The sequence below is a fragment of the Trachurus japonicus genome, chromosome 8 (assembly GCF_045865225.1).
Source record: "Trachurus japonicus isolate A0001 chromosome 8, Traja_1.0".
In the NCBI taxonomy this organism is placed as follows: Eukaryota; Metazoa; Chordata; class Actinopteri; order Carangiformes; family Carangidae; genus Trachurus; species Trachurus japonicus.
In genome coordinates, this window is record NC_140914.1 from 14928134 (window position 1) to 15036611 (window position 108478).

At 41.8% G+C, this 108478-nt stretch overlaps 5 protein-coding genes across 8 annotated transcripts; all 5 read right to left on the minus strand.

Annotated features, from left to right (window-relative positions):
• Positions 1-12198: 12198 nt before the first annotated feature.
• socs3a (suppressor of cytokine signaling 3a) lies at positions 12199-14928 on the minus strand. Its single transcript, XM_085784167.1, has 2 exons — positions 14753-14928; positions 12199-14170 (listed from the first exon to the last, which is right to left on the minus strand). The coding sequence occupies exon 2, from the start codon at positions 14022-14024 to the stop codon at positions 13410-13412; it is 615 nt and encodes a 204-aa protein (XP_085640293.1). The 5' UTR covers positions 14025-14170; positions 14753-14928; the 3' UTR covers positions 12199-13409.
• An 11587-nt stretch (positions 14929-26515) lies between these two features.
• cyth1a (cytohesin 1a) lies at positions 26516-69561 on the minus strand. Of its 4 annotated transcripts, none has more exons than XM_085784171.1 (13): positions 69266-69561; positions 40783-40865; positions 38616-38680; positions 37422-37488; positions 37208-37326; positions 35943-36023; positions 35584-35696; positions 34581-34729; positions 34390-34501; positions 30713-30789; positions 30556-30624; positions 29772-29926; positions 26516-28698 (listed from the first exon to the last, which is right to left on the minus strand). In XM_085784171.1, the coding sequence occupies exons 1-13, from the start codon at positions 69282-69284 to the stop codon at positions 28620-28622; spliced, it is 1188 nt and encodes a 395-aa protein (XP_085640297.1). In that variant the 5' UTR covers positions 69285-69561; the 3' UTR covers positions 26516-28619. The 4 variants fall into 4 exon arrangements, with proteins under 4 accessions (XP_085640297.1, XP_085640294.1, XP_085640296.1 ...); XM_085784168.1 differs by lacking the exon at positions 69266-69561 and adding an exon at positions 62756-63198; XM_085784170.1 differs by lacking the exon at positions 69266-69561 and adding an exon at positions 54627-54847.
• A 2540-nt stretch (positions 69562-72101) lies between these two features.
• usp36 (ubiquitin specific peptidase 36) lies at positions 72102-88298 on the minus strand. The gene is made up of 20 exons (XM_085784173.1): positions 88200-88298; positions 84587-84852; positions 84261-84482; positions 82750-82860; positions 80940-81042; positions 80784-80851; positions 80167-80237; positions 79970-80052; positions 79744-79855; positions 79497-79637; positions 78894-78994; positions 78662-78800; positions 78209-78571; positions 77069-77293; positions 76494-76618; positions 75703-76395; positions 75136-75362; positions 74717-74908; positions 74505-74620; positions 72102-74386 (listed from the first exon to the last, which is right to left on the minus strand). Exons 2-20 carry the CDS (start codon positions 84837-84839, stop codon positions 74255-74257), a joined length of 3477 nt encoding a protein of 1158 aa, XP_085640299.1. The 5' UTR covers positions 84840-84852; positions 88200-88298; the 3' UTR covers positions 72102-74254.
• A 1599-nt stretch (positions 88299-89897) lies between these two features.
• timp2b (TIMP metallopeptidase inhibitor 2b) lies at positions 89898-97748 on the minus strand. Its single transcript, XM_085784174.1, has 5 exons — positions 97413-97748; positions 91988-92088; positions 91784-91886; positions 91544-91668; positions 89898-91418 (listed from the first exon to the last, which is right to left on the minus strand). The coding sequence occupies exons 1-5, from the start codon at positions 97540-97542 to the stop codon at positions 91221-91223; spliced, it is 657 nt and encodes a 218-aa protein (XP_085640300.1). The 5' UTR covers positions 97543-97748; the 3' UTR covers positions 89898-91220.
• Positions 97749-104460: 6712 nt separating this feature from the next.
• Positions 104461-107680, minus strand: LOC146982893 (galectin-3-binding protein B-like). The gene is made up of 6 exons (XM_085784175.1): positions 107437-107680; positions 107051-107147; positions 106633-106833; positions 106316-106453; positions 105915-106206; positions 104461-105760 (listed from the first exon to the last, which is right to left on the minus strand). Exons 2-6 carry the CDS (start codon positions 107133-107135, stop codon positions 104680-104682), a joined length of 1797 nt encoding a protein of 598 aa, XP_085640301.1. The 5' UTR covers positions 107136-107147; positions 107437-107680; the 3' UTR covers positions 104461-104679.
• Between the last annotated feature and the right edge of the window lie 798 nt (positions 107681-108478).

The window sequence follows — 108478 nt, forward strand, 5'->3', positions numbered from 1 at the left end:
CACCTTTCAGTCATTCAGCTTTGATGATCCTGTTTCCCTGCATTTTAATGAACAAAGTTATAATGTTCTTTTACTTCCACTTTAAATTTACCTATAGTCTTGCACACATGACCCACACACCGATCTAGTCTGTGTTTTCTATCGTAGATGTAACGCAGTTCTTAATTAACCTTTGCCATTGTGGTGCACACAAATAACAGTTAGCCTACTTGACCCAGCTGATCAGGCGTAAATGTTTAAAGCAGCTTATAAGCCTCCCCCCAAGCCACCCTTGTAAAGCTTAATTGGAGAATGACCTTTTTTTTTTACCCTGTCAGTGTTACTTCACACTGAATTCATTAAACTAACATCCAGTAAATACACTGCAGACTGTGTTGTTTTTTTAAATGAACACAAACTGAAAATAAAAGTCTCAACCGCTGCTGCATTTTTAATGAACACATCAGAGTTTTCAGAGATTTACAGACGCGGATGAAACCCTCATTTGCACGCATGCACGGATATAAAACACACAGAATTTCAGAAGCATAATGAATGTTAATCAAAACATTCATGAACTTACTTCCTCTGAAATATTTTTACTTAACGTAATGGAAAGCCATGGGACCTTTAAAAGGATTTTCCCCATTAAATAAAGAGCAAAGAGTTTTATTTCCTCTTCAGGCCACTGAGCCCATAATGGTGGGCTTTGTGATCATGACAGTGACATTTGAGGTCGAGGTTTGTTGTGTTGTGAGAGTCAGCGAGTGGCAGGGCCTGCTTTGGAGTTGGTGTGTGGGCTGAGTGAGTGAGGCCTGCTGGGACACAGAGAACAGCACAGTATCAGATTGTTCCCTGCTCGACCGTGATGAGTTTCCATGGAAGTGGCAGGAGCAGTTTCTGGAGCGTCCTCGGTGCCGTGCAGTTTCCTGTGACGTGAGAGATCAGAGTATCTTCAGCGGACATCTCCATGGCAACCGCGTTTTTTGTTTTGTTTTTTCCTGGGACACCTTTTGTGTCCTGACAGGAATTCCCCACTGAAAACAACCCCAGATTTCTAAGAATCAAAGGGATTAGAAATACAACACCTACATTTTTTTCTCGTCTCCTCTGATATCAAACTGTGGGGATGTCTCTGTTGTGCCCAAAGGAGGGAGTGTTCTTTTTAATCCCATGTCAAAATAAGCATGAGTAATTCTCATTATTCATGCCCATATTTTCGGAAGAAAGCCCCAACTGGTCTAAGTTTGTACTTGTTTCCCCGCGGCAAAAATTTCCAGGTTGCCCAAAAAAATTTCAAAAAGTACAAGTGAGGACCTGCTACAGTAGGACAAAGATACTTTCAAATGAAGAGACAGAGCCTGGGGCCCACAAACTGCTGGAGTACAAGCTGTCTACTTAAACTCACTCACTCAAAGTTCATTCGAAAAGCTAATGTTTTAACAAAAGAGATTTATTTTGATTGACTACACAACAACACGGCTTGATAACTAAACAAAGACGAGAGCTTGGAAGGATTTAAAACAGCTCCTTTTGAAATGAATGTTCTCTGTGAGTGACAACATCTTTCACGACTTCCTCCTTGTTATCACATTATTCTTAGGTTTGTTTTATTTTTGTTATGCTTGCTGCCTGTTGGTGGGATCTCATAGTAAAACATATATTAAGCCATATGTTATTCATGAAAAGCTGATTACGTGAAGATACAAGTATAATCAAAATGTTTATGGGCCAACCAAAAAGTTAGCATCACACTGATCCCTTTATCAATATTATTTACATGCTTTCTTCAACAAGGTTATCTTAACAACTGAAAGCCTGGGTACAATCATCAGTGGTAAAAAGCTAATGTTAGGCTATAAACAAACTCCACCACATGGTTGCATGACTTCAGCGTCACTACCTCTGTACTTTCCAAGTTGTAATTTGGTTTAGTGGTTTACCTCTTCTACAAAAGCCTTTCCTCTTAGAAGGTTACTTTTAGTCTGTAAGAGTGTGAATATGAACACATGCAGACTATCACAGTGGACTGGAGAGCAAATCGGTTTGTTCCATGTCCTGGTATTTAATGGCTTTGAAAAACCCCTGTACTATCACGCGTACATAGATCACAAGTACGGTATTTATAATTGAATATGTTTTAGAGCAAAATGTCTTCAGATTTTATTCATTATCAAATCTAAAACTTTAGGCTACACTGTAAGTTGTACTTTTTCTTGTAAGCCCGGATACAACATAATTTACACAATATACACCAAAGTAGTGCAATGTGATTTTAATGAAGTACTTTACTTGAGTGATTTCACTTCATGCATACATTTAGTTTTTCTACTAACTAACTGTTGAACAAAATTATTCTGGTGTATTTCTAGTGCCACCAGTCTTTGATTTAGTCCTAGCACATTTTTTTTTATTTCTATTCCATTTATTTATCTGTTTTTATTTTTTATTTTTTTGGAGGAGGGGGGGGGGGGCTTTTAGTGTGAGATCCAGGAAAACGGCTGCATTGTTTACTGACGCACCATTCCGGCACTCCTCGAGGCTATTCAAGGTCGTTTCTGATGACCTCTGCTACAGGACAGGTCTGTTCATGCCATTTGACTAAGCTCTGGTCTTTTGTCCTTTTATCACAACACAGTTACCTAATGTATACACACACAGATCTTTCTTCCTATATGTGGGGACCCATCGTTGAGATAATGCAGCACTTAGTCTATTACCCTAGCTTTAACCAACTAGATACCTAACCCTAACCTTAATCCTGACCAGGACTTTAATCAAACCCTGAAACAGCCCTCAAACAGACATGGGCTTGGTCCCCACAAAACCAGACTATAGTAAAACAAGATAAGAAACACACACACACACACACACACACACACACATACCGGTATATGCACACACACACACACACAACGACACACATACACAAGCGGTTGTCATAGTATACTACAGTAAGTACGTGGCTTGATGTATTGAATGGCTCAGCTGGCTGTCACACTATCAGAGGGTTTCCAGGAAAGCTCCTGCTGCTGGCTTATGATCCACACATGATCCAAAAATGTGGCTTTGAGTCCATTTTCCTCTCTCTCACTCTGTCTCTCGTTCAAGTGACTGAACTCCAGTGTTTGGTCACATTGCATGCTCCACACTGCCTTATCAAAAAATGTTGGCTGCTATAAGAGCTAACCTGACTCGTGTAACAGCAGGGAGCAGCGTGCAGCAGCATTTGTTAACATATTGTTTACATGGATGCAAATGCCACATCCACTTTCCCCAGCAGAGGTCAGTTTATTGGGTTTGTCGTACGGTAATCTTGGGGAACTATACAGGTTTTGCATAAATTTCTGTTTGCAGTTGTTGGGGAGGAACTATTGCATCTGTGAAAAAAAAAAATGTGTGTGAAATTTTGGTCATGAGGTCTGATCTGACACTGGCTGGGACTGAAGAGAAAATTAAAAGCATCTTCGAGAGTTAAGTAAAAGAGGTACCTGCATTGTATGTCTAACTGTTATCAAAAAGACCCTGCTGAACATTTGGAGTAATCTTTCAACTTGATTTAGTAGTTTTGGAATGAAGGTGAAAAAAAGGTAGCTGCCAAAAGGAAGGGCATATTGAGGTTCCCTATGTGCATGAAAAAGGGGCATTCATGTTCATGTACTTAAATTAATTCACTTCTGGTTTTAATTCAGCCGGTAGGCTATGATTCACTTCAACTGGCACTTATTGTTAAGACAGTTATCATCAAGCGTGAGATACTTACAGGTAATAATAAATAAGGATACTTATCAGTTAGCAGGAACACCCCTGATATGGACAAGAACTCACTTGTTTATTGCCAGTTGGAGTGAAGGATTATTATTATTATTAATCATACTCTGATAACTTCCTGATTATGCAAGAGGTAAAAAGTCCACAGTTACATCCATGGGGTGGTTGAGGACATGATATACTACATGTATACAGGACAGGGAGAATGAAGATGTTCAGTCAAATTTCCAGAGTATAATAGTTCCTGTAGGCACCTGCAGCATGATTTCCAAGGAATTGCAGCTCGCCCCTATTCTTTGCAAAAACAGTGTTTTGTTTTGCCTTGAGGAGCACAGCTGTGAGCAGAATGGCATGGGTTGAAGGAATACATGATCTGATATCACCAAGTAATTAACAGCCCAGGACCGCTGTTATAACCAACCGGTTAGGTTTAGGGTTAGGTTTAGGATTAGAGTTAGTCCTGGGCTGTTGTTTACTTGGTGAAGCTGAGAAAAAAAACTTCAGTTAAATTTATGACCACCAACTTTGCATATCACAGGCTAAATTCTTCTTAATTTCAACAAGTGCCATGAAAAGACCAGAACCACCTGTCTATATATTTTAATATTCTCCTAGCATGCTTGTGACTCTCACTGTTTCCCATTGAAGATGTGCATGCCTAAAAGTAGGTCACAAATGTGTAGTTTCATTTTGCATGCTCACTAATTCACTCAGATATATATTACAGTTTAAAATATGTATATTGTGTATTTTCTTAATAGTAATAGTCCATATTCCTATGTCTATAAAAAAATGAATGAACATCATAGTGGTTTAATTTGTTGATTTTGGTCTGTTCATGTTACACTCAATGAAACACTAACCTGCCAAATATCAAACAATGATATTTTAACATGCACACTACTGTTGTTATTTAATGTATCTCTTGTTAACATGACTTTAAAGTGCTTTGGATTGTGCATTGGACTGATGGAATGGCAGAGGTAAATGTGCTTATCATGCATCATGCAGCATGTCTCTGCCTGCTGATTGGTGAAACACATCCACACAAGCTAATGGTGACAAAGAACCCAGTGTACAAGTTATCTCTCCATCTTTTACATGCTGTTACGAGATCTATAAAAAGCCTGGCTCAGAGGAAATTTCTGAGGAACTATAAGTCACACTTCTGTGTCACAACTGTGCATCTGCCAGCTGTTACTTTCTGTTTGATACAATACACCACAACCAGACTAACAGCTGTAAAAATTCTCCTTCAGGGTGGCGTGGGTGGTAACCCTACAGTCTGTGGACTGTAACACACTTTCTACCCTTACACGCCACGTGATCGAAAATGTTTTGTTGGCCTGATCAGTTGTCTGATACTCAGACAGGTTCAGAGGAAATCCCTGGAATCTTTGGAGTACTTGAGTATTTCTGGAGAAAATAGTTTGGCTTCTCTTGCAAAACAGGGTGGTTTTACAAGAGCAGGAAGTTCCTTTATTTTTGTTTATATATATTATACAAAATAGTTTTCCGGCATTAAATCAACAACTTGTTATTATTAATATGTGTTGAATGATGACAAGGAAACCAAATCTTCACTTCAATCTTCCAACATGATGGAAGTACAGCCAAATCCAGCAGCATTTATTCTGAACCGCGCCCATACAGCCGATTGGCACATCTCTAAGTGTAAATCTCACATAAGAACATTGCATTATTTGGTTCCCATGGCAATGATAACTTGTGCCGCACAATGAATGGGGACAGTATTTGCGTAAACGTGCCACACTTCCCATTTATGTCACAACACAGATCAAGTGTCCATGATGTGAAAGACACACCCAGTTCAAATAAAAGTGTTACGCACATGCGATGGTGTTATATAATGGCCCTACGCATGCTGAAAATTGTCATGGAGATATGTAGCCAAGATTATTTATGGAAAAAAAACCCAGTTCATCTTCTCATGTCAGCAGACACCGTAGTTAGTAACTGCCATGAGTAGCAAGAGACACTGTTTACGATTTAGAGGAAAAGGTGTGGTGTGTATTCTCACAGCAGCAGGAGCTGTAACAGACAGCAAATCATCCCTGCATCTGTAATTTCAGTTTATTAGTTGGAGCATATAACTGAAGATAGTGAGCAAATGTTGATTTGTTGAAGTGTTTCCCACTCAGATAAGTTGATCAGGAAGTGAGTCAGGGCATCACCAGAGCGCTGCATAGCAACAAGCTTGTTAACAAAGGTGTCGCCACATTTCTTTCCATCATACACTGTGCATACATGGTTGTTTGATTGCTGATTACGGGAGTATGGGTGCCGCTGTGTAATGAATGCTGTGTATAATAGTACAGTGCACTGAGGTATCTTGTGCAGCCTACTCTTCTGCAGCGGTGACTCAGAGGGTGTTTCCCAGCAGTGCGGGAGGGATTTCTCTTCAGCTGGCATTGTTTACATTCAGTACCTGATCGACAGTTGACTGGTTACTCCAACTTGTTTCAGTAAATGCAGAAAGGAAAGGAAAACTATGAACGATTTACCTGAACATAGAGGATTTCAGTAACTTCATAAAAGCCAGACAGCTTTATCAGGTCACACACCCACACACACAAACACACATACACACCACTCTTTTTGCAGTTCCGCTACACACTTCTGCACCTGTGAACTAATACAAAGTGGTTTATATAATGTAAACCTTGCTGTAACTATCACCTGCTGACTATTGTTAGCTCACTGTGTAGGTGTGCGGAGCCTCACTGTGACATAGCCTTATTGTGGTTATGACTCAAAGTAGTTACTACAAAATGACAAACTGTACAACATGGATCACACTACCAAGGAAATGTAAATAATTCAAAGTGGCCTTTTGCAACTTGCATGGCTGGTTTCTCGTAAAACTGTAGGTAGGATTTCACACTACAACAGGAGCTATAGTAGGAGTAATACTCAAATGATTCAAAACATCTCTACATGATTCCACCCTGAACTGAAAACACTAAATTACCACTGCTGGAAAGGAAACTACACCTTACTGAATACACCTGAGAGCTCCAATACAATGGCTTAATCATACATCTTTTCCCTCATAGACAGAATAATGTTCATTTTGAGGTTGTAGTTTGTTGTGGTGTTGATATACAATATTATGTAGTCCAGTACAACACTGTGAAGTTGAATATCACCTCTCAGGACGTTTGAACAAAAACTGGCCATTATAAGAAGAATGCATGGGAGAGGTGCTGCATTGGATTGTATTAGGTTGCTTTGAATATGGCATCAGTATACTTGACAGTTACAGAAAGATGCTATAACTCAAAGTACAGCATGTAAAAGTTAGTCTTGTCTGCACAATCTGTTATATTAATAGTTGTAATTTGCGTGATAAGAGAAAAAACCTTTTTAAGAGCTGCCAGAAAGTGCTTGTGCATAGTCCTGTCAATGGCGTAAGAGTCTAAATTTGTAGTATTCCCTCATTATCCTGCTTCATCTGCTTTTTCTCTGTTTAGAACCAGCACCCCCACTGACGCAAAGCAGAGCAGGGGTATAAAAAGTCTGCACAGAGCTGCTGTAGGCTAATGGTAGACGATCCAGGTATGAACACACAGATTTATAGTATGATAGCCAGAAGTGGAGTACAGCGCAGGGGAGTGGAGTGCTTACAGTAAATCTGGAGGCCCAGAGGAGGAACAGGAGGAGCGTGCCGGGAGAAGAGACCTGGAGGGAGGGACTTATGGGCTGTGCAGGCTCAAAGCTTCTCCCTGGTTGGCTAGGATAACTGGCATCTGGAGCTCATTGACACAAGCTCCATGGCAACCTGCAGTTGTGGAATTGTAAACACACTGAGAGACTGGAAAGATGAGTGGGAATCAGGCTTTCGCTGTTTCTCCACCACGCGCTCAAGAGCTCCAGTAAGGCTGTGCGCTTACTGTATTCGCACGTGCTAAGGTCAAAATGGGCAAATGTGGTAAAATGAGCCGGCACAGACACAAACAGGCCTTCCCCATTGCACAGTGTTAGTATAATATGCAACTTTCTGCAGCTGAGAGATAAGCAGAAGTTATTTTTACCAATGTAATAATTACATTCGGCATGACAGTAAATGCTTACAGTATTTTTTTTTTTAAGTATACATTGCACAACAGTTCGAGTTCTTGTGAGAGAACCAAAAATGTTAGGAGAATACATGAATATTAAATAATTCTGCTTTCCGTAAAGGGCAACTAACTGCTCTATATTGTCGAATTTGTGGGTGCTATACTTACCGTAAGTTGTACAGCTTTTGTAACCTTCCTCATTTTTTGCGAAGGCCCCGTCGAGTCGACACACTTAAGTTGGAAGAATCACCAAACAGCATACGTAGCAATAGTTCCCCAAATGGTACTTCCTTTCAGTGACCCCATGTAACACTTCAGTATATCACTTCAAGCCTTGATGATACTTTGTGCGAGAAACCGTGTAGTTTGTATCCAGGCAACATAAGAGGGAGCACATGCTAATACGCAATGACGACAACATAAAGGGCCTTTTTCATACATCTTTAAAGGTGTACAGAAATGGCCGTTTGTCCCGTTTGTCGCGCCGAGTTGTCACGAGCTGCAACACGAGTTTACCCGAGTAAGGAAAATGAATTTGATTGGTCGTTATCGAGCGGGCGGGATATTCAAAGTTTGGGGCGAGCCCGAGCTCCGTGTGTGTGTGCGTGTCTCAGACGTTTGAATGACGGATTACGGATCCAATATCAGTGGCTAGTGAATCGTGTACAGGCTGACGTATAATCCGTGCGCCTGCATTATCCAATACGAAAAAAAAAACTACACTAAAATACACACTTTCATCACGGATTTACTCAAAAATAGAATTTTGCACAAAGTTTGGCCTACATCGTCTGATAGATGAGTTATTACACTAATTTTATGACCCAGAGTGGGCTCAAATTCAATTTTCTTTTCTGTACACCTTTAACATGCGACAGAAAGAAAAGCTGGTTGAAAGGAGTAGCCTGTGATCTCAAACTGCTCTATATGAAAAATGTTGTAAGGTATAGATCAGTATTACATGTCCTTATATGCATGTATGTTTTATATTTGTACATGCAGCTCTATATTGTTGTCTTTTTTTATTAACATTTGTATATTATTCCTTGTAGATTTCACATAAATATAATGTTCTTTTGTATATTTTCTTATTTTGTACTGTACTGCACCGAATTATAATCTATTTATTACTCTACTTCTGGTGAGTATTTTTAAGCTCTGTGTCTCATGAACAAGTGGCCAAAGTCCATTTCCTATGATCACTTTATAGACCACTTCTGTTACCTTGTAAAATGTGGATTAGTAGCATCATAAAACAAATAAATGGGATAATCACATATGATATAGTTAAAATCTAGTGAGACTGGTTAATGTTTTGTGAATTTCTGAGTTTTCATCAAGCTAAAAATGCTTGATACAGTACTTGTCATGTCAGACAGTGCTCTGTGGTGCTAGTTTCAAGAAATCTCACATGCGACTGCTTGTTATCAGTGATTACAGATCATCTATCTTGTAAGGGGACCTCCACACAATCCCACATCCTACTTGTAATTATTTCTAAAAGGATGACGTGAATGGATTTTCCCAAACAGTATGTTATTTATCATGTATCCAGCATCACATTATGTAATTTCGTTGAATTAAAAGGCACTGTGCTCAAATCAGATAAAGTCATTACCTCATTTTTATACAACCAGTATAAACTGCTTAAGATGATCTAGTACAACAGGATTCCAGTGTAATGCTGAGGTAGTATTTCATGTGTCATATTGTTACACAGTTAAGATCAGTCTGACACAGCTACAATTCTAAGTAACACTACACTAAGCAGTACAGTATGTCATAAAAAAAGTACCTGACATGTAGAAATGTACAACCCCTAAAATATATACAGTAGGCTACTGTAGGTATTTGTGCTAAACAAAGTCTCTAAATAAGTGTACCTATGTGTTTAAGTTTGTGTGTACAACTACAGAGGACATGCTGTCTCTTCCTCAGAAAAACCTGATGTGGGAGCTGTAATGGTTTCAGATTTAGACACAGTGAGTGGCTCGTGGGAGGGAGGCAGGGTGATGGGGGGGAGGGGCCTGCAGCAGCATAATGACAATTCTCAAGAATCACATGATCAGAGAGTACCAGAGAATTTCTCCTGAGCAACGCTGAAGGTCAGTCTGTTTTCAGGCGTCAATTAGGCCATAAAGGTGTTAGTGATTTATACACAGGTGCTTTCTTTAGACTTCTCACTAAACAGGCTACCAGACAAGCCAACACAGAGAACTTATAGCTGTTTAACATGCTTAATTTTCTTAAATCAAACACATACAAATATAAAAAAAAAAAAAAGAAAAAAAAAATATATATATATAAAATACAAAACAAAAAAAAACAAACACCTCTTCCATACAGACTATCTATCTTCATCTTTCTTCTTTTTATTTCTTATCTGTCCCCATCCACCTGCAACTCTCCCCCTTGTGTAAAGTATATACATAGAGCTCAGGCTTCCTGGCAGACAGGAATGATGGGTGATAGTTTTATGCTCAGCAATTTTGCAGCAGCCTGGACTTATTTGGTATTATCACACACAAAGGGTGCATTTAATGTTCCTTCCTTCCTTGCCTGCGCTAACCTCCTTCAAATGAATTAAGCCAGAAAAATGAATCACGATGTTACAAAGACCCTCAGATTATTCAGCGCCGAGTAATTAAAGGACTTTACTGTGCTTTTCTGGAATGTTTTATGTTTCGCTAGAAAAGCAAAGACCTTTCCAAGCAGCCTCTCTGGCATATTAAAAACATTTATGAATAGTCTTCTGAAAGTGTATTATAATAGAATGTGTATTTCATATCAACACATTACTGGAAATAAATGATAGTGTTTTGAACCACTCACAGAGTGCAAATCACCTCAGAGGTCCTTTATCTTACTGAAGCTTCGGCACTAAACTTCACTGGCTCAAAGCAAACAGTTGAGTGCTGTGGAGGCAGGTAGAGCCAGAGAGTCTTCCTGTAATATGAAGGTTATTGCAGATTCCACTTTATCCATCATCTAGCGGTTTGCAGTAAATCTGCAGGTGTCCCTGGCTGGGGTCGCTAATGTTATGTTACAGTGCATATTTGGTGATCCGTGCTTTAACAGGGCTTTGCAATAATGGAATGTGCAGCACATCTGGGAAAGGATTAACAAGTTATTGATGACATGATCAAGTAGATTTTTTTTTGTAACATCTGCTTTCCTTCCTAATAGTTTGGTATCTCAGAGGCCCCACTGCTTTATGTGTCAATACTATATTTATTGAACAGTTAGCAAATATGTTATAACATTGAATTACACCATAACATGCTCTATATGCTATATGACTGATGTATGAACAAATGTAAAAAGTTTGACAAAAGAAAACGTCATTCCTGATTTCACTGTAAAACAAAAGGTCCAACCATTTCTCTCATACACTCGAATTTATCTGGAAAATGGAAACTGAGCCCTATTTTTATCAAAAAAAAAGAAAAAAGAAAAAGGAGAGACAGCTATGGAGCACAGGATGTGTGGTGCTAAAAATAATTCCTCAACAATAATTCAAGCTGCAGAAGAACACAGATGCAACTCACTGCGTATCTGATTGGAGGAGAATTGATGGATTCCCTGATGGGGGGCAGTTTTATAACAGAGTAAAGTAATGATGTTTTGGATGAAGTCGGAAGCCTGGCACGCGGGTAAACAAAACATATGTCTGACACTCTGTTATTATAATTGTGAACAAGTTGTTCCAGAGAATCGCAGGGCTTTGTTTAATTACCAGACAGGCTTCTACGCCACGTTCACCTGGTGTCTTTTGAATTCCCGTGTACTGAAATAGACCAGCTGACATACCTGAGTGTGTGTGTGTATTTGTGTACAGGGTGGAGAGAGTTTATGAGAATCTGTCTGCTTGTTACAGCCATTCATACAGGCTGCCAAATCATTATTAATGTGCATGTGACAGCATGTCGAATCACACTTAAGCCACAATCCAGTCTGTCACACCACAATGGATGAGTCTCCAGTCACTTCTCTGGAAAACTGGATTGTTGTGTCACAGTTCTGGTGTAGTTTATTTTGAAGCAGCTGCTCAACTTCTTTGTAAGAGGGAGGATGTGATTAAATTAAACTTGCAGCGTCTTCTCAGGAACTACCCTTTAAAAGAGAAACTTCAAAGCTCTTGGTGCATGATAAGAAACTGATAACACACTGAAGCATGTTTGTGTTTAATGCCGCCACACGAAGGACTGTGGTTACCCATCTGGGTTCAAAGTAGGAGGTGGTGCTTAGTAATCTTTAAGAAGAACTCATGAACTTGTGGTTTGTTTCACTATCAGTGAAGTAAATCCCCAAGATGAAGAAAAGAACGATTTAGTCATCCCACAGCAAATCAAACAATGAGATCTCATTTCATAGAAAAATAGTGCTCTTTATTATAAATTAATGAAATGTTCTTTTTACAAATATAAATAAGTGCAAAGTTGTATCAGTCTGCTTGCTTCGTCAAACAAATATCTTCAAGCATCCACTGCCAGTGGTCTGGCGGGCAAAAGTACATCTTTACAAAAGACAGCACAATGACATATTTACCGTTTCATCTTCACTAATGTAAACATTGGTTTAAGGAAAAGACACATTTTGACTCTTCCTCTTATTATGAAAAGACAGATACAAAGTATTAATACATTCATTTGCGAGCAGTGACGATTCTGTCTTGCGTCACAGACACTACCACGTCTTTTGGTATGTATTTCCTCACCACTGACGCCACACATACTTCTAGTTCTCAGCAGTGGTACTGTTCTCTACATTAAGATTCTCTAAGATTCAGTCATGTTGGGCTTCCAACAAACTGTTGTCTAAGTTCAGGCAAGTTTGGCATAAACCCTTCCTCTGAAGAAAAAGATCACGCAATCCTCTTTCCACATTTTATGGTCTTAAAATAGATTCAGATGAAAAAAAAATTCAGCCCTTTCCCACTGTGGCTGGCACAGAGTTTCCATTGTTTGTGAATTTCCAGCGTACACTTGGTCAGAGGTGCCTGGTTTGCGGATGGACATGGTGAATCTGTCCAAGATTATCATCCAATGTCAGCAAAAAAACAACACAAAACAAAACAAAACAAAACAAAAAAAGCCAGTCCAGCTTTAATAGATGGATGATTTTCTGAGGCTTATGTGCGCGAGCTGGGCAGCCTCGCAGCACATTGGTTTAGCAGCAGCAGCAGCAGCAGCAGCAAAGGGAACCTGTGTGTCATCAGAGTACAGACAGCTGACTGTGAGCCTCACTTCAGTTTTCAGTAAGTTGTACGTCATCAGTGAGGCAGAGGAGGACGACGGGGGTTATCTCTGTTTCATAACACCAGACTTTTCTCCCGGTTCTCTTTGTGCCTTCGTCCTCGCCAGTCCAGTGTCTCTTTCCTGAAATGTGGACTACACACATCTTGTCAGTACAAAACGGGTCCTTCTCACAAGCTCAGTCCTGGGCTTGACTCTCCTTTGGTCTCTGCTTTATCATTCCTCCTCACACACATCACATGTAGCTGTACCGAAACCATCCAGCTTCTTTTGCTACACTTTTAAAGCCCCTGCTCCTTTCGAGAGCATCAGTCCAACACTTCTAGATGGGAGCATCATACTCCTGGAGGAATTCTTTAAGAGGATGAGGAAGCTGGTCTCTTTTAGAGGAAATGTCCAAATGTCCATTGACTGTTTTCCTGCACAGGTGCTGCAAGGTGGACAAGCTGCAGGAGAGAGGTTTGAGGAGCTCCAGAGGGATCTTCTCACCTCCAGAATAAATGTAATACATATTCCCACTGCGAGTGTTGCCCTTGCTCTGAGGCATGTAGTAATGCACCAGCTTCAGGACGCAGTCAAAGTGGGGAACGGACTGAATGTTCTTAGGGTCTGTTTGCAGGTAAAAAGATGTCGAGTCGCACTGGATCCTCAGGTTCTTGGTGCCCGACGCGGTCTTGACACTGAGGGTGAACAGGTGGCGGTTGTCAGAGCTGTCCCGGACGAGGAAGGTGCCGGTGGTCTCGGCCGCCAGCATGGCGTTGGCCTCCTTCCCGTTGATGGCGCCCCAGTAGAAGCCACTCTCCTGGAGCTTGTGGAGCGTGGTGAGGATCATCTGGTACTGCGACTTGGTGAAAGTCTTGAAACGGTGAGGCAGCCGCATGTTGGAGTCCAAGAGGCTGCTGCTCATTGCGGAGTCAAACTTGCTGTGAGTTACCATGGCGCTGTGCCCGCTCTCTAAGTAGCCTGGGGTGCACCGGGCGCCACACAGAGGAGAGAGGAAGAGGTGGAGGTAAACTGAGGTTCAGCGGGGTGTCTGGGAGGGCATGAAGAGGTCAGCTCTCAGGTTGTCTGGAAATGAAACACCTGAGGAGAAAAAAAGAGAAAGAAGTGAGTTACAGAGCTCAGTGTGGAAAAGATTATACCAGTCATTACAACTCTGTTTAAAAGTTTAACTACACACTGACATAATATCCCAGATCTGTTTTATTCAGTAATAGGCTTCAACTGCTGCAGCTCCTCTTGAAACTATTTTCCAGATGTGGAAGCTGTGCATGCATCATGCCTTTAAACATCTCTGGTGATGAGTGGGAGATTGTCCCAAAGCGCCATCAGTCTTTTTTTCTTTTCTCTTTTTTTGTCATTTTTTGCTCTCCACCCAAAAATGAGAGAAAAACATGACTCCTCTCCTTTGCCTTTTCTAGTCATTTCGGGTAAACTTTTTTTGTGCAATCTGCGCTCAGGTCTCAGGCACCACGGTCAGTTCCAGTAAAACAGCGTAATCCTTGTTGCGCAATTCAGCCTACATGCCGTGACCGGCTTCACTAAACAAACTCACTCATCAATGAGACATTTCTTCTCAGTTGTACACCCATGTTATATTCATATAATAATTATTTGACACACACACATTAATAGGCTAATGATTTAAAAAAAAAGACTCCTTACCTTCAATGCTTCTCCAGATTCTCTCTTTTGAAATAAATCCAAATGCGGGATAAAAGGCTGTGTACAGTTGTCTGTCGGGAGGGGGAAAAGTGTCTTTAAAGTTTGAGCAGACTTGTAAAGTAGTCCTCTCGATGTGACACAGCCTGTGAGCTGTCTCTGAGCTCAGGGTTAGAAGTGGAAGGAGTGAGTGGAGAGTAGGAGCCTATAACCGAGAGCAGGCTCCGCCCCCCCTCCTTCCAGTAAAGCCTCTCCTGGCAGACAGGAAGAATACATTCATTCCTGCTATGAAAAGTGCCCTCCCCCCCCTTCTGCTAGTCCTAAATGAAGTTAGGAATTCCTAACAATACATAAAATTGATCCAACTGTAGATTTAAAAATTCATACAGGCCTATAATATATGTTCTTGTCTCTCTTTTTTTTTTTTCTTTGTCTGTTTGGTTTAAGTTTCTAGTGTGAGGTAATGACTGAGTCGTCGCTGAGGTGGTGTGTGTAATCAGTTCTGAGAAATTTCACACACACACGCACGCACATGCACGCACGCACATGCACACACGCACACACACTGAGCACCAGATCACTACAGAGGGCGCCAGATCTTGGGTAACTTCATCAAGACCATTATTTCCTAACAACAGCAGCTCGTATCCAAGGGCAACGGGTTATAATTTGTATGTTTTCCATGCACTGTTCATGACCATATTTTAACGACTGCTGTTAAGTTTCCATTATCTATTATTATACTGAGACCCAAAAGTGCTCTTTCCAAATACACCTCATTAAACATTAAAATGTGTACTATAATATGGCTTAAATAAGTATTCATGATTTTTAAAATTGTGCCTTGCATTTTCAAACCCAAACGTGAATTGCAAATAATAGATTAAAATACTGTAGGCCTATTTTGATTAAAACTTAAATGCCCTTTTATCTGCCCATTTATTTATCATACAGGCAGATGATTCAAAGGGAAAATTAAAAGTATCCTCAACTTTTCTTGTTTTGTGGCATTATCACAATTTGGTTTTACTTCATTTTAATTTTACTTGGTTCAGTGTTGATTCTCAACAATATGATGACAAAAAATACATTTCTCAGGAGCTCTACAACTCCCACTGTCGCGACACTAATCCTACTTTAACCTTCCTCCCATATTGTAAGAATTTCTTTATCATCGCTTCAATAATTTGTGCATCATCTTATGGCTGTCTACAGGAAGTGTGACTTCAGGCCCTCTAAAGACAGTCTAATCTCTCGCAACATGTGTGTGACTGATGGACTGCTCATACAGCCCTCCCTGCTGACTCAGCTATGACCACCCCAAGCCTCAGGTGGTTATTGTTCTGCGATTAACTCTGGCTATACTGTCATGTCAGGCTTTGCCTTCCTTTAAACAACTCGCTCATTTTACTCATCAGTAAAAGTCAGGGTTTTATAATTGCTGTGGTTTGTACTTTAAGTGAAAAGCTAAGAATCGGAATAAAAAAACATCTCTGATACTTCTCGGCACAGATCGGCTCAGTGCTTAAAAAGATACGCGGCATCTGTTTTGGTGTTAGTTTTACCAAACCTCAGCAGGGATCTGGACAGAAGGAGGGGCTTGTGGGAAACAGATTGACGCCATAGAGCCGGATGGTCTTTGGTAAAAGCCAGCTGTGTCCACAGAGGTGAGTCAGGTGTTGTCTGATTCAGGCCATCATTAGGATAAGGGGAAGGGGGGGAGGGGGAGGGGGGACTAGGATAGCCTCGTAAGAGTCCACTTGTTCCCAGAAAATCTATTGTGTCATCACTGTGAGACATGTATTTAGCATTCAAAGTCTCCCCTGGGATCCTAATGGGAGTCAATGGAAGGAAAAGGAGCAGTAGGCTGGCTCAGGCTGAAGGAGAAATCCCCGCACCACATTTTAGCTTAGCTACTGTGTTTCCTTGGAAACCAATATGCACATCATCACAGCATGCTGACTTGGCTTTTTTTTTACCAGCATTTTAAACCAGCGTCACTTCCCAAATCAGCTTCGCTTTTGATAAAGTCGAGTACACTGACCTTTAAGGGCAGTGAGGGGGAAGACACGAGAGTCTCTAGACATCAGGATATGAAAAAAAAGTATAATGATAATACAATGAAGTATAATAAACAAACCAAACACAGTGTACACTAACTAAGAGGTCAACCCACAAAATTGGTCAGCCAAGGCCAACCAAGTGACCTGGAGCTGCTCTGTTGTTGTAGCGCACTGTGGGACTCCAGCCAAACATCTGAGACTCAGGGTGTGAGGCTTGGCAGTGACAGATTTGGCTCAGTAGGCCGTGCGTGCATGTCCTTTCCTGTGTCTCATTTATAGTAGGTTTACATGATCTAAATAGTGAATCCAAAACACCTAATTTTTCATGTTTTTAGGTTTCTAAATGCATCCAGGCTGGATATGTTGCCCATACTCTTAGAATGTGACAAGTGAATGAGTTTAAACTCACTTGTAGAATAGGCTCCTATATTTTAGCGTATGAAACAAGGCTCTGCACGATAGCTTGTTGGTCTAAACCGCTGTTTAGTGGAAAAGGCAGCTGTTTAGGTTTTCCCACACTGACTCAGAAATTTACTCTAGCTCATGGTTCCCGTAAACCCGCTGGATTGGAGGGGGGAAAAAAGCGGACCTTCTCGACTGGAAAGAGGGGTGAAAAGCAGAAAAATGTTTTTTGACAAAATATTTTGGAGCTGCTTGGTTTAGCAGAAATTCACTGAACAGGGAGATCTTTTTTTTAAAAAAAGAAAAGAAAAAAAGCCTCACGTGTTTTGCCAGTTTCATGAAATTATTTGTGGTGTTGGCAATTGCAAAGGTGCCACTTATTGTTTGCACAGCTGAATATAGTGAGACTTGTATTCAGGCTGAGTCAACATCAACAATGTCTTTTTTTCTGACATTTATTTAAACCCCTTTTCTTTTAACTAAACAATTTATACCGAAGGGGAAAAGTTAGGAGTAAACTGTGAGATGTAAACTATAGTGTAACATTCAAATCAGGTAAACTACTGTGGAACTATCAGTGAGATATGCAACCAGTTTCCTGACAGATCAGTAAATGTAATTCCTGTTTATCTTGTATTACACTCCTATACAGTAGCTTCCATTTGGACTCCATTGTTTATAATGTCACATCTACGTGATCACTGCGATTACCACTGAATTACTGTAAAATTTCCTTGTTGTTTGAGCAAGACCACTCTGCGATTACTGATCATCCAGTGTTGATTTCCTGGTAACTCTCTCTCTCTCTCTCTCTCTGTCTCTCTGTCTCTCTCTCTCTGTGACTGTGTTGCTGTGAATGCAGGTCTTTGTGCGTTTCTGTGAATTATGGGAAGTGTCATGTGTGATCACCATAGCTGAGAACTAACAACAGGCCACAAAACCCTGAGTGGCGGTACTGTGTTTCACAATTCATTTTTTCACGAAAAAAACAAAACAAAAACAACAGCTCAAACAGTGTCTTTTTGGCTTCGGTTTGATATACATGTACAGTATTTAATGTTGACTAAGAGCTTGTATTTCAGGAGTATTCCATGGTATGTGGATTGATGCCAGTAATTGTCTAGAACATTTTGTTCAGAGATGTGAGTCGCTTGCCTTCACACTTATTGCGCAACGCCACTGAGTATTACTGTAAATTTACAGGGAAGAGAGCTTGAGCTTTGTTATTGTGTATTTCTCTTACCACTTGTGTGTTTTAGTGGGAAGTGAGAGCATGTCAAAAAAGCAAGACAGATTGATGCAAAGGGTTACATGGAACCAGACCTCACAGTTAAATTCTGCAAATGTTTTAAAATGCAGAAAAAGGGGTTAACACAAGTTATGCAATCATCTTTTTTTTTCCAGAGAAAGACATTTTGTGCATGTTTATTTTTATTCCAATCAGCAGGTCACCCATGAGTGAATGGTTGACACTGCATTGATCTGATAGGCGTGGAAGTTAGAAGGGGAATCTAAGCGTAACATGCCGAGCACATGCACTTCTTCAAATTCCTGCATATCACATGGAGTCTATTTACGGCCACGGACATTAGCAGTGTCACAGCTGTCGTCTGGGAAGAGTTAAAAGCAGAACACAGAGCTATCATCTTGTTCTTTTTCACACCCCTATTATATCTATCCTCAAAGAGGTTTAACCGTCACAACAATTCTAGGTAAATGTAACCTCCTTCCAAACAGCCTGGGGGTAATTTTTCTTGTGTCTAGAATTATCTTGTCTTAAATACATCTTGATCTCAAAACAGCTGCTTAGCAGTCACTTAGTTTATGACGTCTTTCTGGCACCTTCTAATGTTGGCCCTGCCAGGAAATGATCAGGAACGCTTTTGGCTCCAGACAATGCTCCAATATTTACATTACACCTCTCAGTTAAGGTTAATGATATTAGAGGGAAAGAAAAGCCCTTGATGTGACAACAGAGCTGTTGTCTTTCACTCCGTTGTATTTTCCTGGAAGAAACCAGATAGTTGTGATAAGTACCAACTGGAAGAGCTTGTACAAGAGTTACTGTACAACATTTCAGATGACATGACAATAAGCTGGGTGTTTCAATGAGGGGGTGGTGGCTATTGTGTTATTGACACCAGCATCACAGGACTGATTCCTCAGAGACCTTCGGTGGAATTTCAAAACCTTTTCTTTCCAAATCACAAATAGCTGAGACAATGTGGCAATAACTGTTTGGACATTTACTGCTCACTTGTGAAAATGGATGAAACGCACGCTGTGATTCGGTCAGCCTCACTGCACAGTCACGGCCCAAAGGAAGAAGTTAAAGAAAGAAGCAAATGGCACTAACGTCATCAGATCCTGGATTTCAGTGTGTCATTATTTTCCACCGTTGACCACATTGTGCTAGATGTGGTTACCAAACACACGGCACCTCCACGTTTACGGGAAAGCTGATGTTCAAATATTTGACATTATAGAGTGTAAGTCAGCTGATGTGAGTGAACAACATCACACTCTTCATTTTTAGGATTCTAATGTTTTCGAAGGAATGGTTTGACATCTTGGGACATGATCTCATTCCCTTTCGGGCCAAGGGTAAAAGGAAAACCTCGATACTACTGTCATGTATTTACAGTAAAAACAAAGCCACTTCCTGTGAGACCCCCACCCCACCCCTGTTTTATTAATAGACGGCCTCTAGTGGTCGTAATGGCTATGACAGGAGCAAAGGGGGAAGTCAGGTGATGTAGTTACTGGATATAGCAACAAACAGTGTTGTGAAAGTTCACACTTCAGAAGGGCTGAAGGTTCAGTTCACACAGATTAAAATGACCTAGTTCACATTCATTTTCCTTTTCAGTGGGACCTCCTCCTACGTGTCCATCCCTAACCCCCAACTATGGCCACCCCACCCCCAGTAACCTAAAAGAAGACCACTGTTTGTTTGCTATGACTACTCCGCAATGTTAACATTGTGCTTATTATAATCATGATGACATCATCCACCTTAACAGAATAGCCTACCCAAACCACAATCATTTCCGAAAACCTCACCAAATACCTTTTGTGCCTAAACTACACCAAACAGTGTCCTTCCAACAACCCTTATTGTTTATTATTGTAATCGTATCCAACATTTGGGACAAATGACCTACATAGTTGTTTACACGGGATATCTAATCTGGTCCTAATCAAAGAGAGCAAAATCCACTTCCCAGCACCTCCCAAGTTCAGTAATTGACATGTCTTCCTTCCTTATTCAAATGTATGTTGTTATTTTGTAATTTGTTATTTTATAGGAGGTTAGCGACAATTGATCATTTTTGTATTTTTTGGTGTGTGTGACTAAAGCATGTGGATTTAGTTACTTTTAAACAGAGCCAGGCTAATAGTTTCCCCCTGTTTCCAGTCTGAATGCTACGCTAAGCTAACTGGTATTGCCGGCATAGCTTCGTATATACATGAGACATGTATCTAGCTTCCCGTCTATCTCTGGGCAAATAACAGGCATTGCTTCCCCAAAATGTCAATCTATTCCTTTAAATCATTTTACAATGTATGAGTCATGTGCTAATTAGACTGTGCAAACATTACTAAACTGATAAACACATGGGAGGAAACCCTCATGTGCAGAACCAGCACCTCTTTGATCTCTGAACTCTGTGACCATCAGAATAAGCATGTGAGGTCACACCACCATGATGGTACGAGCCGCATCTGGAGAATGTACATCTGCAACGTTCCCGGTGTCCAGATTGCGATCAACCTCTGCCCCAAACATCCAGACTGCATCATGGCAGATAATATGATTGATCTCGCGCTGCCCGCCTATCTCAGCTCGCCTGCCACTGCCGCCACCATCAGTTTATCAGTATCAAATGCTCGGAGCCAGTGACATAACCGGGATCTTAAAAATGGACTTTGATTCCCACAAACCTCAGAAATAGCTTGCTGATGTCATTGTGCAGATGGTAATAAATCTGTCTACACTATAATAGCAGGCCGGCTAAGAGATGCTGTTAACTGAGAACACCTTGTCGAATCCCCTTGGGGCGAATGAAACATGCAGACAGAATATAGAGAATGTGTCTTGAGTCTGTACAAGGAATAAAAAAAATTGCATATACAGTGCATTTATATGCAAATTGGATAATACTCTGGTTATCCACGTTCTTCTGCACACATGAACACATGCAAATGCAGAGGCACGCACTTCCTCCACAGCTCAGTAGTAGTAACTTGATCCTGAGCTGTGCCAGTAAGTCTGACATTTCCGGATAGATTTAGTGTGTTCGTGCAACGTTCACACACCGGTTTTGTGGTTGCTGTTAAGATCACTGTGCTGATAGCTGCCTGTGATATGTGTCAGGCAGAGGACAGAGGAGATTTTACCTGGATTTTTTTTCCACCCCACAGGCACCAGACTTTGAGAGCTCACTGATAAGTCACTTTTTTCCCCCCCTACGAGCCCTGCATTGTCTGAGTGGTCTGACTCAGTCACAGATGTTTTAAAGGATACTACCCAAAATGCACCAGCCATCCACAGGAAAGCTTTCATCTTAGCTATTCCCTCAGCTGTTGAATGATTCCATATGCATGTATGACGAAGCACTTCAATGACCTTGCATGAAATCTTTTCACGGCAGACACAATGAAGTCATTGAAGAGCCTACTGTTACCATGCAGGTGTGTTCCTGTTCGACCGGAGCGAGCAGGGCTCTTTCATCATCTCTGAGTGTTTGTTTCTGTGTTGGAGCTTCTAATAAAATTGCAGCTGCATTATTGGTCAGTCTCCATCATATCCATCATTTCGTCTTTTTTCCACTGCCTTGTTGTCTGTTGTTTTTTCAGACAGATGGCTGCAATAACCCCATTTCTCTCTCTCTCTCTGGTCCTGCATTACAAATGTTCAACTCCAACACTCACGCAGGTTTGTGACCTCTGCAATGTGCAGCTCAGATCCTGAGAGGCCTAACAGAAAGAGCTCCATGCCTGCATGGCCTCTTCCAAGTATTTCAGATCTGTACTTTGATTACACACTCTGCACTATCCCTTGACTCAAAACCTCAAATGCTGCAGGTTTTCACTGTCTTCCAAGAATAACAACAGGATTAATCACAACTAGAAGTGTGGCAGGTCCTGGATCAGAGATCAGAAAGGAGCTCCACAGGCCTCTCTCTCTCTCTTCAAGGCATTTCCTTTTGTCCCCTTTGCACAGGGCGCTCCCTTTAGACAGGAAACTCTCTGGAGCCACTCCAAACCACGTCCTCTTTTTTCCCTCATATTCCCGTTCTTTGGCTAGAAAGAGTGCACTCTGTTCCAACCTTCGACCTGCATGTAAACAAACAATCTGCCTCTTCCAGAAAATCGCAAGCGCTTATCCAGCATTTCTCATCTGAGATTCCTGCGATTCCATATACGCCTGTGATTGTTAAGCTGCACAATAAGCAGCAGATAGTACATGGGAAGCTACATTAATACTCCCAGATAAATCGCAACAATCCCACAGGAAAAGAATGTGCTTCTTCTCACACTGTATTTAGAAAAAACTGAGCTTCCTAGAATCAGAGCCACCCACAGTTCAATGAATGTGCAGAAAAGTCCCACATTACCATGTTCCCACCGGGACAAACAACCTCCTGTACTGTTCGCACAGCTTTTCTGCAGCTCAGCATGTTCGCTTCCAATAAATATCCTTACAATATTGCCAGCAAATCTTACAAATGTGCCGTGCAGACAGAGTCTGTTTCTCAACTCAATTCTGCTCAATCAAATTCTTTGACCTGATTACATTCAGGAAGAATTACTTTATTTAGATCCTCAGTGGCTGCATCTTTTCTCGGTTGTAATCCAAGAATGCCAGTAACCGTCTGTTTGTTAAATCATTTACAGGTTGTTTTATAAGCTACACATGAGCCTTTAGTCTTTATAACTGAGTCATAAATTCAGCATGCCTCCCTTTAAGACAAAGGATTGTAATTGTGTGATAAAGCCAAATTTTCCCCTTACTGTAACTCTCATATGGGTCACTATGTTGACAAACACCTCCTGCCAAGAAGTGAAACAGTTATGGTAATAGTTTATAGGAAAGTGGCATCAACTGATAAGATATCGGGATTATCTCACCTCAAACACAGAACATCACTCCTATGCAAACAGCAGCTTGCAGGTTTTCTACCATTTTAATGCTCGGATGAAGAGAATTTCTGCACAAAATCAAACAGCAGGCTGAACAGCTTTATTTTATTTTATGCTCCAGACAGTTTTTATTTGATGTTTTTCAAGATTTTGTAAGCGGACATTTTTCAAACTTTCACAACTACATGCTTGTTGGGAAATATACCTTTGAGCTAAATTAGTCAGTGTTTTACCCTCCGAGCCAAAGTTTTACTACTATAACCTTTACTATAAACAGCAACTCTAAGATGTTGTGATATACTGTAAAGACAGTGTTTGCACAGTTATATGAGAGAGGGAGAGAGAGACACACACAGAGAGAGAGAGAGAGAGAGAGAGATAGTGGAGGAGGGAGGGAGAAACTTTGTTGTGGCTGCTCTTTAAACTCCCTTTCTCAGAAATCCTGCCCCGAGGATGAATTCACTGTCTCTCGGCAAAGCAGGAGATTCCTGAGGTGATTCGAGCGGGGTTTATTCTTCCAGTAAAGCAACAATGCAGACGTGCACCTAAATCACTGCAATGTTCCCTATGTAAAACATTTCTGAGTAGGCTATGAGTTGCAAAGGGCTCCAGTCTGTCTGTGGGTAATTTTCTTTTTGGACTTGTGTAAACATGACAGTAGTGTTATAGGAGATCTGATGGGATGGTGTTTTCTGAATTGGCCATGACAGCTCATTTTCTTGTTATTGTCTAAAACTAACATGATGGATAGCTTTTAACCCTACAAATATCAACTTCAAAGCAACACCCTCCTTATATAAACCCGAGTGATTGTATGCAAAACTAAAAAACCGAGAGAAAATAAATCGTCTTTGTTACAGCAAATTCTACACAGCTGTGAACTGGTTTGCATGAAAATGTCCACGAGGCTGTGAGTTGCACTTAAGCTTGCGTGACAGTGTCTGTGTGTGCATGCCTGTCTGTGTGTATAACATTCTTTGCCTGCATGAGCCCCATACAAGAAAGAGCCCTTCTCATGCCAGCTGAGGTCAGGTCCGGACACCGTGGGGTGCACCCTTCTCTCGCCACGGTGGGCTGAGGAGGCAGGGGGAGGCCTCCAGCGCTTCTGGGAAACAGTCTGGGCCTAATTGGAGCCTGACTGGTCTCACATGTCTCCACTTACTGGAGGAGACGGAGGATCCCACTGCCTGGGCCTATGAGAGCTGCATCGGGACTCAGGCCTTTCCCCTCCTTCATCAGCATAACCACAGAGAAGCGAGTTCTCTGAGCAGAGCTGACATGACACCATGACTGAGTGGTGTGGTCGGGTATGTTTCAGTGCAGTGAGGTCAAGCGTGCTGTACTGAACGGCATCACTTTTTATTGTGTTTTTAAAAGAATATCTGACCTTAATAAAAACCCCTCTGGGCACATTTTGTTCCAAGGATCTCCTTTCTATACACTCTGTGCTTCTTCCCCCTATTGTTCCCACAGCACTCATTCCAGGTCAGGACTGCTGGAACCTCCTGCCCTCTTACTTTACAGTATCACGTTCCCCTTTCTCACGCACGGAAACCTCAACCTCACCAAAAAAGTAGGAGTACGCCGTCTTTTCATGTGTCTGCTCACCACGCTGCAGTGAGAAATTCTAGAAGTGAAGAACAGCACAGATGGTGAAAAACAAAGACTTTCCTGCTGCTGCTGCTGCAGCCGCCGCTTCACCACCACAACCACACATTCTCTCACTTTTTTTCGTGCCTTGGCAACATGCCTCTCATTTCCCATCAGTCACGGTCAACCTCCTTGGCCCTGTCAGTAATTCTCAAAAATGTCATCATCGTCATGTTTTACAGCAGAGCTGCAAAATATTGTTTGACTGCATTGTGCAAGGACAATTACAGGCAATTTCTCTCCACTCTGAAATCTTTTCTCATCTAATATCAAAAAATGCACAGATGCAAAGCAGGAATTTCACCATTTGAATGCACATCTAGAACAATAAAATTGTTTCTAAATTTTTTTGAACGTTCCCCTAAATCACCAAATCAACGCAGGCAATGGCTCAGAAGGAATTTTCATACAAATAAACACCCTTTGTCCTGATTTGGGGCATAATTTAGTTTTGCTGAAAAAAAGTAAACAGATTTTAATCTGTTCTTTTGAAAGCAATTTTCTCTGTTTTACTTGACTTTTACGGCTTAAAAAAAACAAGTCTCAACCAGAAAGATTTACAAAAGGCGAAAGCAGATTTGCCTTTGTCAGCGAATCTGTGTAGACTATTCAGCGTCTGGTAGAAAATATGGAGTTCAGCTGAGAAAATAAAAAAACAAGTCACATTACAGGGTAACTATTGCAAAACCTCATAGTCCACACAGCAATGTGTATTGCAATGTAAAAAAAAAATAGTGCTTGTTCTCATTTCTTTCTAAATAGGGCATTGACTGTTTTCTATGGTGATGACAAATGACAGAGTGCATCACCACTTTTCCCCAGGTGACCTCATAAAGCCACTTGCCGTAACCCAAAGCGTCCGAGTACGTTTTTGCAGAAATGCACACGTGTGTGCTTATCCTATATTTTTATCCACAGGGGCACTTTTTTCCTTTTCTTTCTGCCTGCCTGCCCGCTCCATTGAGAAAAAGTCATTTCTATTGATTGCTTTTCCAGGCATCATTTAATATGATACACATTCACTTGTAAATATCGACCTTTCCTTGATGCCCCGACTTTTGTGCCATAAATACTTTAATAGCGAGCTTGTGAAAATATATGAAAAGTTATGGGACTGTAGATAAAGGCTGGATATAAACAGTAACAGAGGCTTGGGTTTTTTTAATGAAGGTAACAGTGAATGTGAGTTGGAATAATCCAAACATTTGGAGTTGTGTTCACAGTCAGTGAGGATATTGGCCTTTTGATGTTCATGAACCTGCTGAATGCTGATCTCACGTAGCCCTTCATTTTATTGGTAATTAATTTGCAGACCTGACTGTGATTCAAGTGTCATTAATAGCTAGTATGATAATGTATTGTGTACTTGTTTTTGCCACTATACTGAGTGCTTCACAACACAGTCCCTCTGCAGGGCTTGTCACATACTGCCCCCTGCTGGAGGAATAGGCAATATGAGCTTTCATAGACTTGTGAGGGGTGTAAAAGCCATTCACAACCAGTGTTTGTGACAAATCTTTATTTCAGCTTCATTAAATGGCAATGATAGAAACCTCAAATCAAACATTACTAAACTGAATAATAAAAGAAAATGGCACAACTAATAAGAAACAAAAAGAAAAGGCAAAATACCCACTATACATTTAAGTATGTACAACTTTTGATAAATAAACCAATACTGTCTAGAATTATGATTGTTTAGCATTTTTCCTTATTTCTCTAGGGTTAGTGCGCTGAGAGGAGCAGAGATAAGAGGAGGAGGAGGAGGAGGAGGACCAGTAAACAGAACAGGCAGGGTGTGAGGATAATGACCAGCAGGCACAGATGAGATAGAGAGAGAGAGAGAGACCCGTCTGTAGACAAGAGGAGAGAAGACAACCGCTTGATGCACAACTCAGACTGCATTTGCAAAATTGTACCTCTCAACACAGTTTTTTGCTAGTTGACAAGATGACGTGTCACTGCCGTGGCGTGACCGATCAGCCACCCTGCCCTCCATCTTTTGGTTCACCACAGTACATTCCTGATACACAGTAGCAGTAGTCTTGTATTGTTTCACATCACGCTTCCTGAGACGGGGACAACCCATTCCTTTTCCAGGTGTAGCTTCACCACACATTTATTTGTGATGCTTTAAAGCTTCTGCAACAATATGCCATATAGAACATCTTATACATAAACAACCTGAAGCACACTATTTTGTACAACGATCATGAGGTTGGGCTGAGGGCTAAACTGTCATGAGATTCATTTTACCATTTAAGAGGTAACCCTCCACAAAAGGATATTAAATGTAAGAAAGAAAGATTAAATGTCGTTTGAGTGGGAAAAGAAAAGTGTGAGTTACTGTCGCTAACCAGCAGCATTTCTCATCTCGTTTCATCTAGAGGGCCAGGCACTGTGCAGCAGTAAAGTAACTTCTCTAAGAAATAAATTGCCTTTTTTTTTTTTTACACCACACAGTAATAGAAAGTGGTATTGTGTTTGAGACAAAGTGAGAGCAAGAAGAAAAATGTATGGGGAGAGAAAATGAAAAGGGGCCAACATATACGTTTTCCAGACAACCCAAGACCATAAAAAAAGGGCCTAAGGTGATGGACATTTGTCCCTTTAAAAGACACTAATCCCCAGGATGCATCTTTCAGGACCTTCAGGAAATGAAGAGTGGGAGCCAGAGCCAGCACTGAGACCCTGTCCAGACAAGCAGACGCCCTCACCTGCAGCGGTACGTCCCCACGCCGCAGCTTCACATTTACAAAAACAGTTCATTCTGGGACACAGCCCAGGTTTTTCAGTCCTAGCATGGCTGTTGTGTTGTGAACAGGATCCACATCAGTGCTGACATAGAAAGTTTCAGAACATCATCACAATCTCCTGAGTGGCAACTTTTTTTTTTTTTCTTAAGCAGACAAGTTTCTGTTTCCTTTTTTTTTCTACAAAATCACTACCAGTTGGCAAATTATACCCCACTCCCTCCCCCCATGCAGTTTCTGTTGCAAGACCATTTTATTTTACAAAAAGCAAACAAACAAACGAACAAAAAAGACTCAAGAGGAAACGACAAACGCTGTAAAAATAGACAAATATTACCCAAACATTTTAAAGCACATGAGAAAAGGTCTCAAACTTTTCTTTCGTAAAGCGAGGAATAATTTGGTTGGGGCACCACACTCGGTCAGACCTGCTGAGTTTAAATGATGTGTGCTACAGGGGGCTGCATGAGTGTATGCATGTTGTGCATCATGTGTATGTTTGTTGTGTCGATTTGGGTTTTTTTCTTTTTTTAAAGCATCTTTGAAGGGGATTTTGCTGCAGCAAAAGAAATCCCTTTCGGCTTCCGAGACAGAGAGCACACACAAAGCTGAGAAGGGAGAGACATTCAGACAGGAGGTTAGAGGAGGCTTTGACCCTGACTCTTATCTAGAAACCCCAGCATGCTTCCTGTTTTCCTGGCCAGTTAAGTCCCAAAGCCAGAGCTAGTATGTATCCTAGAGAAATCCCCTTGAGAGGCAGAGCTCAACTGTGGCCTCTGCACGGGCCCAGACAGGGTAAACATATACCTGGGCCCCCTGCTCTGTCAAGTGCAATGTCAGGAACGCTGAGCAGCTCTAGTGCCTCTTCATGGACGACACCTTCTTTTTCCTGGCTGCCAGCATCTCGTAAAAGGGGTCTCTGCTGATGGCGGCTCTGTGGACGCAGACGCAGAGGAAAATGTCAGAGAGAAGCGTAATGACTTTAGTGTGCAAATTGCTGCACTCTTTCTACAATGTTAGACATAGTACATTTACAAATAGATGGCACTCATATTTCATTTTCATTCATTTTAAAAATTCTTAGAATTGATCTGTGGTTCTGTGTAAAACTGTGAAACTAACATTTACACAGCCAGTACCTTTTCTTTTCTATTTTTTTTCCATTTTGAAGTACTCATGATTCTGCAGGATTCTGTTCCTTTCTGCTTTCTATATCGTACTAGTTCATGACAACTTAATTTTCTGTAATGTCAAAGACCGTCTTTGAGCAATCTGCTCAACCTGAAAATATTTTTAGGTGAAAATAAGAAAGATTCTCAAGCAGAGGGGTAGGTATATTTTTAGACTGTTGAGAACACAATAGTGTGATAGAGCAAGCACATCCAAAGTATTGTAGGTGCAGGACTAACAAACAAGTGGACTTTTTGAAAAAAGGGTGAAGTCCGCACACATCTTTGTCAGGTTCCTTACGAAGATCTATGTGATCGAAATGTTGATCCTTTAGCCTACAATAAACATTTGAGGAGCTACAGTACCACAGTGTGCGGGCTTCACCCTTTTTTCAAAAAGTATTTTTAGACTGTGACATACACTTTTTTTTAGAAATCCATCCTCGTCTCTCCAGAACCTGAAAATCATCCCAGTATTCTCTGCACCAAAGTGATCCACTTGTTGTCTGTACATCCACTAGATATGGCTAATAGCAAGTTTGCATTTTTTCAATGGTGCCAGTAAATTTTTGTTGCCACAACTTACTAACTGACTCCATGGCAACATTATAGTTCTTTCCACCAAAGGCCGCAAATGATGGAGCTGTAGTTTCACAACCCAGAGAATAATTATTCCTGTAACCAAGGTACGACAAAGCATAACCACTAGAGTGATAGAACATGAACATAATTTGTATAATTAGACTTTTTGTATAACTATACTTATACTGTCAGTTTCAGACTGTTGAAAACCAACAGCAAAACCTGACAAAAACCTAACAAATACAAAAACACTTACTTGATGCTGTTCATCCATTCATCTTTCTCCTCAGCGGTGGGGGCAGAGATACGGTAGAAGGTGTGGTTGCCCTCCACAACACGTCCATCAGCCTCAGTCTTGCACGCTTTTATTACTTGGTCCTTGTTGTCAGGAATGAAAAGCTCAAAGCAGTTCTACAGAGGTAAGGTGAGCAGAGGTTAGAAAGTACAGACAGCAAACTCTCACTCTCAAAAAAACTCATTTAAAAGATGTCTCTTTACTTTTCTGTGCAACTCCCTGTTACTGTGATTGATATCGATCAATTTTCAAATGTCTTAACTTTAACTTGTGCACACCACAGTTGTGGAGAGTTTCCATAAATTATCCAGATTATACATTTTCCAAATGGGGAACTATGCAAGTCTGGTCGCTTTTTGCTGTTTTGCTAACCCTCCTCCCTTCCCCCTGGCCATGTGCATTTGTTTTCAACGAAGCCGGTGAGATGGCAATCCATGGAGCGATGGATAACGTTATATATCATATACTGTAGGCTTTACTACGTGTATATTTGTGTAGTCTTATCTGTCATAAACAAGAGATTATGGAATATAGGGCGTGTTTGTGACGTGGCGCTGCCAAGATGCTAGGTGGAAGGCAGAGAGCCTTTTTCTCCCCTTAACAAGTCATTTAACCATCAACATTACTCCGAAGCTGTTTAATTAAGGTAAAAATCTTGCATAGTTCATCTTTAAGTGGCAATTTAAAAATCCAAATGTCAGACATTGTAGTCTCTGAATAAACCAGCAGAGGGTGCTACACTCACAGGCTTCTTATCCTCCACTTCTTTGATGCTCAGGTTCTCCAGTGGGATGATTCCTCTTGGCTCTTTGTCCTGAACAAATATGAAATATGTATAATGCATACCTGGAACGACAACAACAACTTTTTCCACAGTGACTGAGAAACTGAGCTGTACTCACCGTGGTGTACTCAAAGTAGTACAGACAGTTGTCTGTGAGGATGAACCACCTCCTCTTCCAGGTTTTTACTCTTCCCCCTGGGGAGCAAACATCCAGCGTAAGAGAGGCGCAACAGGAGCGAGCGCGTGAGAGAGAAAGAGACGAGCACCAAAGCACCGGGTCGAGCAGCAGACAGGCAGACAGATGTATGGGCAGACAGACAGATGACGGCTCCAGAGGATTCCTTTCACCCAGAGCACCCTGCTATTCACCCATTGCACCACATTGCGCCATGCGCCCACCATCTTGACTTTATCACCATTTATTAGTTGTTGTTTTTTTACCCTTTTTCCCTTTTATGTGTTTTATGCTAATTGGAGTAGATGCAACAACTTTATAAAATTAAGCTACATGTCTCAATAAATGTCTTGGTGCCTCTAATTGGCCCTGTTTGTCCTTTTTTAGCTGGCAGACGAATAAGTCTAGAAAGACAGGATCAATAGACATGATACAGATCTTTGTGCTCTCTGAATTTAATGAGCCACCCCCTTAATTAAGACACTAGATAGACTAATAGAATCAAGTGACTATTTGAGGGCTAAATGTGGAAAATGAGGCATTATTGAGGATTGAGTTCCTGCCTCTTTCACGCCCAGTGGGGGCTCCTTGGTTAACTCTGAACTCACTGATCTGTAGCTGACCTCTGACCCCCCTATTCACCCATACTTCCTGGGAGGGGAAACCTGATCAGAGTAGCAGATGGCTGCCTCGTACTGGGAGGATGGGATGCCAACAAACTGAGTGGTGCAGGAAGCTTACTGCCCGGAGCTATGTTCAGCCACTCTGCAGGCATCTCAGACTTGAATTTCCTGTCTCGACTTTGTTAAGTTACTTCTCAGTTGTATGGATAAGAGCCTGGGCTCAGCGAGTGAGTGAATGTTTCTTTCTAATCGTGACATGGAGACATCAGCCTGGACTAGACTGGGGCTACCCCATCACCGATGTTAGTAAGAAGCTGCAGTTTGAAATCCCAATCTACCAGCATAGGATGCTTTGAGGATGTTCATACAGACATACAGAACACACTTGTAGCATCATATAACAGCATTAGAACTGTATATGATAGCCCATCATTTCACAAACGTCATGATGATAGGCCAAACAGTTCAGACTATGCTCGTCAACATCGGACAAACACCACCGACACACGCTCCAGGTGACGGGCAGAGATGGAGAGCTCCTCGCCACATCTCCACTCGTCAGCGTGTCGCAACAAAGAAGCAGACAAACAGAAAAACACAGACGCGATGGCAGAATCACATAGCCGACGGCCTGGAAGTTGATTGGGTTGGGTGGATATTTGCGATTGGTTATGATGGGTCTATGTCAGTTCCTGTCACTCCGAGAGTAGAGAGATGACCTCCTCCCGGGCAAAAAGTGTCTTTGACCAGGTGGGGGCGTCCCAGCAATTTGTTGCTGGTGGGGGTTTTTGTTGGGACGGTGCCTGGCTGGACTGGAGCTGAGTGGAGGGAGTCACCCATGCAAGACACAACTGTGGGAGGCTGGACAAGTGGAGGTTAAGAGGGACAAGGTGTTCCTGTAAATCATATCCAGTTGTTTATGTATTTTTGGAAATGATTTATGTCACCAGGATGAATTTGCAACTAACTTGATGATGTAATTTTGTTTGTTGTCCAAAGAAAATAACTCATTGCATTCACATTACAGAACGTTATGTCAACTGTAATGACTTTTTTAATATTTAATAGAAAATGTACATTTAATTCATTCATAATTTGCTCTTCATATCATAAGTCCCTTCTCAGCACACTCCCTTGAACATGCTTCTCTCCCACAGTTTGGTCCAGTCCGGTCGAGCACCAGGTCACATCCACGACTGTTACCATTCAGATTCATGTACGGCATGAGATAAGGAGAGCAGAGCCACTTTGTTAAAAAGGTGCAGTATTCCCTTTCCATGCAACCACAGAGCAAACAACAATAAGCCAATGTGTCAATGGGTTGATCGAATCGGAGAGATAGGCAGAATTCCTTTGTTGTGCTCGTGCTCGCTGTATGGAAAAAAAGGTATAGTGCAGCTTCCAAAAAAAAACAGAGATCAAAGAGAGTGTCCACCACAGCATACAGAGAAAAGAGGATCAGACTGCTCAGTAGAGTGGTCACAAAGCAGCTCTGAGCAGCTCCCAGAGCCAAGCCCACAGGGTGGCAAATGCCCCCAGCGACCGCTCGGCAACCACCCACAGAGATAAAAGTGTGTGGACAAACCACCAGCTCAATGAGAGACTGAACAGACGAACATCTGAAGTTCAAATGAGTCAGTGGAGAGACCAACAATAATAATAAAAAAAAAATTACAGACAAAAAATTTAATGTAAAAAAAAAAGAAAAGAAAAATCAATTTAAACAAATGAGGAAGAGAAAAAAAGCATGGACGACCACCAAAAGCACCTGAAAGCTGAGAGATGGACTAGCGTTTGGGAAGAGCAGGTGTACATACCTCCTGAGGAAAGACAACAGCCAAAATCATGGGAACAAACAAACAAACGAAGAGGAAAAGGAAACAAAATAAATTAAATCAAATGATAAAGAATTATACCACCACAGTCCTGTTAATTTTGGTTCCAAGGAGGCTTTGATGTACTGCTTCACAGCTTTTCATTTTAAACAGCTGCATAAAATGAGGGTCAACAGATCTTTACGAGCCTGTTGTCATACATCAGTCCACAAGGGGGAGTTTTACTAATTGTGAACTTGTAAAGCACTACATGAAATATGGCCTCCTCTTGGGTCTACTTCTGATGTATGCAGTAATGTACCATCCACCCTGATTATTTAGACTCAAATCTTCACTCCCTTTGGTGTAGCTGGTTGTAAAGATTCACAGTGATTGGAAGATTCAATGACTTCATGCTTTTTTAATCAAATTCATTGTGAATCTGTACAACAGAGAGAGGACTCAGAGGAAACAGAGGATGAAAAGTTCAGGGGTTCCCGGGTTGTGCTTTCCTCCTCCTGTGAAACATTTGTTTTGATACATGTATGCGTGTCTGAACGTGTGGCTGGGTCAGAAATTAGATAGAGGTTGATTCAGGAAATCTTACAAGAAATTCCAAGACACACCCTTTATTATTAAAAGTCTTATTGTGAGTTTCCAGAGTGGGATGAAGAATGCATTTAAAATCCCCAATGAAAATTCCCCTCGGGACAAAAATATCTCCGGGAATTAAAATCAATTTCTAAGCATTGAGTATTTACAGTAAATGATTGTGTGTGCGTCCACGCGTGTGTGTATGTACAGTATGTATGTCAGCGTATGAATATGACCAGTCTTTAATAATTTAAAGGCCTCTTCATGTGGTGGTCTGATCTCAAGGCCACATTCATAATACATTAAAGCGGATGGCGATGTCTTCAGATGTCTTGGGTCGAAAGTGTAAACAAACCAATTCACACACGCTCACACATTCACACACACATTTCTCAGGTTATTGACCTCAGCGTTGACAGTGGTTGTCATTTTATATGTTGATTTTCTGTTAGATAATTCAACAATACGAACTTCTATAAAAAACACAAAGTTATCTGTCAGCACAGGCACAGTGATGATAAGAACCATCATTCTGGCAATTTATCATGTGCTCAGGTACCAGCGCAAACATATTTCCAGCGTCACTCACCGAGTTTTAGCAGCCAGCCCTCTCTGTCTGGGTTGAAGAAGGTGTGTGTGAGGTCGTTGCCGTCGTCTTCTGGGATTTTGAAAGGCTCGTTCTTGATACTCTCGTACAGGTTCTACAAAAGAGAGTCGACCGTGACTACAGCGGCCTCACTAGAGGAAACACGGATGGGTTTGGATCTAAGCCCTACTCACCCTGAGCAGGTCTTCAGGCAAGTCCCCTCCATCGTTGATGCCTCTGTTCATGGAAATGAATCGTTCCACTGTAGGCTTGTCCTTCACATTGGGGTTGTGGAGGCTGGTGTTTAGCATGATGATGGCAAATGACAAGATGTAACAGGTATCTGTAACACACACACACACACACACATTGGATGAACAGACTGGTCACGCTATGAGGGAAGGGATGAGCTTTACGAGATACTCTAGACGGCAAAAGGTTGATGTTAACCATAAAATTGCAACCAGTGTTTAATGTGGTGTTTAAATATGAATGTAAATTAGCCGAGCTGAAAAGAGCTGCACTTCGGGGACCACTGACAAACAGAGAGGAACAGATTGGAGAAGCTTCGTTAGCCAGTGGAGTGGGTGGGAGTGAAAGGCTACGCGTGGGCAGCTAAGTACGCACGTGTGGCTCTGAAAGTGAATGTATGTGTGTGTGTGTGTGTCTAATCTATGCTAAAAGACAATGTGGCCAGCACAAGGCTGACACAGCAGCACTTTATCTGGCCTGTTAGACTGTTGAGAAGTCCCATGCATTATTCACATCCATCTGTATCCATGTTAGAGGCAGTCAACTGTCTGCTAGGGCCAGGGCATTATGAAAGCCAGACAGTCTCCCAGAACACCGTTCACCTCAGCAGACTTTTATACGTCTGCTTATAGTGTATTTTCTACCACATAGTAAGGACTCATTTTTGGTTACAGGTCTTTTTTATATACACCCTCAAAGTGTTGTTAGTGATGATAATCTACAAAGTGATACAAATAAGCAGTGGAGGATACCAGAGGGACTTCAGACCGTCTGCAACAGGTTTTGGTATTTTAGATTTAATCAACAAAAAGGACTTTTATGGTGATTCTCTAAACTTAAATATTCATATCTGTACTGACCATTGTTTTATCAAGACACAAATAAGCTGAGGTCAATTTATTCTTTGTTTCGCTCACACATGACTGAAAGCGCCAACAACGCTACCTGTGGACTGGAAAACACCAGAGTTGCACTGGCAGTAACGCTGAGCGAAGGCCTCCATCATGCGGTCGATCTTCTGAGCTTCTCCTGGCAGTCGAAAACTCCACAGGAACTGTCTGTTGTGGGAGGGGGGCAGCTCAGTAGTTGGTCACAGATTCACTTCCACTTTGAAAAAAGTTTACTCTGCTCGGTTGCAACACTGAAACTGACAGCTGCGTCTTTACAAAATGCAAATACGGTGACTCTTAAAAAAATGGACACCATCATGCATGACTGATATTAGGAAAGGGGCGGAAAAGCTTTGAGGATCCCGCCAAGAACCGGATGAGTATGTAGCAGACTATGTGATTGTGCTTTCTTACCTTAGGGCTTGAACCAGGTTGAGGTCTGTGAATTCATGAAGCTCCACAAAGGCATGGAGGACTTGGATGTTAAAGTCATCTCTGTAAGAAATAAATAAAATGCTTTATTTTCTTTCCTTACTGTATTTATCCGAAGTTATATTCTACATAAGCAAAGAAAAAAAATATATATATACATTAGGTGTTCAACTAAAAATTATTTACCACTTCCAAATAGTTTAATCTTGCAGTTACTGCCTATATAATTAATTACTTGTTTGTTTAATAACTTGTTTAATAAACCACTTTAAGGTCAAAAGCTCATAACTCAAATTATAAAAGGGTGTACTGTCATGATTACACAAGAAGACTAAAACTAAATAGCTTTTATACTGTACTGTAGCGCTTCACGATAAAGCTCTTTGTAAAAATGTGATCACTGCCTCATATGAAAAGTGGGCCCCATGTCTGAGCTCAGGGTGTGGTCTCGCTCACGTGAGCCTCAGAGGTCAGTCACACTCCAGTCAAACCTAATGGAGGATAACAAACACCCTGCAACCCCCTTTCATTTATCATCTAATCTCAAACATGACATCATCCCCGTCCCCGACCTTTACGTCCTTCAGAGTAAATGATCTAGCCTGTGGGATCATGGGATGACTCTAAGGGGCTCTCGCTGATGAGAGTCATATCCAGTCACTACTATTCCCAGTGGACCAGTGACCAATCGTGTCTGAGGCCTCCTACGCTTCCCGGGCCCCTCCCTACAGAATCAGAAACCAACAGAGATCTTGATAACAGTCAGAGCAGAGAGCATCCATCCGCAGGTCTGCTCTTCATTTCCTGATTTGACCTCCCAGAACACACCCCGACTGTAATGCGGACAGAGCATCTATCAGGCCCATCACTATTTCCTTGTTATGTGTTTACTGTTACACGGAAGCTCTCGAGTGAAAACTTGAATTGCCTTTAAAAACACATGCATTCCCGGGTTGTGTTTTCGCTGTTACTTATGAATGAGTAAGATAATCAAAGACAGGAGCCTATTGAGCAACACGCGTTGTCTTGACAGGATGGTCTAAATGTGGAACCAATAAACTGTGTTTGGGAAAGGATGGGTGTGTGCTTGACCAAAAGGAAGTGGAGCAATACGGAAAATATGCACTCGCTATTCGATGCTTTTATCAACCACATGGATGAGTGCTAGTGAATGAGGATATAGAGTATGATAGACGGAGGAGGTGAGATAGAAGAGGGAGGAAAAAAACAACAATCTTGATCCGGACCTCTCTCCGAGGTAATCGCCGATGGCTGTTTTGTTGAGGCCCTCGCCCTTGTAGAGGAACTGAGCAATGTCGTCGCTGGTATTCTTCAGCAAGTCGTTCTCAATCAGGAACTGGATCCCCTGAGAAGGAGACGGAGCCCCGGGTTACATGCTGCTATGAGAACATATGGGGAAAATCATATTTCTTCACAGAAACAACAGATACGTCAGCCTACCTTTTTGGGGTCCATGTTGAATTTCTTACGGCCCATAGCCACCTGTTTATTCCTCTGCATATTTTTCCTGAAACGTCAGAAAGTTAGTTGTTAAGCGTTTTGACTATAACATTTTAGAAAATGACAAAAAAAAGCCTATATATGAAAGGAAAGTAGGAGAAGTATGAGATAAAATAATTTTGAATTTAATTTATCATTATCAAAGGCTTATAAAACAAGTCATATTCTCATTTGAGAAGCTGGAGCCAGTGCTTTTTGGCCTTGATTAACGACTGAGTCATTGTTCAGTTGTGCATACGTTTAAATTTCTTTGCCTTTCAGATGTGACACACACAAAACAAATTGTACTTATTCAATGTGGCTCAGAGCAGAACAATAAATACATTCACTTCATTTCCTGAAAGTGTCTATTACATTAACGATTTTCATATGTTTGGCAGGAGCCGGCCTTTCCTTCCCCCCCTTCCACTGTGATGACAAAGCGTTGATGAAGCGTTTCACATCATGCATATGGGAAAGTCTCATTTCTCAGGCCTTGCATAAATCGAGGGGTCAAAGTGCGCTCCAAGAGTCCCAGGTCCCCATGGTTACATCTCCATCTCCAGCCGATGAGAGGTCACCACTTCTTCCCACTGAATCACTCAGACCAGCATTCCTTTGGCCTTTGTCTGCCAAAGTCCAACACTCAGCTAAACAGATGATGCACAGGGGGGGCGTCAGCACAGACGCACTATCATGCACTGTCTTCAAGTGAATCAGAGGAAACTTTGATCACAAGAAGGTGCTGTAACCCGGAGTGCGTTTTAGATGCGAGTGAGTGCTTTAGGAATATTCGGTAGCTGATGGGATCCCTATCCACTTGAGTAGACCAAACCCACGCACTCCCTCCCCTGAGGACATCCATTGTCTGCTTCTGCCCGTACGACCACTGCATTATTCAATGAGGCCTCCCATCACGGGGGGGTGTGCCTGATGAAACATTTAAAATGCCTTAAAAGCATAGCCAATTTGGAGGGGAGGCGGGGGGTGTTCGGTGTGATGGGATGGCCCGACTTGGCCATCAAACATGAATAATTGACAGCTTCATTTGCTAAGTTAATAGAAGGCAAACAACAACTAGACAGCTCAGGCAAAACAGAGAAGGCAATGTGTGTGTGTGCTGGGAGGAGGGGAATCATGCCCCGAGTTTCTCACCTCTCCTCAGTGGAACCCAGGTTCTCGATCTCACTTGTCACTTCTGCTATCTCATCCTTCAGCCGCTGCAGGAAGAATAACAGGAAAGTTAGCCTTAAAATGTGTTAAGTATTAAGTTTAACAGTACAAAGTCGCTATTATCTACCAATATTCCTGAAACCAGGAAGCAGGAAAGAGTGTGACCAATGAAACTACATACAAAGTATTTGTATATAGAACAAAACACACGCAACGCCTCTAGTGTATCAAACAGTGTTGATGGGCTATCATCTCTGTTTGCCTATGAGCCAGGTGGCCTTTTATCACAAACATATTCGCATCAGCGTGATCCACCCAACAAAGAGCGGAGTCAGTTTTCAGACTGTTGGTAAACTGAGACTTTACACGCACAACTCTCCTCAGTTCTGAACTGAAAACCGACAGCAGCAACTGTCTATAGGGCAGACGTTTGTGTTTGCATGTTCTCTTTCCCAAACGATCCTCTCATTCTGAATTTGATTAGGTAGGGAACATTCTGGGATAATCTCAATACAAATAAAGTAAAAAAGCATAAAAGTGGATTATAGTTTATGTGGCTTTTTAGTGATTAATGGCCTTAGAGGCAGATTTAGTCGATCTAGCCAAACTCCCTGGTGCCAGCCTGGCGTGGTAAGGCCGGCGCAGAGAGTAGAAGGATGGAAAGAGTGACGTCAGGTTTATGAAAGCCTGGAATAATAGACTGTAATATAAGAGAAGTCCTGTATATGGTCAGAGCTTGGTTGCTATTGATTATAACAGGCTTCACTACTCCAAGTAAAGTTACTATCATTGAACCTCTCCATTCATATCCAGCCACAGTGTTAGTATGTAATTTCTCATGCATAATACTAACTCACTATAGGCCAAACCACAAAGGGGAACATCTGTGTTTTCAAGGCCTGTGCAATCACAACACATTCCTCAGATGCTTGTCTCCGCAAACAAAGCCTATGCTCATACGGGAAAGCGGGTGGTTGTTGTTGTGGGGGGGTCCTGGCATGCTGGACCTGTGTGTGGGTGTCAGAGAGGAGGAGAAGGGCCAGTGCGCAGGCTACAGAGGAGGAGAAGGAGAGGATGGGGGGCAGGGGGGGCAGTGATGGCAAGAAAGGAGGGGGAAGGGCAGCAACGGTGGCCCAGGGTCATAAAAAGAGAGGGTGTCGGATCACGCCTCCAATATTTGTCTGTCAGGGCCAGCGGAAGTTGAGTCACCCACTGGGACATCTGGAGGCCAAACTCTCTGCCAGAGCATGACAGCCCGTCTTTCATTTGCTTATGGAGGTAGTTACTGAATGACAGGACTGACCTGAGCGAGAATAATCAGCTGTGCTCTCGGGTTAAAGCAACAACCAAAACACCATCACAGAGCCACGGACATGGAATCAAACAAACCACTTTAGGGAAATGCAGCTGAGCTGATTTGAATCCTGGCTCTCTCTGGACATCACAGAGTGGATGAGATTATTCTACGAGCTGCATGAGCACATTCCTGCATTAAGAGCATAATGCTGTTTCATCTGGATGCATAATCATTTGCTGGTCTCTTTTTTATACTCATATTATTATTCAAAACCACATTTTAATGAAAAGCGCCCAGAAGAGGTAACTTGTATGTAAACAGAGCTCTCTGTTGACACGGTGGATCTACAAAACACCAATGGAAGGATAAACACAAATTGTTTGCTGAGGAAGTGAGCACTTAGTAGGAAATACCCCACATTCCCCTTTGGGTTCGAAGGACTCCTTAGAAAAGAGGAATTTGTACAAAGGGTAAAAACTGGATATTAGGTCAATGTTTAGAGGGGGATGAGTTGTGGTGTCCTGATGATTTAATTAAGATCAGCACGGTACTTAGATAAATAGTTCAATTTGATTTTATGTTATGACATCTTTGTCTAAGTTAAACAATGTTAAATGTTTCAGATGGGGAAATTACTTGGTAAATATCACTGAAATTAAAGTAATCTATTTCAGTGAGTTTTTGTGCACTTTTTTTTAAATTACTGACATCTTAGTAATAAAAATGTGTCAAATTTAGTCTAAAAATGAACAATTATCTTTGCTTATTCAGATTATGACAGCAAAACTGAAAAGAAAAGTTAAAATCTTGAGGGAAATTTTCAGCAGTGCCCTTCTGATACTCCATTGTTACCTGAATGTCCTCCAGCAGCTCCTGCTTGCGCCGGCGGATATTCTCCAGCTCCTGCTGCTCCTCTGGGGTGAGGTCGTCCGGCACTGCAGAGAGATGAGAGAAAAAGAAGGATTAGGACGATGGTGCCGGAAAAAGGGAACCTTTGTCCCTTTCTATCCCATGAGACGTATCCCCAAGAGTTATTACGATGCAGAAATAACATTACTGGTACAATTCTCTAATATAGGCAACTTTGAAGCGAAGGATGTGGAGCTACAACACACAATGACAGTCATCACAGTGTTTTTTCAAACCTTTACAATTAGTACAAGAGTGCTAAACACCTACAAAAAGTTTGCAGCAGCCATGAACACTTTGCGGGGGAGAGTGTGTGCCAGAGTAGCACAAATGTGACAGGTCTCCAAGCACTGCCATTCCTCCTGTCACTCACACTATACAGTAGGCCGCTATAATTAGCCTTGTCTGTGCCAAGGACTGAGGGCCGAGTAACGTGTCCTGATTGATGGACAATGCCTTTGTGTGTCTGGGTGAGCAGCACAGACCCTACCTGCACTCAAAGCATAAAGGGACACCACTAGTATCAGCACACTAATAATATCAGCAGTCCAAGCACAATCTCAGTTTCGTTTACTTTAGCACTGCACTGGGCTGGGGGTGCAATTCCTCTTTATTGGCTGGTGGTAGTAGCTAATCTGGTAGAGCACGCATTTAGGATTTAGTCTTTTGAGTTTGGCCTATGGCCTTTTGCTGTACGCACCTAAGAGAGATGGTCTGTCCCTCCTAACTCTCTCTCTGAGTGATCATTTTTCAAATGAATACAGCTAATCATACCATCCCAGACTAGGTTTTGACGTACTCTTGTTTCAGAATTAGTCACTATTTAAAAAGCAGGTAACTCTTCCAACAGATCCCTGTGGTAAATACACCCTTACATAACCTTAGCTAGTGCTGAGGAAACTTTGCATATATGGAAGTTACTGTGTTTTTCTAAAAACAGAGGCGCTGCCTGGAGCAAAAAAAAAAGTGTTCAACGCTTGCTACCTGTTATCACTTGTTGAAAAATGCATGATATAACAATACTGTACATGATACAACATGCAACAAGAGCTATCATTTAGTGACTATTAAGGATGGATGTCTTATGTGATTTACTGCAATGAAAATACAATCAATAAACAAATGTAAGTTATTAGTTCAACTCTGAAGAGTGAAACGGTAAGACCTTGCTGCAAAGACGTATACGTCGAAATGCTCTTGTAGTGTCACAAGACTAGAGAGGTTTAGTATGTGTGAGCCAAGTCCCAGTCTTGAACCATAACAGTATCATGAGCTTCTCGAATCATCATCAGAACATCATCTCTGTCACTGAGTGGCTCTTTCTCTGATTCCCCCAGTGGCCAAGCACAAGCCCCCCCCCCCACCCATGACCTCTCCTCCTCCTGTCATTACCTCAGCAACAGGGTTCAAAGGTTAGAGGGGCCAAGGCTCGGCCAACTCTGAATGTCTGCAATCGGTTAACAAGGTAATGGTTATAGAGTGATGGAAGCCGAGGCCAGAGGAATCTTCAACACAAGGTATTGTATTACTCCTTTGTCAACATCCCAGGATGATACCCCCCAGTAAAGCTCCCTCTTCCTACAACTTTTTATTTACTCTCTCTAACTTGGTGAAATCATTGAATCAACATTAGGGATCGACCAATATTGTTTTTTCGGGGCCGACTGATAACCAATTTTTAGAACCGATATTAATGTGCAGTAAAAATAAAAAAGAAATTATGTCCAAATTTAAGTACATTTATTTTATCAGTTATCAGTGAAAAAAACGTCCGATACGAATTATCATAAAAATGCCAAATTATCGCCGATATTATCGGTTATGCTGATAATCGGTCTATCCCTATAGTTTCCAAATTAAATGGTTCACACAATGTAGCAACTGTGAAGGGTCAACTGAACCAAAGGTTACAAACACAAAAAAAACACACACAAAAAAAAACACATGAAGCTATGCATTCATTCATTTTCCATCGAGGAATATTTAAGGCATTTGGCAATCCATAGAGAAATTACATGCAAAATAGAGAACCTTTATTTTAACCAGACATGCTAAACAACCTGAGGCAAATACCCATGATGACACTAATTGGATTGTCTGCCAACATTTAACCCAGGGATAATAGACAATGGAAAACAGCAGCCTTATAGCCGTCTATGAAGGAGCTCCAAAACAAACCAATGCTGTCTTCCTGTCTTGGTGTCAGACAGCTGGGGGAGCACAGCAGTCCATTCAAGGTTGACCTTTCACACATCATACCTCACAGCCTACAGTATCCCTGGCGAAGCAGCCGCATCCATCCTAACTTTTATGGGTATCCATGGGAACCACGTTCAGCTCAGTTTTCACAAGGACAAGCTGACAGCACAGTGCAAAGTTAAGACAGACAGAAAAAAAAAAATAGTTGCACAAGCCTTTTTTTTTCAGTTGCTCAGACAGGTCCCTGAAGAGCATCTCATACCAGGGAAACACACAAAAGAACAACTGCATGCACAAAGGCAACAACAGTGCTGCTGGCTCTGAGTATGCACAGGTCTTCTTGCGATTATTGACTCTGTCTCCCAATTGAGTGAGTTAATGTCACGCTGAGCATAGCCAGGGCTGGGCTGTATATTTAACAGCACAAACAAGAGCAAAAAATAGGGCGAGCTTAAAACGGCGAGTCCATTTTTTTCTTTCTGGAAATTTGATGTCAGGTTGGGCGGCTGGCAGACGCTGAAGGAAGCCACGCCACGCAGCGCAGCGCAGCAGGAGCTAACGCAAGACGACCGCAGCATTCTTGGCATAGAAAAAAGGGACCACGGGATGACGACGGACTGACAGTGGAGACGAGTGACAGAAAGGACTATAATTTGACACAGAGGAGGACGGAGAATGAAACTCAGCAAAGGAACGTAATCATTTTGGGGGATGGAAACTGCCTCTTCACAGACAAGGACTTTGTAGAAAATCAATATCCAACTCGTGCCCTGCCCTGCTGCCCTGCTGCCCATCAGCAGGGCAGCAGGGCAGATGCATCATGACATTCGGGCGCAGCAATTAAAGGGCAAGTCCTCTACTCTACGGGGCCACCCTGCCGCCTCAGACGTCATCTGACTTAACCCACACAATCGGGAGTTATTCACGGAGCCAATCAGGTACACGCCTCACTGCCTTCCCGACTCCACCCGAAAATAATCAAGACCACATTAGGGAAGGGGGGGGGAAAGCCCCACCCTTGGTTGTGCCAGAAGGTGGGCACCAAGTGGGTGTCATTTCCCAGAACACAGCAGACGAGGGGGAGAACCCATCCACTTAAAGTAAACGCTGAGTGTTGCTTGTTTCCCTTCTGTCTGGGAGCGCTTGCTTGGCTGTTATTCAGCAAACCTCGGCAGCGCCAGAGCCAATGGAAAGCGGCTGTCATCAGAAAAAGACAGGAAGTGAGAAAGACACAAGACAGAGAGGGTAAATAAGGTTAAGATAAGGTGATAAGAGTATCTGTTTCCATAAAGACAGATTTACCGATAATCCTACTACCGATATCCATCTCTTCTTGATGCAGTGATATGACTGAAAAGTTTCAAGATGAACTGATGACAGAGACATCGTAGTGTTTTCTGTTCCATACTCTTAAGATACAATACTCCTCATGTGCACAGTCTATATATCTGACTTCAGGAGTATCTCAGAAGCAGAGGCCCCTGCAGCAATCCAGCCTGGATGAGCCTTTACTGTATGTAGTGATTCCTACAGGCTGAGAGAGAAAACATGGGCCGCCCACATCTTCACTCCTTCGGGGACTCACGCTGCCTGGAAAACAGGTCATTCAGGGGAACCACACACACATGCACATGGGGGCGTGCGTGCAACGGGTGCAGTCGTGAACAAATATTGAAAAGGTACACAACACACAGGCATCGGCGTAACGTTCACACACCAACACTCGGGGGTTGACACAATAAATCTCTCACTGTGCCTGGTGTTGTGTCAGTGATTAGCATGTTAGCTTTTTGATTCAATATTCAACACGCAACCACTTGACTAGATTGTGATATTCACACTCTAAACCATTACACCATTGTACAAATATCAATCTTAAATCACTCTAGTCTATTCACTTTCACTTAAGGATGTTATTAAACTTAAGTCAGGATCAGGAGACAAGGCAGGACACTTCAACTATCAGAAAATGAAAAGAAGATGATTTGCATTCAGAACCCCAAATTACCCCCATCCCATTAGCATTTTTTGAAAGAGCAGTAATACATTAAGTCTTTTGCTAGATTGAATAACTTGCCAAGAGCAAGCTTGAGCAAAGTGATTTTGAAAATGTGTGACTGGAGAGCAGATGATGATAGTATATCCTGACACAAAGGTGCTCTTTTGCCAAATCCAGGACAGTATAATCTGAGCTTTGTCCTGCTGTGTCCTCCTGGCCCTCATTACTCTTGAGTGCTGTTTAACCTAAAGTAAATGCTCAAAAATCCCAGCACCCACTCTCCTTCAATCCCCTTCAACAACTGCATTTTGATTGTATATAGTATATACCCTCTTCTTGTGAAACGTTGCAAGTCCAAAATCTTGTACAAAAATGTCAACCATGTGCGTCCTCGTCTGCGAAGTGCACTGATGGGCAAAGCCGTTATTAGCGAGGGCTGGGTCAGCGGAGAACGTTGGGAAGGTGACATCGAGGGAGACGCCAATTATAGCTCCCTCTCCCACAGCGGCGAAGCCCACTAATACACATCGTGATTGCCATCCTGGCAGAAGAGGCTGATGTCTCATTTCCACCCAGATCACTGAAGAACTCTCCTTGGAAAATAAGGAAATTAGGATTCGGAGGATCTCTCACTCAGACCCCCACCCCCACTGCAAATGTGACCCAATTTAGGGAGCACTCTCAGCATACAAAAAAAAAAAACTTATTAACTAAATAAGACACCCCCACTGGCCCAGGGTCACAAGATACACTTATGGGTGTACTAAAAAACATGTGCTTGCTCAATAAGGATGTACGTAGTGAGATGTCAGCTTGTGATACAGGATGTGTTCTTTCTCCATCTACTGTTTATCCTCATGTTTTACAGAGTAGAAGCTCTGTGGAGGTTTTTACACCCAACATGTGGGATCTTGCTGCTTCGCAGTAGCACATGGAGGCATCAATGAATATATTTACACCACAGTGCTGTCTCGGATCTGCTGACTGAGGGAATATGCAAAGGGATACACATCCATTTCTATAGCCATGTGTTTCTGAACCGGTACATGATTACATTTTGATGAAGTGCGCAGACTGATCGGGGCAGATGAATGACTCTTGTAGTGACAGTCTTTCCCTCTACACAACAAGGCTACCGCTTTTATTACCTCTGTATCTTTGTGGGGAGAAAAAAAAAAAACAGCATCTACTTGGTCCTCACTCACTTTCCATTACATTTCATTTCCCGTCACCTCTTTGCTCCTCCATCATCTCTCCTCCTCATCTACTCTTCTGAGCCAATTGTATCACAACCAAGCATCAGTTTTCTACGTCTCTCCTCCATCTCCTCCCCTCCCCCGAGGCAGTTGTTGTTGTTGTTTCTGTACAGCCTTTGTCCTTACTGTTAAATACACCTTTACTTTTTTAAAGTTGCTAAATAACACCCTCCACCCCCACGGTCTCTATAGTCTCCGATCAATCGACCTCTTGCCTGAACCAATACGAGCACCGGCTGTAATGAGCAGCAGTCTACTTCATGATGAGGTTTAATGCATTCAGCACAAAACACAACCATACAAATAATCGATTATGTGAGCTGGGATGGGGCCGGGCAAACACATATGCACACACATACACACACACATACACACACTCAGACAGACCAGAGTCTATCAAATAGCGCCAAGGTTTCTGATTTTTACTGCTGTTTTCTGCTCGAGCAAGAAAAGGTGATTTAAAACGCAACTGCCTAATCTGCTGATCTCTGATGTGAGACTGAATCTCATTACTACAGTAAATCCCAAGGGGACTCTCCCTCATATATATTTGAAACTGCATACACACACACACACACACACACACATACACACACAACTTCAGTTTCTGAGCCAGACAGCCTGTAACAAAGCAGAGCAGGGGCTGTGAAGGAATGCCAGTTGGTAAGGTGGGCATCATGGGCTCAAAAAGAACTTGTTCACCTCTCACCTCCCCAGTCCACACTGACAGCTACCACACACAAGAACAAGAGTCCGAAAAAGGGGGCCAGCATTTACGGATCAAAAAAGCCACCAAAGCGTCCAAACCTGACCCGGCCTGATGGTAGGAGGAGGTGAAGGGGGACAGAGAGAGAGGGGAGATAAGAGGAGAAGGAGCCCTGTGTTTGGCTGGGGAGGCGTGGGACGCTGAATGGCAGGAGAACACAGAGACAGTGGGAAGAGCGGTGGGATGATCACAGCTCTCCCTTTGTGTCTGCAGGCAGCCTCTCAGGACATTCCTCAACAAGGCCCAGAAACAGGGACTGAAGGCTTATAAGCATCCTTGGCTTAACTTCCAAGTTTAGGCTCAATATTCATTTGCCGGCTTCCAGGATCTATATATATATATATAAAAAAATTTAAAAAATCATTCTTTATGTCCCACGATGCCACCTGATGAGGCGACATCTCTGTTTTCTACAACCATAGACATACATAAACCCATGTCTGCTGAATGAACTTCTGCACGTTCATTGCTAAGATATATGATCCTAGAGGGTCAGACAAATCCATGCCCTTTTGGCCACCCCCCTTCACCCCCAGCTGACATCACCATACTGCCCTGTCACTGTCCTGCTGCACCAGTACTCAATCATGCCAAGTGTCAGCCAGTTGAGCTACATTCATTACCATTAGAGGCAACGAGCCACAGCCCAGGACTAGCAGGAGAATGACAACCCTGCAGATATGTTCATGTTACAAAAAGTCAATTAGCTCCTGGTTCGGGTTATATGATTTCATTTACTCTTTATGTGATTCATCATCATCCCAGCTCTTTATCTCCAGCTTCACTGATTCAATCTTAAATGCTATCAAAGTGTGGAAGGAGGGGGAGGGGGGGATACAGAATCAATGAAAACTGATCAAAGTCCCACAGGACAGCAAGTACAATAAGTAAAAGCTACACAAACAGCCTTATGTAGAATAAAACATACTCTCTTAACCAAATACACAAACACACACACACACACACACACACACACACACACACACACACACACACACACACATAAATATCAGCAATTAAGTTGCCAACCTAACTGAGAAATCCTCCCAAGTGTCACTTGTCAGTCTTTCCAGTGAGTTCCTTTTCTGTTCTTGCTCCACCTTCAGGTAAATATATATTTAAAAAAAAACCACCCAGCAGTCCGTTCTTCTGTCAGTTCCTCTTTCACGCAGGCGACTGGAACCTCAGCATGTCAAGTGGCTGAGAGAAGGAGCCGGCTCCTCCAGTCAGGCAGAGAGATGTACAGCACAGATATCAGCTCCCAGCCTGCGCACAGCACACGGACACTGACACAGTCCAATTGGGAAAGGAGCCTTACTCACTCCCTCGCTCCCCCCTCTCCCTCTCTACTCTCTCTCTCTCCCTCTCTCTTTCTCTTTCTGTTTTGCTGTCACTACCATTAACAAGGAGGCTCCACCCAGTGGACATCCCCTTCTCTGCCTCCTCCTCACACACACACACACAGACTTACCCACGCACACATACACACACACACACACACAGGAGTAGGGCAATATTGGCACAATATAACCACATCTCTTTCTTCCACTCCAGATACGTTTGAATATGTTGAGGTTACTGGAGTTGTTTGCAGTTTCAGGGTTTTCCCAATACTGAAAAAATAATTTTCTCATCAAAATATGTTGATTTTGACACCAAGCGACACTTAAGACATAGGCTACATATAAAATGTTATATGTTACATCGAGCAAGAGAGAGGCAAAGTCCCAAAACAAAGAAAGGCTGCCTCACTGGTCATTTTTTTTTTTTTTAAAAAGGGATTTATTCAGTTAGTAGGTTCTAAAAATATTCTCTTATCTTATATAAGTATTTCTTATTTCTTTGGATACTTGGATACCTCCCAAGGAGACAGAGGAGAAGTCATAAACTCTAGTATGAGTCAACACTTGAGGCAGGTTTTCTCTCTCCTGACCAGTCATATGACCAGCATTGTCAACCCCTGAAACTCCGGTTCAACAAAGGAGTCTGTGCTGAAGACAATCATGATGAATGCTTATGGTGAATATGTGCATGAGCATTATCATATTGCCGGTCACGCATGTCCAGAAGATTACGAAAGATTCCAAGCATTCCTCATCGTCGTGTCCCTCCCGAGCGTTTGTGTTTTTACAGCTTGAGTGTAAACTTGCCTCAGGTATGTATGTCTGCAGCACAGAGCACACTCATGTCTGAGTGTGTGGGATGAGTCAACCTGGAGCCCTCTGCTGTGCTGGCTGCTCTCTGCAGTCCCATAGTGACAGAGCTTCCTGTGACTGGTCTCCGTATGGGATCCCTGTGTTTATGGAGTTCAGCACGACAGGTGATGATTCATATTCTGCACTAGTAAGGGTATTTATATGGAAATACACTGTTCTTCAGAAAGTCTCAAAAGGGAACTGCATCAGTAACCTCAGAAAGACAAAAGCAATCCATCTTAGGCTCACAGGAACAAATTCATTAGAAGAGGCTGAGGAAGGTTTTTCTCTATGATGTTGCAACACAATAATCATGACACACAAATTAAAGAAGTTAAGAAAGGAGTTAGACCAGAACAACATGTCCATTTGGTCATGGTATCTTCACATCAGTATTGCGGTCAGTTTAAAAAAAAAAACTACAAAAAGCACCAACAGTTCAACGTCAGTAGCATAACCTGACATAGCCCTGTGTTGGGCAAGTGTTCATGTTCGTTTATCACAGACAAGTAAAAAAGATTTAAAAAAATAATAATAATTTTTAAAAAACACACACGCACACACACACAGGAGTAGGGCAATATTGGCATAATATAACCACATCTCTTTCTTCCACTCCAGATACGTTTGAATATGTTGAGGTTATTTTGTCTGTGATAAACGAACAAGAACACTCCCCAAGACATCATGAACGTTTTCAGTGTAATGTGTTGGGCAATCAATCCTTCACACGGCTACATTCCTTGTGGATTACAGCATGACATGATTGCTGCAGTTCTACCGTATTTCTTCACAACTGAGACCAGTTACACAACATGTCTTCATCATGCAATGTTTTAATAGAGGGCTGCTTATTAAAGCTCTGCAAACTGCTACTGTCACGGTTACCTATAGGCTGGCATTAGGGTTAGAGCAAGGGAACCTATCACCCTCAGTGAGGGGGTTATGTTTCCACCTGTTTGTCACCTCTGTCTTTGTCAGCTGGGTTACAAAAATTTGTACTGAACTTATTTTCACCAAACTTGTTGAGGGGTTGCATAGTGAAATCCTAATTGTTTACTATATTCTTTTCTCTGTAGTAGCCTTGGCAGAAGTGTGTTCTGTTCTCCCTGTGTGCTATTTTATTTAAATTATCATGATTGATTTCATTAAATTAAAACTTGTTTTTGTAGCTAATTTGTTTTCACAATTAATCGCGGTATTAAACGCCACAATTAATTAATCGCAAAGATTCCTAAATACCGTCACTTTCAAAAAAAAAAAGATCATGTATGAACCTTGTTGGCAGATGTGCGCAAAAGTAAAGGTAAATGCACAGATACTGGTCCATTTACCTACGTAGCATTGAATTGATAGGAATTTAAATGCTAGAGTGTCATTTGTAATTAAAAAAAAAAGATTAAAATTAACTTAAACATTTGGTATCGATGACACTTCCCCTGGCGGATTAATAATTGGTCATATTTTCATAGATATTTAAAATATTTTATAATTAGTAATGTATATTTTAACTAGATTTGATTTTACACATTAATAGTGTTGTGAAATTATTTAATGCATAATAATCGTGATAATCGTAATACCGTGATTATTTCTCTGACAATAATCGTACCAAGAAAATCTGTAATCGTGACATCCTTAGTAGCTACCTCTTGCTCCAATGCTCAGTCTTTACTGTTTACCATGTAGCCTTGTTGCATTAACGTGAGTTGGAGTTAAGCCACACTACAGAGTAACTGGGGACAGAAAGGACGGCTGCTCCAACAGACATGACCCTGTCTCACCCCAGGAGCAAATTAGCATCCCCGCCCGGGCGCGTTCACAATCAGTCTGCCAGCAGTGTTAAAGCTACTGTGTAGGAATGCAGGGACCAGAGGATGTGACTTGGTGGGAACTGGGCCTGAAGAATGTATAGCTGGGCCGACCATCGTACACACAGCCACGGTGTAAAGCAAACACACTGGCAGCTCCACAGCACAAACGGCCCACAGCTACACACACACACACACACATACACACACAGTACACACACACGTGCAATCCAGTATTATATACACAAAAGATCAGCTTTCTTTAATAATCTCCATCCTACTTTATAGGCATTTATCAACATTAATTGTTATGATAGGCCAATGTGGAGGCTTCTAGTTGTTTTTCCTCAAAGACGGAAGTGCTATTTCAACCCACAATACACGCTTTTGTCCTCCGATGCAGTTGGCCTTGATTCTTATCAGGTCTGTCCTACTGTCAACATCCTCTCTCACCAGTAAAAAAAAACCCAACACACACAGACAAGTCCAGAAAACACACGATGAGAAAGTCTGAGGGGAATCTAAAGTTTGTTGTCAGATTTCATCTCCATTCTTGTTATGATCTTTATTCTCTGTTCTCATTTTCAGTGGCAAAAAAGTGTAGAAACTTTTAGCCCACACACAAAAACCGTGGGATGTCACTTCCTGTCGTCACAGTCTCGGCTTCCTGTTTGTGAACTGGTACAGAGATCAGGGGAGGAGTGAAAAGCTGTGGCCCCAACCCAACCCTCCCATCCTGTGGCAAAGACAATACAAAATAGCCATTCTGTCTGAACTTGAATCCTTCAACTCTATCACAATATGATTTGAATAGTGCATAATAAAAAAAAAACAGGGGTTGCAAAAATCCGGCTCCAACAAAGCAGCCATTGAACTCAGCAGGCAGGGCTCAATTGTTTACCTCTTTGACAATGGTGCCAGATCTTTCTCATAATTCAGTGCTTTTGTTGAAAGACACAACACACAAACAGATAAGCTGTAACTACTAACTACCCCCTATCATTGGTAAAAATCAACAAAAAAGATCTGATACACATCTGCTACTCCATGTCACAAACAAAACATGTAATGTCATGCATTGATGCTGTCAGTCTAACATTACTCTCCTGCAGCCAAAACAATCTCTAAACAAATAGCTAATGCCGAACAGACAATGCAGGCACTACTCGAGCATAACCAAGCCCTATAGCACCTGACTGAGCCATGTTTATTTGATAGGCAAATCAGTGCACTCCTAGATGAAGCTTTCATCTGCTCCCATTTTGAAACTACGGACTTCTGGCTGATCTGGCTGAGTTTAGTCCTGCAGGAACCAGGCATGTCTATACCTGCTGCACATAAAGCTGGAAGGCACTCAAATCAGAGCTGGAAGAGAGATGAGGGTAATGAACTGTGCAAGACAAAAAGAGAGAGACACAAAAAAGGCAAAGACAATAAAAATTGATTCCCTAAGGAAAAAAAAAACTGCATGTGTCCCTTGACACTTGACAAACTAACACCACACTCTTATCTACAGTATCCTCTCATGCACTTAAACATTTAGGACCTGGATCTATTTGAGGAACAAAGAGAAGATGACTCATCACAAAAGGTTAATAACACCTTCTATGCAAATGGGCCATAACTGTTGGCTGTGTTAACGTCAATGTAGTAACACCAAGAGCTCCCTAGTGAATTCTAGACAGGCAGCACTGCAAGAGACAGCAGGACTTTTGCGAAGTATAATCTTGACGGATTATACTTCGCAATTTGATTAATCAATTAATAATTAAGTTGAGAAATCAATACATTGATTTGGCTGCTGAAGGAAATGAATAAATAGTTATTGTGGTCTATTCTACAATAAACAAAGAGGTCACAGTGGTTAGTACCAAACCTGTTACTGTGCCCTTTTCAGTGGCTGTGCCCTAAAAAATGTCAGCAATGCAGCCAAATGGGAGCTGCTGCGCTACCACCACACATGAGACTGTGCAGCAACAACAAAAAACAAAAACAGAAACAACATGAACCCCGAAACCCAAATGCTATAATAGCTATAGTGGACTAAATGTAAAATATATTTAGTCCACTATAGCAGTAACCATGCAGAATAAAGCCTGGCCTGAGTGGAAAGGAGGGCTGCAACTGATGCACCAAGAAGGCTAAAATATGATTATGGGGAGAGGATGACCGTTAACAAACCACCAGGGCATTAGTGCCAGGCAGGGCGCATTGTTTTGGAGCGCCCATTAGAGCTCTCAGCGCCACTCATTAGGGAACCATTAGTGACAACTACTTTAACTTCCCCAGACCACCCACCTCTAAGTGGCAGAGACAAATGGACTCGAAAAGAGAATCGACTGTTCCTGTCTCTCTCAACTCTCTCTCATCCTGCACAAACAATGCAGCTGTGTGCCAGGCGGGCTGACGTGGGGGCCACTGAGGCCAGATAGTGAGTAAAGTTCTCCCCTTATATCCATCAGCACAACAAAGGAGCAAGCAGCATGTAAAAGGATCAGTCAGTCAGTCAGTCACTGTTAACTCTAAAACGATTAACAGTGACGCAGGTTAGGAGTTCTAATTAATACTGCAAGGCTGACCAAGGCGTGGAAGAGGAAAGCGTCATGCTCACAAAGGCTTTCTATCTGACTTCCAAAGCCAGTCATGCCAATACAACAATACAGTCAATAATAACCTTACGTAAGAGAATTGCAACCATGTTTCAATACAGGATAGAGCATTATAAAAGGTGTTTTCATAAATAAAATCTTCTCAAAAGCAGAAATATAGAAAAAAACTAAACTGCTTGGGAAATAATGTGCTGCTGCCTCTGTGCTGACACTGGAGGATTTAACGGTTTGCTCTCACACCTGTTGCTGCTGAGACTGTAAAGTGACACTGGTGATGTTCCCTCTAAGTCAAAAAGCCATTAAGACTGTGTGAAACCACTGTGACAGACCGGGCTATATTCTACATGTGTTACTGAACTGTTAATACATGTGGTAAGTAACAACCACAGCCATAGGAAATAAATCAAACATAAGTAAGCAGACTCACAAATATTAAACAGTGGATATAAAAATGAAACAGAAAAGGAATAGAACTGCAATATGCACAACTCAAATAGAACTCACATATAGCCTATTTAAGTAGTATTAGTATTAAATGGTAATTTAAATCTCATCTTCAGAGTCTGTTAATGTGAAGGCCAAAGAAATGATAACATATTTGGAATTTTAATGTGTTTTTTTTTCAGTTTGTTTTTCAGAAAAGGCATGGGAAGCGTAGTAGTTTTGGAAAACCACAGGGGGGATGATAAATGCACAAAGCTGACTCAGTAACTACATCTCTGTTGGTAGCAAATGGCAGCGTAGTAAACACTGTAAACAAGGCCAGACAAGAGCCAGCCTTCAGTTCACACAGAAAGTTAGCTCCTGAGATTTTACTTTGAAAAACTTCACTCTTAGTTTAACACTGATAATTAATAGCCTAATAAACTTTTTTTTTCCAAACACACGCAGTCCCATTATGAACTATAGTCACACGGTGCAACAACGTATTTCCTTCGACTGTTTCACTCACCTATCCCGTCTTCCGATTTTAACACCATGCTGTCTTCTCTTCGCAGCTCCCAGTCCAGAAAAGTTTCCACAACGTTAAAACTCTGGCTGTTACAGCACCACTTACAACTATTTATAAATATATCGATTTATTTTCGTCTTTTACAGCCGAAATGATCAAACACCCAGGGGAGTAGGTTCTTTGGTAAATGAAGGGTGGCTCTGTCGACAGCTTAAAGGAGTGGTCTTGGGGAGACGGAGGAGGACTTTAACCAAGCAGGCTTTCCTGCGCGCGGTTCTCTGTCAAGTGCAATCTATAGCCTATAACAGACTTCCTGTCGGGGCTTTCAGAATAAAACACATAAATTCACTGCAAAAACTCAAAATCTTTCCAAGAATATTTGTCTTATTTCTTGTCAAAATGTCTCAATTCTTGTCAAAACTAATCTCTTTAAGACTCATCACCTAAAAATGAACTTGTTTTCAGATAATTTTCACTTGTTTCAAACAAATTTTCAATTGAAATAAGTAGAATAATCTGCCAGTGAAAGCAAGTTTTTTGTGCTTGTAATAAGAAAGAAAAACTTGCTCCACTATCAGATTTTCCTACTTATTTCAAGTGAAAATATGCTTGAAAGAAGTAAAAAGTGTCTTAAACAAGCTACTTTTTAATGTGATGAGTCTTATTTTAAGTAGAATTAGATTTGTTTTGACTAGAAATTAGTCATTTTGACGAGAAATAAGACAAATATTATTGAGTTTTTGCAGTGTTGCGGTGTTTCTGGATTTATCATGCAAATGTCTGTTCTGATTAATCAGAATTATTATTGAGCAATGTTTTTTTTGTTGTTGTTTGGTTTGTTTTTGTCTTGGGCGACAAATTAATTTGCATTAGGAAGTTTGTGAAGTGAAGTTAAAGAAGCACAGTCAGTCTACACAACTTTCACCCTCTCTATTTACCGGTAACCCAATGGCAGCTTCATGGTGGCTTCTTTAAGTGTTGAGAGATGAGTAATGGACTTTGTATTATGCTAACTGGATACTGCCAATTATAGGCTAGGCTATTCAATAAAGTCAAAGTCAAATAAAATTCTTGAGCATCCCCAGATTCCGATTTATTTGCGTTATAATAGCCTATAACAAGCAGCAACAGTTGACTGTGCTGTAAACTGAAAGTGAACAGTTATTGGATTACTGCAAACACGGTTTATTTAATACCACATCATACATTATTTTGAAGGAAAGCTTCCCCTATTTCCGGTGTCAGTCTTCACTGGGCTTTGCTGACTTGACACCGCTCAGGTCTGACTCTGAAGGTGCAGCAAATGGGCCAGATGACGCGTCCGCCGCCTGCTTCTCCACCCTGTTGCCTAGGGCACTCTCTCTCTCTCTCTCTCACTCACACACACACACACACACACACACACACACACACAGACCCGCACGCACGTAGGCTACACACAGTACACCGTTGTTGGGACAGGGCCGAGTGGGGGCAGGGAGTGTGATTGACACACACAGACGCAGCAGAGCAAGTCACCGCTGCTGATCTTGCGCATATCGGCTGCGCTGCATTTGATTCACCACATCCGCCAAAAACAGACATGTTTGCAGGCACTTTTACCCCAGACACAAAAGTACGAAAAATAGCATCAAACCGTTGGCCTAGGTCTGTGGCCAAGACAACCATACTTTCAAAACACCTGTTGAATACTCAAAGTATATGAAACTAATTTAACTGACTGCTGCACCTTTTGTTCTTTTGTTATTTGCTGTTGAAAATGCAAACAGGAAAATTAATCAAACCGAAAAAAAATATGATACTACTGCAACTCTTCTTTTTCTCATAAGGCATTTTTCAGTTGCATGACATGACATGACAAAGTGTCCTAAAGTTGGATCATCATCATCATGTGTCATTAATGGTAAAACCAGTTCTACCAAACCGTGGTACGAGTTAACAACTTCTTTAAAGCCGATCATGTAACTTTCTGGACCAACACATCAGTTGCCAGCATCTTCTCAGAGATAAAAGCCTCATCTCACTGGATTTATTACTTTCATATTTCAGCCTGGCCCATCAACACTGTATATTCAAGTTTTATGCTGCCTGTGATCAAAGGTGCATCTGACCAGGGGTCTCTTTGTTCTATCTGGGAGACATTTCTAAAATGGCAAGGGCAGACAGAAGAGCTCCCCTGCCTTCCATTCCCTTTGTTAAAAGCGAATAAATCAGCCTGCTGTTTGTATAACACCTGCACAACCATGCTCCTGTCAGACAGGAGAGGGCCGGGCCTGTACCTTCCTGTTCATTAATATGGGAGGGCCAGGAGGAATGCTGTGCTTGTGCTTGCAGCTATAGTAAAAGAGGCCGTGTAGAGGGAGAAAGCTCCTCACTGTTTTTCTTTCTTCCCCTCCAATCCTATGTGATGCACTAGGAGAGAATATGTGCAGAAGACTGGATGCCTGGATGCATTATATAGTTGTGAGTATTCATACTAGCAAAGGAATTAAAACTATACAGTTGGATTAACAGTTTATTTGAGGACCATGTTTATTGCCTAGTGAGTAAAATCATTGAGACATCTATGAAAGGTCCTACAGTGTGCACGGCCACTTCATTTTAAAGGGTCTCGTCTTCAAGCTGTGGGACATGAATGGCCCAGTTGAACTCAGCAACTGACAGTGCAGCCATTGTGAAGTCGATGCTGGATGCACAAAGTTTCAATTCATTGTTAAGAGTTCATCCGTTCCCCTGGGCACTGCTGCAAATGTGTGCTAAAGAACCCAGAGCAAGTGAGGCCAGAGAGCTGCTTGACCTTTTAACTGCTCATCACAGATCATGAGTTGATATCAACACATGGAGATACTGTTGTCTGCAACATCCTCATTTACATAAAGACGTAGAATGATGCTGATGTTCATGAAGTGTTTATGCAAGCATCCGCTCAGCGTCATCCTGGACTGCAGAGGGTGAAGAGGTTTTGGCTCATGCATGTTAAAAGATGCATCTTATTACTCGTTTCAGTGAGCTGAAGAAATCCTTCAAAAGTTTTATTCTGCTTTACTCATTGTGCAAAACAATGCATCATCATTTTCTTTCCTACAGTAAGTCTGGATAGGACAACACTATCTAGATTGCAATGAAAGAATGGTAATTTGGTAAGAAAACTAAGACAAAGTCCCTTTCCAGCAGCAGTGGCAGTCATCTGTAAGCAGCTAAACCTGCATAAGCTGAAAGTAGCTTTCTTATACCAGAGAACATTTCAACTCGAGCCAGCTGAAGCAGTGTACTGTGTTAAGCCTTTGAAATACAGTGTGTTTTCAAGTGAGCAACAGGGGGAAAAGAATTCAAAAGGGACACAACAGAAGCTGAGATATCTTTATAGTTGGTAGTGTGAGCCACACTCCAAAAAATTTCCATCCCAAAATGCAATTTAGCGCTTCTGTTTAGAAAGCACCACCATGACAGAGGAGACAGTAAACTTGTGATGATCTGAAACAATCAGTGAGAGCCTTTAAGATGATGTTTGCCTGGTTTTAAGCAGTGTGCTGCCAAACAGGATCATTCCTGAAACCACAAGGCTCTGTTCATATCAACTGGGCTCTAACAATGGAGTAACAGATCCTACAGTTTGAATAGTGAAGCAATGTGTTACAAAAAAAGATCTGACTTCTTTTGTGTAAGAAAATAACTTGTGACAAGTGATGTCAACAGTGACCCCTGCTGATCATTTGCAATAATTACATTATTACAGCTTTGCTTCTTAAAGTTTCACTCCTACTAAAATTACAAAAATAGACCCCAAAGGCACGAACATTATCATATAACTACATACATATTTATCTCATAGTTTGTAGTAAACTGCAGGGAGCTGGGTCATGTTACGATGTGCTTGTTTTTGTTCTGCCCCTTTGATTTCCAAACAAAAAAGTATTGAGAAATAGGTGTCATTACCAGATTTGAAAAGTTCCTCTGTTGCCATTGAGATTGCTGCATGCATGCATGCCAGACATTCTTTGGCATCAGCTGTGATTCGGGTTGTGTTGTGTTGCTCTGCACAGGACTAAATTGTTCAAGCTGATTTTGAAACCACTGCTCTTTTACAGGTGCAGTCAGAGGTAATGACACCGTTGGATCGATCCACCCTGTCATTTTCTGGTTGAGGGGGAGTCCACACCTGAGCAATTAGTGGCAGGAGCTGTATAATAAAATACAAGAATAGATCAAGCTTTCATGTCACTTCTTACATGTGTCCTTTATAGCAGCACAACTCACTTCCACTTGAACACATATACTTCATATTGCTATTATATACCTATAGATGTATATGTTCATATTCGCGCTCATATTTTTATTCATATATATATTTAATATATATTATAGTATTTTGGAAGTATCTTGTAAATAGCATTTTGTGTGCCTTCTGTACCTTTATATGTCAACTGTCTTTGAGTTATGTTTATGTACTTCTTGTTTATTTTGATGTTAAATGTCTCCACCTTAAAACCAAGGCAAATTCTTTGTATGTGTAAACATACTTGGGAATGAATAAGTTTCTGATTCTGATTCTGATTCTGATTATAACTGTACTGCTGTGTCTATGCAAATCAGATTTCGGAAGATGGTATAAAATACTGACAGTAAATATGACAGCAGTCCAAGAGAAAGCACTCCTCCCCAGGCAAAGCCCACAGCATTCATTCCTGCACTTGACACAATCACCCCAACAAGCACTATTACCGTCTTGGGAAATGACAGGCAGCTGAAGAAATTGCTCATCTGTAATTAATTATGCATAAGACTGAGTAATAAGCGGTCTTGAGAAGTGGCAAAATAAAATCCCTGCTGTTCATAAATTCATAACGTGTCTGCAGGCATGATAGCTGATGAGCTGGAAGCCAGCACGTCTCCATATTTACAGTAAAACAACACAACTTACAGCGCAATATGTCTGAGAAAGAAAAAAAAAACACAAAAAACATCATGTCTCTGTCTACCAACAGCCGCGTTACCATGCCTGCTCATCTCATGATAATTTATCAAGATAAAACAAACAAAAAAAAAACAAAGCAGATCCTCTCATGCTACCAGAAAGAACTCATTTGGCTTTCATGGCTGTGTGGATTTCATCTGCCTCTCTTTGGATTCCCACACACTCCTCTTGGAAGCAGCTCGCTGGCAGAGTCTGTCTGCTGTGGTTCAGCATCCAAAACATGTCAAACTGTATGTTTACCAGAGGAGAGAGAAAAAAAGACAGTAAAGCTACATCAATATTGTGTTTCATGTTAGTGTGTACACAAGCTTACGGATAATCAGTGCGCGGATGATTCTGTCTTGTTTTGTAATTGCAAGGGAAATCTGGGGGATCACAAAAAACACATTTCTGATACACAATTTTCTTTTTTTTTCACTTTTTCTATTTGAAATAGTGGATAGTTTTGCCTCTATATTAACTGAATAAACATTCTGAGGAGGAAGCAGGTTTGCTGCAAGGAGAAGTGGCTAATTTACTTTATTTCACTTTGACTGTGACATGTTTTATTGAAAATGGCTTTCCCACTTTCCCAACAGAACCCCTACTACATATAAAAATAACAATATTGTTTTTTCCCCTTCTTTTCTAATCTTATTTTTAAAAAATCTCCAGTGAAAACTTCAGAGGTGAGCGGCCGTCTTCAACCGAAGATATATCATATGTGCTGCACAGAAAAATTTGCATTGTTTGTTTGACAAAATATCACCCACAAACATGTGTATGTTATTCTACACACACCAAGGTCAAAAAACCCTATTAGACCTCTAATCATTAAACTGCAAATACGTATTATTTGGAGTGGTACTGCTGTATCAAAAAGTATTTTCAACATAAATTACAGGTACAGAGCCTGAAGAATGACTCTTTGAATAATGTGTAACAGCTGGTTTCTCTTAGGCAGAAGTAAACTGTATTTCTATAGTAGCAGACCTTTGATGAAAAACGATGACATGTCAAGCGTAAATTATGAAGCAATTTCACTTATTTCAATGTCTATTGATTCAAAATGGTTAAAACGTCATGACCAAACATCACTGCACCATACTCTCTCTCTCTCACAACAAGCTGATTCGGCAAATATTCTCCAACACTCACTGCTGCTGCTGCTGCTGCTGCTGCTGCTGCTGCTGCTGCTGCTGCTGCTGCTGCTGCTGCTGCTGCTGCTGCTGCTGCTGCTGCTGCTGCTGACGAATTTGTTTTTGTTCCCAAACAGATCATTGTGTCCTCAGCTGCCCCCTGGAGCCCACAAGACTCATTTCCATGTCAGAGAGCCCCAGGCAGCCCCAAATACAGATGTGATAGATATTTAACATCAGCTACTGTATATATATATATATATATATATACTATCTATCACATTTTCAGTGACACACACTACACACCATCAGCATCCGTCTGGGTGTAACATGGCGTGTTGAATCGCACTCACAGCCAGCGTGAATGTCAGATTCACAACAACATTTAAAGCTGCGAAGAGACACAAAACTGGGCATGTGCTTCTTTCATTTTAGATGCAGTGGGGCAGATTGAAACATCAGTATCTCAGGAGCGTCGTGCGGAGCAGCGGGTGGAGCGGGCGCACGGCTGTGGTCCTCGCTGGCCCCGGTTCGAATCGTGCATCAGGTGGCCCTTTGCTGCGTGTCATTCCCCCTCTCTCTGCCTCCCCATTTCCTGTCTCTCTCAACTATACTATCAAATAGAGGCAAAAATGCCCCAAAAAATATATTTAAAAAAAGAAACATCAGTATCTCAAACCCCCTGAGAAACCTGACGCTGCATGAGATCAGTAAATGAAGACGCCAAGCAAGTGTTTCCACTAGCTCAGCCTAAACAGCATTCAGCTATATTCTAACAGTGATGAAATGGAGCTGCTGATACGATGTGAACTTGCTGGACGACCATTAGATGAGTCATACATGATTCACTTGTGTGATTCATGATTAAAAACAGAAACACCAACACTTACAGTACACCGCCCAATCTCTTCCCACCACTAGGGGCCTGCAGTGTATTGGCTGCCATCACAACAAGAGTGTTATTACAGTTTAAACTGAAAAAAAAACTCAAGCAAAGCCTTTGGGAAATGTATCTCTTCAGTGTTGTTGAGCCCAGAAACCGGACTGGAGGCTGCAAATCAGAATTAAACTTCTCTTCCACCCAACGTTGTCAGAACTTGTTTGCCTGACAGAAATCTGCGAAACCAGAACAACCCTGATTACTTCCCCTCTTGAATATTCATAGCAAAACCGAAGTCACAGCTTTTCACACGCGCGTCAGCCCTGTTGCTGATTCAGGTGTTTAGAAATCACTGAGACAGCACTACACACACTCAGTCAGCTGATTCACCACGACCCAGTGAAGGCGCTTCAGTCACGTCAACATTTCCAATGGGAACCCGCACACACTACCCGGCAGCGCGGTGTAATGCAATTGCAACACTTAACAACCAGCCCAAAACAATGAACTACACAAACACACACATCATATTGTTATTACAACAGAATGAAAGAACAAATCTGGACAAATAGGGACAGATGGTGAATATAAACACACTCCTGCCTGCTCCTCCATCTGTAATTAAACAGGGAAGCCCCGAGAGCTGTTTATCCAGGTTTGTGAGGTGATCGCAACACTGATGCCCTAGTTATCAGAGATGGGAGCAGAAACAGGAGGTTTCACTTTGGGCACTTTGTGGATCTGCTCTATGTGTGAACAAGGATGTGAGAAGATCATGATCAAATTAGTGTGGGCTGTGGACGTGTGCGAGACCTGCTGACGATTAGAGCTGCTCAGTATGTAATTACATTAGCTCACCCTCTCTCTCAGTGTGTGTGTGTGTGTGTGCATGGCAGAGGTTTTAACTTGTGCTAAATGAGAGAGCCTCCTTAAGCCACAAGAAGCTCCCGCTATTTCTGTCCCGACTGTTTGTTTTCATCTCCAATGGAGCCACGCGTTTGTGCCAGCCACACAAGCACGTCCAAGACACAACGGCACACAATGTCGATCAACAGGTTACCTTACACATGGCAACTACCAAACCAACAATAACAACAACACTTCAAATGGAGCATACATGCACGACTAAAGATCCACACTCTTAGCTTTACTTTACCTGGACCTTCCTGGAGCGACTTCACAGCTGGACACAGGAATGTCTGAAGGCTGGACACGCAAAGTTCACTCACTGTCCCCATAGCTCCAGTGTGGAATATGTGAGTTGAGTGTGAGGGTCTGTCTCTCTCAGTAGCAGTGCCAAATGTCCAAAGCTGCTCAGACTGAGACAGAAGACAAGGTGGTGGTGGTGGTGGGGGGGCGGAGTTGCAAAGGCCCCGGCTCTCCCCCTGCTGCTTCTGCCGGCGGTCACTCTGAGCCTCCCGGACAGCCTCGTCCACAGAGAGACTCCCACTGTCAGTGTGTCACTCTGCTCCACCTAATCTCCCACTAGTCGGAGGATGAGGATGAATTCTCCGCTCTTGGAGGCCGGTCTTTCAAACTCACCTACTTTCTCTTCCCTCTTGACTGGAATGTGCAACTTGCTAGGAGGCTGAAATCACTTCTGCTTTCTCCCTCTTCCCCTTTTTTGCTCTGGTATCTCAGCCTCCCTCTCTATCCTCCTCTGCTCTCTCTCTCTCTGTCTCTCTCTCCTTCTCTCTCTCTCTCTCTTTCTCTCCCACTTGCACTCTCTTGCTACTTTACATATTAATTCACACAGATATTCTTAGAACCTAGCACGATACACACATAGGATACAAAAGCCGGGCTGCATCACAATCACAGATCATTTATTAATGTTCCTCCAGGACAAATGTCTGTTTTCTGTGCCTTTTTGCCGCAACTAATTGTGCCTGACACCATTTCAGAGAACCGTCACAGAGAAAAATCAACTGAGGAAACAATTATGGAGGAATTCAAAGTTGTACTACACATGCAAATCATGGTGGACTGTAGGTAGCATGTCATGTGGTGCAGTTCTCTACCCTCTGTTTCTTTTAGCCTCCAGTCACTCATCAGTTTTTGGCTTCAAAAGCCTTGTACATAAAGTCAAGATTTCATTGTTGCTTGGCAACGGAGTGGAAGAAATGAATTGCTCCTGGGTAAAACACTGGGAGCCATTTGTTTTGATTAGATTATTTCCACACCTATTGAGAGTTCTTCACCACCACCAAACCATACTTTAGGGTCTTGGGGCCACATAACACACATGGCTCTCTTCTGCACATACATACACACTCAGTCTTACACATAAGTTTTCATTATCAGCAACAACTGATGACTTCCTCTTGTGAAGGAAAGAGGAAATGTTTACCGTCACTCTTGAACCGGCATCATTTCATCTGCCACTCTGAATTAGCCTGCATGATGACATGTCAATCACACCAAGTGTCTCTCACTCTAACAACAGCCTCTCTCGTTCGGTGTCAGTCATTAATCAGCTCTTCACCTCCGCCCTCTCCGTCAGTCATCATCATCATTCACAGCATCAAGGGCAGCACTTTACCAGCAGGCTAGGTGGCAAAAAAGTTAACATGATGGAGGTGGATCTGGCACTTAGCTGCATATAGGTTTTGCACGGCTGTGACATCATCACATCGCATTCAATGTGGCCATCGTCGTTGCCCCCCCCGTTCATCGCCGGAAGGCCGAGTGCCTCGTAGTGACCCCTGCGTGAACTGCAAAGTCAGTCCTGGCGACATTAAAATGCTGCAGCTGCACATCACCCAGAGGAGCAGCTCTGTCACGGGAGCAACAGCAGCAGCAGAGGACACAGTGAAGTCAGCACAAATGCGTCTCTTCTCTTTTTTAGTATGCACATACCTCACCCAACTGCTCAGCTCCACCTCACTGTAGCTATATACCTCTCTGAATGAAGCGCAGAGTGTTGGCAGCAACTCACAGAGAACCTGCAGAGTATTAACATGTAAACAGGTGGGTGTACAATAGATAGATAGATAGATAGATAGATAGATAGATAGATAGATAGATAGATAGATAGATAGATAGATAGATAGATAGATAGATAGATAGATAGATAGATAGATAGATAGATAGATAGATAGATAGATAGATAGATAGATAGATAGATACAGTACAGGGCCGGCCCCTGGCATAAACACTCTATGCGGTTGTTTAGGTGGGGGGCCACATGATCAGAAAGGTACCGGGGTTCATTCAAGTCACTTAAACATCCTGAGGTCTGCATGTGCACGCTATGAGCTTTATATGTAATTTGAAGTCAATATTCAGCTTCTTTTATCTCACATTTGAGACATTTGGTGAAAATAGAACGGCAGAATGACAACATTTGTGCTCAAAAAACAATCTTACAAAATTTCATTTTAGACTTGTTTTCTACACTTATCTATTACTGTATTCATATCCTATTTCAAGCACCAAAACAGTTCATTCTCATGACTGAAGGTGTGTTTTCACAAGGGATTTGACATTTTTCAAAAAGCAGACCTCAAATTTCCAGCATTTGGCCTAAATTATTTCTTTATAATATACAGTGTTCTAGGACAAATCGGCCTCAGTGTGCTTAGAGCGGAGGTTCTAATATTTAGACATAAAACACTTGAGTATTGTTACATCTGCAAGTATCTTAAAAAGATACATTTAAGAAAATATGTAAAAGTCGAGAAAATGACCTCAAACCCTCAGAGGGCATAAACATGTCTGTATTCAGTTTTAACCAGTGATTTGGTGTTTGCGCTTAGAGTGGGCTACAAACAAAAATCTTGTTTAGGGCCACCAAAACCCTAGGGCCGGCCCTGGATGGATAGATAGATAGATAGATAGATAGATAGATAGATAGATAGATAGATAGATCTCACTGCAATCTGTGCTTTCAGGTGGAGGGTGGTGATTGCAATTTCAGTGCAATCAATACAGTCTCACATTACAGAAATTACTGGATGCAGCCAATTCCTGCTGTATGAGATGGAGTGTGCACTGGCTTCATGCGGTGCAAACATCATCATCGAGCAGGAATAATGGCTGATGAGATTAGATTTCCTCTGAGTGCCGAGGTGTATAGTATGGCCTTGAACTGGACCCAAATAAACAGGCTGCTCCAGCAGCTGAGCGTACACGCCACCAGGTGGAAACAGCAGGCAACAACACCTTTATTCGCAGCTCACTGAAGAGGCCAGAAGATTTTTTACAGCCTATACCGAGCAGCAGACTTGGCTTTCAAATGAGCGATGAAATATATGTGGGTTGAACGACTGAGTCAAAGACCCACTTATTAATATTACAAATCATAAAACCATCAGCTGCCAGAGAGGACGGACCAGACTTCTGGGAGACTCTATGTTGAAAATCAGCTGCTTTTCTTAACCCTAGAACACTAACGTTACAAAAAGTAACATCATCACTAACGCCGGGTATTTTTTATCCGATATAATATAGGCTACCCATAAAAAAATATTTCTCACCAAAGTATATTAAAATACAACAATACATGGCAAATTGAAGTACACTTCCTTAATTTTCCACTATACAATGTTTCACAAAATGAAAAAAAGGTATCATGGTGACCCTATGAAAAAATGTCCAAAATTTGTGATTTTTTTTGTTTTTTTAACAAAAACTTCTTTTTAAAAAAACTAATGGAGCTGGGACTTTGTCCTTCAGACCACCCATTTCTGGGACATTTGAGACTTATTTGGTGGAGTTAAAAGAAAAAAGAAACATTTTCAGCATCACCAGAAACGGTCGCCAGATTTAGATACATAAACACTAACGTTGGGTGAAATCCACCCGAACATGTGCCTGCTGAAAAAACTAGGGATGGGAGCAGGGTAACATGCCTACCTTCAATGATGTCAGTGAGTATGAAGCTACCCAGGGACCCATGAAACTCAGACAACAGCAACATAATGAAAATTATGAAACAATAATTTCATGGGTGAAAATCACCCGACGTTAGTGTTCTAATACTGTAAGCAGACAAGTCCTCTATGATTAAAGAGTTTCCCTGGTTAGATATAAACCTACAGAGAGCTTGCTGATCTGTGTTGGTGGAACTCCTACATAGCAGCCTAATGTTAGCATCACCTCCAGTGACTAACAACTGGCTGGGGCGGGAGCAGAACAAGCACCTCAGCTGGTACAGCTCAACTAAAAACACGAAGAATCAGGTTTCTCCACCTCGACACAGACTACAGTAACTGTGCTTTGTGACATCTGCCTGATAAAGCTGCAGCACTGATCGCCAAATTTACATTTCAGCTGATTTAATGTTTAACAGGTTCAATATTCTTCCTGTCTGCTTCCTCTTATCTTCATCCCTTTGTGTTTGCTGTAGATTTAATGATGAAAAGAGTTACGTTTGTCATAACTGCTCTAAAAATGTCAATTTCTTGATTATATCTTGCACAGCTGAGTAAGAAGATGAACTTCAACATCAGTGCAGATTTGCATTGACTTTGAAGTGTCATATTTCAACTTCTATTTCTCAATAATACTTTTTTTTAAAAACTCTGAATAAAAAAGATGAGACTGCGTAAGTCCACTGAGACTTTGCTGCTCCTGCTGTTGCTTTGACAGTCTTTCTGCGAGTGTGCTTTGAACGCGAGAAGCAAAACAGTGTTGGAGTAAGCCGTCTCATCATCACATGGGTCGAGAGTGACAGGACACAGCAGGGAAACAAGAAGCGACGGTAGCACTGACGATGTCTGAGGAGGAAGAGGAGGAGGAGGAAGAAGAGGTGGAGTCGGGCCGAGAGGAGAGGTGACACCAATAACCACAGCAACCACACTATTGTGCCGTTGTAGCGCACCACACCTATGAACAGGCACACTGTTTCCTTTGTGTGCGCTCATTTCATTATGCAAGTAGAAGTTGAGCTGCACTGACAGGTGCAGGTCGATGGCAAAAGTGCAGGAGGGGGAAAAAAGAAAAAGATAAAACAAAGACATTTTGACACCCTGCAGCTAAGAGCCTTTGAAGTGAGTCCTGAAACAGAGCTACGCCCTATGGATCCCAAGGTAGCTGGTTTCAGGCACCAACACCCAGTAACATCACAGGAACAGAGTGCAAGAACACGGCATGTTAATCCTGTCTTAAATTTGAGAAGGTTACTGAGCATACATCATGACAAAGCTATAATATATAAAGATAATCCTCAAACACACATGTCTCCACATGAATTTGACATTTTTGGTTGCGTAAGTCAAGTTCACAGTGATAATAAAATTAATAAATAAAAAAAAACACACGCAGCTGTACTAAAATAAAACAAAGCTAAGTTCTGACAGCTGATGGATTACTTCTACACCCTCTCCTTCTTAGACTCTAATTATGCTGAACAGTCTCGGTGCTCAGGGAGAGGAGAGACTATGCGACTTGTACTAACTCATTCACATCCACAAGCAGCAGATTTTGACTGAGGAGGTGTCAGAGAGGATGAGAGTGTTGTTTGAATGTGCAGGGAGCTGCAGCACATCCCCTTCTCTTATGCCTCGCACTTTAGCACATAATTACATAATCGTCCACTTGTTCTTCAGCTGAATTGCAAATAAAGTACTGATTAGGGAAGAGACAACTGAAAATAAATCCAGCTGTGGGACTGAGAGGAAACATGCTGTTATTATGGCTCTGCTCAGACTGGACTATGTGGACTTCTAATAAGGACAGTGTCTTCTTGACATGTTAAAGACTCAATGAAAAGGCCAAGACTGTATATTGGAAAGACAGATACAGATTACTCTTTTATATATAAGAAACCATATGAATAATGTCAAAGACGTATTGATAAGACTAAAACTTTTTTTTAATCTCATGTGAGTCATGGAAAGCCCTCCCTCCCTGTAACAGAGCATCAGTTCTTGCAATGAGGCCATTGCTGGTGGTTCTATTTTGAGATGCATTAAGATCACTGAAAAAAAAAAACTAAACTGCTAAATAATTGAGATGAAGCCTAAGCTACCCATCAGCCAGCTCATCCTGGCCTGACATCATCACCCTCCATGATGTCAGGTTGTTGAGTTTCCTGTAAAGATGGTTCATTTTGGCAATGAGGACAGGTTTATAATGAGGCATTATGTGTGCATAGATAAAGAAAAACACTGTCATCTAAATAACCTATGCACCAACATCAGTTCCCATAAGAGCAGGAACTTTTCTGTTTCCCACTGCATCCCACCGTGTAAATATGTGGGTTTGTATGGTACGCATGGTGCTGCCATAGCTGCAGTGTGATGCTTAATAATTCATCACACATATCTTTTTATATCCGTTTGGCTGTGAGGACCACAGAGGCCACCTGTTTTTGAGATGGCTTATAAAAAAAAACACACAACCAGGCTACCTACCCTACCCCTAGCCTAGATATGACATAATGTGCACCTCAGTCTGCTAGAATAGATGACATTAACTTCTCATGTCAACACTCCCACCAAAGCAATCAGACTGGCTGGGGTGTATGAACAGCTATAGGCTCAGTCAGTAGACTACACAGTCTGCCGTTTCTGATCACTTGGTACAGCAAGAGCAAGAACACAAGGCGCCAATGCTAAAAAAAAGAAAAGAAAAAAGGACTAAACTCATCATAGTCCAGGAGCCTGGATCGCAGCAATCCATCAAATGACATGGAACCTATAAGGGTGAGATGAAGACAAACCGTAATTCTCCCCATCCATCCTGGTGGTCCTGATGCCGCTGCAGGCGTCACTGTCCGGGGCTGTCTCTCTCGCCAAACGCCCGCAGCAATCCGGATACCTTCCCTCCTTCCTCCTTCCTCCTCTCCTCTCCTCTCCTCTCCTCGGCTCTTCCTCGCTTCTGCGCTCGCTCTCCTCCCAGGATTCAACTTGATGTCGAGGCTCACACGCAGATGCTACTTTTCAGCTTGTTGCTGTTTTGTTTGCGCCCCCCTCTTGCAGTTGTCGTCCACCACGTCGCCTATGTGTGTGTCTGTGTAGTACTTGTGTATTGGCGACGCTGACTGCTCGCAGCTGATACGCAGCAGCAGCCACAGAAGCCGGTGCACATGCTGGCCCCTCCCATCCCAGATGTGATGTCACGCACTAACTTATCTTCCTCCAAACAACTTCGCTGTGGTGGTGTCATGTTTGTGTCGTACTGTGTAGTAGCCTACACCGCAGACAGCTCATAGGAAAGACAGACAGGCCTATTAGCGCCATCTCCAAGTCCTTCCACTTACGCAGTGGTTCTGGATTGCTTGATATAACATATCTAAAACAAAATGTCTATGTGTGGGATTGTGTCAAAATTTATATTTTGTATAGGTTGTGCTGCTCGTATGATTGTGCCTGATGTCATCTTAACCAGTGGCGTGCACAGACTTTTTGAAGGGCAGGGGCGATTGGGAAAAAAAGGGCACATATAGCGCGTCCTCACCACTGAAGAGGGCACTTTAGCACGCGTTTTGGCTTTTACAGGGCACTTTAGCACACGTTTTGGCTCCTAGAGGGCACTTTAGCACACGTTTTGGCTCCTAGAGGGCACTTTAGTACACGTTTTGGCCCCCATGAGGTCACTTTAGGACGCGTTTTGGCTTCCAAGAGGGCACTTTAAGGCGTGTTTTGGCTCCCGGTGGTACTTTAGGGGGGGTGACTGCCCCCCTTGCCCCCCCCCCCCCCCCCAGTGCACGCCACTGATCTTAACCTATGTAGGCTATAGGGTTGGGTGACTTGTATGGTGGCCACCAAATGTAGGCTGTGTGTGTGTGTGTGTGTGGTGGTGGTGGTGGTGGTGGGGTGGGGGCACAGTAGCCTATATAAAAATAATCGTATTCTTAATAAATAAATAACTGACAAAACACGTTGGGAAATAAACGATACAGACATAACCTCTACTGAGTTGAAAACCTTTTTGAGCAGCCTGCCACCTAATATCAAAATAATCAGAATTATGTCCATTTAATGGTCAGCATCACTGAAGTCTGTGGGCTTTATTGGGAGGTAGTATTACAGATAGCCTAATCATCTGTGTAAAAGTGAAAAGATATGCTGTGGCTCACCGAACATCCTGAACATCTATGCACTGGTCCAAGAACTGACCCTTGAGGGATACTACTATATATACTATAGCTACTATACTAGGAGGGGGGTCTCCGTTCTATGATATGGGCAGAAACCTGATATTGTTGTGTTCCATAACGCTGAGAAGCTGCTTTGGGACCATTTTTCCCCCAGAAAACCTCATATCCTCCATAACCTCCTATGACACATTTCAATAGTAAAAAAAAATGTTGCAAATCCATGTCGTATTTCAAAAATTGAAGGAGCAATTTGCACTATTAAATCTGATTAATGAGCAATTTCCAAGTACAAGTTTAATGTTCCATCCCCACATATTGCTTTAGTCCCATGAAATTGACCAAAATATGCTAAGGTCCATCAGTGGTGAAGACCCCATTGGCACTAAATTACTGAACGATTGTAAAGAACATGCATGATTGATATCTTATTGGTACACGTGGGTTTGTAACATCTCTAACCTCAGTAACTGTGCACCTTTTTTTCAAAATCTATAGCTGTACATCAAATGAAATTGTCAGGTTTTATTGAGACATTCAGAATTAAATGGCATAAAGACATACACTTTGTCTGTGGCTCTAATCACCACCGTAGAGGCTGGAATCTGTGTCACATGGGTTTCGCCACTGCCCTGCCCCTTTCGGAGATTTCAATGGGAGAAGTGAATGTGACTGAGCACAGATTATAGTCATGGATCTAAATACATCCATGATAGTCAACCAAGCCACGTCTCTTCTGAGCATTCTGACACTAAAATGGCAAATTTTAAGAAAATGAACTTTGTTCAAGACCCGTCTCTCTCATCAACACACTCGCGAAACTAATGTTTGTGCCTTTATTATGGTAGGCAAATGTATATTTATGCAACACTTAATGCTATTTTCATATCTCATATTCCTATATTTTACAGTTTGTTTTATTTTATTATTTCTGGAAGCAGGAACGTGCATAATGTCTGTCTTACGTTTACAACACTATGGGGGCTAAAACAGCAGATTTTAGAAGCCTCTAAAAACTGAGGAGAGCTGCAGATTTAGGTGTTCAGGCATAATTGTTTTCATGTTTTGCCATTTGATACACTGCTATAAAAAATAATCCATAGCAGCTTTTAGTTTTCAGCATGTACCATCACTTGTGACTTTGTTTTTTGTGACATCACATGTGGTGTAGCTTCCTGTTGTGACATCACTGAAATGGGGCGGGGCCACAAGCCAGTTTGGCACAGCTCAGCTCAACCAGGCCGTCCTGGAAATGTAACGTTAGCCTCTGCTCAGCTAGTGAAACAATGGATTTACACTTATATATTTTACAATAGGAGATTGTGAACAAATGTGGATGCTGAGTCTGCAAAAAAAAAAAAAAATCTAATTTCCACATTAATTGCTCTCCTATTTTAAAATAAAAATAATAATAATAAAAAAAAGAATCACAGCAGTAGAAGACAGAAAAATGCAGAGCTCACAAAAGTCACAACTTTATTGCACCTTTATAGTTAACTATAGTGTGGTAGGAGCCGCTTTCATTATGAAAGGTCTCACGCCTGGTCAGAAAAGTTGGTGCAAAATATAGAACCATGAATGCAAACATGTGGACCATCCATTCACACCAGTAAATGTTCCTCTGTGTCAGTTTGAGAGCAAAACCCTACGTCGATTTCACAGCCGACAAGCACATCCTATGGATATTACACTGTCGTAGCCTCTCCTGTTCTGTACACACTACAGTGACATAGGGAAGGTCTTGCATGAAAACAGACAACTCTCTTTTACACAAATGAACAAACACATTTGCAGATAAAGTCTCAAGTTAACATCCACCAACTGATCCAAGTATTAGTAGCACATTAAAGATCTGTGTCTTTTCTTCTTTAAATTATATATTTATAACATTAATTCCTATGCTTTTTTTATAGCCAATTCAAGGCAACATCTCTAGAATGAAAAGAAATGCATGGGCAGATCTTTACAGCGTTGGAGGGAAACACAGGTAGCACAAGATGGACTGTACAGTCTTCTACACTGGCAAAGCGTTTTGTTATAACGTTAGTTTCTCTATGCATCTGTGCCCGGATTGGTGCAAGATGATCCCATGGTTTCAACACCTGAAATAGTTTGTATAAAACAGTTTCTACAAGATGTACAGGATGCAAAATGGTGGTCCAGGCAGAGGGACTGCTCTGATATGAAACAGGGGGGAGGGGGATCTGATTAGAGATGAAGATGGGATACAGGATGTCTGGGTTCCTGAGTCTTCGCCCAGTTTGTCGGTGACCAGCATGACCATCAGAAAATTGCATAGAGATATAAGATACAAGGGGAAAAAGAAATCTTTAGCATGTGGCTGTCCCATTCTAACACAGTGCCTGAAGTATAAAATGTAACCCTTTTATTTCAGTACATTGGTAAAGAACAGTTTGTGGTGAGGTTTGTTACAGAGAATGGAAATGTCAAATCTCCAGATTGAGAGCTTCTGAACTGATGAGATGAGTAGAATAGCTGCACAGTAGAAAACAACTGCTTGTGTCTGATTTCCTCAAACAACCACAACCTCTACTCTGCAAATGCATATTGCACCAGGAGCTCTCAGAAGACTTCCAGGTAAACGTACAGATATGATGAAAGCAATAGTTTCTGATGTGAGGTCCACCCATGTCAACCCTTTCACAAACAGTCAAAATCTTCATACAAATCAACTAAGCACTTATTTGTGGTCTTAAATGTATTGGCAAGTCTGAAATAAACGGTGTTGTTTAAAAAACAAAAAGGAGGTATACAACCAAGATTGCAGAACTGAAAACAAAAGTTACCGTTATTACATTTTTAAACCAATTTAAACATGCACATTTAGAAAATGGTGGCAATTTTAAACCTTAAATTTTACCAACAATACGCGGGCAAAATTTGGTCCTTAAAAACAAGCCACATAGCGTATATAAGGTATAAAATAAAATAAAAATATATATCGTTTTAATGACTGACAATTTTGGATCTTTATCATTTAGTTTAGCGTAATTTCAGAATAAAAGGTCACTTCTTTAATGTCCAACTTACTGAGCCCTTATGTCTGCAAAAGCAGCACATTATGCTCTGAGATTGTGCACAGGTTTCAATAACACACCAGGAGTTCCAGGTATACATCCTCATTACTAGCATTTGTTTCACAAACATGGTCAACTGTCATTGATTTCATAGTAGCTCAGATATCCAGGGCAATAACTAAGGCTCAAAGGATGCCAATATACATAATACAAGTGACATGGATGTACGAGGGCTCTCTGTTACATACTGCATGCATAGAAAAGCTTGAGCCACTTTCTGTGGCATTTGAATTAAAAAAGGAAATGAGTTGCAAATCCGGATGGCCAATGAGGACAACATTTCATGTTGGTTGGTAATTTTAAAAGATTGAACGGGTTGTCAGTCAAACATCTAATGCAGTCCACTAGGCTGCTTTTGGCTCAATCCTATTTTAGAATTTGGGTTTGACGTGAACACAAGATAGATTTAGAAAAAAAAAAAAAAAGAGAGAGAGAGAAAAAAAAGGTATGCAAGTGTGGTATACAGTATTGTCTTGATTTCCAGTCAGCATGACCCTAACAGCACTCTGGACCGTCAGCGACGCACCCCAAAAACTCTCTTCCCTCCGGGTGTGACAGACCACTTGCTCTTTCTGTCCTGGATCTTCTGGAAGATGTTGCTGCCACTTCTCCACTTTTCTCTTTTATAGTTTTTCATTTTCTTTACCTGTAGATTAGTACGGGAAAAGGGATGAGACAGGTGATAATAAATGTGTGCTTTCATACCCAAGAAGCACCGACATTTACGGTATTATAACCTCCTGTAGTGTTGATCGTTTACTCACCTTTCCTCTATCAAAGTCTTCGTCCCACTCATCGATTACAGTGTCATTCTTTGCAAGGCGGACATCTTCGATTGCATCTCTACTAATAGCGGAGACATCTCCATCCCAACTGAGGACTAGACAAGACAACATAAAAAAAAAGAATTCTATAAATTTTCACTTCTCGCTACAAATACAAAGTTATGAGTGTGAAATCAAACTCAGTGTCTCACCGTTGGCTCCGTAGGCCTTATCAGTGGCGTTCCTGAGCAGCTCCTCTACCACACCGCTTGTCTTTTTCCCATCCCAGGCCACAGGAGCAGCGCCGGCCAAGGTGTTGTCTCCTAATGCACTTCCATCAGCCGCTGGAGCCTGGCTACGTTTGTAGCCATCCTTCACTTGGCTGTCCCACACTACCACTGTGGCTGGATGTGGGGAAAAAAAACAATCAGTAAGAAGAAAAAAAAAAGCAGCGATAAAGCACAGCATTCTCAAAATACAGTCATGCTCTTAGTGTAATTGTGCAATGACTGGTCAAGTTAAAGGAAAGATTGAAAAGCTGCAGTGGTGCACCGAGATTTTTAGTGAATAGCTCTGATATACAAACAAGGGAATGTACTGTAGTTACTGAACGCTCCTTGCGACCACGTACCTGTGCTTTGTTTGCTTATTTTGTCGTTCTCTGTGGTGCTCTGATTCGAAGGAGGCTTTGCCACCTCAGGCTCATCGTTCTGCCCGTCAGGACATCGCCTGCTCTCCTCCCACAGTCTCACCTCTTCTTTCGGCCTCTTCTTTTTCTTTTTCATCCTTAATTTCTTTTTCAGCGTTTTCAAATCTCTGGTGTCGTTCTGAACGGCTGTGGCCTTCATCTCAGAATTGCTGTTTGAAAGGGAAAAAAAAATGTTATTTCAGTCAGCTAAGTTAATGTGCTTATTCCAAACTGGGTAAATGTGTGTGTGCATGATAAAAGGTAATGAAGCACCTGCTTTACCTGCACACATTTTTACATGGTCGAGCAAATTAAATATCCTAGAGGAGGATGCTGTAGGACACACTTTTTTTCTTTTTACAGAAAGCTAGCTAGCTAATATTGAAAAGACTTCATGGTCAATATCACATACTTATTTGTTTCTTAATCTATTGAAAGAGCCTGATGTCATGTGTGTTTCAGGGACACAAAGACCGACATGTAACTGAACTTACAAACCTTCCAACCAACCTTGCTGATGCAGAGCATGCCGAGGTTGTGTCCTGCAGAGCTTCCAGCAGTTTCATCTTCTTCTTTTTCTTCTTCTTCTTCAACAACAACACAGAGTCCTTTCCCTGCTCTGTCTGATTTGCCTCACACTGCGTTGCAGTTGTGGAAGTTAACTGAAGACTTTGCTTAGACTGTTCTGCCTCTGGGTTGGATGTTAGACTCCACATGCCACCCTGACACCAGTCCTCATCCTGGTTCGATGTGTCCAGGTGGGACGGGACGCACTCCCTCTCTTTCGCTTTCTCTCCATCCTCGGCTTCCCGCTTTCGCTTTTTCTTTTTCCTCTTGCGCTTCTTCTCACTGGCCGGTTCTGCGAGGTTTACCTGCGTCTCCGTAGCTGGGGATGCGACAATCTCGGCGTCGCCCTCGACTTCAGAATGGCGCCGTTTCTTTTTCTTCTTCTTCTTTTGGTTGATCTTTTGAGCTGAAGGGCTGTCGAGGTCTGGTTCTTGAACCGTGGAGCTGAGGTTGTTGGAAGACTTTGGGCTCTTTGGGCTGGGACTGTGAAGCCCGTTGGTTTTAAGAAAAAGGCTGGCGTTTGGTTTTTGCAGTGTGGAGAGAAGGGACTGTTTCTGAGGGCTCTGCTGTTTGAAGGATCCACTTGAGTGGGCAATAGGCGATGACTGGACTTTGGGTGAATGGAATGGACCAGCTCTGGGGAGCGAAAAGGAGAAACATCTGGATTTCACTGCCATTGTCATTTCACAGCTTTCTTTCCATTCTCTTTGCATTTCCTGTGCAATACTACCTACCTGTGAGTGTGAGAAGGTGAGGCAAAGGTGAGGGGGTTAAGTTGATTTTGATGTGTGGGGTCACTGGACAGCTGGCGTGACAAAGGGGGCAGAGCATCAATGTTGCTCGGACTCCGGCTGCGAGCCTGCAGTTATCGACATAAATAAAAACTTGGTGGTCTAAAAGAAAATAGCCATGAATGTGACAAAAATAAGGAAGAAAATCAAATAAGGAAAGGGGATGATTACAGGGGTGGCAGGAAAAGATGGAGGGAGGAAAACAAGGAAGGAAAGGGTATGGCAGAGAAGAATTAGAAATGGTTAGAAAAAAAGAACAAACTAAAGGAAAAGAAGACAAACTCTAAACAAGTGCTACCATGTGGTTGATTAGACAGGCACACTGGAAAAACAACACGTTACATAATGCAGAAAATAAACTCGAAGGAGAATTTACTTGCCTTGATAAAGCTACTTAGTGAAATCAATGGTCAAATCTGGGATAGCAGTGTGGAGTGGGGCAACAGGAAACTAAGGTAACATGAGCCTGCGCTAAGACAGGAAGTGGTGCTGCTGCTGTGGATGGGAATGACGTTCACCTTCTTGGCTGACAGGGCCAGCTTCTTGGCAGGTGGAGGTGACATGGTGCTGGTGGCTTCAGACGTGATGTTGTTGAGGGCCGGGGGTTTCGCTTTCGCCGTCTTCTGCTCCTCCGTGCTCTGAGAGCGCTCCACGCTCTTGGCGGGGGACGCCAGGCCGTTGGAGCTTTTGCGAGGGGTGGAGGGCGTCTCTCCTACTGGCGCGCTCTTGGTTCCCACGGATTCCTGACAAAAACGTAAACATAGGCCACGGTTACACTTCTGTGCATGCGCATATGGCCGCGAGTTGCTGTAACGCATCTCCTTCTAAATTCTGTATTACTGGCTGAGCCACCAACACATTACAATACAAACAATACAAGCAAATCAGACTTTTACATTCAAGATGGCTTGATAATTAGGTTTTAGTTTTTGTCAGCTGTGCATTTTCCCCATTTCCTGTTAAATGTTTCAAATTTCACTCATTATCTACTCACCCTCATGTTGACTAAGGGCTGGGAGAAGTTTCAGAGTTCTCCGTACCTTCTCTGAGTTACAGCGGGGCTCCGTGCAGCACTACATGTCCATATGACGGTTGCGAACAGGGCCACTTTTCTTCGCCCAAAAAGACACACCAAAAAACATCCAAACACCTCCACACAGCTCGTCTGTAATGTCCCTCTTGCAATTTGCGCCGGCATCCGTGCAAATCGCGTGAGATTTGGACGGACCAGGAAGAGCAGTGCTGGGAGCTTCCGCTACGAACAAGCTTAAAATATAGACTTATTTAATTTTTTTTGGAACAATTTCTCATGTTGGGGCTTCAATACAAGAGGGACATTACAGACGAGCACTATTATTTGGATGTTTTTTGGTGTGTCTTTTTGGACGAAGAAAAGTGAGCCCCAGTTCGCAACCGTCATATGGACATGCAGTGCTGCACGGAGCCTCGCTGTAACTCAGAGAAGGCACGGAGGACTCTGAAACTTCTGAAACTCTGAAATTTGAATTTTGGGTGAACTATCCCTTTAACACTTTCTTATCTGGTCAGGACAGAACTACTATTTGTACATTTTGGTACATGTTCAAGATGTGATAACCTTGACTGTCCCTTTAAAATAAGATTTGTGTTTTGTTTTGTTTTGTTCATTCTAATGTTACCTTTGAGTCAGTGGTGTCGGCAGAGGAAGAGTCAGACAAAGACTTAATTGAGGTAGATGCTGCAATGCCTCTGCCCTCGCCACCTTGCTTCTTATCTCCCTCCGTCCTGCCGAGCCCGTTGTTGGGAGGGGTTGGAGTGGTGCTGCGGGACTGCACTTGGCTCTGCGGGGAGGGCTTCTTCAGCTTCTTGAAAGGTTCCTCGATAACCGTGGGTCCACCCGGCAGCTTGGCGGGGCCATTGGAAGATGACGTCCAGTTGGAAAGTCTGGGCTGCGGCTGAGTATTCACACCGTTCCTGGAAATAGGCAGGCCCAAGCCGCCATCCACCGACTGGATCTTTCGCAGCTGTGCAGGCTCAATCTTCTGCAAAGAGGATGGGAACAAAATACTGTAAAACTAGACCACAACGTTTACCATTTTATAAAAACATTTTATACAAGACTTTTTTTATACCTTTGTGACCTGCGGGGAGGAGAGAGGCCCGTTCAGGTTGGCCCGTTTTATCTGCTCAGACGAGATGCTGTTCTTCCCAGGGTGCAACATCCCCTGCTTGGTGGTCTGCCCATCAGCATTCTTCTTGGTTTCAGGAATCCTTTAACATACAAATAAAGACTTATTGTCCAGAAGGAACAGACATAACAGTTTTTTGTTTTTTTTCATCTCTTGCACAATGCTGTCGTCTTACCTCAGGTAGAAAAGCACATAAGCCTGCTGGTTCAGGACCACTTTGATGTTACTGGAGTGCACCATTGAGTCATTCATTTGGTACCATTGTCCATTGCTTGCCTGAGAGGAAACAACAAAGAGATAAACATTTAAAACGAAGATCACAAGAGACCTGTCATAAGTCAAACTTTTTATAGTAGTTGTGAAATATTTATTTACAGTTGTGCTATGAAAATATAGAAAAAGAAACAAACACAATAGAATGCAAAAAAGAAAAGATGAAAGCATTTCTTTGCAGCTACATGTTTTGTTGTCTTAAGATATTTTCACACCATAGCAACATCCATCATATCAACAGAAGAGGAATATGATTGACAAGGACTTCATAGTTCTGACACATACTAGAGGACACAGAGACACTGATGTAGAGTCATTATTATTAGTGGTTATATTAGTGTAGTAGGACATAAAGCACGACAGCTTTACTGAAACCACTGTTTCCTTCATGCGTTTCTATTTGCATTTAGTGTGTTGGTGTATTGATGTCTCTGTGTCAGAGGACAAAAACAAAGGGTTTCGTAACAATGAGTTTGTTGCTCGAGTGTGCATCTGGTTGCCTCACCTTGACATAGCAGTAGTAGTGTCCAGCGTGACAACTGTACCCAGAGTGCACCAGAACAGCGTAGAGGCCGTACATCACAGGATCGCCTGAGCTCTGAGACATGTAGGGGCGGATGTTCAGAAATTCTGGGTAACCAACATCCTGAGAGAAGAAACAATGGGCAGATGGAAAAATGAGACACACTGAGGAATGAGGAAGCTTTTTTTTCTTCTCAAAACAGCCAATGGTGTGAGATTCCTTTGTTGACCTTTGTTATTTTGCCTCCGCTGAAGTTGGCAAACCTCTTCAGTGAAAGTGTTAGTACATTAGATGTTCGATGGACCGTGAAGCGCTTGGTTGCTGGCACTTTCTTTTTGCACCTGGAGAGGAAAAGAGAAAGAGGAATGATAGAAATAAATGAAATGGTATTTGAAAATAATAATAAAATTTGAGGTCTTGCTATTAGAAATAGAATATAGACAAGTAGCGCTCACTTTGCACACATGTAGGCATTCTCTCCACTTAATACGTCTGGTTTAACGAACAGTTCCAGGGCTCGCACGATGTTTGCTGCTTGCTAAAACACAAATAGTGAAATCTACTCAGCACTGCTAGCATTTATAGAAACAACGGTTATATACATATAATATTTCCATTGGAATAAAAAGACACAACATCTTTTGAAACCTACCCGGATCTCCACAGCGATGTCCAGGTACGGGTCGTATGTGTCAGACACACTTTTACAAATAGAGCACTTCACTGAAAAGCAAAATGAAAAAAAAAAAAAAGAAAAAAAAAAGGTGACTCTTGTACTTGGGACAACAATATTTCTCACAGGTAACTGTTCCACTTCCTGTAAACACACAACGAACACAAACCTCAACAGCTGCCTCTGACTCTCAGATCAAACATGTGGGGAAATTACCTTTGCATTCAAGGCTTCATTTCCATTTCACCAGTGACATTTTGAATGTCACTTTCTGTATTAAACTAACACCACTGTAACCAGGTGTAAATATCCTTGTTTCTATTACAATGTTATATCTTTACAAGCAGCATCTTACAAACAGGCTTAAATTCAATTAATTTTATTTGACAAAACAAATGGCAATAATTCATAGTGAATCTAGTCAGTAAACAAATTGTATACATTGTGCTTAAAGCACCACATGTTTGGTTGTGGTTGGAGAAAAACTTTCTTTCATAAATAACATTTTCTCTGAAGAAATAGAGATAGTATGAAAACTGCAAAGCTCTAGAGATTTCTTTCCCTACATTTCAGCCTGAACAAAAAACTGCTCATACCTCTTGACCTGAGGTAACCTCCAAAGATCTGGTGAACCAGCGTTGTGGCCTGGGTCTGCCTGTCAAGCCTACACACAGGAAGGAAACAAAAAAAGTCCATAAAAAAACATTCATACTTTATGAATTATATTATCATGCTTTTTTAAAAAGCCTTACTTTGGGTAGCCATTGAGACAGGCTTTCTGCATGGCATCGATGGTGTACCGCAAAAATTCATGGGCATCCTCCTGGCTTCCGAAGCGAAAATGTCTGGCAATTTCTGTGGGAGACAAAAAAGCATGTTTAGCTTTGTGCTAATTTGAGGTTTCCAACACCGAGCGCTGCTAAAACATTAAGTGCTTTCTAACAACTATTTGTGTTTTCTCCACAACACTTTCCAAGAAGGGAGAAATCAGAGGAAAACAATGTTTATATCTCTCTAACTGGAAAGTAATCTTCATTGTAGTGAGTTTCATGAAGAGAGGCAAACATTTATTATATAAATATTAAGCACTGACAGCTCAAACAAAGACAATCCATAGAAAAAAAAAGTGGCAGCCGGAGGCAACTTTATTAATCATCCTTTGTTCTTCTGTCACTTGTATTCTCTAAAAATACAATTCGGCAAAACAACACAAGAGGCTCAATAAAAGACAAGTGATCTATAAACAAGTGCTCACACAGTTATGGCCTCTAGACAACTTATTGTACGGCTTCAATTGAAACATTATTCACGCTGCAGTAATGCAGAGTTGCAGGTTATAATGGGGTGTCAACTATAGAATGGCAAATCGGTATATTTTATATTGCAGTAATCAGTGAAGGTCGTTTAAGATATTGTTAAGTTTAAGGAGTTTTTCTTTCATGGTTTACTGGCCTCTAAACTCTGTTCCTCATGCAACTGAGACGAGCGGTTCAATAATGATCTAATAAAAAGCTTACAGTCACTTAGTGACTGCAGCAGACTGACATCTCATCTAACAGGCTCACATTAGAGCTAATGTAGCTCTAAACCGTTTGCCTCTACTGTTGTATGAGCTGGTGCAATTGTAACGTGGTCATCACCACATTCCCAGCATAGCCTCCTCCTGGCTGATTTACGACAATGAGTCACCGTTGAGTGGGGGGAAAAGGAATGAGACACCACGCACTAATGACCTGCTCAGGACACCTCTCCGAGGAGACAAGGACATCCTGAGGAGCTGAAATGTGCATCAGGGGCTTGAGGGTTTATTTTCTATGTGAGACCACACCTGTAAGATCCACATCAGTTGCAGTTAGCCCTTTCGATTTTTTAATGTGATGACCTTGCGTTGTATTTGTAATTGTTTTAGGAGTAGGTGTGTATGCTGCGCAACAGATACAGATACAGATGTTGAATTTGCGTAGTTCTACATGTGGTGGTTGTAATTCTAACCACAGCGAGGTGGAAAACTACATTAATGTACGGAGAGACTATAAAAACACATACAGTGAATGACTAAGTCCTGTTTTTTTTTTTTATGAAGTGTGTGTGGGGGGGTGGACTGTACATTTTTGTGCTAAAGCTGCTCCTCTCAGCCTGCAGTCACAAGGAGACAGAGAGGGCACTGGGGAGGGAAGAGAAGAGGGTGGGAGGGGTTAGGGGAGAAAAAGAAAAAAAGAGGCGCAGGAGGTGGAGACATGATTGCAGCAGCACATAACAGGCAGGTAAGGAGGGCTCCTCTGAGACTACAGCACACTACCTCACCATGTCAAGGTGCTGCTCACAGCTCATCCCTACTCTCTACACGGTGTTCATTCACAGCCTGCAGCCTCCACGCCGCTCCACTTATGTACTGCAGTTACTGCCTGCTGTCACACGGGACACTGTGGCCAGCGTTGCGTCACCGCGCCTCTGGCAATATTCAACCAGGTGGCTGTGACTCCTGACACAACCTACATCGGAACGCCGCACAAAACTGCTCGCGTACAATTACACAGTGTTGATGGGCTGTAGCTTTCTTACTTTTCAGGTCTCTGATGAAGGAGACAGGCTTGATGGCATTGCCCGTGTTGGCAAAGGCTTGGATGATATGGTTCTGCATTATGCAGATCATACAAAAGCCTGACTGGTGACCTGAAACAAAGACAGCAAGTGTTAGTAAGCAAGTGTTATGGTGACACTGGGGAAGATACAATCTATTCAATGTATGCCTTAATGAAAACTTGCAGTAACTAAGTCAAAAGCCACAGTAATTATAGAGTTTACACATATTTGATTAAAAAGTAAGGTCTGAATCAGGCTAATGGCATCCATGGGAATAATGACACAGGCATGCAACAACATACTGATCATTGTCAAACAAATATTCCTAAATGCACTGTTTAAAGGTGAAAATCAAATGGAAAAATAGCAAATTGCTACTTTTTTTTTTAATCAATTTGAAGGACATGAGCAGTGTATTTTGGTTTTGTTCCCTTTCATTTCTCCACCCTCTATTAACTGAGAGATATTATGAGCAGTGCCTGCTACAAAAGCACTGCAATTACTGTCAAGTCTTGTGAACGGTCTATTTTTGGACGTCACGAACAAAAAGATTAGACTGAAAAATCTGTTTAAAACGATCTATTCATTTCAATTCCAGGTATTTCTCAGGGAGAATTTGTGAAAAGAATAAACAAATCGTGACTCTGCAGTTTATGTAAGACAGTGCAGTAACTGATAAGTGTGTGAGCACATTTGATGCAATGTCAAAACATCTGTTTGAACGTCTCAAAGATCTTCATGATTTGAAAACTCTATTTAAAGCAGAAGTAAGCGGAATGTTTGTGTTAATATAAGTCTTAAATAGTTATATCTTCCGACAGCAATCACTTATATAGAGTGTTTGGTCCAAAACACGGGTCTGTCAGTCACTCTGCTCTGCTGTAAGCCGAGGAGAAAACTTTCCTTGTATCCTACAACCTTTATCCGATGAGAGAGAGAGAACGGCATAAAGGGGCGGTCTTCTCTGTGTGTGCAGCCAAGGGATGCACGTGAATGTGGTGACGTAGGGACGAGGGCGGGGACTGCTAACTCCATCGGCTGACAGGAAGTTAGCCATAACGACCGGATTGCTTACTTCTGCTTTAAGGTTACACAACCGAAGCTTGGGTTGGACCAAAGTAAATCGTTTTAAGAGAAAGAGATTTAAGGTGGTTAATACTACTACAAATTAACCCACAGTTCTTAAACTGGGAGGTCAATGAGTCTCTCTCTTGGCTTCTTAAAAGTGATAATCGACTAGTGTGTCTGAGTCTCAATACAACTCATTGTGAACAGACCGAAGCAGCTGTTTGTTTCTTCTTCAGCTGCCGTGGCTTACATTCCACAGGGACTTTAAGGCACAAGTGTCTGCACTTGGACTCACAGTGGTGGGGTTACAGTCATTTCCCTAAATTTATAACTGTTTGGGTGAGTGTAGCACTAATAAAAATATAGATGAATGGGAATGGGAATGCTACGGCAGCTTTTAAGAGCATGACTCAGGTACTCACAGGCACGGCTGTGCTCCTTTGAGAGTAAGTAGTTGGCAAGTGGCGGGGTGTAGGTGAGACACTGCACCGTGGAGTTGAGGAAGCAGGTGTTTCCGAGGTTGTGGAGGCCAGCTCCCACCCTGTAGACACGCTCCCATTTGAGGGTGAGCTTGTTCCCTGGAAAGAGCATCTTCTGTGGGGCGGGAATCCCATCGCTCTGACCCCCGGCGACATTCTCCGAGACTGAATGAGAAGCATGGTCAGTTTAGTGACATCACAAGAACACATTTAGGACTAGAATCAAAGAGTTAAAGACAAATTTGGAAAATGTCCTTTTGAGATCTTACCTTGCCTCTTTATTTGGGCGGGCTCGGTCGCCTTCTGCCCTGTAGCACCCTCATTCCTGGGATTGAGGATCACATACTTGTTCTTTAAGGTGTCCAATTGATAGGAGAAGCCCTTGCTGGCAGGCTCAAACTCTATCTTCTGCAAAAGGACCTTCTTGGCAGAAGAGGCCAACAATTTGTTGAGGTCACCCTCATCGCCTGTCTCCTTTCGACCAGGTTTTAATGCCTCCTTGAGTTTATCCACTATCGGCATTGTTGGAACATCACTGCAAAAAACAAAACAAAGACAGATGTGGGAGTCAGTGTCAGAGTTGTAAATTGTTCAAATGGAAGTGGCTGCCTAAAACAATCAATGAAACTGGTTACCCAATCTCTCAAAAGTGAACAATAACATGTCACATCTGAACCTATTCAAAAGCACCCACATTCTGCCACAGAGCAACAGTAAAGCTATGGCTGAAAAAGAAAAAAAGAAAAAAAAAGAATTTACCCCTCAGCTAAGTGCCTAATAACACCCCTATGTGTCTGTGTTTCAGTGTGCACCTCTGCTCTGCAGGCCACATATTCTGACGTGGCTCCACAATAGATACAGGGGCTGAGTGCATCTGAGGAGCCAGCTGGGTCTTGGCAGCTGTCCCCACAGTTATGCAAGACATCAGACGTTGGTAACAGAGGGTGGGGGGTTGTGTATGCGATAGGAGAGGATGAGCGTTTAGAGCACATGATGTGTAAGCAGCTGCTGCTATGTGCCAAGTCAAATTCTCATACGTATCATTTCAAGCCTGCATCAGTTTCCCATTGTAACATTAACTGGGGAAGGTGCCACATCTCTTAATTGAATTTTGTCATTATATGAGATACGAGAGATGCAAAAGAAAATAACTGACATAAAAAGATAAATGTTGCTTGAAAAAAATATATATATTTCACGTTGGCTGTCTGCTGTCCCTTTAAACACACTGGAGCTGAGAGCACTAAAAGGACCAGTTCAGTATAGATAATAGTGCATGCACACTTCCACAACAACCCTCTGCCAGCCAGCCTGGTGAATGACTTCTGACGTGTTATTTTCTACAAAAGGCAGCAGCTGGCAAAAATGTGTTCGGTGCTGACTGGGTAGTGAGTAAAGCAATCATTCTGTCACTTATCACCTGAATTTGCCCAGGATATAGCTGAGGTCCCCCCCCCCCCACCCCCACCCAAATAAAAACACAGCTAAACCCTCCTAAAAGTGGAAACATTGCATCATGCAGATGTTACAGGATCACAACAAAAACAACCGAAGGCGTGTAGTGCCATGCGAGTGGAGCTTATCAGAGTGGGCAGTGACGTCATGAGGAGGGAAGGAGGGCTGAAAATGCATTGTATGCACAAGGGCATGGTGACCTTCACGTGCTGCTGATACTGATAGAACCAAGAACGACACAGCCCGCAGGGACACAGCTCGCTGCAGTGATGCAATGGCTATACCAGACGGCAATGATGATAACACTTGCCACAGCACAAGACAGGTGTTTGATCCTGTTTATTATGTCATGGCAATAAACACAGGTGTTTAATCTGATTACAGGGTCATTATGATTGTGTCATTTTGTTGCACACAGCAACTTTCCAATGTTTATGTTTGCATTTTTAAACTGACAATGATTCATTATCTCAAGGCCTGCCACTAAAGGTTTCAACTTTTAATAGTGTGTGGTGCAGCACGTTATTCATCTTTCTCAATGAGAAAGCAAGCCCTAATACCCATTCATACATGTGTATACATCTTGTTAACGTGACCGGTCAAACAAGCTGTCATCAACAGTGAGTATAAAATTACAAAAGGTAATGAGAGATGCCTTTTGACATAGTGGGAGGTTTTACTTACAGTGTCACTTAAAGATGTGAATGCTTAAATGGGTTGGAAAGAATTTGACAAAGTGGGCTTTACAGGCCCAAGTGAGACAAGCTGAATGTTAATCTGCATGAAACTTTCACGGAGCTTTATGATCAACATTTCTGACCCCGAGCTGCACTATACTACAGGAGAAAAAACATGTATTTTGAACTGCTGCATGATGCAACTGTGTTCCTGATATAAACACAATATTTGGGAGGCGCAACAAAATGCATTTCTTGATAACCGAGAAGACTTTATTTTTCAACTTTGTGTTTTTTTTAAATATATTCCCCACAGGAAAAGTGTGAAATCAGAAAATGCATCTAAAAGTGCAAGTTGCCTGTGTGCAAGTCTATGGTGCAAACCCACATACTAAAATTGCAAAGACTACCTTTACCCTTAACATGAATTATCTTAAAAAATACTTTGTTTAAATGAAAGGCCCACTCCTGTCTGTCAGATGTCACAATTCCCTATCTTGTAATCTAACCAGTAGGTGAGCAACAACTTTACATGCTAAAAAATATTTAGAACATAATAGCCTACCTGTAAGAGCCTATCAAGAATTATCCGTCAATAATTTGGTCACCCATATTTGAGTAAGTATGTTGAGTGGCAGTATTAGAGCTACAATAAGTTGATACATAGTCCTGTTGACAGTAAAATAAGTATCTATTTAAACCTGTTGGTTGGTTGTGCTTGTAAGTCATCAAAGGCTTGGGGACAGTCTGATGCACATTTTAAACTTTTTTTTTTTTTGCCATTTTATGTTCAGGTTGTATAGCTATAGGCCTATATTACTTCAGATAACATGATAAAGTGATGGATTAATTGACTTAAAGGGCTCCCCCAAAATATTATAATCAATACGAAAACAGACTTCAACAAAGTGAACTATGTGTATGACAATGCCCAGATTTCCATACACACCATTACGATTAATTTATATATATAGCCTACGCTCTACCTTTATTTTAATTATTTAATCAACAGTGGTTGTCTAGGGGGGAACATGCCGGTGGATCTCTTAATTTACAACATTTTCTATTTCTCCAACGAGCTTTATTTATACGATACCGACCAAAAACCTCAAATCAATAGTGGTCGCTCGTGGATTTGAATTACAAACGTTGGACTTTAGGGGGAGCACCTGAAGGCAGCATCGTTGGTGCTGTCACTTCTAAAATCCCTATATCGTTTTAGCCTATTTAGACAACCAGGAAACTACTTGATTACACGGCGTTTCGTTTGCTGGTCGGCAGTTATCGCTATAAACGCCATGCAAGTAGCTGGGTCGTCTGTTTAAACACCAACAGGACTCAACTCTCCCGGGCCAGTCATCATAGCTTAAATGCTAAGTTGCTAACCCCAACCACAGCTAAATGTCGAACCGAGCGGTGTCAAGTTCAGAAATAAACTGTCGAAATCACCTCGATAAATATGTAAACCCTTCGATACCTCGTCGAGTTGGCTTTCCCTGCCGATAACGGTGTCGTCTTTTGCCTGAATGCGCTTGACAGCAGCAGCAAATTAGCCAGCGAGCTAACTTAACGTGGCGAGAGCCTTCAGCCTCACTCAATGCAGCAATGTGGTGTTAGCATCCCAGCGTCCAGGTGGCTAACAACCCCCCCCTCCACCGCCGCCACATCCTACCCGTTTGTTCAACAACAGCGGCCTGAAAATGCGTGCTAACACATGTCGGCTCTATCCACGGGGCGTTTGTTCACTTACCTTTCGTTCAGTCGTCCAAAATCGTTGACAGTAGACGGGTCTGCTTCCTCAGCTGTAGCTCTTGAGTCTGGTATTTTCGCCCATGCTGCATTATCAGAGGGCGGTGACGGCCGTGACTGACGGGGATCAAAGACCAATCAGAGGGCAGGTCAGGCCGTCGCTGAAGGGTTCAGCCAATCAGCGCTGCGACTGACGTAGGGCTGTTGGAAGAGAACCACACGTGACTTCCAGCCATCGCTGTTTACCATTGATGTAATTGACACGGTACATATTAATAATTGTTAATGTACCAACAACGAGCACTGAAATGGCATTTCATACATGATAATCCAGCATTAGCGTGTTAAAAAAAAAAAAAAAGATGCCATTGTTCGCTTGTGTGAAAATAACTTGAGAGATGAAAACAATTCGTGTAATTTCCCCATCGGTGCTGATTTGAGCAAATATTCAATCTTAGTAGAATGTAAGCAGATTCATCCATGTCCCATAGCCTTTCCTATAGGCAGGCTTGTAATTTCAGCTGGAGTGCCATCGGAGGAAATAGAAATGTTGGTTGTTAAGCAAGCACATCCACGTCGAACAGATTTTAATAAATGCAATGTCTTGCACTGCTGTTTACTGTAACTCAACATCATTTCATATTGTCCCATCCTGAGAGTGTCAGGTCTGATATCTGCACATCTGTTCACATGGATAGGCCCGTGAAGGAATGTAAGTGAATGTCACATGTTATTGTCTCCACTAGTCGGCAGCAGATCGCCGTTTAAGACTGTCTTTGCCTCTGTAAAGTCTCTGTAATTACAAACTGGGGCACATGACCTGATACATTAGGCTACTCTGTTGCATGACTTTTGCCTCCCTTTAACAAGATGAGGTCTTGTTCTTCCTGTACCATGTCGCTGGGGCCACAGCCGTTAGGTGGGGGGCCACATGATCAGAAAGGTACCAGGGTTCATTCAAGTCATTTAAACATCCTGAGGTCTGCACGTGCACGCTATGAGCTTTATATGTAATTTGAAGTCAATATTCAGCTTCTTTATCTCACATTTGAGACATTTGGTGAAAATAGAATGGCAGAATGACAACATTTGTGCTCAAAAAGCAATCTTACAAAATTTAATTTTAGACTTGTTTTCTACACTTATCTATTACTGTATTCATATCCTATTTCAAGCACCAAAACAGTTCATTCTCATGACTGAAGGAGTGTTTTCACAAGGGATTTGAAATTTTTCAAAAAGCAGACCTCAAATTTCCAGCATTTGGCCTAAATCATTTCTTTATACAGTGTTCTAGGACAAATTGGCCTCAGTGTGCTTACAGCGGAGGTTCTAATATTTAGACATAAAACACTTGAGTATTGTTACATCTGCAAGTATCTTAAAAAGATAAATTTAAGAAAATATGTAAAAGTCGAGAAAATGGCCTCAGACCTCAGAGGGCATAAACATGTCTGTATTCAGTTTTAACCAGTGATTTGGTGTTTGTGCTTAGAGTGCAGGGCCACAAACAAAAATCTTGTTTAGGGGCCACCAAAATCCTAGGGCCGGCCCTGACCATGTGTCTCTATTCAGACTAACACTGGCAAATGCGAGTGTTTCTTCTGCTGCACTCTGATTCTTTTATGGATTTAAGTCATTTTTTCTTTCTTTCTTTTCTTTTTTTTTGTAAAAAACAAAAAACAGCAAGGCAATCAAATCAGGGTTTGGCATTTAATATAATAGTCAAATGTACAGTATTGTGTCAGTTGGACATGCATGCAAAAATCATCTTATCTCAAAAGTCTCATGTGAAACCAGCACAAGACATTATACTTGACTACAGTTTCAAATGAAGAATTTTTTTACACTCTCATATTCATTTTCATAAGTCACATGACATCTGTTCAACACTTTAAGGTCATTCCCATTGCTCTTGCAACAAATTGATAGTTGGTTAAAATGTATTGTTCTAATTCACTGACACAAAGGATGAGCCAATCAGTTAACAATCCGGACTACAATTTGACCTTTAATGCATGTAAAATGTGTGTGTTTGCTAATACTGTTGAAACACTAGGTCTTTGTACAAACCAAATGTGTCAGTTGTCATAAAAAGTATCAAAATGAGGGCATTTTTTTTCAATAATTATGATTAATCATACAACTTCCTTAAATAAAATATGCTCTTACACTTACTAAAGCATTATAAAGAGAAGAACTGTAATATAAAAAAATACAAAGTACAAAATGGAGGATTCAATCCTCTTTTTCAGACATTTTTTCATTAGAGACATTATGACTGCTGTGACCATTGTGTTCAAAGTGCATTCTTGTCTATTCAGGATTATTTAAAGACAACAATTACAAAGCACTGACTGTGTGCGCAGGCTGGCATCAGAAAAATGACCTTTGACGTGCCACTTGTTTTTAACTCAAAGACAGGTTTGCCACACCTTTAAAAAAAAAAAGTGAAAAGATTTGCATACTCAGCACAAGAAAGAATATGAAGCAGGACAGGCAAGAGGAGGCATTAATTCCTTGTGGTAGCTCTGCTGCCACAAATCAGGATGCCGACTGCCAGCTAATGTTACTTAACAACACACAGATTCACAGAATTGTTACACTTTTGAGTTTCATTATAGAATTATAGCTCATGTCAAACAATAGCTTTCACTAGCGCAGAAACTAAAGTACTGAGAGGAGTTAACACTGAATTCTGATGGTTATCCCTTTATCTCAGCTGAGGGAGAAGTGGTTTATGAGGAAGTGCTTTAGATTTGGGGGTAAAAGCCTCAGAAGGTGCTGAATTCAAAAGACTGATGAATAAAAACATAATGAGTCCTGCAACTAAAACACATAACAAATCTCTTTTTTTTCCCAACCTCACCACATAGCACGCACACCCTGCAGCTTTTTTGATAAGAAGAAAACAAAATAAGAATTTGACTTCTGTTTTTATTTTTTGTATTTTTTTTTTTGGTATTTATATCTTAGTATATTTCAACTGCAGACATCCACAGACTATAGGACAGTGGTGAAGTTATGGGTCTTCGATGTCCAGGAAATCCTTTTTGGGTGGCGCAGCACCTCTATACCAGGCACAAGAGTCATCACTCCTCTTGATGCAAGCAAAGTGTTTGGCCTGCTCCCCGTTGACCGTCTTCTCAATCACCCAGTCCGTCCACAGGCACTCGGCCGGGCTGCTGATCATGCAGGGGATTGAGGTGCAGTGAGTGATCTGAGGAGCAGAGAAGAGACCAGGGGTGGGGGGTTAGCTTACAAGAAGCAGTCTTTTAAGATTATAGCTCCACTAGCTTGTGGCGAAATCTCGTTTAACTACTGACTATCCTTCAGCTTTTCTACCTTGCAATCACAGCCAGTTTCGTAGCGCTGAACCAGGCTCTTCCTCTGGGTGTCAGTCAGGGTATCCCAGGGCTCAATTAATTGGCAAAGTGTGACATGCATCTTCCCGTCAGTCTCCAGTCTTCCTGCAGGGGAGGGAGAGCCAAGTAGACGTAATGAGATTATGTAAACAACCAATGTGACGAAACCGTAGGTATTTCATAATGTGTGTTTGCTAATTTGGCTGCATTGTAGGCCTACCTGTGATAAGATACTCCTTGCCGTGCTCCAGAGTCACTCCACACACTGCAGAAGAGGAAGCGGTGTAGATGGCCTCAATGTTCTCGTTGGGACCTTTGAACATCTGAAAATTTCAAACAGAGAGGATAAAAATCAGATTTATACAGGAATTAGGTTTAAATCCAAACATAAAATGAGAATTAAAAACAACTTCACACTCGGTACCTTGATCTGTTTGATGTCATACTTGATCTTTTTGATGGGGTTTCCATAGACGTTGTTGCCAACGTCAATCTCTTCCTGTCCAACCACCTTTGCCCTGATAACTGGACAAAGACAAAACAACCCACATTAGCATTCGCTGTGTTTTAAGGCAGGGCTTCAAAGTAAAAACACCATTGTCATGTTAAAACTGAACTCTCTCTGGGTTTGTCTGTGTCTGATCTAAGCCCTGCCCAGGTTTGGCATGCCGGAGTTGGCCACAACACATTGCTGCGGCTTGGATCTGTGGAGTTTGCATGTGCCAGGTGCTGGGAAGACAGAGAGGCACATGAGTGTTTCATCAGCTGCAATCAGAGGGAGGAATGTGTGCTGCCTGCTCCCAGGCTCCTGGGCCGACAAGGGAGGAAGCCAGTCAGCAATCTTTGAAAAGCTGAACTAGAAACGCTCCCCTCACCCCCAGGCCTCTCTGCCGACCTGCCTCTGTGTCTGGATAGAGGTGCTGACATGCAAATCAACTTCTCCTTCATTTACAGCCTTTCTCTTTCTCCCTCCCTTTCTTTCTTCCTCGTGATCTTAAGTTCCAGCTCCCACATTCAGAGAGGTTTGGATGGGGGGAAAAAAAATATAACAGTTCAAGTGGAAAAACATTATCAGAGCCATACGGATGAGCCTTTGAGCTCAAATACTGAGTGTTCAACAAAAAATGACTCATGTGTTTTGCAAACACTGCTTCTTTCATGTGAATCCAAAAGCAGAAGTACAGTAGAGCATGCGCCATTCATAGTTAAATACCTATGGATTACTGGTATCATGCGAGTTACAGCGATTACTGTAAATTCACATGACTACACCATGAATAAAGTTTACAAAATCCCATTCAAAAATCAAGCTTTTAAGTGAAGTAGACTAGCGACAGAGCTAATGTTAACCAGATGTTCCCTCTGGAGTCCCAGTTCAGTCCTCTCTTTCCTAAGGTGGCAGCTACTGACTGAGAGCCTGAGACTATCACGAGCCTGCTCCCTTACCAAATAAGATCAAGCCTTTCTTTATTTGCTTTTTATATGATGAAGGTATGAAGCTGCAAGCCATATGCGCCCTAATTCAATGACAATAGAGGCTCAGAGAACATCTCCTTTTAAGGGTCTAAAAATTCGACCTTTAACAAAAGGAAAACAGGAAAAAAAAAAAAAGGGAGAGTGTGTGTGTGCACAGAAGGAGAGAGTGATGGAGGGATGAGGATGGCTGCATTCTGCAAACAAGGGGAACAGAGGAGGGAACAGACACGAGCAGCAGTTGTTTTGCAGAGGCAGCGTCAGCCAATTGTCCCGTGTCAGACAGCCCTTCAAAGCAATACTGAAATACTGTCACAAACATACAAGTTGACAGGGGGGAGGAGGAGTTATAGAGAGCACAAGAGGAAGAGGGAGGGCGGGGAGGGTTAGTTCTTAGCCAGGAAAATGTGCAAAACACTCAGCTGTGCAGGGCCGCGAGCTTTTCTGTGTGCTGCTCGGAGCTGCTGTCGAGTAGCAGATATACTGACAAACGATTTACATGTCACAATTTAGCAAGACAAACTGCACCCAGTGATAATCTACACCAGTCAAGCTGTTTCTGCTTTACAAATCACACATTCCTCACACACTCTGATACACACTGAGTTAGGGGCGCTGAGAAAACTCTCCGACTTCTCTGGCTACAAAGTGGATTTGTGGTAATCCCCTTTGCCTGAGTGTGCGGAATCACACACAGATCACTTCTCCTTCCACTGGTGCAAAGTAGGGCAGGTGAAAATATGCACAGTATGTAACTTATGTGAACGATAATATATCATTTGAGCACTATGGCTTTAGACACAGCTTTGTGGTTGTTAGAGTTAGCTTTTTAAAATTCATTCAATGTGCTAAAAACAAACAAATTACAAAAAAAGATGCAGATTAAGGTTATGTGTATTTTTTTTTACTTGTTTACAATTTGAAAAGGAATAGCAGAAGTCCTAAACATGCTTCCATTTAGCCAAACTCACTCCAGTTAAGTGCTCGCGGTGATTGCTAAAAGTGGGTAAAAGTTTTGTCTGCCTCTGAATGTGGTCATTGTTGCTTTACAAGAGCTTTATCCATTGTTGAGTTTAGGCCTACAAAACAACAGATAGGCTAATAAACTACAGTCTGAGCAATACTACATCTTCAGGACAGATTGGAGGCTACAGTGAGTTGCTATTGGAAAGTGGCAAATTGGCCCAGGGATAGCTGGTTAGCATACTAGAGAAAATGCTAAAAGAAAAAAAAAGATACACTGACGTTGCTTTCCACCACTGGAGACATCTCATGGTGAGTAAAAGAATAAACTTGCATAGCTCCTTTAAGGTAGAATAAGCGCGTATATTCTAGTTTAAGTACCTGAGAAATATAACTTAATTTTCTGCCCAGATATACTACCTACTTCTCACAGGACATTGCGATGCTTACTGAAAAAGGCTGGCGGAGCCCTATGAAAAAAAAAAAGTTTCACAAACATGGGAACTGAGGCAACCATCTAATTTTCTAGTTACTCAAACAATAAACACATTATTTTGTATATAGTATTTTGGTCATGAGAGTGCTTTAAAAACAAAGAGAAAAGGGGGAGAAAACAAATGCATGTCATGTAATTGCAGGGCCTGTACATCCATTTTCCTCTCAGAGAAGCCACGACGAAGTCCGGTTTTGAAAGAGAAAAAACTGCAAGTTCAAACCAACTTTTTTGCTTATCCACTCCAAGGATATACCAATAAATACAGCTTTTTTTCCTCTTTTTATTTTGTAATCGTCATCGCCATTGCCATCTTACTATACACCTAAATATCTTTCTGGCACCCTAAAAAATCATTTGTGCCGATGTACAAAAGTTGAAGAGGTGAGTTGCAGAAGTCATTTTTGCACGGTAAAATGAACCTGCAGGACAAATCGATCCAATGCATTCTCACCGGTGATGCTGGAGTTTAAAGCAGCTGTTGCAAGAACTTGCACTCAGTCTGGCTCAAAGGAGGGAAATCTGGTTTTAATGTCAGCTCTGTTTACACAGCTTGCAGGGCTGTGTTTATACCGGAAGTCACGTAAAAGCCAGCTTTCTTTTCAAGGTCTCCAATGATTCTCTTTCCCCTCTTTACAAAAAGCAGAACAGGTACGATCTGTAATCACCAAGAATTGTGAAATAAACTGCAAATGCATAATGAGCACAGCATATGAGTGTGCGGCATTCCTATGCCTCAGCCAAAGACCCAAGGGATGGATTTCGATTTATTAGGAAAGATTTTTTTTTTCTTTTTTTGTTCCTGCTCTTTCTGTTTTGACAAGATAAATGGAACTACATGTTTACAACTGAAGCTGACCTGGTTATTTTCTTTTTGTTTACAGGAATGGAGAGAGAATGAGCAAGGGTCTTGTTAAATAATGTTAAAACTACAGCCAGCATTGATTAGATTAATGGTTCAGCTCTGCTGCCCACTTAAACTTTCCAGTGGTATCTTTCAAAGACTTTGTTTCCACCTCTCATTTTCTTCATATCTTGTCGTCTGTGCCTCACACAAAGAAAATGAATCAGTGAATCATCCTCAAAACTGACATATTGGCACGTGACAAAAACATTGACTCTACTTCCAAGATTTAAAGAACTGTGGCTGAGTCACTGAAACAGAAACAGCAAGCTACTCTTCTTGAGTAATTTTCCGTAGACTTCAGGCACCAACTGACCCTCCTACCTTGTGCACAACTTAAGTAATACTTTCACACTAAGCAGGGTTCCTCAAAACAATGTCTTACTGTGTGGAGACAGTCAGGGAGTGTTTTATTCTATAGCAATTATATGGCAATACAATGTTTAATCCAAATTACCTTATTGTAACATAATTGCCAAATGCCTACAGTTCAGAGGACATAAGGTCAAGATAAGTCAGCTTCACTGGTGGACCTGAGATGGTACATAGGCTAATGCCCCTTATTCTGAATGTACCAACACCCATTGACTTTAAATGGCAATGATTCACAAAGATTCTTATGGTAAGATCTGTGCATGTTGTGCAGTTGTTCACAAGGGTTGAATACTGGAGAATACTTAACAGTACGATTAGGTTCAATAAGTCCTTTGCTCCTTGACTAAATATTGGTTAGTGTTGGTGGGAGGGTCTATCCATGGTGCTGAAGCAGGAGCAGAGGGAGGTTAAGGTCATGTTAGGACCTGACATCGCAGACTGTGATGAAATGAATTAGTCTGGAAGTTCTGATGAGTATCAGCACTTTCAGTCTAGTCTTTTAACAATAGTCAGAGCCCTGTGCCCTCATACCTGACCATGTGACCAAGTGCAACCAGAGTTAATTTGCAAGGCTCCTCTTTGTACTGTGGTAAATGTAAGAAAAGTAATTGCCACAAGAAATAGCAGCTATTCTCACTGGATTTATTTTTAGTTTCCTTTCCTGTCTCCATCTTCTATGGTTGAGTTTGAGATATGTCAACTTTAAAAGCATCTCAATGAAGGTTAAAGAAAAACATCTGATTTTCCTTTACAGTAAACTCCCCAGCAGGATAATGTGGTTTCTTCATCCTCCAGTGCCATGGAATCCAATGGTAAAGAGAAACCTTTGAATAAGTCAGTTTCTGTAGACATGCCACACACTCAGCCAGCTCTCAACCGAGAAAAAAGACCCTCAGCAAAACCCCAATTTAAATAGCTACACAAGCTGGTCACTGTTGAGACTCTCGTTAGCTTCAGGCCTATGTTGAAGGCAGCAACAAGTAGTGTTTTGTAATAGGTAAAATAAGAGGGAAAATGTCTTCATGGCCTGTGAGGAAGATTAAACTAAATGGCCATTCAGTGGGATCTGAGGAAGTGCACCAGTCATCAATTTCACAGTTTGGTCGTGATGAGAATGAGTGGGAAATAGGACAGATTCTACCATTTACATGCTGTTTTGATGTTAAACTCCACAAATGATGACCAAACTCTGGTTTTCCTGATCAGTAACAGGCACATATGAGACTATAGTGATTGAATATCTGGTTAGTAAGGGGAAACTTCACCATTCATCTAAAAACTGTTCAAATGTTCCTTTTGGTAGGCTACCAATATTAAACTACAGATCAGAAAGACGGGTTAACTATATATTTTCTTTAAAAACAAGTAGGAATGAAGTAGGACTATGTGGCTACATATCAAGATTGAAGAATATCAACAGATGATCAGAGAAAAAGAGAGGAGGGCAGTGGAAAGAAAGATTGGGAGACAGAAATTTCCATCCTCCCTCCCCCTGTAATTGTAAACATAAGAGTGGGGGCAAGTTTGCAAAGTTTCCCCCTCCTCGACATTAACGGTTTCTCTGAATAAAGATATGGATCGCAGACATTTAACAATCAAACAAGTTATAGTCATTCATTTTGGTCAGTGAATGCAACTTACCGACATCTGCGCTGCAAAACGCCTGCTGAGGATGCGCTGGGGAGCAGCTGCAAGCTTCTGCTATTTCTTCCACTCGCCACAGAAACAGGATGGCCAGCGTGACAAAACAACTGTTCATCGTCCAGGTCATCTTGGGAACAAAAAAGAAATACGCTACTTATTGCTTTAAAGAATATAAAGAAATACTACTATAAGGCGGTCTTGCGGCTGAGCAGTCCCGTGTATCTAAAGGTCTCCAGCTACAAGAGGATCAAAGACGATCTACTTGTCAAACTGTGAGATGCACAAGGTTGCAAGAAAGCCTACACCCTAACAACTCCCCTCGATCTGTTTTCCAACACCGTCAGGACTCGGCCGCGTTTTTATCCCTGCTGGCTGCAGCAGGCTCCGCCCCCCTCCGGAGTGCTCTCAGCCAATGAGCGCAGCGGCACTGTGGAGGTCAGGGGCTCCCAAAAGTTTACACATCCACCTACAAGCCCCGTCACCCTCTGTCACAATCCTGTCACATAGGTGGGATGATTATTTACATCATTACATGGGGGTCATGCATGCAACTTTTCAGTCGCCCCCAGGCACACACACACACACACACACACACACACACACACACATGGATTTGTTCTCTCTGCTCACTGAATCACTTCCTTACACACCCCCACAAATTGTCCCCAAACCTCAACTTTTACCTTTAACTTTCCCCATATCATTCCTACATTACAATCAGATTCACTCATAACGTTAAATTAAAACCTAAAATTGAAGCTTCCTTAGTAAAAACCAGGGAAATGATGTCATTATGTCTAAGCTTTTTCCTTATCGTTTTATCTTTTGGAGTCTGGTCACACAAATTCAGCAGACAACTATTCAGTGGGTTACTCTGATTGGGAAATCGCAACGTTATTCTTGTAATTAAACCTCTGGGGACTGTGGATGTGCGCAGTTTAAAATTCACTAAACATGTTATGTCTGGTAGGCTAACCTGAATGCACCACTGAGGCAAGAGAATGATATCAATCTCTGCCGAAGAGCAAAAAGGAACATATTGCCGAAATGTCAGTCATCCCCTTAATGAAAATGAAAGGTGAATGTATCTTAAATGACCTCCATCTGACCTCTGTCCTTCAGTTTTGTAGAAATAGCAGCAGTTACAGTTCTTTCAGTAGGCCTATTTCACAGCACTTGTGGACACATCCAACAATTTCAACACAAGAAATCAACTTTTGCCCTTCCCTTTATTTACTTATCAGATCATTCTTTTTCTTTTTGATTTTATCTTTCTTTAGTGTGTGTTGGTGTAGGCCTATGTGTTTCATTTCTGCAATAACTGATTTCTTTCTTTCTGTATTTTTATTTTTTATTTTATTTTTGCTGCATGGAGGCAGAGAACATATCACCATGGTGAACTTGTCATCCAGCAGTTGCTTCTTCAGCTGCCCAGCAATGACACAATAACATTACCATTCATTTTGATTCACATTTTAGGTCCCCTGATAAAGTCTTAGTCAAATATCCAGTCTCTTTTAGCTCTGTTTTGGTCTCCACCAACTCTGGATTATATCTGTTTTCTTAGCTGCTAAATATTCCACTATGCAGCTAGTTGCTAACTGTGACTAAAAGTAGTATAAAGTAGGTTTTAATGTTTATTTCCTGTCAAATTTGGGTGATAATACGATAATAAATAAGAACAACCCATACACATCTTGTTTGGGAAATAAAAATCAATTTCAGCACAAAATGCCAACGTCAATTCCAAGAGGAGAACTGACAATTGCTGACCTTGATAGCTGTGTGTTGTTACGTAACCAAAACCCATATGTGTCATACCAACGGCATCAATGGCAAACATTTTGCTCATGAGAAAAATCCAACATCTCCTATTTGTCACAATGTAAATTAGCCAATACTGGGTTTTGGTGTCAACCCCACTTTTATTTCCAACGGGGAAAAAATGCCCTACAACATCTTTCTGATGTTATACTGTTGTCTGGTGCTTGCTGTGTTTTACACTGTCTCATTGCTACTGCATATGTACAGAAAGACATTTCATAATATTCCAGGTACAACTGTGGGTCACAACAGCCACGGCACTCATAAACATGTTTATTTCACCCCATGAGAACCTAGTTGTTAATACGTGGGTACTCTACCGTATGTCAATGGGTCAGACTACACCCACCTATGAACTCTGCATTCATTTTGATGTCAGCGACAGACTTGTATAATTTCCACAGTGTGACGCTATCACGGTGATGAAGGTGGCCGCACAGACCAATAAACTCTGTTGCAGTTCCCGCTACAATAGGTGTTCCCCAGAGCTGTATTTCTTCAGAACTATTGCATCTAAATACCACTCACTTTAAACAATTATGCTAACATTAAGTCACAAATGAGAATAGTCTGGTGTGGGTGTTGCTTAGTAATCCTCAGATCACTCTCTACAATTATCTGTGGTTTAAATTCAGTCCAATGCGTGTACAGTCACTTTCAGTAACTAAATATTTTTGTATCATGAAAACACTGAGGAAGAATGAAGGATGAGTGGAGGAGGTGTGGCGCGTCAGAGAGAAGTGACATCATCTCCTTAAACTTAATAGATCCAATCTGGCAGCTTTTCCCCCAGCGTAAGCTACCCAAACCCCTCCACCCTTCTGTGAAGGAACATTATGCTATAGTCCGATTCTTTAGTTATTTCGTGTCCCTTGCTACTGAATAAAAATAGATAGCTGCCCTGCTGGAATGTTCACCACTGTAACACCACCTCAGGAAACTGTGGATCTCAGGATCTCTTGGTTTGTGGCCTCCCGTGTTGATTTTGGCATCAATGGGAGAGATCACAGTGAGGGCATGGTTGTGTTTGATGATTAGAGCTGATGATGAATAATGAAGAGAACCAGAGAGAGAGAGAAAGAGAGAAAGAGAGGTGGTGTAATGGGGAGGGGGGTTTGTATCTGCTGTGGCTGCCTCGCTCCCTGACATCATATTTGGCCACCGACTGTTGGTCTTCTGGCCACTCTGGCAAATATTTCCACTCTTTTCCACAGTTGAGCATTTTTGCCTGGTTACTTTTCCACAGGTCTCTGATGTCTGTGTAAAAACAGGCTGGGAGAGAGAGAGAGAGAGAGGGAGCAGAAAGGAAAATGGGACACCCGGTTTAATGTCATATCTATAATGACTAAACTCTCCTGCGTCTTTTTGCTGAAGGGAAATTTGGACATTCCACCGTCTTAACCTCGGAGTCAGAATGTCATCCGTTCGATAAGGAAATTTCCACAATGTTAGAAATTTTGCAAGCCAGCATGAGTCGTGAGTGGAAAGTGGAAGTTGCCAGACACAAAAGACGTAGTAATAAAAACAACAACACAGATGTTGGGTGTGGGACTGCAATTAAGACACTTGAAAGGAAGTGACACATCCAAGACGAAACCGGTGGAAATATGCTTCCGTCTAATACTGCAGTTTACCAAAAAGCAAAAGCATCCGAGAAACAGCGGACGCCTTCTTCTGGGCAAAGCCTGCCGCCCCCTGTCCAAACAGTCAGCTTCCTTTACACCGAGATGCTGAGTGATGTGGTGGGCTATGCTCAGATTGTAAGCCATGCCCCCCAGCTCCTGGGCATATTTCAAATGACCTCACAGCATGACCGTTCTGAGTTATTTCCTACACTACAATTCTCACTTTAGAACGGGGTTTTTACTTGCCAGTTAAGATCTGGATTATTGTATCAACATTTGGTTTTAATTTGTTGAAAGACGGCAAAATTGTCAAAGAAGTGCAATGTAAGCAGCCCCTCTGTGTACATTACCCACTACAAACGCCAAAAGGGGCTTAGGAATGGTCCGAACCTCCATCCCCTAAATTACAGACTTGCAAGGCCAGGAATACTCTTAAAAGGAAGTGCCCGGTAAGGCATAAAAAGAGGGTCTCATTGTGGGAACTGGTGGGTGCTGTGGCAATGACCCACATCCTTTGACTCCCACCTCCTCTGCCCTCTTGCCCACACATCTCCCATATGAGTATCCCGGTATCTATCCCGTGATGCATGTCCACCTCCTCGTCTTTATCATCTTTGTTTTGATGTGACCCAGCCACGGCCCAGTGGTAATTCCCATCATTTTCCATTCATCAGTACAGCTATTCAAATTTCACCGATGACCATGTGAGACAGTGAATCAGCATTACCAAATTTGCTCAAGGGACAGTGAGGAAAACATCTGTTTGAAAGAGCAACAACGAAAAAAAAAGTTTTAAGTCACACCATTGTTCAACGCAAACGGCCTTCGGCGAACACCATTTCCCAGAAGCCCTAGACATTTGCAGGCTAAACATCATGACCAGTTTTTCTGGGAGGATTTTTTTTTCTCTGCTCATATGTAATAGTTGATGTTTATCTTTGTTAAATCATGAATGTTTCAAAGTATTGAAATGGATCCCAATTTGCCTCAGGAAATGGAAAGTAACAAAGAGGAACAGGGTTTTTTTCAGAGGGAGGAATGGAAAAAATGCATGGACTTACAGAAGAAAGTGAAGCAGGAGCTAACCCTGGAAGTGACATCAGGATCTAATGAAACCTTTTGCAGTGTGACGGTCAGCATGAGTCTGATGTCCAGAGAATATTATCATTGTCGTGAGTCAGTCTTAGTGGAATTGTTGAAGCATGATGAGTAAATAATGTATTCACTCTTACTTGAACCTCAAGAAATAATTGTACAGAAATGCCCTTTACAGTGCTACCAATACAGGTGTCCAGAGAAGTGTGAGTGAATTTTAAGGCAAGGCAAGGCATTTTATTTGTATAGCCCGTTTTTACAAACAGTTTGTCTCAAAGGGCTTTACATGGCATCGTAACAACATCCTCTGTCCTTAGACCCTCACATCGACTGAGGAAAAACTCCATAGAAAACCCTTTTAACAGGGAAAAATCGGAGAAACCTCAGGGTGAGCAACAGAGGAGGGATCCCTCACCCAGGACGGACAGACGTGCAATAGATGTTGTTACAGACAAGAAAACAGTTTACAGTTTGTCACAGAATGTGCGAAATATGGAAATGTTTTAACTGCAAAGCCAACACTTAGCATTAAGAAATACTATTCAGAGTCCGTGAACAATTCTGGCACATGAGCCATTGTTGACATGAACATTTTTATCAGTGAAGCTTGAATATTCCATCATTTTCATTTTCATTTTCAATTCTCTGCCTGAAGCCTTCTACCTCCACACGTGGACACTAACTTGACCCTATGACCCAGCGTTCACACTAAACACAAAAGGAGATCCCTTTACCTATGGATGAACTTGCTCACTTTTTGTTTTACGTTTTTTTGTTATTACAACACACTTTTTTCAACAAAAGGGGAAACTGGGAAAGTTTGTAGAAGGACATTAGAGTTCAGACAGTTTTAACCTATGTAGACATTGGTCATGAACCCACAAAGTAGAATTTCAAAATTCTGGGGCAAACCAAATAAACAAATCATGTCCTGACTTGTGGGCATTATTTGTTTGGTAAAATGACAAATCAATTAAATTACAGCAGGGTATTACTCACAATAAAACAAGTATACCGTGTGACGAAATATCCAAACTTTCCCTCGTGATGATACATCATTTTACACTGAGCTCACAGTCTAACATGAAATTACTTGTGAGTAGAAAGACTCTTCCTCCTGCCAGCCAATTCAGTGCTGTAAGTTTGTGCAAGACTGAACCATGCGTACATGTGGGGGAATCATCTTAGATATACACAGTGATTACGTAATCTGAATAACTGATCGGTCACTGGCAGACATATTTCTCCGAAACCCATGAGTCACTATGTGGCTGTTTAGTCCACCTGCCTGGGCACGTAGGCCTGCATGTTGTCTGAGTGTGACTGCCACTGTTGTGTGAAGCAAAAATTCGGGAAGACTTGTCTGGTGTGTGGTTAAAAACACAACTGCTTGGGAACATTGTGTGATTCATGAAAAGGAAACTACAGCGGTATCTTAAATAACCCTCTTAACACAAATCATTTCACATTCTGCATCTTATCTGATGAAGAATAAAGCCGACACATTTGAAGTATGTTTGTTTTCATACCACTTGGCAAAAGTGAGATGATAAATCTGACATTTAATTATGTCACACAAAAGAGGGAAACTAAGGAATACATCTAGGCTACATGATTGAAGTTAGCTAAAGAAATATGTCCATGTGTGCAGTAGCCTATGTTTACTGTATGTGTTGTACAAAAAGTTATATGCTTGTGTTTGTCAGTGCCTCTCATTTATCAAGAGTGCATACTAGGATCTGGTGTAAATCCTGGTGAATAAATCAGTGTTCGACAGGTGTGACATGTTCTTTGCAAAAGGTGTTTATATTGCCGATTTCAGTGTAGAAATGGAATGGCGGCTGACAACAGTTGTAATTTAAATGCCATGCCCCTGACTTTAATTACTTAAATTAACAACGACTTTCCTCCCCACCATTGAAGACAGTAAACTGGTGTACATGCTAACACCATGTAGCAATAGTAGCAACAGCAACACTCGCAAAGCTCCATTAACTGATAGAAGTGACACAACCAAACAGAGGGGTAATTTCCCCTTGTTTTCAGCTCTTGTGCTAAGCTAACGGGGTCCTGACTGTAGCCAGTTAACATGTGTGGTATTGATTTTATCATCTAGTTTGTCAGCAGCACAACATTGAAGTTCCAACAAAACAATGCAGTTTATCTGCTTATCATTCCACTACACATATTAAGCCTTCCCCTTGAGTAAATTGGACGGCAGTTAAATGGCTGAGGTCATGACAGCAGATAAAGCAGCAAGGTTCATGTCACAGTCAGATTATGTTTTGGATGGGACCAGGCAAAAACAACAGACTTATATTATAATGTTAAATTGGCTCTCAAAATGTAGTAGGGTAGTACTCAAAACACATGGGAGAAAAGCTATAAACCAGTGAGATGATTAATTTAACTTGGCCAGTTTTACACCTGCCATTTCATCTCTCTCCTTTCTGGATGAATTGGGTATTTGAAAAGAAAAGTCCTGACACACACACAAAAAAGAATGTAGAAATCACTTTATTTATTTCTTGTTTAAAAAGAAGATTAAGATAATGCTGATTTGATATGATTTGAATCATTGTCAAGTAATACATTTGTAGTTAATCAACAACAGATTTATGAAAAATAGAATCAGTCGCTCAGATAATATTGGCAGTATTTGTTTGCAATCTGCTAAATGAGAACCTGACAAACGGATCAGACAGAAGGTCTTATCTTATTCAGACATACTCCGGTCTCACTACAAACTGGTAGGTGTACTGGTCATCAGGACAGGGATAGGCAAGCTGGGTATCATTTGCAGCGATGTAAGCCAGATTGACCTTGAAGTCCTGAACCTGACAGATGTACCTGCCTTTGCACAAGAGCAGGAGCCGGTTACGAAAGAGGATGTTGCTTTGTGAGATGCGGCTTTGGGGAACCAGCCTTGCCATGGGGAGCGACATGCAGCGCAGCCCTCGGTTTGAACACTCATACTGCTGCTTGAAGACATCTGCCTCCCACTGAATCTTGTTTTCCGTAAACATCAGGCTATTGTGGATAGGTGTACCGAAAGACTTGCTGCGTGTTATTTCACTCTGCCATTGACTGGAATGGTAATATTGAGAACCATATACACCATCACGCCTTCTTTGGAATTGATTTGTTGGACCTCGGGTTGTGAATGTTGTCTCTCCTGAGAATGAAACACCCCATGGTTTAGCAGTGTAGATCCTAGACAGGTAGCCATCATCTGTGTTGAATTTGGATGAAAGACGGCTGAAGAGTAGAACATTAAACTGGTATGCTTTCAACATTTTTTCTTGGAACATTTGCTTGAAACTGCTGTAAAGAGAAGAGTTGGACTCAAGGTCATATAGTTTCTCCGCAGGGATCATAGGGAAACGAATGCGATTCAACAAGTCAATCTGGTTCTCCGAACTGATGGAGTCACCCTTCTTTGTGATCCAGTCTTCTACAGTCTGGAACAGAAAATACTCATCTGGCACCACTAGATCTGAGCGGCTTAGAAGGGCTCCAATGAGTTTCACTGAGAGGTCGGCCCAAGCTGGAGATTCTGTCAGACTTTCAAAGTTCCAGGCCAGGAACTGGAGACAGGTCTCTTGGAGGACCATGTCCTCAGTCTCCTCTGCATATTTGAAAATGGACACCTGAGTCTGAAATGAAGTGTCTTCTGGAAGGACTTTGGAGAACAGGCGAGCTGTCTCCTCCATAAGCTGCTTAACCGCAAACTTAGAGGCCATCCAGTGGAGACATTGGACAGAAGACATGGTCACATCGATCTTTCGGGTGTAAAGGTATCTATTGAGAAACAAATTGTAGGATATTCATTAGATTTTAGGTACATTAGGTTTCTGGTCATTTTACTATTAATTTATGCATAAAAAACGGTGGAGTGGTATAAATGTGAATTATGTATGCTGAAACGATACAAATCATATCAGCTTCATTATACCTGATGAAGGGGGTGAAATATGGTTGGCAGGCCTCACTGACGTCAACACTAATGTTGTTATTCTCCCCCAAAGCTTCAAAGAGGGGGAACTGTGAGAGGATCATTTTGTGTGCACAAATTGTTGTTTCCATCATTTCCACTGTCTCGTCCTCCTGTCTGTTTCCAGTGGCACTGTTGACTGTGATTGTGAAGTCACAGCCATTTCCACCATCAAATATTTTGCCAAGGTCATCAGACAAACTGAAGCTGTGGTCCAGCCAGTGTGTAGAATCTGTGCTGGTCCAGTTAGAGCCTAGAATCATAAATCAGTGAGATGAATATTTAACAGAAAACAAATATGAAGATTGAGAATCTACTTTTGTTTCCCAAACTTAAAGGTTTGTAAGTATTTTGATACCTACTCTCTGTTTCACAGATAACTCCAACATCCTCTTTGTGGGTGCAGTCGGTTACTCCCCAGCTTTTGAAAGCACAAGTAAACAGAAAGTCCTCTGTTCCATTACAATCAATATCATCCAGCCAAATGGGTCCAGAGCTTACTGTATGGTGTAAAATAAAAGGGAATATGTTTGTTTATTGTGATAGTGTTTAATACATTAAACAGAGTCAATGCAACTGGATTGTTGACAGAAGTACACTAAACCTCAAATCACAACTCCTCACTCATGACAATAATTTCACTGCCCTCTGGTGGGGGATAATTGGAAGTGAAGTTTACCTCCATAGTCTTGTCCAATGGCAACAGATTTTGCTCCCGGGAAGCGGAGCTGACGACACACAACCTTGGCCTCAGCCATGTCCCAGCCGTCGTCACACACCGTTCCCCATTGTCCATTATGGAAGACCTCCACACGGCCCTCTGAAATGCTCTTAGAGCCAGAAAGCCTCACGTCTCCTTCCTGAGATCCAGGTTTTGGTTCTGTTTGCACAGGACAGGTAGAGGTTATACAAATAATCTACAGAGTATCATCTTAAATGTTCATGGTCAGATTATACAAGAAAAAGTGCATAATAAGCATGGCAAAGTATTTTATATAATATTTATATGATTTTGGTATATTTGCATAAATTACTTTCCAAAAAAGTTTTTTCAAAATTTTCATGCAAATACAAACAAAGTGCTTGAGATGACTCACTGAACAGGTTAAATTTTAATGCATTTCCAGAGACATGGAGGAGTAGCAGCAGCCACAGAGTGCGTGTGTTTCGGTATGTGAGCATTTCCAACCACCACTGAAGGATTTTGATCCAGGCATGCGGTGAATAAACAATAAAAACATAAAAAAAGACAACAAGAAAACGTATGAGAAAAAGGTTCACTTTACATTTATTATGCATGAAATGTATTTTGTTGTTATTGTTGCATCCAGCTGTAATTTTTTTTTTTTTTTTACATACAAGAGCTGAATACAAAACCACCATAGCCCCAGCCTGTACTTTAATGCAACAGCTAATGTAACTGTAAAAAATGCACAAAAATGTTAGGTTAAACCTGAAAGACAATGCAAAAAAGTCACATTACCTTCTTCTCTTCTCTGTTGTAAAGTGTTGATCTCAGAATGTGCTGTCTTGTTTGGAGTCACAACACAAATCTCACTGCTCTTGAAGTCTGCAACAAAGGAACAAGGCAGGGGGAGAGGGTCCGTGTAGTCACTTCCCTTTTCCTCTCCTTTTGCTTTTCCTGAGTTTCATTTCACAGTAAAAGAAGAAAAATGGGATGTTGCACAACTCTTTGTGGTCGGGTCAGGACTTGCTTGAGTTTTGTTCAACCAGTTTTATAACGCAATCCAAATATGAATCACACAACAAAACTCACAACAAGTTTTTACTTAGTCAGCTTTTTTAAAGAACATTACATACAGTATACAACAACACCTTTCAAACAATGTTGATTCTTATGAAGAATAAAATATTTTATCAAGCCACTAAAAATAAAGGCACATGCATGAAGGTGATGCAAACTGAAACTAGTCACAATGGTCAGACACACCTGGATTAATCAGGTTGTCCAATAATGTAAGATAGGAAATAAAGGAGCAGCATTAAGTTCAGGAAGTAGTGGAGCTGTGCAAAGAGCCCATAGAGCAATCCCTGCAGGTACCCTGGATACGTCGTACAGAAAAGCATTTAAAGGGATAGTTCACCCAAAATTCAAATTTCACTCATTATCTACTCACCCTCATATCAGCTAAGAGCTGTGAGAATTTTCAGAGTCCTCCGTGCCCTCTCTGAGTTATGGGGGGGTCCGTGCAGCAGTATTTGTCCATATAATGGTTGTCAATGGATACCAACTTTCTTCGTCCAAAAAGACACACCAAAAAACATCCAAATACCTCCATACTGCTCGTCTGTAATGTCCCTCTTGTATTGAAGCCCCAACATGAGAAATTGTTCTGAAAAAAATTAAATAAGTCTATACTTGTTCGTAGCGGAAGCTCCCAGTGTCTCGGTTCACTGCTCTTCCTGTGTCAGTGCAAATCTAGCGTGATTTTACAGAAATTACAGACGAGCAGTATGGAGGTATTTGGATGTTTTTTGGTGTGTCTTTTTGGACGAAGAAAGTT

Bases quoted from the DNA above. Each gene is read 5' to 3' on its own strand.
- timp2b (XM_085784174.1), bottom strand. From the start codon at position 97,542: ATGACCTGGACGATGAACAGTTGTTTTGTCACGCTGGCCATCCTGTTT. The intron at 92,089-97,412 runs GTAAGTTGCATT...GTCTTTGTCCAG, and splicing joins GTTTTGCAGCGCAGATGTCG to TTATCAGGGCAAAGGTGGTT. The intron at 91,669-91,783 runs GTAGGCCTACAA...CCTCCCCTGCAG, and splicing joins CAAGGAGTATCTTATCACAG to GAAGACTGGAGACTGACGGG.
- cyth1a (XM_085784168.1), bottom strand. From the start codon at position 62,837: ATGGGGACAGTGAGTGAACTTTGCGTGTCCAGCCTTCAGACATTCCTG. The intron at 34,730-35,583 runs GTAGCGTTGTTG...TGTGTGTTACAG, and splicing joins TGGTGTTTTCCAGTCCACAG to ATACCTGTTACATCTTGTCA. The intron at 30,790-34,389 runs GTGAGTGACGCT...TTTGCTCCCCAG, and splicing joins GGGCTGGCTGCTAAAACTCG to GGGGAAGAGTAAAAACCTGG.
- usp36 (XM_085784173.1), bottom strand. From the start codon at position 84,839: ATGCCGATAGTGGATAAACTCAAGGAGGCATTAAAACCTGGTCGAAAG. The intron at 84,483-84,586 runs GTAAGATCTCAA...CTTCTCATTCAG, and splicing joins CGCCCAAATAAAGAGGCAAG to TCTCGGAGAATGTCGCCGGG. The intron at 78,995-79,496 runs GTGAGGCAACCA...GTTTCCTCTCAG, and splicing joins ACTACTACTGCTATGTCAAG to GCAAGCAATGGACAATGGTA.
- socs3a (XM_085784167.1), bottom strand. From the start codon at position 14,024: ATGGTAACTCACAGCAAGTTTGACTCCGCAATGAGCAGCAGCCTCTTG.
- LOC146982893 (XM_085784175.1), bottom strand. From the start codon at position 107,135: ATGCTCACATACCGAAACACACGCACTCTGTGGCTGCTGCTACTCCTC. The intron at 106,454-106,632 runs GTAAACTTCACT...TACACCATACAG, and splicing joins CATTGGACAAGACTATGGAG to TAAGCTCTGGACCCATTTGG. The intron at 106,207-106,315 runs GTAGGTATCAAA...TTATGATTCTAG, and splicing joins AGTTATCTGTGAAACAGAGA to GCTCTAACTGGACCAGCACA.